The sequence below is a fragment of the Leuciscus leuciscus genome (assembly GCF_965113295.1).
Source record: "Leuciscus leuciscus genome assembly, chromosome: 6".
In the NCBI taxonomy this organism is placed as follows: domain Eukaryota; kingdom Metazoa; phylum Chordata; class Actinopteri; order Cypriniformes; family Leuciscidae; genus Leuciscus; species Leuciscus leuciscus.
This window is the reverse complement of record NC_138730.1, coordinates 28,924,930-29,069,108: the sequence shown is the minus strand read 5'-3', so window position 1 is coordinate 29,069,108 and position 144,179 is coordinate 28,924,930. Positions and strand designations below refer to the sequence as shown.

Here is a 144,179-nt window from a genome sequence, read left to right as displayed (position 1 = left end):
TTGATACATCAGAAAAGCGGAACTTAATATCTGGTACAGAAACCTTTGTTTGCAATTACAGAGATCATACATTTCCTGTAGTTCTTGACCAGGTTTGCACACACTGCAGCAGGGATTTTGGCCCACTCCTCCATACAGACCTTCTCCAGATCCTTCAGGTTTCGGGGATGTTGCTGGGCAATACGGACTTTCAGCTCCCTCCAAAGATTTTCTATTGGGTTCAGGTCTGGAGACTGGCTAGGCCACTCCAGGACCTTGAGATGCTTCTTATGGAGCCACTCCTTAGTTGCCCTGGCTAAGTGTTTCGGGTCGTTGTCATGCTGGAAGACCCAGCCACCACCCATCTTCAATGCTCTTACTGAGGGAAGGAGGTTGTTGGCCAAGATCTCGTGATACATGGCCCCATCCATCCTCACCTTAATACGGTGCAGTAGTCCTGTCCCCTTTGCAGAAAAGCATCCCCAAAGAATGATGTTTCCACCTCCATGCTTCACGGTTGGGATGGTGTTCTTGGGGTTGTACTCATCCTTCTTCTTCCTCCAAACACGGCGAGTGGAGTTTAGACCAAAAAGCTCTATTTTTGTCTCATCAGACCACATGACCTTCTCCCATTCCTCCTCTGCATCATCCAGTTGGTCATTAGCAAACTTCAGACGGGCCTGGACATGCACTGGCTTGAGCAGGGGGACCTTGTGTGCGCTGCAGGATTTTAATCCATGACGGCATAGTGTGTTACTAATGGTTTTCTTTGAGACTGTGGTCCCAGCTCTCTTCAGGTCATTGACCAGGTCCTGCCGTGTAGTTCTGGGCTGATCCCTCACCTTCCTCATGATCATTGATGCCCCACGAGGTGAGATCTTGCATGGTGCCCCAGACCGAGGGAGATTGACCGTCATCTTGAACTTCTTCCGTTTTCTAATAATTGCGTCAACAGTTGTTGCCTTCTCACCAAGCTGCTTACCTATTGTCCTGTAGCCCATCCCAGCCTTGTGCAGGTCTACAATTTTATCCCTGATGTCCTTACACAGCTCTCTGGTCTTGGCCATTGTGGAGAGGTTGGAGTCTGTTTGATTGAGTGTGTGGACAGGTGTCTTTTATACAGGTAACGAGTTGAGAACAGGAGGGCTTTTAAAAAAAAATTAACAGGTCTGTGAGAGCCGGAATTCTTACTGGTTGGTAGGTGATCAAATACTTATGTCATGCAATAAAATGCTAATTAATTATTCAAAAATCATACAATGTGATTTTCTGGATTTTTGTTTTAGATTCCATCTCTCACAGTTGAAGTGTACCTATGATAAAAAAATTAAGGACCTCTACATGCTTTGTAAGTAGGGAAACCTGCAAAATCGGCAGTGTATGAAATACTTGTTCTCCCCACTGTATATGTGCATGTGAGGGTGCTTGTACAAACAATGATGGTGGAGACAATGAGAGATCCGGTGATTGTGAGTGATAATGATAATTCATGTGAGAGATGAGAATTCACTGTTGTTTTTTTTATGTTGTTGCTGTTTTTTTGTTATGCTAAGCAAACCTTTAAGAGTTTTGGAAAAAATTTACTATATTATTATTTTAACAATTTGACATAAATATTGCCTTGCAATAATAATTGTCTTATTCTTTCTTATATGATTACACTTTGAAATGTATTCACCTGTGGTACACTGAAAACCATTTCACTTTTATAAGGAAATGAATCAACACTGAGAATAACCTAAAAGTTGTGGTAAAAAAAAAAGTATTTTCAACCACAGTCTTGAAAAGAATACAGGTTCCAGACTTACACAAGCATAAATATAAATATGCCAATGGACTTCCTGTAGTCAATAAACATAAAATAGACACCACATCCTCATTTGTAGCGCATTTGGTTGAACATTTTTAGCCAAAACTGTTTTTTGGACAGCGGCCATATTGAATTTAGGGAATTTGGGGGGTCCTGATATACCCAATCATAAATGTAAGTATTCCTATGGGTTTCCCATGGTCAAAGAAGGTAAAATAGACATCAAGTTTGTATTTGTATCTCATCTGGCTCAAAAGCTATAGCCGAATCCCTTTCAGGTGGCGGCCATATTGGATTTGGCCGCCATCTTGGTCTCAGGGACCATTGGCTCGGGCGTCCTGGCTAAATCATTTCAGTATCCCCTCAGTTACATCTGTGCCAAATTTGGTGCTTGTAGATGAATTTGCGCGAACAATGGGGTGTAAGGCCCCATACCACAGCCCAAACTGCTTTTTTGGACAGCGGCCATATTGGAATTGGAGGATCAAGGGGTCCAGATATACTGGGTCATAAATATAAACATTCCTATGTGTTTCTCATGATCAATTAAGCTGAAAAACATATCAAGTTTGTATTTGTAACTCATGTGGTTCAAAAGTTAAAGCCGGAAACCTTTTCGGGCAGCGGCCATATTGGATTTGGCCGCCATCTTGGCCCTGAGGGTCGCTGGCTCCGGCGCCCTAGCTAAATCATTACGGTATGACCTGAGCTACATCTGTGCCAAATTTGGCGATTTTAGATGAATTTGCGCGAAATTACCTATTTATGTGCTTAAGGCCCCCAACTATATGCAGACTGTCTTCTTCCACAAACAGGAAGAAGAACAGGAAGGAAGAACAGTTATGATCTACAAGATGGCACTGCGGATGGCTGCCTCGGTGTGGAGCTCTCCAGTTATTGTCAAGTCAAGTCAAGTCAAGTTTATTTGTATAGCGCTTTTCACAATACAGATTGTCTCAAAGCAGCTTCACAGTATTAAATAAAAATAATACAACAAAGTTTGTTTCAAGAGGAATTTATTAATTGATAAAATTAGATTAAATATCCCCAAAATATCCCCAACTGAGCAAGCCAAAGGCAACAGTGGCAAGGAACCGAAAAACTCCATCAAGTGACCTAATGGTGTCCTAAAACTCCATCAGGTGACCTAATGGAGAAAAAAAAAACCTTGGGAGAACCCAGGCTCAGTCGGGGGCCAGTTCTCCTCTGGCATTTATGAGCTAGAGGACGGATTGTAGTTTGATCTGTAGGATTATATGAATGCCTGGCTGAAGAGATGCGACTTTAATCTAGTTTTAAACTGGGAGAGCGAGTCTGAGCAACGAACAGTATCAGGAAGACTATTCCAGAGTTTTGGAGCCAAATGTGAAAATGCTCTTCACATTTGTGTTGTGTTGTTTTTGTTGGTTTGTTCTGCGTTTAGTCATTCTTTTCCTATCAGTTTCACCAAAGACGATCTACTGGACATTAGGAAACACGCACACCAGACAACTTTTTTACAGATTTTGATTTCGCAGACGTTTTACTGGACATTCTCGTCGGAGGGGCAGCGGTGTTGTTCAAACGCGCGGTCAGACGCAAACGCGGGAAGCGCGCTGGTTAAACTCCGCGAGCGCGGCCTCCGCACTGCACTCCCCAGTATTCATCTTGCGAATCTCCGATCTCTTCCTAACAAAATGGACGAACTTCTTCTCCTCACCCGCACTAACAAGGATTTTTTAAACTCCGCTGCTCTGTGCTTCACTGAAACCTGGCTGAGTGAAGCCATACCGGACAACGCACTACATCTGCCGGGCTTCCAGCTGTTCCGAGCGGATCGGATCGCGGAACTAACGGGGAAAACTAGAGGTGGTGGATTGTGTTTCTACATTAACGAAAGTTGGTGTTCAGATGTAACCACACTGAAGAAGATGTGCTCTCCTAATTTAGAGGCGCATTTCATAAACTGTAAACCTTTCTACTCGCCGCGGGAGTTTTCCTCATTCATTCTCGCGAATGTTTACATTCCTCACGCGTGTGTGAGTGCGGCGCTACAACAGCTGGCTGAACATATAGCTGAAATGGAACAAAGGTACCCAGACTCTCTTTTAATCATTCTTGGGGATTTAAAAAAAGCAAATCTCTCCCGTGAACTGCCAAAATACAGACAGCATGTTACATGTCCTACCAGAGACAGTAATATATTGGACCACTGTTACACCACGATAAAGAATGCGTATCACTCCGTCCCACGGGCAGCTTTGGGGCTCTCTGATCACTGTTTGGTTCATCTTATACCGACCTACAGGCAGAAACTGAAATCAGCTAAACCTGTAATAAGGACTGTAAAAAAATGGACCAACGAAGCAGAGCAGGATCTACAGGCCTGCTTCGATTGCACTGATTGGACTGTTTTTGAAGCTGCAGCCACCGATCTGGATGAGCTCACAGATACTGTAACATCATATATCAGTTTCTGTGAGGATACATGCATTCCTACCAGGACATTCTTATCATTCACTAATGATAAACCATGGTTTACTGGGAAACTCAAACAGCTTCGTCATGCCAAAGAGGATGCTTACAGAAGTGGGGATAAAATCTTGTATAACCAGGCCAGAAACAAAGGAGAGACAAAGGAGATCAGAGTTGCTAAAAGAAGCTACTCTGAAAAGCTGAAAAAAAAGTTCAGCCAACGACCCGGCATCAGTCTGGAGAGGCCTGAGGAACATCACAAACTACAAATCACCAGCCCCCGATCTGTGGAGAATCAACAACTGGCTGACACTCTCAATGCATTCTATTGCAGGTTTGAGAAGCCCAGACTCACACCTCACACTCGCTCTGATGTGCACTTCACACATCCACCATCACCTCCTGCAACCCCTCTCCTCCCCCCTTCTGCCATCCAACCTGAGCTTAAGGTCTGTGTGGAGGACGTGAGCCGAGTCTTCAAAAAACAGAAGACTAGGAAAGCTTCAGGCCCAGACGGCATCTCATCTGCTTGTCTAAAAGCCTGCGCTGACCAACTGGCCCCAGTCTTCACGCAGATCTTCAACAGATCATTGGAGCAGTGTGAAGTTCCCTGCTGCTTCAAGCGCTCCACTATCATTCCGGTTCCCAAAAAACCTATAATCACTGGACTTAATGACTACAGACCTGTCGCTCTCACGTCTGTGGTCATGAAGTCGTTTGAAAGACTGGTGTTGGCCTATCTGAAGGACATCACTGGACCCCTGCTGGATCCCTTTCAGTTTGCTTACAGAGCAAACAGGTCTGTGGATGATGCAGTCAACATGGGACTGCACTATATCCTGCAACATCTTGACAGACCTGGGACTTATGCACGGATCTTATTTGTGGACTTCAGTTCGGCCTTCAATACCATCATCCCTGATCTTCTCACAGCCAAACTGACTCAGCTCTCCATGCCATCCTCAATCTGTCAGTGGATCTCCAGCTTCCTGACGGACCGGCAGCACCGAGTGAGACTGGGGAAGCTCACATCCAGGACCCTCACCATCAGCACTGGCGCCCCCCAAGGGTGTGTTCTCTCCCCACTGCTCTTCTCCCTGTACACTAATGACTGCACTTCTAAAGACCCCTCTGTCAAGCTCCTGAAATTTGCAGACGACACCACCGTCATCGGTCTCATCCAAAATGGTGACGAGTCTGCTTACAGACTGGGGGTTGAACAGCTGGCTGTCTGGTGCAGCTATAACAACCTTGAGCTGAACACGCTCAAAACAGTGGAGATGATTGTGGACTTCAGGAGAAAATCCCCAGCACTCCCCCTCTCACCATCATGAACAGCACTGTGGAAGCAGTGGAATCATTCAGGTTCCTGGGCTCTACCATCTCTCAGGACCTGAAGTGGGCAAATCACATTGACTCCATTGTGAAAAAGGCCCAGCAGAGACTATACTTCGCCAGCTGAAGAAGTTCAATCTGCCACAGGAGCTGCTGATCCAGTTCTACTCAACCGTCATTGAGTCTGTTTTAAGCACTTCCATCACTGTCTGGTTTGGTTCAGCTACCAAATCGGACATCAGGAGACTACAACGGACAGTCCGGACTGCAGAGAGGATTATTGGTGCCCCCCTGCCAACCCTCCAGGACCTGTACTCTTCCAGAGTGAGGAAGAGAGCAGGTAAAATCATCACAGACTCCACTCACCCTGGACACCCCCTGCTCGAACTGTTACCGTCAGGACGGCGACACAGATCACTGGCCACAAGAACATCCAGGCACAGGAACAGTTTCTTTCCACAGGCCATTTCCCTTCTGAACACTTAACATGCCCCCCAAGGCATATGCCTGTAAGTGCAATACTCCCACTGTCTAGTGCAATATTCTCTAACTCAGCTGATATTTATATTTATATTATTCATACTACTCAAAATACTGTAAATATGTTCATAATCTGTAAATGTTTATTCGGACTAAACCCAACTGTGACCCTACTTTTTTACTTTTATACTATTTTAATTTTTTTAATATATTTTATTCTTAGAATTTGTATTACCATGTTTCTTGTTGTAGTTGTATTTGTATTTGTTTATGTGCACTGGAAGCTTCAGTACAAAGACAAATTCCTTGTGGGTGCAAGCACACTTGGCAATAAAGCTCTTTCTGATTCTGATTCTGAACTGCACAATATTTAGTAAACAGCATGTTTATTGCTTGGAAGTAGCTCGATCCGGTTTAGCAATTATCATGTCGTCCTATGTTATTTAGCATGTTTGGGCGAATCGGTGGGCGGGGCTAAACAGGCCGTGTTGAAGTAGGCGTTGATCTTCTTTTGTGGAGGCGGTGTTTTATCCTCTTTGACGTCATAGTTCCCCACTTTGAAAAACGAGTCGTTTGCTGAGCCTGATGTCTATAAAAGCTTTTATTGGACTAACAAGGTAGTTTTCAGTTCTGAAACTTACAGGATATTATTATAGTATGATGATCTCTTATATGTCAAAAGCTCAATGAAATTTTGATTTCTCAGTTCATCACCCCTTTAAAAACACAAAGAGCAGGAATATTAGGCTGCTGTTCCTTTAAGACGTAATGCTCGGATCCAAACGCTTTGCAATCATGATGCAGTGTTTTCCAACAAAGTAATTTCAACCAATGGAAACTGAATTTCGGGTGTGGTGGGTGGGTATAGTGTGTAGGGATGATGTGTAGAGACCAATCGGACACTGTTTTACAGCTGGAGTGCGCTTGGATTGGTTTGCTCAGATTGACAGGTCTTGATTTACCATGTGCCATAGATTAGGAGCGCACATCTGAAACAGCGCTGAAAGATCATCACTCATCAACCAGGATATTGAAACAGGTAGGAAAGGTAGGACAGTCCTGTACCGCAGTTCTAAGGATGTTTTGCCCTCCAGGCACCCGTGAGAGTCACATGACTGAAAACAATTAATCATCCATTATCAACCTTCGTTTACATTGAATGTAACACAATCAGCATCATTCTCGCCTGACAATTTTTAGTGGCTGAAGTTTCAGTGCCTCCATTGTTTCATTTTTGTTATTGACGTTTTAATCAAGCTACTTATCCAGTCGAGCAAGTTAAAGGTACACAATGTAACTTTTGACCTTCTAGCAGTTAAAAAACAAAACTGCATGCATTTTGCGGAAGAACATTGTTGTGGTTGTGCTTCGGTTATGCGTGGCTGTGTGGATGAATATGGTTCTTCCTAATAACTAAAAAGAGAGAGATATTTTCCTACTGTTCATAAAACATTTAGGCCTACTACTACTTAAAGAACAAGTTCGGTATTTTACACTTAAAGCCCTGTTTACAGATCGTTTCTGATGAAATAGAACGGTTAAGATTAAAATTTGGACACATGCTGCTGTCCCGAGAATTTTAGGTTTCTTTCGCTTCTCCCCCCCACCTACAGAATGGCTGCATATGGGCACTGGAACAATCCTTCCAAAAAACACATTAAACTTTCGTTTACAAAGACGTGAAACTCACCGTGTGGTCAGGGGTGTTCACTGATATGCTCACACAAAAATCGCTGCAAAAGATGCTTTCCAACAGGTTTTATCGTAGTTTTTGTCAAACACAAACAAACAAAAAACTTGGACAAAAACGACGATAAAACCTGTTGGAAAGCATCTTTTGCAGCGATTTTTGCGTTCTATTTCATCAGAAACGATCTGTAAACAGGGCTTTAAGTGTAAAATACCGAACTTGTCCTTTAAGAGATATAACCAGTTTAGATGGAAAGGATCTCATTTCAACATTTTCAGAAAGGAAAGAATTTCAGCACAGCACTACAACAACAATGAAATGACCCATCACAATAGATAATGCTTTACAATGAACTCTGTTAGAGAGCTACATATGGCAATTTATCTGTTCAATAAAATACCTTACTTACCTGTTGAGTAATTAAAATGCCATCTCCGCATTGCTTTTACAACATTTCAAAGTTGTACTCGCCATCTCCGAAAGGCCAAGCCAATGTTGATTCTCATTTTTTTTACGAGCTCTGTCGCATTCTCTTTTTGCAAGCAGGGGAGGGGCCTACTGGCTGCACAAAAATTGTATTTATCAAATAATTATTTTTATATATGGGAGTTTGCAGCAGTGACAACAACATTCTAGAAACAAACTCACAACCACATTTTCAGTGAAGCCCTGCTATGTAAACGGAACCAGACTGGATAACTTCCAGTAGCGTAATACAAGTAGAGAGAACAGCTCTGCACTGAACGCGGTACAGTAACTTGCGTATGGATATAATCTGCGTGTTATCTGAAGGTTTTAGATTCAGTCACTCTGTTCCATCGGTGCAGCTTTAGTCTCAATTTTAATTTTAATCTGGGGACAGAAAATGTCTAATGTCAAGCACTTTAGGGCAAGTCAACATTATAATCAGTCAACAACATAATGTAATAATATTTTAAACATTTAATTTTAGACACAACATTTCTAATATCCTTGTCTACATTTCAATCCGACAATGAAAATATTTCCAAACAAAGTCAAAGAATCAATTGCTGCATCTGCGAGCAATAGGCTAGTAGTGACAGTCCTCAATGATGTAGTGTTTTGAACGAATTGGTTGAAGGAATGGTTCAATCATGAGGAGAATTGCCACCTACTGGTGTTGTGTATCAATGTTACGTGCAGAAAGAGTTACCAGAAAATCCCCACCACTAATGCAAAGCCAATCTGGAAATGCGCAAAACACAGATAAGCAGTGATACAAACTGTGAAAATACCTAGTGCTGGGGGACCATACGAGCACTTTTGGAACATCATTCAACCAATCAAATTTGAGGACCAGAAATAATTATAGTATAAAATTCGTTAATAAAAATGTTAAATGAAACTTTACTAATCTGCCATTTTCATGTAAAGGGGTCCCTGTTTTAGCTGTGAGTCTGTAGCAGAGGGGGGCAAACTATGGCCCTCCGAAAACTTTCATCTGGCCCGCGAAGGAGTTTTAAAAATATATTACACCTGAGTAACGCTTTTGGATCAGAATGACTAATTTGATGCAATACAAGCGAACGCCACTAGATGGCATTATAGCACGCAGTACAGTTAGGCGGGCCTGTACTACTGTAGAATTATTAGAATGCACTTGGTCACTTTAACCATAGACATAATAGAGAGTAGACGCCCTATTGGCCGCTGGGCGCAAGAAATGCGGCCGCCATCTTGAACCGGTCATACTCCTAGTTGCGTAGCAGCAGAAGAAACAAGATGCCGAGCACTGTGCAGCATATTCCTGCTCAAATCGGCGGACCATTGCAAACAGGGCTCAGGGGATTGTATTTTGGTTGTATTTTGTGAATAGAATATTACCAGAGAGTTGAGAAGGAGCAAGGATCTTTGATATTACTGTACGGAAATCGTAGCCAGCTAGCTAGGCTATGTTTACTGCACCGGCCGGTGTTCACCCGGCTATGAACTGAGACTTGATAAGTCATATTCCATAACACTGACTTAGATTGAAACTGACACAAGAATGCTATTGTAGAAATAAAACAAATATAACTGGTATAACATTGGCCAGCGAATTTTACACAAGTGGCACAGACTGTATTATCAGTGTTGGGCAGTCGCTTCTTGTAGCTTAGCTAGTAACTTAGTATTTTGGTGGTAGCTTCACTATTTCCTGAATCAAGAAACTTTTCAGTAGCTTAACTCCTTTATTTATCAAGTAGCTTGTGCCACACAAGCTACACTTTTCTTGTCATGTGAAATTAGCGCAACTTAAAGTAGCTTCCAATGTAGTGTACTAGCCTACTGCTGTGTTTGTGTTACTTAGCTTGCTACATTTGACTGGGTGGTAGCTTTTGTGTAGTGAAGCTTTATTCATGGCAGAGTAACTGATAGCTTAGCTCACTAAACTTTCAAATTAGTTTGCCCAACACTGTGTATTATTCACATGTAATTCACCCTGACAAAAGTAATAATAATATAATCATATATTGTTTCTTCAACTTATTAAAATATCTGACTTTACTGCCACTATCTGTTTCTGCTTCTCTATCATAATTATAGTGTGTGATTTGCAAAATACCTATCATAGCCTACATCACATATCATAGGGTGACCAGACATCCCCGGTTTCAGGGGACAGTCCCCGTTTTTGGTTGCCTGTCCCTGGCTAAATACAGAAAAAAAAAACTGTATCTGTCCCCGTTTTGTTTTTGAAGACACAACATTAGGTTTTTCAATCAGATTGATAGTCAAACTGGAAATGTCCCCGTTTTTTCCCCCTTTTCGGGGATTATGTTCCCAGTTTTGATCTCGGACGTCTGGTCACTTTATATCATATATCAGAATATTCTATTACTGTTAAGCCCACTATGAATATTAAAATACGCCGAACCATGTGTCCTGTATCATAGCAACTTGTATGACTTTTGCAGCAAAAAAAAAAGTGTGAAAATCAGTTCAGTATTCAGTGAGGTATGATTAATTAAATGCGCTGACAGCTCATTGCACCTGCCAAACAGATTACACTGAGTGGAGCGGGTGACCGGTCCAAGAATGGGGCGGCCCCACGGCTCGTCAGCGGCAGTTAGCCAGTTAGCAGTTTCTAGAACCTGACCCCCCCCCCCCCCATTTTAAATCCCATATGTGAGACCGTTCTCTCAGGGGCACAGAAATAAAAATCCCACATGGGACCGTACCGCTCAAAATTGAATGAAAACGAGTGTGGCGAAAAAAAGAAAAGTGGACTCTGAATGTGGCGTTTTCAACGAAGAATGGACAGCAACATAGGCTACTTCTTCCCCAGTATCAGACAGAAGGCGGTATGTCTAATATGCTGAGAAAGTTTTGCATTTTATTTGGATCCACATATGTGTGTGAACCTTCTCAGTCACGAACTACAACAAATCCCACCATACATCAAATTGAACAAATAGCCACTTGTCAGCTTTCCTGAGGATCTCTTCATCAAAGATCACTCCAGACTTTGACACCCTTGCCAGGAGAGGCAACTAGGCTCATTACTCACATTAACACTTTAATAACCATGTCTTGGATACAAATACTAAGGTTCTCCCTCAGTTTTAATCAGACATAGTTTTATGATGATTGATATGTAAATAGTAATAGCAGTGCACATGAGATTATATCTGTTGTAAATTTGACTCAATAATAGATATTAAATAAGAATTGTTGTTAAATCTGACACGTATATCTGTCAGATAATATATTTTCCATGCATACCTCCAGTGTAAATAAAAGTTATTTTATCATGGATTTAGTATGCTCATTTGGTTGCCAAACTTGATGTGGCCCTCTGGTCTAAAAAGTTTGCCCACCTCTGGTCTAAAGGGTCAGAAAAGATTTATAACCTCTGGTTTAAAGCAAAGAAAGTCTGTAGTATTTATGCACATCTAGCAAGAAGGAATGTTAATAGTAAATGTGAAGTTGATAACTTGCTACTCTTATTATTTATGGCAGCGTTCATTTTGCTTATTGGATTGAAGAACTGTCACAGGCAGCTAATCCAATATTGAAATGTCAGCTGCTTGATATAATCTATGTACTGCTATGTTTCTATGTAGAATTATGCATTTATGAGAAAAATGTTTTCCAACACGTCCAGACATGATTGGTTGAAATGTCTTTACACCTTATGTTCATCAAATCGTGCCAGTTTATTTATGTCACATCCACCAAGTGTGAACTCCCCCTCTAGATCTGAACAAACACCAAGCCAAACACTCTCCTGCTCTCTCTTGAGTAAAAATGCAGACAGTGAGTCGATATCTAGATCACAGACAAGCAACAATCCCTCAGCATATTACATTGCTTTAAGTCATCAGTGATTTGCCTAGCTGTGAATACAAAACAAGGCACATTGTCTCTAAGGAAAACTGAATGAAGTTCATTGGTAGCTTATTAAATGCCAGACCATCAGTTCTTTTCCAGATCAGCAGTGCTATTCATTTCAAAGTCAATTTTCGAAATTCACAATGCATTTCCAAGTGAAACAGGACATTTAATAACAAATAAAGTAGTGTGGGAATTAACGGAATGGTGAATAGTGGGCATGATATACCAGAAATGAAGCCTGATCAAAGGAATGTTTGCTCAAACAATGCTTAAAGAACAATACTTATTATGCAAAATTCACTTTTATAAGGTGTTTGAACACCAAAGTGTGTCTGCAGTGTCTGAGAACAACCAGCCTATAATGGTAAAAATCCACTCACAATTTTTTTTTTTTTATTCCCATAAATCAAAAGCAGTCTTTTCAAAGGCCCGATTCAGATTCCCCCCTACAATGAATGATGCCCACCGCCGGTGACGATCTGCCCTATTAGCATAGACACAGTCCGCCATTTCTGTATCCTCACTATAGCAGCTGGAATTGTACAACAATGTCTGCGCCAAAGAGGCATTACAAGTGTTGTGTTTTGGGATGTACCAATGCACATCAGAGTCTCCACAGACTCCCGCCATCTGAGTCACTGAAGACATTGTGGTTAAATTTCATTTTTCAAAGGAAATGTCACCAAAAAAACAAAAACAAAATTTATTTTTGAACAAAAAAGAGTCTTATGTGTTTGCACCAATCATTTTGCACCAGACTGCTTCACAAACGAGGGTCTTTTCAACACTGGATTTTCAAAAAGGTTGATTCTGAAAGATAAAAATTTCATTCAGTATTCAGAAACAATTACTGCGCAATTCCACGTAGCTGCAAGGGACCATAGTCGGCTCGTTAAATGTTACATGTGTTTCGAAGAGAATTCACGGTTAAACAAACGGGCTCCAGTCCAGGATGGTCAATCATGCATTTGGGAGTCTGCTCAAGCTGTCGCATTATTGCAATACAGTATGTAACACAAATGCAATAGCATAAAAAGCAAGATTACAACATAAGTTATAAGTAAGGGATACTAACTGTACATCCAGCCGGTTGTTATCTGAGAATAAACCCAGACAGGGTGATGACAACCCCGTCGCGAAGCGGATTATCTAGCGGATACAAGCCACATAAGTAAATAATTAGACACAAAATATTGATCTGAGTCTAAATATTTTATAAACTCTTTAAACGTAAAGCTTCCGTGGAGAGAGTAGTTGCTGCCGCGGCAAGTTCAAACTAGACGGACATTTAAGGGATAAGGTATCATGCCACTTATTAAACAGAATTTCGCCCCACAAATAATTATGGGGATAAGAAATATTGATTTCAAATTAAACTATTTTAAAATCGTACCTGTTTTTTATCCAATAATCCAACAGTGTACAAAACAAGTCACAAAATTGCAGCAGCTGCATTTGTATGAAACAAGAGAGATTGAGTCCACGATACTGGATGGCATAATTAAATAACTGTACACAAAATATTGATTTCGACTGAGTTAGAATTTTTTATTAGCTTACCAAAAGCAAAACTTCCACGAAGAAAAACATTCCTAGCAAGAGTATAGCGCTGCTGACTTCAGTAACCCGGATGAGCCTGCGTTATCTGTTTTGAGCGGTTGTTATCTGGGAATAACATACCGCTGGATGGCACGACTGACCAATCAGAATCAAGTATTCCACAGAGCCGTGTAATAATCCTAATTAATCTAAACTATACCTGTTCTAATAGCATATATTATCTGGCTCTGTTGGCATCTTACAAGAGTTCCGACACGAGCACCTCTACAGCGATTTATAGATTATCATGACGGAACATGCTAATCAATGACTTGAAGATAGTTAACACCTCGTCAACTATATAAATTAACTATTCAGAAATGTCCTGTTGCATTGTACATGTTGTCACTTCTTCTTGAGTCTCTCCATCATTGTCCGACTCCGGTTCAAACATATAAGGCTGAACACCACTACTGACAGTTTCTGACATTTTCAGTGCATGAGATTGTCCGGTTTTGTGGTTGCCGGTATACCAGAGCATGAGCTCTTGAATTTCCACCCTCTTCTTGAAAGGGGGCAGGGAGCACCAGCTCATTTGCATTGGCATGCTATAAAAAAATTATCTGTGGGTGTTTTGAACTAAAACTTCACATGTACACTCATAGACTTATTTTACATCTTGAAAAAAGGGGCAATATAGGTTCCCTTTAGATAGCTATTCGGCTACTTGTTAACATTAATCAATAGCCTGCATGGCCAAAGTGAAGTCAATGGAAAGGGAAAGATATTTTGTGTTCTTATTAGAGCTGCACGATTAATTGTTAAAAGACTGATCACAATTCAAACACCCATGCAATCTCATTCCTAAAAGACAACGATCACCCGTGTCTATTAAAACTTTGACAAAATCACGGCAGAACATTCAGCTCTGCGTTGGCGCCATAGATATCATATAATAAAGGCTAGATGTCTTACGGCGGAGTCACTTCCGGCATCACTGGCGGCCATCTTACCACAGGGAAGCTGTGAATCAAGGTGAGTGATCAGCACGCACACAAATCCTCTTATCTCGCTGAAATCTTGACGGATTTACAAACGGTTTGGTTTCTTACAAACATTATTAACGTGGCTATAATTCTTTCATATGGAAGTCCATTGTTATAATTATTCAAATGTATGCAGTGTCATAACTACATCTCTGACGTTTATAACAAACCAAACCGTTTGAAAATCGGTAGAAAATTGAGCAAGTTATGGTTATTTAAAAGTACATGCACCATGTTACGAGTGAGCGAGCACCCTGTGGTAAGATGGCCGCCGTGTGCGGACGTCAACCTCCATTGGCCAGCAGCGCGGACGAGACATCTAGCCTTTATTATATGATATCTATGGTTGGCGCTGCCGCTAACCCAGAGAGAGCAGTTGTCGTATAAGTATGAAACAGCTTCACAGTCTTTGACCACACAGTATCATTATTTCTGTTACGAATATTCATATTATCACAGAAGATCTGGGATAAAAGTTTATAGTTTGGATATGAATACTGGTGTCTACGGAAGCAAACAAAATAGTCAATCACCTTTTGAAAGTAACATGGCGCTTCAAATAATGATTGTATCATTACATCATTAGATTCATTACGCCACCAGGTGGCAACAAGTGACTGTTATAAAATATATTTGTTATTGAATCATTCAAGAGATTTGTTAAAAAAAATGCTGATTCATCCAGTAATGAAATAATGGAGTATTTATGAGTGAGTCAATGAATCATTCATTCATATTCATTAAACATTTCAAATAGACTGCAGCAATTAACATTTTTCAGAGCCTTTAGTAAATATTTTGTTTAGTTGTCTGTTCAGAATCGTGGGAGAATCGTGATCTCTGTTTTAATTTAAACCAAAAAAATCGTGATTCTCAATTTATCCAGGATTGTGCATATCTAGTATTTATTAAAGATAACAAAATCTATTTCTTTGGAATAACATAGGCCGTTAAATAATTTGCAATCAGAACATAATTGTGCACTTAGAAAGCAAAAGGGGGCGATTTTGATTTCATGGTTTTGTAAAACAAACAATATACTGTAACTTTGCCATATTAATCTTAGCATATCTGTGTCATCATGACTTATATGCTGTATAATTATGAGTCAGCTATGACGATAGTGCATTGTACATCTAACAAAGATTCCTCCTCTCTGCGACATCGCAGGTCATAACCTGAGTGCTTTACTGTAAGCCAATGAAAAGCAACATCTTCATCGCTGAAGTTATATCAGTGTCTGAAATATGAAACATCAGTTATCCACTTCAACAAAATCACAAAAGACAGGGTCTGGAATGAACTGAATAACCTTGACAGAGGCAAGCGTCATGTTCATGTTTTGTTTTCACCTAGACAAAGAAATGCAGCACTTTTAATAATGTCTAAGGGCCAATACGTTTGAAAGACGAAATTCAATTAGTGCAAGCCACATCTCCACCTCCTCTGACAGGAACTTGGTTGTTAGGCAACACCAAGGACATTCCATTCTCTCAGCCAGCACAGTGACTTCCAAACGATTCAGCAAATAAATAAAAAAAGTGTCTGTGAGGTGGTAGCAGCCAGACTCCCCCCCAGACAAAAGAAGAGGCATTCAGACGCTGCATGACTTATCTTGCTGTGCAGCCTTACTTCTACCTAAGAAGTCCACAAAGTCTTTCAAAGTATAGTCTTTCAGAGAGAAATAGATTCTGTCAATCAAACAGCCAAGAGTGAAAAAAAAGTTAGATATGTAAAGCAGAGAATATAAATTATGTTTAATCCAGTGCCCAATGCTATATCAGAATTACTCTGCACATCAAATATTTGTATGAAACGTTTGCGGTCAGTAAACCCGTTTTAAACAAAATGAATACTTTTATTCAGCAAGGATGCATTAATTTGATCAAAAGCAACAGTTAAGGCTTATACTGTTAGAAAAAAAAAGATTTTAATTTCAAACAAATGCTGTTCTATTAAAAAAAATAATAATAATCACGGTTTACACAAAAATATTAAGCAGAACAACTGTTTTCAATAAAGATAATAACAAGAAATGTGTCTTGAGCATCAAATCAGCAAATTAGAATGATTTCTGAAGGATCATTATGACGCTGAAGACTGGAGTAATGATGCTGAAAATACAGCTTTGCCATCACAGGAATAAATACATTTTATAATATATTAAAATGAAAATTATTTTATCACAATATTACTGTTTTTCTGTTGTTTTTTTTATCAAATAAATTAAGCCTTGTTGAACATAAGAGACTTCTTTCAAAAACATTAGGAGAATCTAACCGGACCCAAACTATTTTAATATGTGTTGGTATACAGTCCGGCTGTGAAAATCAATGTGCATGGTTTATCCTTTTGATTTTTTATTCACAAAAATTCATCAAAATCTATCCTTTCATTGAAGTAAAATTGTTAATTCCCATTTCCACCATCAGGGCAATAATTTGGAAGTTCCAATCAACTGGAGATGTTATGAATCTACCTGGAAGAGGGCATGTGTCTATCTTGTGTTAATGTGCGGTTCAAAGATTAGTTATTTTAGACAGTTTGAGTGGCAAAAGACTCTAAGTTGAGTCTTGGGGTCAGAAAGCCTTAAAAAAGGGGGTTTCAAGAAAATAAATCGTGTGCTCTCATCCACAAACAATTATATTCAGCCAAACACTACTGGAACTTCAAATGGGACCAGGTTCTATGGTCAGAATCAGACAAAAAAAAAAAAAAAAAACGCTTTTTGGCTTAAATATACTGCTGATTCTTTAATATTGTAGGCCTGAGGTCCTGGACATTTTGTTCAGATACATGGCACCATGGATTCTATCAAATACCAACAGATAAAATCAAAATCAAAACCTGACTGCCTCTGCTAGAGATCTTTTAGTGGACCGTGGTTGGATCTTCCATCAGGACAACGACCCAAAACAAATATGGCCATCCCAGTCCCCTGACCTAAACCCTAAAGAAAATTAGTATGGTGAACTGGCAAGTGCTCCAACATGGACCAGGGAATTTGAAGGATCTGGAGAGATTCTATCATGGCAGAATTCAGTTTTTCAGCAATTTGAGCTAGTATCTAGCTACTGTACTGAGTGGTAGATCTTCTGTGTGATCGGACCAGACAGGCTTAGCCTTTGCTGCACACATGCATCAATGAGCCTTGGGAGCCCATGACCCTGACGCTGGTTCAACAATTGTCCTTCCTTGCACCACTTTTGTTAGGTACTAACCACTGCAGTGCATACTGGGAACACCCCACAATACCCAGTTGTCTAGCATCACTATTTGGCCTAACACATGAAATCCAAGAACTGACTGTTCACTTGCTGCCTAATATATGACAACCACCATTGTAACAATTGCCTAATATATGACAACCACCATTGTAACAATGTAATCACTGATATTCACTTCACCTGTCAGTGGTTATAATGTTGTGGCTGATCAGTGCATACATACACTTCTTATTTTATTTTATTTTTTCTAGCCGTGAAACATATCCTGAAATGCAGTATGCAAATCGTGTCATGCTAATCTCTTTTGCATTTAAAGGGCACCAGGATTTAACTTTAATTTCCTGCCAGTTCCACATGATGATGGACTGTCTGTTCCAGCATAACCAAGAATTAATAATCACCATACAGTGTTGTGACTGTTAAGGCTGGGTATGTTATTCTTATTAATTATGCTAATGTGAGACAAGCCTCCTTTCTAATTACTTCACTGTTAGAGGAGTTGGTCTATGCAGCGAGTCAGGGGATAAGAAGGCTGGGCTGTGGGTGGGAAGACAAAGAGATCGTTTTGATCATGCAATTTTAGCCGTCTTCACTGCTCATGGACACATGCACAAGTTTTTAAATAGCTGAAAAATATGTTGGTAAATCTAAAGCTGTCAATTGAATAAAACTGTGCAAATTAATGACATGATATGTGGATTAATGACAGTATTTGTCTGTGGTAACAGCTGGGTTGTGATGAGCCACAAAAACTGCTCTGGCTGGAAAATATATAGCCTTATAAGACAATAAAGAGACAGGGAAAAAAGAAGGAAGACAGGGAATGGAATCAGCATATTACACTGGCCAGGGTGGGATTCCAGAAAGCAAGGTTAACTCTCAGTTGATTAAACCAATCTTGCTTACCTGAGGTATGCAGGTTCCTAAACCGCGGTCTGGAGTAAGTTCAGTCAACCCGGAGTTAATGGTGACCGTCACCACGGAAAAGGACACAAAGGCTGCGTTTAAGTACAGATTATCTTAATCAAAGCCATTTGAAGGCAAGCCTGCAACCTTAGCCGAAAAAATCGTAACGCCTGCTAACGCTGCAGTACGCAGGGAAGAAGACAAGAGTTTTTTTTAATGGATGTCAATGGAGTGGCTTCACTATGCTGAAGAAACTGCTTTTGAGAGGAAATAGCAAATCATCATCAATTGACAGCCCATCAGCTAATCTTCAATATGTTTGCTCCTAGACATTCATTTTGGATTGATCTTTTTTTTTAGAGTTTACACCGAAAAAATTAGGCTAAGGCAGAGAATTCACGGACATTTGCGCAAGAGTTATGATACAGTTTACACTACAGCACTTCTCATTCATTTCTATGGTCTCTGCAAACAGTGATTGACTGTCGCACAAACATGGTATCATCGATTCTACCAAATACCAACAGATTAAAAAAATCTAAACCTGACTGCCTCTGCTAGAAATCTTATAATGGGCCGCGGTAAAATCTTCCATCAGGATAATGACCCAAAGCAAACATGGCCATGCAAAATGCATGTATGATACAGTTTACGGCACTTCTCATTCATTTCTATGGTATCTGCAAACAGTGATTGACTGACTGTCGCATAACTGAACAAAATTCAATGACGTCAAGGCTGTAATGTGATTGGTTACCAAGGCACATGTGATCCAAGTTAGCCATTATGCTTTCTCCAATGGTAGAGCCACGGACCCTCATATCTCCCAATAATAAGACCATCTCTGTTTTTATGCACTTCCCTCAATCTCATTCATTCATATGTATGTCATTGCTTACGCTCACTACTGGAAGTTACAGTTTTAAAAAAATCCTTATGAATTTGTTTTATGCATAATTCTATAGGACTTTATATGGAAGCCCATTTGTAAAAACCGTTGAGTAAAAAAAAAAAGATTCTTTAAGTCATAATGAGAAATTTCTCGTAATTATGACTTAGTATCTCATAATAATGAGAAACTTTCTCATAATAATGAGAAAGTTTCTCGTAATTATGACTTAACATCTCAAAATAATGAGAAACTTTCTCATAATAATGACTTATTTTCTCGCACTTCTATGCATACGCAAAGCAGTGGAGCAGTGGAGTGCCAAGCTAGCGACATCCGCTGGTCAAAGCCGTGTAAATGCATCACAGCAAACATGGCACGCTATGCAAAACAGTTGTTTTTATTAAAGTAAGTGTGATCTATCTGTAGTAACATTAAATAACATCAATTAAAAATCCTCAGTATATCTTCCATACTTCTCCATGCACACGAAAAGGTGTGAAAGTGGAATGCAGAAGCAGGATGGTTACCATGGTAACGAAGGACACCTGCTTGTGCACACCGATGGAAATTGTGTTACATTAACTTACAATGGAAATTGTGTTACATTAACTTACAAAACTATCAGATTTAAGTTGGAATATTACATTTATTCGTTAAGTTTAAGTGAAATGATTTTTTTTCAAATGAAAAAGCGCGTTTTGTATGAACGGACCCTTACGCAAAAACAAAACTGCTTGAAAATATGTTTGTACACAGATTTCCAGATGAAGCATTCTACAGATTTGGAAAGGTGTACTGTCTTATCATTCCTCCATCTATTTGAAATCCATGGATCATCATCACCCATCATTTTGCTGCTTGTTCATACACAAAAATACAAATGAATATTACAAAAGACTGCCATATTTATAATAAAAGACTATCTAGTATGGAAGCCCGTCTCATATACTGATAATTTATCATTAATGTTATACACTGCAGAGCGTGCCATGTTTGCTGTGATGCATTTACACGGCTTTGACCAGCGGTTGTCGCTAGCGTGGCACTCCCTTCTGCTCCACTGCTTTGCGCATGTGTAGAAGTGCGAGAAAAAAAGTCATTATTACAAGAAAGTTTCTCATTATTATGAGATGTTAAGTCATAATTATGAGAGTTTCTCATTGTTACGAGAAAGTTTCTAATTTTTACGTGATGTTAAGTCATTATTACAAGAAACTTTCTCATTATTACGAGAAAGTTTCTAATTATGAGATGTCAAGTCATTATTATGAAATTATTATGAGATGTTAAGTCATAATTATGAGAAAGTTTCTAATTATTACGAGATGTTAAGTCATTATTACGAGAAACTTTCTCATTATTACGAGAAAGTTTCTCATTATTATGAGATGTTAAAATCATAATTACGAGAAAGTTTTTCATTATTACGAGAAATTTTCTCAATATAATGAGATACTAAGTCATAATTATGAGAAAGTTTCTCATTATTATGACTTACAGAATTATATTTTTTACTCAACTATGGCGGAAACGGCTTCCATACCTTTATTTATGCTGTTGGGAGAAAATAGAAAAAAATACTTCTGCCTGAAGTGTACATCTTGAGTAGACTCACTCCCTCAGTCAAAATCAAGGGGTCGAGTGTCTGTCCAAATAAACTTACCCGAGAGGAAGTGCTTAGGGAAGTTTGCAAGTGTATGTCTAAAAGTGGAGTTAAACGCAGCCTATGAAGAAGCGTGGTGGTAATGGTAATTTATTCTTAGCATATATTACCACCTAAGGGGCCATTGTGGAATCATTTTTTAATCTTTTCTTATAATTTTTATCTTTAATAAGTTTTTTTTATTACTGTGAACAAGAATTGTATTGTTTGTTTGATGCTAATTATACATATTAAAAGAAAGACGGATTGAATTAAAAACAGTATGTGCTTGCAAAGATAATATGGCTGTATAGGTTTAATATATAATTATATATATCATTTATGTTTAGCCTACACATTCAATCTGCAAGCAATCACACCATTACCACATGGCACAAGCTGAATGGCCAACATTTAAATAGTCTGATTCAGTGTTAGCTGTAGGCTAGTCCTGCAGGGCTCTATCAGAGTGCCTCTGAAACCATCCACCTCCCCCAGCTCCACCTGTCCATATCTGCTACGACAATTTATGCATGTCTACTCATGCAGTTGTAAGACTGGATAAACTGAAAGAAGTGGAAGAGAGAGCTACCCTCTGAGAGAACAAAGGAAATTAACATTTGAACTCACCATTTGAGACGCAAAGTCTCACCTCAAAATACATCTATCCCCCTCTTCCCCACTCCCCCTCTCTCATGCTGAGACCACATTAAAATTACCCAAAAATACATATGGTTTGATGTGAATAATTATCATCAAGTATTATACATGTTTGGCATCATTTGAAATGTCTCAGTGCAACTGGTACAAATGTCTCATTTCCAAATAAGTAAAACAAAAGGTAATAAGGTTTTTAAGAGTTTAGAGATAGCTGGCACACAAAGGAAGGTGGTCTCTAGACAAATGGTCTCCTACCCCCCAAAAGGTGTCAACTCTGAATGTAAATTCCCATTGTTAGCAGATGTTTCCATGTGAAAGAAGATTCTGTCTATATAATGAAATGCAACGATAAGATCGGGGCCCTTCTGTACTTCAGATTAGCCTGTGAGGCTGAGAGTGGCCGAGAGTGGTCGGGTTCGCATCGCTTCTCTTTAATCCAGAGCTTTTGATGTTTTGTATTGATTATCTTTGAATTGATTATGTAATTGGCATGATACATTTACCTGACATAATAAATTGTTACACTAGATTATTCTAACTGACTTTGACATTATTCTCATTAAAGAGTTAAAAAGAATAGTCAAACATTCGCTCACATTTAATGATGCACAGATATCATTAAAACTTTTAAGTCAGATGAAATAAGGAGAGAATACATATGAGAAAATGTATTGCATTTAATAAAAAAATACTTTGCCACGAGAAAAGACAGTAACACGTAAAGACCTTCCGCGCTGGTCGGATGCCGGACTTTGGGCCAATCGAGTGCGAGTTTACAGGTGGCGTTGCGTGCTCACAGAATTATGTCTGTGTATAGGCAGTAACAAGTCCCTACTTGCTCTGCAGCAGCATAGCAGATCTAGTCAACCAAAACCAAATATGTAAACACTGCCATTTTCATTAAACTGCCAAAAATAATTCAATAGATGTCTTGATTGAAATATTCCCAATTATTTATTTTAGACATTTAAAAAACCATTCCCTTCTGGTAGAGTGGTGGCCCTAGACTATAACAGATGACACAGCCCTGTCACTATATCCTGCATGCATCATCCTGTAATATGTCTGCTTGTCAATCTGGTTATGTTCATGTATGTCGTTCTTATTTTACGACTCATGGTACCAAAAAATGAATAAGCCTGGCAGATGGACAAATAACACACTCATTGGAGAATGGCACATATCAGACAACCTCAACAAGGGAGATTACTGGATTGTGTTATAAAATACCCTTCACTTAAATAAACCAATTCAATTTCCTACATGAAAACAATGCACCTCTGTGTAAATTAAAAAATAAATAAAAGTGTGACAACGAAAATCAATTAATCAGCCCTAATTACAAATATGAGGAACTCCAATTTTGTTATTGCAAACCCTGGACAAACCCATGCAAATGTGAAACTCCTAGTAATGCTGCTTACTATAAATTCTCAGCATTGGGAGGAACTGGTCATAAATAATGTTAAATATACAGTTAAATGGAGAGGATATTAAATTAATTAGACTGAAATTACCTGCCACAACTCCTGAACTATTGAGCTGCTTTTCTCTTTGTCACTTGTCCAGCTTCCATGACTTGTATGGCAATGCACGCTACCTGCCAAAACACAGTTAAGATTGTTTATTTCAGGTAGCCTAAATGTCAGAGTCAAATGACTTTCCTTAAAGGGATGGTTCACCCAAACATTTAAATTCTGTCATCATTTACTCACTCTCAAGTTTTTCTAAACCTGCTAACTGTATTGGATCTGACAGCAGCTGCATCACTAAACACAAGTATGCTAAATTATTTCATGAAGCTTTGTCTGTAAATGACAATCTTATATGGATGATGTTTTCTAAAAAAATGTTTTGTTGTTGTCCAACCTAATTTATGACTTAAATTTTAGTCTAAAATAGACAAAAATATTGGATGGCTTTAGAAGAATCAGAATTTATTTGTAGGCCTATAGACCATTTTATGGTGATTGGCAGCTTTTTTTGGAGGTTACATCCTTTAATGAAAAACTTGGACATTTTCAAGAACGAATTTCCGTGATATTTCCATCATGATCTTTCAGTCATTTGAGATTATGGGATAAGGATTGTAATTTGATTTCAAACCAATTCTACAAGTCATTCATACTTATTTGTGAATATGTTTGACTGATTCATTAAAAATAACTGCTCCAAAGAATGATTTGCAATTAGACATCTGACAAGGTTTGAAATAAAATGACCTGGAAAACACCATTGAAAATGTCCAAAAAGGTCTTTATCATTGACCTTCTCACCTTTTATAAAAAAATATAAAAAATAAATAAATAAAAAAAAGAGCGCTCTAGGTGCAACATACTAAACATAGGTCAGGCTATACTTCAACAACTTTCAGAACTCACTTCATCTCCAGTCCAAAGGCATGGCTCGTTCCAAAACTTCAGCAACTTTCTGATGTCAGACATAACACATAGCCGTCCACGATGACGCAACGCCTGCACGGCGTCCAGAAACTCGAGCCGCGCAGTTAAGGTTACTAGGTTAGATAGTATTGCACAAACACCAATTGAAAAAAAAATCACTCATAAACACATGAAAACTAATGATAAGTGTAAAACGTGGAAAGATTCTCAAACCTCGTGATGTTCCTGGTTGTGTTGAGCAGGACAGGTGCCGCTAAACACTTCAGTCCGACGACCAGTAGGCCTAGTTTGTTTTATGAGCATGCCTCAATGCTCGCAAAGACGTTATAGACGGATGATAAACTAAAAACCAATTTGAGTAAAACAACAGACGATGTAACTTATATCTGTTAGATTGGTGCAGCTTTCGTCATTCTTTGGATTCAAATAGTTCTAACGTTAGTGAATCGATCGAAACGGCCTGCATTAAACAGTAAACCGGACACGGCTCTAGTCAACAACTCACCGACTCATTGAACAAACAGACTTTCTTTTTCCAATATGTCTGATTTCGATAAAGCCTACGCCGAGAGAGCATTTGGAGTGAACCAAATCTGACGGTTGGTTTGAAAAGTAAGTTCATTTAAAAGCCGATTAGAAGAAATATTACCATGAAAACGTTCGAAGTAACGTTAGCCTTCTGAAGTAGGCTAACAGTTTAGGCCTACCAAAAAAGAGTTGGCTTAAATTGAATAAACTCAGCCGAGATATGTAAATTTAATCTTAGTAACGTTACTGTTTATTGTTACGTAAATTAGGTTATAAATGACTTGATATTAGGATATTAGGCTAACGTTGCTTGATATTTGGAATTTTATGTTTCCTGAATCACCCGCAACAAACCGAATTCTTAATTAAAAAACAATAATTTATGCCAACAAATGGCTTTACGAATGTTTTAGACAGCTGCTCGAAGTGGGCCGATACGCAGTAGGCTACTTCTGGCCTGGCACTTCTATATTTTAGCGTACCCTCACTTTTTCTTGCTAGCACTTCTTCTCACATGGTGTTGTGCCGAATTTCGACTGCCTGCCAAATCATTCCCCCCTCTCGTTGAAGTCCTGTTAAATTATGTGATATTATGTATGTAGCCTAACCTGGTTGCCTTGCAATTTTGAGTTCATTTAAACTGATACGAAGAAAGAGATTACAGAAACTGAAAATAATATGTTATCTGAACAACAAACTCAAAATAATAATAATATAATAACTCAAAATAATATAATAAATAAAAAGATTATGTTTTCTGAACACCATTTGTGAACCTAAGCTGATATGACAAACGATTTGTGAAAAATTGTGATAACAAATCAAGAAAATATGTGTTTACTGTGCAGTGACAGACAGCACTCAGTCAATGCACTGATTTAAACTGCTCAATCCGAGTGAATGACAGAGACAGAAAAACATCATGTAGTTATTTCGTTCTACTAAATACTGACCAAGCAGCTGATTGTGTCATTTATAGCCTGATAGAGTAAAGGGATTTGTGATGTTATTTTTGAATTATAGAAGTTGCAAATTGATTATTATTATTTTATTTTTTATTTTATTTTATTTATAATATAATATAATATTATTTCTAGGGCAGATTAAACATATTGCCAATCTAGACAATTACAGTAATATAAGGTTTGTCGGTATTCTAAATTAATATATATATATTATATATATATATATATATATATTTTAATATATATATATATATTTTTGCATAAACATACATCGCTAGACAGTTAATGAACATAATCTAGCTAACATTCATAATTTATTTATGGCTAAAATGTTGCACGTATACGTAACAAGAAAAGTATTTATCATAATGTACTTTAAATAACATTAAGTAATGTGAGAAAGATAGGCTATCAGCTCTGATGTTGTTCATAAATACCAGTAGTGATGTTGTACAATGAGGACATTGTCACGTCGTCAGAAATAGTGTCATCAGTGTCCCAATGTGTAGTGAGCCAGGGTCCTTATTGTCCTTACCAGTGCCCGAATTCGTGAACACGATATACTGATTCACAAGCTCGGGAGCTATGGAACTTATTGAGACACACCCATACTCCCCCATAACCCATAAGTAGGTACTTATTTTGAATAAGTAATTACTTCTTTACCACTAAAAATTAAGTTCTAAATGAATCTGTGTAGTATGAATGTAATACGGACATACTACATCTGCCATGTTGCCATTATTATGTGACCTACCCGTGGCCTCATGGGATAGTAAAGTCCCCTGAGGAGGAGGCCTACTACTTCCGGCGAGATTCTGAAGTGCACATACTATGGACAGAAATCTCGCCGTAAGAAGAAGGTCATCCAGAGACTTTTTGCCTGCTCTTTTATGAGTAGCTACTATGAATTTGGATATGCTTCTTTTGTCACTTACTGTTTTCGCCTACTATATAGTAGGGAAGTATGCGATTTCGGACGCAAATCCACATTGTAACTATTTTCATTAGTTTTAATATATGTGCCCTAGACGTTTCAGCTGAATTTTCCATTATGATAGCCTGCAGTAAATACAAAATGTAGCTTAAGGTCCTTGCACACTGAGTCTGAAATTCACGTCCGAAATTTTCGCACGTTAAAAAATAAATACGACCTCACGTTATGTCAATCACACTTGCACACTGCCTCCAAAACTTTCATCCGGCAAAAAAAAATTCGGATCGGGTTCGATTTTCTGCGTTTTTCGCATCCGTAACAAGCGTTTTTGAATGGTATTTTGACAATTTAGAGCCACAGAATGACGGATATGAAAAAACGCATGCGAAAATTTCGGATTCAGTGTGCAAGGACCTTACTGAACACACAAGCATATTATCTGTGAAGAGTTAAATCACAGTAATTTTTTTTCGATCTATTAGTAAGTTATGTGATCTAGAAGGTCATCCTCATACAGCAGATTATGTTATTGTCATGAAACCCTAATATTATTTAGATATAAAAATGTAAAGAGATTTTGTCAATATTAGCTAAGTTGTATTATTGCAATTTCATGATGTTATTGATGTCAGCTATGCTCAGTCAAAACGTTGCCATCTTCACCACGTGTGTCAAGCAAAGGTTAAAAGCACTACAAAAATGGACAGTCCAAACAGATCAATTAAACCCTTTCTGTTCACTTTATGAATGCAATACAATTAATTTAGCTTTAAGTGAGGCTTCTTTGAGTGACTGTCTCATGGGAGCTTTTATGCATGTTTTGTATTGACGTACGTCTACTACAAATAATCAAAAGAATAACTAAGAGTTGGCTTTGCCTGCTAAGTCTAGCCGTAGGGTCTCATTAATTATCTATAGTTGCCAAAACAAGCCTGGCAACATTACTATTAAAAAATGCAATCCAAGATAGAGTTGGATACCCAGAGTTGCCCTCCAACCATGCTGATAGATTCCTAGGCTTGTATGTCATTTTCTTGACTGAGCCTTGCATTCTAATACATTTGTTTTGTTTTTAACTTGCAATTTTAAATGAGCTGAGTTCTTTGAACCTTCAAGGTAAACCAATATTGGGTAGAAAAGTCAAGACTCTTCATGAGTAATTTAGGAATGGGTGATAAAATAGTCATGGAGGAAGCCAGAAGCCATGACAGCCGATCCATATGGATCTGGTCTTGTGGCAATAGGTCAGGAATCAAAGTCATATAAAGGCCACCGAGGAAGAACCAGAGCAGGTCATCGCCAGACACCCGCATCTCTTGCAATGACATATTGAATCCGAAATTGTTTTTGCTTTGATAAATGCCTGATGTTATTTCTCCTCCACTGAATGCAACACCTCAAGGGCTGTTTACTTGGGGATGAGTCATGTGGCTTATGATTTTGAGAGAGTCAGATGAGGGCTTTGTCAACTAGGGAAATTATGCTGCTTCTCCTTTTCCTTTGATTAACATGAATAACCAAGGAAGAAAATCATGCAATATTGGCTTTGTGCTATACTTGAATTAATAATTTGCAGTGATTCATGAGAATCAAATGCAATCCTATGGTATTTCAAGCGTTCTTGAATAAATAGCAACAAAACAAAAAAATCAGCAGAGCAAACGTAATATTGTGTGAATGTCATTCTCTTAAGAACAATTTCAATAAATCGCTTAGGCTTGTGTATTTGTTTCTACCGTTGCAGATCAATGACTGGTAGAAGTGGAAAAAGAGACTCATGAAACAGGATTTCCCTCAGCTTAACGAGAGCTCGCCTTCCAATATCGAGCTTTCCACCTGAGCCTGTCTTATTATAATGACTAAAGTGAGTAAACTATTTCATACCATTTGTTTGCTTTCTTAGCCCACCTTCAGCTGTGTGGAGCAACACCAGTGGAATCTATTCATCCCCAGGCTCACCTTTCTGTCAAAATTATGTCCATTTCATCCCATGAGTTATTGGATTTCGTACGCTTGGCAGTTTATTAAAGTCAGCAGTGTTGGTCAGGGCACGGACTTAATTGACTCGGTCATAAGTTGACTCATAAGCCTCTCGCTTTTCTCGCTCAGTGATCTCCCTCTTGCACCTCTGGGCCTGTCAGTTCCTCTTAATAGGTAGGAGTTTTGGGCTTCTTTTCGTCCATTGTTGATTGGACTGAAAACATCCTACACCAGGTCTCTGATTGAGTGTCTCTTTGGAGCCCAGAGGTGACACTCTCCTCTTACCGTGCCGTCTAAAACAACCACAGCTCTCTGTTAAAACGAAATAGAAGTGTTTGAACGAGCAGAATATAAAGAGCTGTTTTAAGAACCGGCCAGAGGTGCCGGTCACCGTTAGAGTATACAGATACCTTGTTGTATTGGAACACAAATACGTAGTTTAGATATCTTAAAAAGTGCTTTCAATTCATTAACTAATTTGTCTGCAATGATTTAGAATTTGTATGTTTTTATCAAACAGGTGTGAAACTGCAAATAAATGTTCACACTATGGTAAAATGTAGCAGGTGGCTTCAGGCTCTCTTCTATCCAATTAAATGTTGCTTAAGTTTAATTGGCAGACATGAATACATCTCAGTGCCATGCAAGGTGATAATTGGAGCTTCAGCCTAAAAGATCAAGTCAGTTCTAGTTAATATTTCTCAGATTCAAATAAAACTAGAGCACTGGTGCCACTGCAGTGTGTGTGGAGTTGGTTCCTGCATCTGTGGGAGTGGGTATTCAATTATTAATGCCTTATAATGAATATTTGTCACGTTTGGAATGGACCTCAGGCAACATATGAACTCTTACTTGGCGCTTCACTGAACAGACATTGTTCGCAAAAAGAATATGGATTTGCAGGTCTATCGGACTCGGTTTTCATAGAATTTTTCATCACGCCGAAATTGTTCAAATCAGACATTGACTCCTAACCTGTCGTTTCCTGAAAACTAGCGACAGTCTGCCAGAAAGGAATAATGTTGTTGTCAATTAAGTTCTGATGGGCTACAAAATAGTTTGTCTAATTGACATTCAACCGCTTGAGTGTTCGCACGGAAGCTCCAATTACTGCAAGGAAACAGACAGTTCTTAGAAACAAAACATTCTTCTCTCAGAGAGCGTTGGTAGAGTATAAGAAAGACAGATTTATGCCTCTTTTCATGTTTCTATATTCCTGGATGAGTATGCATCTGTTACCTGCCTCGTTTTACTTTTGATTTAGAGTGAACTCTAGTGGCATTGCCGTGAAACGTCAGCTCCTTCGTCTGAATCAGCTTGATGTTTTTCATGGGAATTTTGAATCTAAGCTTTCATTCTTGCTTTTGAACACAGTTAGGGGGCTCATTCAAAATGTGCTCATGCTGCTTTAAAAGAATCAACCGTATTTCTGGAATGCAATAATGGATAGATATGTCTAATGCTATAATTAGAATATCCATGACATATCACACACACACAGGTTCTACACTATTTCTGCATCACTATAGTAACATAAATTGCTATATTAACTCCTCGTCATTGTGAAATAAATAAAGGTATTTTATTGTGTACAATTAAGGTTTTCATTTCATGATGGAGCACTGAATAATACTGAAGCAGAGATGCTGGGACTATCATGTATCATTTCTTCATAAGGCAAGTTTCAGTGAAGGGGGGAAGGGGTTGCTAATGAGCTAAATTCATTTACGAAGCCACGAGGAATAGGGTGAGAGGGGATCATGCCGTATGAGCATAGCAAGTAAAGCTCTAATAGGTTATTATATTGCAAAATCGTTGTGAGACTGCATCCTAAAAATCTCTGAGCCTTTGGAGTTACAAAATTGGGTTTTATAAGCAACATTTATTATATCAGAACGTATAGCCTATTGTATGTTGTGGCAAAGATTTTATAACATATTCATATTTTTTTTATCAAGAGCTTGCTAGCTGAAAATGAGAAAATGTCTTCATCAGATCCAGATTTTAATTTGCAGTCTACCTGTATTAATATTACATCACAATGAATTAATTCAAGAATTTGGTTTTAAAAATAACCGCTTCTGTTCCATTAATAACACAAAAAATGTGACGACAGCAGGGGGTCATAATTTTTTCTATTTTTCAGAATCTGAAAGTGATTACCAGCTAACATTTGGGCTAATGAGAGGTTCCATCTTCCACGGCGTGTACTGACTGCTCTCATCTGACTAGCACAGGATGATATCTGTCTAAATCAGTAATATTAATATACAGGTGGTGGGTCTGAATACATTTTCCTCATATATTTATGCTTGTGTAATCACAAGCATGCAAACCTCTTAGGATAATTTTTTTTGGAGAAGTTGTCATCATGTTGCTGCCAGTGCATCCAACCTCCCCACAGTAAAGCCATTATATTCTATAGACCGCCAGTAAAAAAGAAACACCTAGAAATGGCAGAGGCTGGGGTGATTGGGGGTTGACTGTAGTGTCAAGTGAAACGTCTGACGAGGGAATACAAAGGCTGTTAAATGCTTGTTGAATCGTCTATTAACCATTCTTTATGTCACCAAGGACAGTTGATTTTAAAAAAATCTAACTCTCTTGGTCTTATACGCTTTTCCCCTTCATTATGTGAATTAATTAAGCACAGATGTCTTTTGTGCAAGAACAACAAGCACAAAAGCTTTCCTTAAATCCCTTCACCAAGGTGCAGTCTCAAAATAATTAATGCCAAAGCTAAATATTAAAAGCAATAATTAAGCAGCTTGACAATAGATTGCACAAATAATGTGGCTCGAAGCTGATGTTGCTGAACTCTTTGTACCTATTGCATGTCATGAACTGTCCATTGTTCGCAGCCTCTGCTGATGTACAACAGAAGAGAATCACATTATATATGAAGGCCTTTATGTAAACTCATCCGAGTCACTTGAACTCAAATCAAAGCTCAAAAGAAACAGAGCCCTTCAGGGTAGCTTCGAACACTCTTATCCCCTGTGGATTTGCCCTAAGATTTTCCTAAACCTCCAAATCCTTCTTGAGAACTGTTTGGAACACTGCAGGTAACTTAGTTCCGAGCATACTGTATGTTCTTTGAAAAAGTCTTTACTACTTAGTAAATGATTCACATGACTCTTTCCATCCACTTTTTCCTTCCAGGCATGTTGCCTTTGGCTTGCTCAGTTGGGGATATTTTGGGGATATTTAATTTAATTTTATCAATCAATAAATTCCTCTTGAAAAAACTTTGTTTTATTATTTTAATTTAATACTGTGAAGCTGCTTTGATACAATCTGTATTGTGAAAAGCGCTATACAAATAAACTTGACTTGACTTGACTTGACTTTTTAAAAATCGCTTTTTGGCTTTTTCCCTATTTATTTATTTATTTATCACAAATGAGAGACATGCAGATAGCATGTCTCTCATTTGTGATAAATAAATAGGGAAAAAGCTAAAAAGCGATTTTTAAAAAGTGGATGGAAAGAGTTGATGGGATTGAGAATAAATAATAAATGAACAGCTGACATCATGCTCCAGTCCGCCTAGACTATTGCTCTTCTTGATGTAGGAGTGTGATGTCATAAGCACTTTTTATGTGAGCAATGTTTCCATCATCCTAATGTACTGTATTTTTGCTTTGTGTACTCTTCTGATGTCAGCCAATTGTACACAGACAAAGAAGCAAAACATTGTTAAATAAAGGCATACACTGCTGAGACAAAGTTTATCTATCTATCTATCTATCTATCTATCTATCTATCTATCTATCTATCTATCTATCTATCTATCTATCTATCTATCTATCAGTATCTCTGTCTTTCTGTCTAAATTAGTGTTCATATCAGCTCAAGTGGATGCTATACCAAAAATAAAACAATTTTGGAATTAATATATAAATTTCAATTCAGTCTTTCACTCAAATTCTAATGCTGCTCTAATTTGTAATAAAAGGCAAAAACAGAACCATTGTCAGAATTTTGGACCTCCTTCAATGTAAAACTGTAAACCATATGCAAAAAAAAAAAATTCTGCAAACTTTGACTAGTGACTATACCATCCTGTCCTTCAATACCTTATAGGAAAACATTATTAATGAGAGGGTCTGGGTCTGCTCAAGTTTTGATATGTTGTCTTCCTCTTGGCCCAGGACCGGCTCTGACTCAATGTCAAACCCTTCAGCCCTGAAATTTACTTGCCTCCGGCATGCAAAGACGCACAGCCTCAGGGGACAGAGGTGAGAGCTGTCATAATCCCAAAGTGGTTCTGACAGTGGCTCAGGAGTTACTGGAAGAGTTGTTATCTGTCATCAATTCATTTCCCATCAGTCAGTCATTCAGTCACCGGTAGCTCATGAGTCCTAAGAGTTCATCGTCAGCCCCACCCCTGCCAGTTATTGACGGGCCGGGCAAAAACGCACTTTGGCCCTTAAACCCCTCTGAAAGGGAGAGTCACAGTGGTCTCATTTGACTTACTCACCAGCAAATTACTTGAAAGTGTAAAATTGGTGAGACATGTTATCACTTCCTCCTCATTAATGGTGACCTCCTGATAAGAGAGTGGTAACTTGCTGCCGTCAGGCTGTGAGTGTAAAGTGTTTTAAAATAGGGTACTTTAGCAGAAGTTATTTTAAGGTGTTTTTAAACAATTACCGCTTTATTGGCAAGAAAATGTACATCGATTAAGTTTATTGTTGGCTAAGTAATTATCTTTGACAGGCAATAAAGCAGCAAATTAGATGACTTAACATATTTAGAGAGCTTATTGCATCATTTCTGTTAGTTGCTATGCTGCTAAATTGTAGAAGAGCAGTTTGTAATGTCAATCAGGAAAGCATCAAACCCATTAGGGAAATGTTTCAAAACACTTTCTAGCATCTATCTGTGGCTCACTGCAATCATAAAGTTTCTCACTATCATATATAACAGGCAGGACAAGCAGATGAGTCATCAGGGTGTGTGCATGGACCATGAAGGATTCGCTCTCGCACGCTGGATTTTTTTCTCCTTTCTTTCCCATTTTCACATGCAATTGTAAAGAGTATGGTTTAGTTTTTAGGGTTCTTTCCCAATCTCACATGTAGACAGGGTTCGGGAGTAATGAAAATAAATATAAAATATGAGTAAATTTATTTAATTACAATTACATTAATAATCAAACATTAAATGATTTAGCCTTTAGAACTGAATAGAAAGCTACACAAAAACATTTTCTGATGAATAATATATCAGATAAAAGGTTGTTTTATGCGCTTTTGAAGTAAGTTTTGAGCAGAAGTTGTAGAATAGAAAGAGTAATAAACTTGTCATGTGAACATTTAGCTTTATGTAAAGCTAAACCTAGTTATTGTGTCAGTAAATTGGCCAGTGCCATCAAAATAAAAAGTGCTTTTTTCATTTTGAGAGCCACACTGGCCAAAATGTTGTTGTTTTTTTTCACCGTACTTTATTAAGTCCAGAGTCAACGCAGCCGTCTACCAGGACATTTTAGAGCACTTCATGCTTCCTTCAGCAGACAAGCTTTATGGAGATGCTGACTTCATTTTCCAGCAGGACTTGGTATCTGCCCACACTGCCAAAAGAACCAAAACCTGGTTCAATGACCATGGGATTACTGTGCTTGATTGGCCAGCAAACTCGCCTGACCTTAACCCCATAGAGAATCTATGGGGCATTGCCAAGAGAAAGATGAGAGACATGAGACAGAACAATGCAGAAGAGCTGAAGGCCGCTATTGAAGCATCCTGGTCTTCCATGCCACTCCACAATGAGGCAGTAATTCATGCAAAAGGGCCCCAAACCAAGTACTGAGTACATATTAATGATTATACTTTTCAGAGGGCTGACATTTCTGTATTTAAAATCCTTTTTTTTTTATTGATTTCATGTAATATTCAAATTTTCTGAGATTTTGAATTTGGGGTTTTCATAAGCTGTAAGCCATAATCATCAAAATTATAACAAATAAAGGCTTGAAATATCTCACTTTGCATGTAATGAGTCTATATAATATATTAGTTTTACCTTGTAAATTGAATTACTGAAATAAATGAACTTTTGCACGATATTCTAATTTTTCGAGTTTCACCTGTATATAGCACATTTATTTTAAAATGTGTTTATGTGAACTTAAAATTCACAGTTCCTTGTTAATTTTTTACATATTCTATTATGTCTTCCCCTAACACCACACTTTCTTACATATCTTCCCATTTTCCACGACAAGCAACTGTGACTTTTCAGCTTACATGTAACACATTTCTCCTGCTGTTGCTTTTTAGGTGTTGTGATGTTCCTTCTTGTTCAGAAATGGTAGTGGTTTTGCTGGGCAAACTCCATATAGCCTACTTGCTGTATGCTTTCAAACTTGATTGGTTGATTGGTAAGATTGTGATTCCTATTTCATTACAATGGCAGGCCATTTGCCAATTTAGCAGACATGACAGATTTTGATAATTGAATGGATCATTTTGAATGTGAAGGTTCACACGATGAAAGAATATTTAAAAATTGTGAAGAGTTCGACAATTTCACTGAGAATCAACTCGTCAGTTTTGATCAACAAGTGTGTACTTAGTTATTGTGCATATTATAGACAATTGCACTTACTCTTTTGCACACATGCTGAAACACATGCAATTTGCTTAAATGAATAAGAAATTCAAATCTGAAGAAACTAACTGTACAGAGGGGAAAAAAATATCATTAGAGAACTGAGCCAATTTCAGATTGTAAATGTTTTTCTTATTGCAAGATATTTGATAGGAAAAAGATGCACACTCAAAAAAATCCTTCACGAGGATTAATGTCCTTTAAAAATGAAAATAATAGATTTACTTAAAAAGCAACACTGCTCAAGATGTTTAGGTTTGTTTTCAGAGAGTGTATCTTTAATGTAAGTTTATTTTGTCTTACTGTACTGGTAGATTTTCTAAATTGTTTTTCATTTTTTATACTCAAAATTGTTTAAAAAAAACAACAACAAAAAACTGCCTCTGTTAAAGAATTACAATTACATTACCTTGAGTTATCGGATGGAATACATTACAAATAACATTTAATAGGTTGTATTCTTTTATATGGTAGACTATGTTTTAAAGTAACACACACACATGCAGGTTTGAGGCTCTAGGAAAGGATTAGCTTTGAAATCTACCGCCCCCTTCATTCTCACGGGGAAAAGCGGCTGAAATGAGAGATTGAGTCAAAGGAACGTTCCTGCCAGAGAAGTATGTGGGGAAAAGACTGCTGACGGGCTGAGAAACGATATTAAATACATCCGTGTCATTTATTGATCTTGTGCATTGACACTGGCCTCATCAGCCTCCTGAGCTTTAGAGCTGCAGGCCAGTTCTCTTGCACAGCCTCCCACTCTTATCCACACTAATGATTGCTTCGCTCCAGTCCAGACCGGATGATTTGTAAATAAGTACTGTGGACGATCCATTCATTTTGGAATATGCATGGAGCAGTTGATTCCCATGGGAGTGCTAATGATGTCTGTTCTGGTAAGAAAAGGGAAGGGCTGGTAAAAATAGTAAGTGCCTTTCAAGGATGTGATGATGCTTACAAATCCTTAAAATGCATGCATGAATTAGGTAAATGTAAATGTAAGATGCAAATGAAGTTGTTTGATGTCTGCAAGTGTGTGTATTAGTAAGAGACAGAAATAGATCTTCTAAATGCTCTTTTAGACAGTACGTCATTAAAGGGATAGTTCTCCCAAAAATTCAATTTCTGTCAACGGTTACTCATCCTCATGTTGTTCCAAACCTGGATGACGTTCATTCTTGTAAAGAACACAGAAGAAGATATTTAAAGAATGTTATTTGTTCATTCAAGCTTCAAAAAGGACATAAAGGTAGTGTGAAATTAATCCATACAACTCAACTGGTATGTTCCAAGAATGATGAAGCGAGACAATCACTTTATATGCACACATACCTAAACTACATTAAATATGGCAAACTGCAAACATTAATGTGTAGGAACCAATAAGGTTCGACTTTAGATCTGTTGATCTAGATGTAGACTGTGTATGTGTGTATGTTGATCAACGTCTTTTTTTGGAGATTGAAAGTTTTGGAACTTGTTGACTTTTAATGTACTTTTAACTTTCTTCAAGATTTATTTGTGTTTTGCAGATTAAAGTCATACAGGTTTGGAACTATATGAGGGTCTGTCAATGATGACAATTTTAGTTTTGGGTGAACTATCCCAAATTACAATGTTCAGAAACAAACAGAATGATGAAGACCCTCAAGAATAGCAGATGATCATTTAAAGTCTATGTGAAGCGGAAGTTGACCGACTTCAGAATTGACGTATGTCAGAGTGAAACGTTAATGAGAAAAAAAATAGAGGGCAGGGTTTTTTTATAGCAAATTTTCAGATTTTGACTAAAGATTACAAAGACAAATACATTTATTATGTGTATTTGTACAGATTAATTGTTAACCGCAAGATTAGTAATGTGTGCTAGCTGAGTAATTAGGGTGTTTTTTTATTTCATGCTGACTTTAAATATATGTTCGCCATTGAATTATTTAGACTGAGTGTGAAGTTTTCCAAGAGTTCAAACATCTGTTATGAAAAGGCTCATAACAGGTGTAAAAGTCAGTGATAGGTTTGAACTGAGCCCCCTTCGCATATGTTTTCTCAGACAGTGTCACGCTGTCTGTGAGGTATTGCATATTTATAGTCAAGGCATATGAATCTTGGCTCAGTGAAACCTGTCTTAAGCTTCAGCTGCTTTTGTACATGCTTCCTTTAAAGCGGTCTGATTATTCCCTGTCGTGAAAGCTAAATTTTGCTGAATCCTCGCATTTATTTTAAGGAGTTTCCAAATGTGGCATATCAAAACAGCCTTAGGCAAGTCTGGCAGAAAGACAAAACAGGATGTGAGCTTTCAGCACTCTCTTCAGCGCATGATGCACTGCTTACAATAAGACGATTCTTTCCAATACAAAATCCCATTTTACAGGTTCATTAGATTACAAAGGCTCGTTACCTGTATCTATTTTTGAAATGTCGTTCACTGCTGTCACACAATGATGGTCCAAAACAGTCTTGTGACATTTTTGGCAAATATCAGAATGCAGCTGGATGAGGTTATATGGTGGAGACCCAAATAAAGATCTAGCAGAGTGCCTAATATCTCTCTCCTAATGTCACTCTCTGCCCTCCCTAGAAATTAATTAAACTCACTGTCCCTCTAATTCCTTTTGACGTCTTTAGCAGTGACGAGGTGGAGATGAGGGAGACTTGGGTTCCTGAAATTACTGGAAATGAATTGTCTTTTACACCCAGACTAGAGTCACTGGTGGCGACCTTATAAGCTAAGCCAAAAGGGAGTCATGTCTGCCTTTGTATTCTGCCGCCGTGTGAGCCATCCATCAGATTTTAAGGTCACTGTCGATTCTTAGTCATTCTAGTAAAAGACCAAGACACTTGTGTACACAAACCCACACACTTTCTCTCTCACACACACAGGCACATATTAGGTTAACATAATGTGCAACCTCACTCGCACACACATATAGAGGGATCCAAAAGTTTGAAACCAATGAAAAAAGCTTTTGTTTTGCTCTTTTCAGACTCCTAAAACCTTATTTTATAGATTTAATTTATATTATATTGTGCATTATATTATTTAGAGAATACATCCACATGTTTTTATGCAAACTTTGACTAATGGACAATAGTTTCTTTTCTGAAATTAGACATCATTTGCCTTCGAAAAGAGACAACTTTTGTTAGATCATTTTCAGATCGTCTGTGTGCTTTAAAGTAATTTATTTATCATACAAATTTGATTACAACATTTATGTTTCTGTTAGTCATTTCCCAAAAAGTGATGCTTTTGTTTTCTTGAACACATGGGATGGAAACGCTGCTTTATTTGTAGATTGTTTTTGCATATTATTTTCATAAATTAAATTAGAACCTTGAATGGAAACATAGCTAACATGGCCTAAGATGTTTTCTATCCCATTGTAAATGCACAAACTTCATAGGTATCACATGTAAACGTATTGCCCAAAGAACTGTGTAAAAATACAAAATGCTCAAAAACGCGGAGGCAATGCATGTGTTACCGAGTTCTATGATCAAAGTTCTGCGACTATAAAAAGCTGTATATGGGAGCTATTTCTGGGGATGCTTGCTCGGGGACATCTCTACCTGTTTAGTGGCAGACTGAGATGCTGAGAGGTTCCTTTGGTGAGCATAGAAGCAGAGAGGAGGAGGATAAAGAGGAAGATGCCAGCGCAGGCTTCTGATGAAACCAGAACAAGGGATCCCTCCAAAGAGAACCAATAAAATCTCACAGTATGATCTGAAGTCCCACTCCTTACTCACCGCAGCAGAAAGAAGAGAAGAAAATGGCTCTCACATTCACATAACAAGTGACAAGAGGCACAGAGTCCAAACAAAGTATACTGCCAACACCCCCTATAGAGTGTGAGTTGGTTACAAAGAATGTGATATATGTACAGTATATCAGCTTGCTTTGTAAATCTGATTTTGCTGTACTTGTTTTTTTCAATATCACAATGAAAATAAAAACAGTGACTTGTAATTGCGACATTGTTTGTCAGAATTTTACTTTATATCTCGTAATTGCATTTTTTTTCCTCATAATTTCGTCTTTATATTTCACAAATGAATTTTTTTTTGCAATTGAGAGTTTACTTTATGCAATTGCAAATGTATATCTTACAATTGTGACGATATCTTGCAATGGGACTTTATAGCTCATATTGCTACTTTGTTTCTCGTAATTGCAACTATCTCACGGTGTGACTTTATATCTCAGAATGAGACATTTATTATTTAAAATTATATCTCACAATTATTGTTTTTTTTTTTTTTTTACTCTGAGGTAAAAACAGGCTTCCATAGAAAGTGAAATGACATCATTGATATAAACAAGATGAGAAGATTAGATTTGGGTTTGATGTTTTTCCATTTCTCAGTGGCTACGCTAAACTAGTCAATAATAACATTGACACATTAAGAGAGTCATCACATTAAACTCACTACTAAACTGGTGCGAGTGGGAGGGAGCTGATACAAAAACCTAAGCTCATCTTAAGTGTGTGTTTTCTGATCAGGCTGATAATATGGGCTATTTCTCTGTACTGTGTAATGCTGTGTGAGGGAACTATTAAACAGAATCGTGTTCAGTTCTAAAGCAGGTAATGGTCAGCACAGCATGTAAGAGTGTGTGAGAGAGTTGCTAGTTCAAAGTGTGAACCCCACTGCTGTCTGTGTGATTGATGAATGACCATTACAACCACAGCCTGTTATCCTCACGCCTCTGTGAGACACGCCGATTCATACACCCACATGCACATATAATTACATTAGACACATACACAAGCAAACAAAAAGTCACATGTGCTAGCCACACAGAATTAGATTATTAAACATAATTTAAGTTACAATTGGATGTTTGTGATTTCATGCACTAATTTGGAGGGAACTGTCTCTGTTATCTAAATAAAGTGTTTATTGTATAGAGATGCGCATCATGTGCTCTGAATACATGACGAAACCCATTGACATAATACTTGAATAACTATATCACATTTAAACATCTTATGTATGCAGATGAAAGGAATTTAATTAAGGTGAAGATTGTACTTTGGTGTTGATACTATGGACGCTGTGCTTGAACCCCCAACTGTTGTTTTACTCAGAAAGTTGATCAATTTATGAAGGTGCACCTGGCCGCACAACAATAAATGTAGCTTTAGTTATAGTTTTTGACGAAGTTGAATAAATATGCAGAAGCAATAAAATCACAAAGTGTGTTTGTGAAACACAAATTCAGCTGAAAACTATAGGCCCATCCAAATAGAGCTATAGTCAAAAAAAGACAACAACACACAGACTCCATGAATACTGGTTTGGAAGACAAGTTGCTCTTAATCTTTTACCATTTTATAGGAAGTGTGTTACCTAGTAACACGCTCCCTTTCCTTTTTATATCACTGATTGATTCAGGACTCTCTCCGTTTAAATATGATTTGAATGCAAATGCAGTCTCCATTTTAAATAACAGAGTGTGACGCCGAGAGGAGAAGATCAGTGTGATTCTCGCTGTAAGTAAATTCTGTTAATGATCGAGCCGTCTCTAACTGTTGCTTTAAGAGTGGATTTCTTATGTTTTTTATGATTGAAAATAAAAAAAAAATTCAAATTTGTTCTTTAAAAGTCTTTTTAATTAATTTAAAGGTTTTAATTAATTAATGTTAGTCATTTGCAGGTTGATTTCCTCCAACAAATGTAAACACTGTGTGATGCAATAAAAAAATTGAACGGGGTGCGTTTCCCAACTTTCCCAAAAGCGTTGTTAGCTTACTATGGTTACAAGTTCCGTCGTTATCAGCATAGTTCAATGAGTCCGTGTTTCCCGAAACCATAGTTCCAACGAACATTCGAAAACAGCATCACAAATTTGTGTGTGGTTTGGAAGTTTGTGTGTGGTTTGGAACATAGACTGGTTTGGGATGACAGCTCTTGATCTGTGGTTAGGAGCATGGTTTCATGTTTGCATGACATGTGGACTTATTAAATCTTTATCTTGAGCAAAATAAGCATGCTGCCATTCAGTACGATCTATAGGCCTATCTTTTATTTCGAATAGCCTATATACAAAAGTCATTTACGTCTTTTAGTTTTTCAAGAGATTCAAAGTACTGTTTTTGCGCATGTGCGTACGTGCTCTAGTATGTAAGAACCAGAGCCATTAAATAAGAGCCTATCTGGAAATAAAGCAAAATAACTGAGAAAAATGAGAATTAGTCCCAAGGTACCATATCTGGAATTTATAGCAAAGTACATGTCAAGTACTGCTCGCATCCTTCAAAAGCACACCAAAGTTATTTATTTATGGTTATAGGCACATTAAAAGTAATGGAAAGCAATATAGTGAAATATTATAAGAAATAAAATAGCTAAGAAATGAATATTCATATAATCAAATGTTATGCGTTGTTAATCTACACAGTCTATCCACTGTATCTCTTCTGTCACGAGCTGTAGTTAAAACTGTTGCTCTGCATGCCTCATAGTATCATGGACTTCCAGCTTAATGATCGCTCTAATTAAAGTGAATGTATTTGTGCAGTGTTTTCTAGGCAACCAGACAAGCATGATGGTGTCAACAGCATCCTACCCGTCTCCTTCACCAGCGACCAGTGACGCATTTAGACAAATATAATGATTGTTGCCGTTGCTTCGCAAATGGGCAAACACATTTGGTTGAAAATCTGAATAAAACAGCGAGCTATCAATTTCACTTTCTAAAAGATCGTGCAGCAGTTTCACAGTATGAATACACAAGTGCTGTAATACCTGGGTGCAGTGAGTATTGATTAAGAATTGTGGGCCATTATATTCTCATCTGATAATTGAAATTAATCAGCCATTTACAAACACATGGCAGTTTAAAAATGAACAGTTAGCTCATGCAGACACCTGTTGGGACTGACTAACAGCTTGTTCTTACTCACTGCACTCATCTCGGGAAGAGAGAGGACTGACTTTCTCTCAGTTACCCAACACAGGCAGAAAGATAAAAGAAAGCAAGATTGTTACTGATCAGCTGGGGGGGGGGATGCCGTTTTAAAGGAGAGAGCACTTCATTTAAATGTTCTTTTGAGATAATGCAGGTGACATTAAATGGCATGTGATCTTCCACCTGAAGCATTTTAAAAGCCATTTGGAAATTTGTGGGCGGGAGGGGTGCGATTAATGATTATTTTTGGCAGTAATTATAATAATCTGTGTTTCTGTGATAATTGACAGCATGCTAAATAATTTCTTAGAGAAGAAACACATCTTGACCTTTACAGGGAAGCACCTTTGAGAATTCAGTGAGGCATCTATTAAAAAAACAAATGAAAAAGAAAATACATTTATTAAATGCAATTTTGACACATTTTATCTGCTTTCCAGAAAAAAGAATGTCCTTTAAATAAGTATCTAGCACTTGTCAGAGCAAATATATAACTGATTAGATATAATTAGTTGACTGTATGATGGAAATCCTGTTTTGTAAGCTACTGCTTGTAAATTTCCATTCCTAATAGTAGCACTAAAGCTGTCATAATGATAAGAATGATTTTATTATTAGGGATCAGACATCCTGTGTGAAGAGCTGCTGAATCGGGAAAATTAATTAAAAACAAACCGGCTCAGCACTATTTGACTTGCGCCGCAAGTATGAAGTAAATTGTCACATAATTCCAATGTTTTCCTAGTTTTGCATTGGAAAAGCAAGTATGTACTGATGAGCTGAACAGAAGGATTGAGCTAGCATCACTTTCGGGGTTTTTTTTTGTTGTTGTTTGTTTTTTGATGGAAAGACTTTGCAGATTGCTTTGTTTTTCATAAATGAGGCTTTGAAGTGTGATGTTGTGTGTAGAGAATCAGGATCAGAGACTTTGCATCATTATATCAGGCGAAGGATAAGCAAGCGCCCGTGTCTCCGGGGCTTGGATTGAGCTGGGCGGGAAGAGAAACAATGCAATTATGATTGATGTAGGGATTCCCCTGCTCTCGAGCAGAAGTGAGCTTTTGATGACCGGCTGAAGCCAGAGGCCTTCCTTCTAGCTGCACCTCAATGTAAATTTCTGGCTGTTTTCTGCTCTGTGCAGCAGCTCAGATGAAATCCTCTCAAAGGAGGAGATCGGATCTAATGAAAGCCATTCCTCTTTGTGATGACTGTTAAAATGTCACCAGCTCCTTTTTAGGTATACCCTTTATAAAATTAGAGAGAGAGAGATGGCTACCGGTAAGGAGATATGTTAGGCAGTAAAAACAAACCGGGTTTGTCTGTTTCATTCGGGTTTTTGAGGACTCTCGAGTTCGCAATGGGTCAGCAAAGGGTGGCAGCAGAGCAGATATTCTCGCAACTACGAGAGATCTTCACACATCTCCCAGAAATGTGTGAATATGTCTGGGAGATATTCACACATCTCTTGGAAATGTGATTATCTTTGAATGTGACTGCACTGAATCTTATCAAACCACTGACCATCAAAGCCTGCTATTCTCCAGGGTGAGCAGGTACAGCTCTCTTATTATCCTCTATTGAGAGAGGCACGAGTGGGAAATGCCTTGTCATTTATTTCATGAATCCTTGTTGAAGTAATTTAAATAGGATTCTGACCCCGGAAGATTTGCTGTGGGTTTTGAGGCAGGAAAAGGAGAACAGTCTGCTCCCGGCTAATGTACAGTATTACTTCAAAACCATATTTGCCTGCCATTGTATATTAATTGAAAAACAAAATAAATCATTGGTCATCAGCAGCGTGACTCCTATTGGTTAGAAGGTGATTATTTTTCTAGCAACCTAGTGGAGTTCTGGCATAGTGGTTTTTAACAGCTTGTATAATGACTAAGCTTTTGGAAGAGAACATGTGATGATCCATTATTGTTTTTCTCTTCCTGTTTGCAGATCAGATTGAGAAAACACTATGCCAAGACCTGGGTACATCCTGAGTCAGGAGTTTGAAGTCAGCACGTCCTGTTGATTCAAACACGGGACGCTCTCCCCATATGCGCCGACAACCCCCTTCATTTTCTACTTTATACATTATTTGTGGAAAGTGCCTTGATGTTCATTTTGTTTTTATCACTGTAATTTATGATGTTGCTTATCACGCACAGGATTTGAGTGCTGTGAAGGGTCTTTCATGACCATGACTGGAACACATTTTGTAAACTTCTATTGAGTAAATCAATCATAAGGTTAAATGTCACAGCATATATTTTTTCTGATCTCACTGAGTTTTTTAATTATTATTAAAAATGTGAATGTCACCATGATATTCTGATTCCACCAGAGAAGAACTTAATCAATCTAATTTGTCTCTGACAACAATTCTACAAAAATCTGTAGTCTTCACAAGGAAAATGACACTAATCAATTAATTGGTGAATCTAGACATGCAACTTGTATTTCCTTTTCAATCTGCTGCAGTGTAATGCTGCACTGATTGATTTACATACTTTCACACCAAGATGTATTTAAAGTATCAAAACTTGCAGTGTTGTTTGCGTGTCATCCTCCTTTTGTTCTCTTTTCCCATTCCCATAAATAGACATTAGAGAGAACAGTTAATGAGTAAAACATATTTATATGATTTATTTGATCGATCGCAATGTCAAGACTGCCATTTCCTTGTCCACTGGGATGACGGCATTAAAAGAGATTATCCTCAAGAAATCTGATTTTAAAATGTTCATGTTTTTTTCTACTCTGAAATATTTAATCTAAAATCGATATCATTCCTGTGAGGTAACATTAATACATTTTTAATGCAGTGGGTGTTGTTTTGGATCATGTTGCCTCAGTGCCTCGGACTGAAAACACTCATCAAAGATTCAAATAAAGATTCATGTTAGGCACGTAGTTTGATTTGTATTTCCCAGTTGAATGAAAGATTTCCTATTAAAACAAAAGGCAATATTGGAATTTTCTATCTATCGTTCTTTCATTCTATTGTTCTGTCTGTATATTATTCTATTTATTCCGTCTGCCTGCCTGTCTTTCTAATTTTTTAAGGCCTATAAAACCTTGGAATTTCAAGACTTTTTAAATTATCTTTAAACTTTCAGAAACCGTTTTATCAAGCTCAAAATGCAATTATGGATTGCTATTCAATGGAATAATGAATGTTTTTCTCAATGCTACTGACCTCTGAGTGACAGAGCACATCACTTCTGGTTAGAACATTTTGAAAACATCACTTCTGCTTTGAAAAAAGTTAAGTGAAACTCCACAATGTGTCACTTGAAGACATAGATGCATACTCACGAAGCGGATCATGCTTAGAGCCGGGGAGTTTCGACATGGCCTGCAGTACAGATGGTTAATCAGCTTCTTGACCTGCAGAATGGTGATCTGGTCCCTGCCCTTAACTGGCTCTGGCGCTGGTTTGGGATTTGTCAGGCCTTTTCAAGAGGTCCCAGTGGGCTCTATGGCGCCATTGACCCCAGCTCAGATGTGCTTGATTAAGGCACGGGTCAATGTTTTAATTCAGCCTGAACCATAGTTGCTATTCTGCCCTTCACACAGAGATCAGGCCCTGGAATAATGAGATTTTCTCCTGCAGGTGATTATATGGAGCAGTCAGCCTGAAAGGCTATGATCCTCAGGGATGTTCACCCTTCAGGTTTGGACATCAGCATTACCCCTGATGCTAATTTTAGGCATGCTATTTTTAAGGTGGGCAGCGGGAGCAAACGCAATCATTTCCTTTTCTTCAAATACGTCAGTCTTACTGTCTGCTTCGGTTTGGTCGATCACTGAACTGTCCTTGGACTTCTCATAGAGGTAGTTAATGTTGGTACTCTCTAAAAATGTTTTTAGATGTAAAACCGTATGACGTCATCGTAGAGTATTTGTGGTTGTACTATTTTGGACGGGGAGCAAGAGCTGCTTAAAGTCTGGCTCAATAAAGATGACGAATATGACAGCACCTCTCAGAGCAGTGTCAGCCAATTCGTCATCCTGTCTGATGACATGATGAACAGCCCCATCCACTCGTCCCATATGACTCTTCACACAGCGCTGCCGAGGCGCATGTCTCGCCCAAACGCTGCCTGCCAGTCACAGCGTTCCCTTTGTCGCAGATCTGTACCTCGGTGCTGCTTGTGACAGTAGGGGTCACATCTGCAGTCAGGCTTATTTTGTTAATACAGCCACTTGACTGACGATGGCAAAACCCTGCGGATGAGAGAAGCGAAATTTGATGCAATCTGTCCAACACACTTGTCTTAATCTCCAGTTTATATTTCTTTTTACTATATACTTTTTCTTCTTCTCACGCATCTTTTTTTGTCTAATGTTTCAGCCTGAATGAAAATGTCTGACTTGTGTCAGAACAACTGATATAAGTATGATGTAAAGAGACCAAACACATTAGGAGCATTTAGTTGGCTTCATTACAGCCAGATAGAGAAACATTGTAGAAGTTTCTTTATTATGCATCTAGAAGATACTGAACAAAATTGTATAAACAAACTCTTACAAACATTTATCAATATTTAAGGGCCAAGCAACGAAGGTGTGTAGGCACCTACTGTATCTGTTAGTCTTTGTCGTCATCTTCATCTTTTTCTTCTTCTTCCACCTTGGAAGTCTATGGCAGCCCATAGAATCGCTTGTTGGGAAAGTTATGAAATTTGGCACACAGATAGAGGACACAGATTTGCACATACAGAGAACAATGATACCAAAAAAAGCCATGGTCGCTCAAACTTTTAATTTCCATGAAAACCTACTTTTTCTCAAACTCCTTTTAGACCGTTGGTCTGATTTCGAGTCAGATCATCTTCAGACCATGGCGGCAAAAAGTTATACCAAATCATTATCGTTTAACGCATCAACAATTTATCTCAGCAAGGCTTTGGCATATTGACACCAAACTGTATGTGTCATTGTGGCCCCACGCTGACCACACCACATCAATTTGGTCACAGCGCCACCTATTGGTCAAAAGTGATAAGCAATTATCATATTACTAGAGATTTTATTAAATATTTTTCAGCCATTTTGACAAAAATCATCTAAAATGTCTTTTATGATGCTTCTAGCCAAGCTTGCATAACTCGTGGCTCCTAAATTGCTGCTTGCAGCTATATTTGTGGGGCAGAATATATGATATAATAAAAAGGGGCAGAATTGATATAATCTGAATTAACAGATTCTCTTTTTCATCTAAATGATTAAAAATATCATGTCTGAGCAAATAGGGAGGATCGTAAAACTACTTTCTTCATTTTACTTCTACTGGAACCATAAAAACAAAATGGGACAGTGTAGACACCAACATTTTACTGATTTGTTTTGTCTAAAAAATTGTAAGTAATACTTTAAATTGTTAGTCCATGTTTAATGTATTTATTTAGTAATTCTTTCTGCTTGTTTTCTGTTATTTGCTGAATTAAGTGTCCTGGGTTTTTCTTTTTTACTTTCTTGAATTAAAATGCCTAAAATAAAATGGGTGAAGTTGGGTAAAGGGGTTAATGGGGATTGGTAAAAATGATATAACAACAAAATAAATATATAAATTTAGACTGTTGTCCCACCACAGCGGTAGGTTATAGGTTGTAACAACAGCACTCTGTCATTATGTGATCTGTGTAGGTTTTGGGACTTTTGTGTTACTTCCTGTCTTGAATACCTTGTAGTTCATTGTAGTTTTTTATTTTTTATTAGTCTCCCTAGGTCTATCTCATTGTTGCCTTGTTAAGCTTGTTTGGCCCTGCATAGCCCTTGTGTTTCTCTTGTGCTTTGTCAGTTCAGTTGTCAGCACCAGCATCATTACACACTCTTGTACTTGACATTATTTTACACAGTTTATGGACATTATTTTCAAAATAATTTGTAATTTGTACAAATGTAGGGAAATTATATCAAAGTCTCCTCTAATAATAAATTGGTAAAGTGAAATGTGACGAGGCGTCAAATGTGATTTGAGTTCAGATAAGGAGAATGCTTTGCTTGTGATGCCTCAAAAGCATGTTGCTTTGAATAACAACCAAGAATTCAAATACACTGGGATACACATTAAGCAACAATCACATTAGCTCAAAGTATAGGCTATGTTTCATATGGCTCTATTTCTGTAATTTCCTGATGCCATAAATCATGCAGACAATTAAATACAAACACACACACTTGCACACAGTTTTTACAGTGCTGCTAAATAGCCTGAGATGATACAATGGATCAATGGTAAGGCTAGAAGAGCCGAGAAATGAATTACTCTCATATGCATCATGTTTGGCAAATGTATTGCTGATGGTTTTCAGTTATGTATTATGAAGGCTTCTTCTTGCCAATGAGATGACCCCCATGAGTGTGGTAAAGCACCTATATTATCTATTTCCCTGTAACACTATGTAAATGCAATACAAATATTAATCTTTGATGCCTTGTTTACTTGGTAAACCAAAAATACTACTTTTTGAGATGAGGTTTGAATATGATACAGGCTGAAATGGTTTCCATAGTAACGCTTCAGAAGACTAGACGGATGAGAGAGGGAAAGTCATGAGCAGGTGTGGCATGAAGAAGTACATCAATTACTGTTCCGTAGAGAGGATCTTCATCTTCAAACATAGAGAAATAATAATGCAGTGATATATTGGCAATATTCAGAGAGAATGGGCTAATATTGATCACAGTGTGTTGTAAACTGTGAGTAAATCTCAAGGTGGACCTAAAAGACAGACAGGGAGTCTTGGAGTTTTCAATAATAAGTCACTGAGGCTTGTCGGATATTAATGTAATATTTATCCATTATTTTGTATTCATATTCACTCAATTATGTATTGAAAACAACTTTAAATTTCTTTGCGAGAAAGTACACTGTACTTTGATTTACAAAAAAAACGATTTACATGGTTTATCACAACATTTTTCTTTTGTCAAATCAACTTAGATAATTTATGTGGTTCAGATAACATAATATTTTGAGTTTCTGTTGATTGGTTTACTTTAAGTTAAACCAACCATATTTTTTTTTGACAGTGTACACTGCCATATTTCTGTTACAATGATATTGAATTCAGCCATGATGATGATTGTTCTTAGTTTTTAGGTGATCACGGGAAATGATCTTTTACTTAAGCAAATTATTTGCTTTTTAAATAGTCTAGGTGATTTAGCCTAAAATGAAAGGTGCTTCATAACATCTCATGGCCAGGGAAATGGAATAGAGAAATTTATAACATGGAATACAGAAGTTGCCTTCCACGTTTACATGCAATAATCTGAAAGTATAAAACTCAAATAAATCATTCTGCCACAACTGGATTCATGTGATCCACCCCCAGAACCTCATAAAGATCATTGTGAATGTTATTATAGAGCATTTCATTTAAAAAAAAAAAAAAAAAAAAGACTTTTTGCTGAAATACTAAGTTATATAAGAAACATTAGCTTTGATAAACATTTCTCTGCTTTGCAAAAAATTACTGTCATTTGCTGCCCTTTAATTGTTTCTTGTAAATCCCGCAATATGAGGCAATAAAAGACAGACATTTTATTTGTTTAATGAAGTTTACAAATGTAAAACCTAGCCAAATGTTTCCACCCTTAGGAAATATTCTTTGATTATGGGTTTCAGAGGGAGAAGGAGAACAGCAATAAAAGTAATTTTATCTGAGGCATGAGGGAAAATAAAAAACTCTTAGTGACACGTCTCTCTGTAATTGCTCTTACTGAGACGGCTCATGTTGTCTCATCCTTGGAGAAACATCAGGGAAAATTGCAGCAGGGGAGGAGAAGTGTGGGGTTAAGAGAATAATAGTATGACTGATGGCTCTCAAAAAGTGATTAGATGATTTTGTTTTTATTTGGTTTTACTGTAAATTTCCTTTGCTTTTGTATTTCCTGCTTGCTGGGTGTGACATGCTGGATAGGACATTTTCAAGTGAAAATGTTGCAAGCTTTTTTTTATGTATTTAAATAATCTGATAATTTGGCAATTGAACTGCATTTCTTTGGCTCTCTTTATATAAAGAGAGCCAAAGAAATGCAGTTCAATTGCCAAATTATATATATAAATATATATTTCACTTAAAAGTAAAAACTGTTAATGAAACCAAGAGACAAGCAAAACTAAGGGAATCAGAGTCCGATCGTTCAGTTCTTTACAACTCCCATTCTTATTCTTGATCCTGCATATGCATCTAAATGCCATATTTTCATATTTATGTTCATAAATATGAAGAATCATTGCAAAATGATGAATGATAAGATGCTGTATTTTCAATTACCTACAAAAATGAGAATTTGAGGCATGAGCTTTACAAATAAAGGCATCCTTTTCTGTTTAGAATGAACTAAAATCTGTCATTCAAAATTGTATAAATATTTGTCTCATCCTTCAGTGACCGAAAAATGGGGCTATTCAGTAGAAATGGCAACACTCATCTAACAGAGATTTATATCCAGTTGATGAACCGATTTTGCATATCAATGCAGGCATCGGAGATTGAAATCCATTCCATTTTACAGATAGCTTTTTGATGCCTTTCCATTATGAGGATGTCACCCTAAGGTCGAATGAAAATGCCATCCCAGTCTGAGCCGGGCAGTTTGCTGATGGCTCTGAGCCCACTCTAAGATGGTGAAATTTTCCCTCATAGGTTAACCCAAGTCTCCACAATGATAACAGAGAAACAGACCCTGCCAGTGTTTTGTAATAGATCCTCCTTTATTGTATGCTGCATTTTAATAAGCAATAAGATTTGCATTTTGGGGGGATGGTTGTGTAAACAGTCCAAATTGAAATTCAGATCTCACTCACTTGCTTAAGAGTTTGCAATGACTGCTGCAGTTGAATTGACCATGTCAAACTATGTCATCAGCTTAAACAATGTAATGATGCATTTAAAAAAGAATTATATTTGGATATTTCAAAATACTTGCATAGTCTTTATTCCGTTTACCTTTTCGGCTAAGTCAGTGAGTGCAGAAAAATATGCCACTCATGCACATGATATGTGCTGTTTTTATCTGGGCAACAGCATGGGAGAAAAAAATGCTAGAGTGATTCTTCACCACCTGACTTACAGATGAGAAAAACCCAAGGTCGCAAGTTGAGCCATTTCAATAGTTTTACCTGCGTTTCCCTGGGAACACTTTTTTAGACTTAATCAACCTGTACAATGGTTCTCTCTGCCTAAGCAGCGAGTCCCTGATTGCTTTTGTTGCATGGCAGCACAATCTTCTTCCCTGAACAAGCCCACATCTCCTGTCTCGTTAAAACACTGGAAACAGGTCTGGCTTACGCAGACACTCACATCAAGAGTGTGATGAGGCTAAGAATCACACAATTTTTATTTTTTTTATGAAAGTACAGTACTTGTTCTGATGTGGGGATTAGAATGGAAAAAATATTTGATTTAAAAAACAAAATTACTTCACAACATCACTACCAACACAGCTCTAAAAGAAATAAAAGCAATAGGCAAAACGACAGTAATCAAAGTGGTCTGTAATCACATTCCAGTCGTTTTCCAGCTCCATTCCAGGTTCACTCATAAATACAGTTCATGAAAGAATCAGCAAGTCATTTGGGTGAATGATTCAATGACTTAATAATAAATGCCGTCACTTGATTCGTTCCTGAAAGAATCAGCGATTTGAACGAATAGTTCAAGGAATATAGCCTGGGTTTCCCCATGCTGCCTTGCGCCCAACGCGATTTTATTCACGCTACTAGGCAGCCTGGATTCCATGGACCAGATTTTCGCCTCAGCGAGGGGACCAATCACAGAACGGGGAGGGAGCAGCAAGACGATGACGACGTCTATGCGACACACCGAAGCAGTTTGTTTATATCCATATATCTTCTACCCTCATGTTTGTCTTGCACAAACGGCAATAGTCGCTGAACGCCATCGCGTACACATAAATCTCTGACCCATCGTCTTCTTCCTCGTCGAATTTTTGTCGCTCTACATACGTCATCTGGTATAATTGAAACGATTGGCTATGAGCTACGTACAGGCGCATTTGATAGACATTCGTGGCGCCCAATAAACGGCTCTGGGCATTCGTAAACCACGCCTCAAATACGAGAAAATGAATAAGTGTTTCCCAGACCACGTCTCAATGAGAAAGAGGTCTGACGTTAGCCAGGCTACAAGGAATAACTCATAGCAACAGTCACTTGCTTCCTTCCAGAATCGGTCATTGTTGTGAACGAATCAGTAATTCAATAATTCACCCATAAAGACTGTGGTTGCATCTGAAATCGCATATTTCCCACTATATAGTATAGGTGAAAAAAAATTATGCGAAAGATGAGTATGTCTGAATTTACAGTATTCATAAAATATTAGGTGAAAAGTACCCAGATGACTAATTACTTCCAGTGAGATTCTGAAGTGCACTGTCCCATGAGGTATACTTCTCAGCTCACATTTTGCTTTTCACCTACTATATAGTAAGGAAGTAGGAATATTCAGGTGCAAAGTGTGAGTTACGGGTGTATCAATTTAACTTGCAGAAAGAGTTCCTGAAAGATCCCCACCATAATACACACTGAATCTGAGAAAACAACAAGAACAGACAAGTGGAGTGATAAAAAAAACAGTGAAAAGTCTCAGCTCTCTTGGAACATCGCTGAGTCAAACAAATTCAAGAAAATGTATGAACATAGGATGGTTTTGACATACAGTAACAACAGCCCTTTCCCAAATGGAACCCTAAGCCCTCGCAATCTTCATCCAAGTCCACACTTTTGTGACGTAATGCCTCTTAGCCCTGTCCCAAATGCCACACTTCATGTGCACTTGCGGTCTTGTGGACTTACAATGGCCGCCATTCCGTCACCAATGTGAAGATCACCAGGGCTTATGGTTCCATTTGGACTTATGACTGTCAGGAAGAAGTCTGCCACAGGGCTTGCTTCAGTGTGAGCGTAGCAAAAGTGTGCATCGAGGGTGCATATCGGCCGTAAAGGGGGCTCTCGCAAGCACCCTTCTGAAACCTAAAATGACAAATGGGACACCCTATGGTTTTGTGGGCCACACATGCGGTGGCCATTGTAAGTTCACAAGACCGCAAGTGCACATTAAGTGCACTTCAGGTCCAATCCTGAACATAATGAACCCTTTTCACAGACTGTGATGACGTATCACAAATATTGTAACGTTTTTCACATTTTTATTTAAAAAAAATTGTAATACACATTTATAACGCGACATATTGTGTTATATTATCTTGGCAGTAAATGACACACAAAAAACGAATTAACGCTTCTGCGAGGGTGATTCTAATACAATGGCTGAGGGAGTGATGGCAAATTTAACAATTTTCTCTTCTGACTGCTGTAATCAATCTCTCTATATTTTTTTCCCATGTTTTGGAATGTCATGGAAACGCTATCAATGATTTTTCTTTTCTTTTAGCATTGGAGCAATACAAAAAGGGTTCAAAAGAAAATGTGACGATAACCAATTGTACGACGCTGCTGTTTGTTTTAAGTGAGTCTTGAGGCATGAGACTAACTCTGACCTGCTGACACACACTCAGCTGTGAACACCGCTGCATGGTCACTTCCTCTGCAGCGCGCTCTGCGGTTGCTCTAATTGTGGACTAATGGTCTAAAAAGAACATGACACAGAGATGTCCAGTCCTGGAAATGAGACAGGAAAACGGTCACAGAAGAGGAAACAGACAGTTGGGCCAATCAGCACATAATGAGATAATCAAACTATTGTCTTTTTTCGTGTTATCTGGCATTTCAGATGGCGTGGCCTGACGTAGCACTGCGCTGCTTTGGGATCAGTGATGTGGGAAATGCATTAACCCTGCGCTCTCTGGCCGAGGGAGAGGAGCAGTCCCGCGGGACAGTGGCACTGGCTTCTGCCAATGTTATTTCCCGGACAGATTGCACACTTATTGCATTTTGACCTGTTTGGCAGCCCGGTATTGATTTTTGAAGCATTAGAGCAATATGAGGATGAAAGCGTTTCTCTGAGGGAAGGCTGCAATAAGCTTGTTTGCTACCTCTTCTCACTTCTTCTGGCTCCGTTGTTTTTGTGTGTTTGCCGCTAGTCGATAAAATCAATTCTATGAAAGTCTCAAAAATATTGCTCGGCACGTGGCTTCCTCTTTGGAACGTTAATCAAATAAAGAATGATCTCATTTCCATAACGCATTGAATCTCGGTTGTGCATAGGCTGTAACCTGTTGCTTGATGAAGGACCAGATCAGTGTGCCTGCCAAACTCACTACAAACTCAAGATTGGATGTTAGCCACAGGATGAACAAATGGTGTCTGTCTCCATGGAGCATTAGTTGGTCTTTAGCATGTATTATTGATCTGAGTCTCCTAATAACTGTCTCCACTGTCAGAAACCACATAGTGATGTGGGCAGACAAAGTGCTTAGAAAACATTTCAGACATTACCTTGGCTGTGAAATATACAATGGCAGAAAACATAAAACGTATATTCAGATTTCATTGAAGAACCTAGTAGCCTAAATGAAGTTTATCTTCATATTGTAGGCTTCTTGCATTAGCATATTGATGCTAATGATTCTCATGCTAGCCAGACTCACTTCGCCAAATATTTAAAGGGATAGTCACACAAAAATGAAAATGATGTCATCATTTAGACTACTTATCTTAATGTAAGTTTCAAACCTTTATGACTTCTATGGAAAACAAAAAAGATATCAAAAAAAGATATTGTGAAGATGGTTTCAGCCTTTTTCAAAATATCTTCTGTTGTGTTCCATTGAAGAAAGTAATACAGGTTTGGAACAACAGGGTGGGTGAATGACAGAATTTTTGGGTGACCTTTCCCTGACATTAGACCTCATGACAACATTTTCTTGCTAAAGCCCACTAATATGAAAGCCCATCTGATACACATACTCTCAAGGCAATTTGTAACTATTTTACGGTTTGGTGAATCGGTGGTGAATTCGTTTGAATTTATACAATTTGATTTGTAAATTTTTCTTACAATCTGCTTACGCCCCACCGAGGGTTAGATTTATAGATGGTTTGGGTGGACCTTATGCTTAAGTTTTTTCCTAAAAAAATTTTTTGTACAAATTAAATCATAAGAATTTATACAACATCATCAACTCATGAAGTAGTTACATTCTCTCATGAGTTCAGGTCAGTATGATCAGGTGCGCTACTAGGTCCCCTCAGGTTATTGCCTCAGGAAAAAAAAAGTTGCTTGTCCCACCCCCGGGCCCTTACTATCATCAACATCAATTCAGTACACATTCTTTTCACCTGTGAAAAGTGTAATGTTGCACCTGAACTTGCCCGACACCTCTTTTCTTGCCTGACCATTCATGTCCTCCGAGGCCTTGCAAATGCATCTCACTCAAAAAGCTTGATTCATCTGCACGCATTTGCTTAGATATTTGATTAAATAGACAGATGGTGGGGTGGTATTTGAGTATGAAGGATTGCAGCTTCTTTCAAAGACTTCCACTTAATTGAAGCAAAAGAGGAGAGCAAAGTCACGTCATGCCAGCGCTCAAGGTTATCCCTTTATCCAACATCTGAAAGCAGCACAGAAACGTTTTATTATTTATTTATTTATTTGACATCTGAGTGGGTGCCACAAAGATGTGGAATGTTCTAACAGGTCAATTCAGTGCCTACAAGTAATATAGCTGAATATAGTTAATGAAATCAAAACATGGAAGATAAAGTTATTTAACTCAACAGGATGCATATAAGGTACCGAATGCCTTCAGGAAAAAAAGTGCTAAAGACATGGGGGAGTGACAACTGAGAGTGTTGTGAAAATGCGTGGGAGCTTTAAAACAATGGAGATGAATCAATGATGGATTTGTCGAGTTCATTGAACTGGAACATTAGGAATATAATGATTTGAATAATAGTTCCCTGCACGTCATTCCCCAACAACTAACCCTCAAGTTTTAGATAAGAACAGATTAATGTTTTATACGTTAGATCCAGGCTGATGACGTAGCCATCATGACACGAGGATGACATGCTCAGACTACATCCGACAGGAGGAGATTAATTAAATGTACATCGTGACCCATTTCAGAGTCATGTAGGTGGAGCAAAAGACTTGGAAAAATTACAACATTACATTAAACAAATGATTCATTATCCTTGAGCAAATGCACTTGGTGCAATTCATTATCTCCATTCTCCATCATTTTGCCTCAACCTGAAAAGATGCCGGTGCCCTTTGCTGGTCTTGTTCTCGTCAGAAAGTCTTATAAATGTAGCTCATCTGTGCGTACTATTTGTTCAGTTGCTGACAGGGACCTTCCCGCCCAATGTAATCTCACCTCATTAACATTTTAGGTGACAAGACTGCCATGGCCCTTATCAAAAATTCATGAGTAAGGCTTATGGCCATATTAACATTTTAGAGCCAATAAATTACAATCCTCTGTCTGTTTGATCTGTGAGGGAGAGAATGAGATACTCTTGCTTTGTTAGTTCTCAAACGCAGTGGGTATACAGCAAGCAGGTTTCAAACATTATATTTGGGACTGTCTTCTCAAGCGTTACAATACTTCCCCAAGTAGCACTATAAAGGTTACCTGGAGTGTACTGCTAATTAGATTCAACTAGGCCGATTTTGTGCTAAAAACGCAACATTTTATCCTAATTAAAGAAGCGAGATGAATCTCTCACGCTCCACAAAGACAGAGCAAAACCCTAAAGAGGAACACGAGGCTGCTTTCTGCCCTTTGTTCGCATGGAGTGAGATGCTATCCATTACCTAGCCATAAACAGCGTGAGAGTCTCCATCTCAGCGCCTCCCGTTGACACCCGCCTGCCTGAGAGGGGGCGTAGTGCTGAGAGAAGGATTTTCACACAAACAACAGAGACTAAAGACAAAGCGACGCAGAACAAAAAAACACATCGAGGTGATGGTGTGGGCACAGACTGGTGCTGCAGAAGTGTGCGAGCTCGGTCGGTCTGTGGGCCAATCTTTGGCGCCGAGTCCTGGCAGGGAAAGAGCAGCCTTGCACGGTGACTCACCTTCTCTGTCAGGACAGCGGCATTATGCTGCGGTGAGTGTGGAGCAGTGATCACACCAAACTCAGCTCACTTTCTTCATCGTGACATATCCTACACTGCCCAGCAGCACGCGGTCCAGAGGTGCTTTACATGCTGCCACTAACTATACAGCCTGATCTGACACAAATTGGACTGGTGAGCCCTCAAAAAGAAGTGCTTTGTTCAAAGCGCGTGACAGGTCACTCACGGAATCCTTTTATAATCCATCTTAAATGTGACATGTCTCAACCCATATTGGCCAGAGATATTTTCAGTAGGCCTATATTAAAGTTTTTTAAATTTGTAACTATATTAGGAAAAAAGTAAGGTAATTAATAGGCTATGCCATGTGCATATCAGAGTAAACACCCAGAAGTGGTAGAATTAATTAAACACCTGACACTACACCTAAGGTTGTAGGCTACTTGTATGCCAGTTGTTTATAAAGCATCTGTATTTATTTACCCCAAAATAAAAAATGAAAAAATAATGGTAGAGCCTCTGGCAATTTTAGTTGCCTGTGGGCCCAACTGAACTCTCTAGATCAAAAAAATGCATAACAGATTTTTCATTCTAAAAAATACAGCCATAAGTGATGATTTCATTTAAAATGAAGCATTCACAATTTTTATCAAATGTAGCCTACTGTGTTTAATCCTTACATTTATATTTTTTAATTTAATTTTGTATAGACATTTATATAATTATTTTATTCTTACACACACACACACACACACACACACACACACACACACACACACACACACACACACACATATATATATATATATATATATATATATATACACATACATACATACATACATACATATAGCCTATATATATATAAAAAAATTATCAATTTATAGGCAAATCAGCTCAAACTATATCTTTTTATAATGAAACAGTCAAAAGTTTTTTTTAATTTTTTGTTTTTAGATGTATTTGTGGCTATATTTGTTTTCAATTGCATGATGTTAATAAGTTAATAATCTATGTACATTTTTATAAGGAAAAACTTCTTGTCTCATAGGAGATCTGTATGATGATTGCACATGCATCTTGAGTCGTTTTCAGCTACGCGATAGATGACATGCAACAGCATGATTTCGTAAGCCTAGACGCTTCACGCTGAGCGTTTTTTGGCGTTATGCGTTCATAATTTCATGGGTGTACACTGCCCTCTGCTGGAGTATGACCACACGAGCACAGCCAAAACCAACACGAATGCAAGAAGCCGCTTGGCATCACGTTGAATAACTGTGATTTGTTGTTTTTGTTTAATCCCATTTTCTGGTAATTACCTCATTAACATTCACTCAGAATAATTAATTGCATCTGCGGTGATTTAATCACGTATGTTTGATTGAGTGTTCTTACTATGTAAGCCTTGACCATGAATACACAAAGGCGTGCATTTTTGTCAGGAGTGTGATGCATCAGTCATAAATAATACCAGACAATCTGTTCAGGCTACTTTATGCAACAGTTTCAGGCTCTGAAGTTAGGTTTAGAGAATAAGTATTTTCAACTGCACAGACCCCAGTAAAATGTTCCTGACAAAACAGTGTCTGATGAGGTAGGTTACAGAAGATAGATATTTCTGAAAATAGGCTTTCCTATTTATTGAACGTTGTCATTTACATTTGAATTATTTAAAACTTGAAGGATGACTTTAATGGCAGCTGAAGCGAAGAAATCCTGCGTATTTCTGAGAAAATGAGTAGCTAGTACGTGAATTTGTATTATTTAGTAGAATGAGGACATTTCATTTTTCAGATCTAATTTACTTGGCTCCACAGTGGAGGGAACCAATTCCAAGCGCAAGCGCTTTTCCCTTAAAAAAAAAGAAAAGATTTCCATGAAATAGTTTCAAGTTAGGCGTACATGTTGCCTAACCTAAACATCCAAGCATAAACACTCCCGATAAATTATTTGTCATTAAAGTGATTATGTTCACACTGTTCATTTTAACAGAAATGTAAGCATAGGCTACTATCGTGCTTAGGCATGGCAAATTAATTGGCTAATTGCCTTACCTAATGTAGCCAAATCCTGTGTTTGGACCAGGCCCGGGGTGTTTTTCGCCATATATTTTTGTCCCATCCATTGGTTATCATCACTATATCAATTATTGCAATTTCGAGAGTGAATCCTGCTTTTATATGCGTATGTCAATCCCGAAACTTTGCAGCATGTGCGTGGCCACTGGTGAAAAACTAAAGTTGTATTCAAATTCTGAATATAGGTCTGTATAGCCTATAAATAATAATATTTCGCATAAAAAGCGCATAAAGAGCTTTTTTAAAGAGCCCTTTAAACACTAAAAAGATGTCACTCATCTTAATCGCGGTCTCACAAAATTGTAACGCGTTGTAAATAGAAACCTTTGACGCTATCCAGAACGCAAACACAGATAGGCCGGTTGCCAAATCGCCAATGCTGTTATACGGAGAAAACTGACCAGCAGTTATGGGCAAGCTTTACCTCTAAAAGCAATCAGAAGCAGTAGCAGTCAGTGGTTTGAGTGAAAATGCCATGCTATAGTCTCAAAGTCTGTGGCCAGAAGAGAAGGAAGCCTTGCCCAGCTTCACGCACGTTCTGCCTATGCTTGGCATAGAGTTGATCGATAACATTTTCTTGTTTACTGCTAAAATAATTGCTTATCTCTTCTAATTTGGCATCGCTTCTGGCTTAATTTAGTCATCATCATCATCAGAGAAAGCTTTTTGAAGTAAAATGATTTTAAATAATTCCCGGATCCACTAGACATTTTTATGTAGGCCTATGGTAAAAATTTTTGGGGACCTGTGCCCCTAATGAGTTAGGGTTAGGGTTAGGGTCATCAAACTGTAGAAATGCCCCTGATCCTAATACATTTACAGTTACATCATGTTTAATCATATCACACCATGTATAGTAGGCTATCTATCCATCCATCCATCTATCTATCTATGATCCATCCATCCATGCTTATTTATTGCTTTAAAATGACCTGATCATCATTTGAAGCCAAGACGTTTGTTTCTATACCCAATACAGGCAAGAGTATGACCTGATAAGCACAAATAGCAATGGGGTTAAAAGTGTCAAATGTTTTTGCAACTCTATGTAAACAAATCGAAGCATTTCTCTTTTTTATTCACCGTTTTTGAGAAGCTTTGCGTTTACACGATCACCAAATAATAGTTTCCTGTAACAGAGATAAAGGCAGATGTTTTCAATTGAGCTCTCAAACACGCTTGGTGGGGTATGCAGGGGCGCTATTGTTTTTGTTTTTTCCGATGACTTCCCCTACCCCCATCCACCACCCCCTTCTTCTTTCAGATAGGCGGCTGGCTGAACCCCTGCAGACTAGAGTCCACCTTCAATTTTTCTGACTTCCTCCAACTTTGTCAAACTTAGCAGTAAGTTGAACGCGCTCTCTTTATTCTCTGGTCTCCAGAGCCTCAAACGCTGCTCAACTTTTCTCGCGCTGACACTGCGCAGTTTTTGGACTGTTTAGATTTTAGACAATGAATTACCAGCCAACTTTCCCTAGTGTACAGTTAACAGTTTTATTTATCATAAGCTTTTCTCTCACTCATGGATATCCCTCAAGTCTGTTCCAGGGCAACGCATATTCAGGAGCCGTTCACAGGCACAGAAATAAGTAAGTTGCTCAATACGAATGTTAACAGCGGATCGTCTATGAGAATGTGTTTATGCTATTTGTTCTCTGTATCTCATGATCTACAAACGATTTAACTCACAGCAATCTCCTAGAGTGACGTTTAATGCTATTATTTGTTTGTTTAATCGCTAAAACAACAGGCTAATAAGTAAGAGGTCAATCGATTTATTGAACATTCCTCTTCTCGGTGTTCATTTCAAGTATTTTTTTTCAGAGTGTTAAAAACATTTGCTTTCATTTTGAAAGAAGATCATTTTCACTTGAACACCATTTTTTCACATTCGGGACTAATAAAATTAGGAAATGAAAAAATACACGAGTTTGTATTTTCTCTGCAACAACAAAAATAACCATCTCAAATTATGCTTATTCTGGTCTCTCTTTTTTTATCTGTTTCTTGTTCAGAAACTGGTGCGCCTTTATTGTCCAAAAGAACATAAGCTGCGCAGTTCAAGGCAGCGTGGAAAGTCACGTTGAACCTGAACGCGCGCAGTGTCCCGAGCATCAGCCTGACTGTGAGCCACAAATGATGTAAGTACTCGAGAGACCGGGAGGGGCATGTGGAAGTATTGATGTTAGGTAGTTCTCATGCTCCTTATGGACTCAAAGACACTACTAACAACAGAAAATCCATGATTCATGCTAACCCCAGTTAAACAGAGTTTCTATGGACGACAATAAATAATTGTGAGTGTAAATTTTGCTTTTACAAACAAGAAATATAAAATTGTTAATATTCAATAACTTACTTAGCCAGTTTGGTAAAATATTTGCAGCGCAAACGCATGCTTTCTGTTCTGGAGCAGTGTATGTGAGTGGAACGGAGTGACTGAGATTTCCACGCCCTACGGCCTGTAATAACTCTGGATTTTCCAGAACAGGTTTTTTTTTTTTTTTTTTTTTTTGCTTTTCCACACAGCTCACATACGCTAGTCTGGAATGACGTAAACAAAAGCGGAGTGATACAATCAGTAAAATGTCTCAGTGCTCAATACTAAATATCAGCACTCTTGGAGCAAACTGGTGTTTTTTGTGTTTTAGATTTAGCATATTGTGCAAATTCTATGTCAACACCAAGAGTGAGGTCCAAGATGTACACAAGCTGTTCACAGTTTGTTGGCTTTATATAAATAATATATAGTGCTGCTATATATAGCTTTTTGTTATATATAGCACTGACAAGTGGTCAGTTTTGCTTAATATGTAGTAAACATTTATATTAGGGTACATTAAAGACATTCACTTATTCAATTGAAAGTCATAGTCTATAATTGTTATGACAGAACTGTGATGCTTTTTTAGAAAATGTTACTCGCAGTATTCACAAACTGAGCTTCGTTCCTGCTGCACCACTACTGCCACAAGAAATCATGCAAGCTGGTGTTTGCTTTAAAAGCCCTTTGGGTCAGACAAGTATTTGATTAACTGAATATGTGGAGACTGCAAGGTATTACAGTATATACATTAAACTACACTAAGTTTAAATAATTACAATGGAATTTTGACAATCAAAGCTATATTTAAGGCAGCTTTTGGGTAGCCTATTTAATACAGATTACACTTCAGTGATTAATGTTGATTTCATTATCTTTAATATAAAAAATTAAGGTCACATTTGAGGTCATGTAAGGAATTCAAAGCTGTCATATGTGGCTTTGTCTGAATACTCACTTTTGCACTATAGAAGCATTTCACCAAGGGCTCTTTTGCTGTCATCTGAAGCAACTGTGATTTTAATTGTTTGGCTCAACTTGCTGTGGCATAAGAACTAGAATGATGGCACTTCTAATTGCAGCATTATCCATCAGAAGTAACAAGATCAACATCATTAAGTGAAGCTGAACAGACTAGGCCAGAAGACTCTTCTTATTAATCCCTCCGTCTGCGCAAGTTAATGCTTGCCTTTACCTTTGCTTTCATCCTGTAATAGGGGCAATGCTTCATGGTCCATTACTCACGGTTCAAACAAAGTAATAGCAATAAGTAGCTTAAGCCTTGTAAAAGATGGTTTGATCAAGTCATTTTTTAAAATGAGATTGTGGAGTCAAGGTTTTTAAATTGTGCAGGTTTTTTGTTTTGTTTAGTTTTTTTCATGTAATTTCATGTAATTCGAATCATGTTTGTTTTGGTTTTTTTCTTCTTCTTCAGATACCGTACTCAGTTTCGGCCGACTTACAAGATAGCATACAAGACTGTGACTGAGTTAGAATGGAGGTGCTGCCCGGGATACCAGGGCCCAGACTGCAGAGAAGTGAAAGGCTCTCCAAACAGACAGACAGAATATCCACAATCATACCCACAACAGCCACAGCATGGACAAACTCGACCTGCACAAAGTACGTTGTTTGAAAAAGTATGGAATTTGGAAAATTTGGATTGGGCACATTTTGGCCGTGATTGGGCTGGTTTTAAATAGCAATTGGACTGGTTTTGTTACGCTGGTTTTGAATGGATCATCTCTCTTTCACTTTACTTAAGTTACAGCACAAAATAATCATGAACGATTCGAACATCAGAAGGTATGTCGAAAGATACAGTACAACTTACCGAAATCCATTTCATGTTGCATGTAAATGCTCCATCAGTGTTTCAACCATGAAAGGACCAATAAAACAGCGTGTAAACAATTTCACGTAGTGCTAACCTCAGAAAAGCCATTTAATGACCATAAACTTGTTAGTCAGCTAGTCTAGAAAAAGCTCTAGAGAGGAACATTTTGCAAAATATATGCACTATATTGCTTATTCATTGTATTTTTACTTAACATATTCTTCCGTATTTAATGTATGTTTGAATAAACCCATTTTTATGATAGTTTTTCAAAAAAGTAGTAGAAACATAACATGCCATTCAATAGTTATAACGTTATTATTATAATAAACGTCCTTATGTATAATTTAAATGCAAGTAGCCTATACAAATTGGTTAATTTGATCCCTTAATATTATTGTAAAATAGGCTACCAACTGGGGTTCCCTATAGTTTACAGCATTGGTTGAGGCAATCTTTTCCTAAAAACATTAGCCTATATACAAATTGTTTGATTGTCAAACACGACTGAATGAATTCTTTATCATAAGTGAGTCTCTTTTGAACTTCACTAAACAAATGTGCGTGTGTCAAACCAGCAATAGAAAAAAAGAGCAAAAGAAATAAAAAAAATGCTGACAGAAAACGCGACAATTTGAGTGAAGAGGATACCGTTTCATTCTTACCTCTATAGTCCAAAGTATCCATCAGTATACACTCGATAGTACAGTCGGCAATATGAGGCCGCGCAATGCTAGAGCTTTTATGTAAACAGGTCGCGTGCTGCCTTCCTCCAATCGACACTGACCTCGCAAATATGCAAATAAGAACGTACATAAGGAATGTACAGTACAATGTGAAACATTCCTTATGTACGTTCTTATTTGCATATTTAGGCCTTCTCTGCTGGCCTAAACAGAATCAGAATCACTGACTTGCGCTTTAATATATTTTTTCCATGATTGTGTATTTATGAATACCCAATTAATTAATTAATGTTAACCCCGGGAAAATTATGAGCAGTGTGAAACGTGAAGCGAGATAACCCTGGATTCAGTTTACCCGGGGTTTAGAATGACCCAGGGTTAATTATTGCAAGTGTGAAAAGCCCTTTAAAATATCAAAGTAATGTGTCAGAGACGAATATATGCAGGTCATAAAGCGTTCTAGGTTTCTTCTGTGAGAATAAAGCGATTATCACTTCGAGAAAACCAATGGAAAAAAATATAAATATTTACAGATGACTTCACTATTTACTAAAAAATAATGCTGAAAATAATGCTGTATGAACTATTTATGTTAAATATATATACAGTATATATATATTATATATTAATTTATTATTGTCTGTTAATGCCTTCATTTTTTATGTTTACCACAGGGTCAGAACGTCGAGAAACCGGACAATATGATATCAGACGAGGAGCTGACAAAACACGCATGTTGGAGGAAGAAGTGCAGCGTCTCTCTCAGACTGTGCTGGATCTTCAAGCAGCCATGACAGGTATGGCTGAGAACCTGCGGACAGACTTACAGGAGGACACCAGCAAGATGCTCATTACCCTCCTCAATGACAGGACTTCACCTGACAGCGCAAAAACGGGAGGCACGGAGGAGAGTGTGGTGCATCTAGATGGTCACCAGGCCATGAGAGGCCACATCCATGGAGAAAGAGAAATCGAGACGGTGTTGGCCAGGCTCAACGATATGACAGATGCTCTCAAAAGCAAAGACGAAGCTCTTGAGGAACTGAGGGGAACAGTGACAGGGCATGACGGGCAGATCCGAATGCTTATGGATAGTTCCTCTCAAGGCTTACCAGTCACAGGTGCTGCTGCTCAAGATATAGACATCCTACAGACTTATATTGATGAGAAATTTGAGAAGCTCAAGAAAGAGATTGTTGTAAACATGGAAGACGAGATGGCTAAGCTGAAAAATACGTGTGATGAAAAGATTCAATTTCTTCAAAAAGCATCTGGAGAAGGAAAGGAAAGCGGCTATTTGAGCCTCACAGATCTAGTGCACAGCAAGGAAGCTGAGCTTCGAAAGGAGATCCGTAAGCTCAGATTGGATTTGTCCATGTCAGATGGTCTAATGCGCGCAAACCGTCAAACAGCCATTGGAGAAGACGATAGTGACTACTACGACTTAAGGAAGGAACTTGTTCGAGTGGCAGAGGCCCATCGTGTCCTGAACGCCAGAGTGGACAACGAGCTTGAGCATCTGTCCTCGCTAAAGATGGAAGACATGCTTGGTTCACGCATTGAGGACCTGGAGGACAGGATGAACGTCACTGAGAGGAACGCAGAGACTTATTGCTTCTATGTGGATGAAAAACTTACCAAGGAAATTAAGGATGAAGTAGCTATGCTACGTCAACTTCTGGACCAGAAACTCAATGCTATGCAGGATCAGTTCACTTCCATGTTGATCGAGATGAGCAACAACTCCTTCCCGGGGATGTCCAGTGATTCTGATGATGCGCTGCAAACTAAGGTTAACGCTAACAGGCACCTTATACAGGGGTTGGAGGACAAGTTTAATGCATTTGGGCAGATATGCGCAACCGACTGCAAAACCAACCTACCCACTGATTCCCAAAAACCAGAAGGTTTGGATAAACTTCTAAAGGTCTTGAGAAATGATCTGAATGTTTTACGTTCTGATTTTGTGAACAACGTAGCAAAGATTCATGCATTAGAGGATACTATCAGGATGTCACCTGAAAAACAATTCATCAATGCACATATGCAGGACACCAGCAAAAGACTAAATGCTTTGACTGACAACGTTAATGGCTTGACTGGAGCTTTAACGGGATTGGGAGACACAGTTAGCAAATTTAGCCAAGACCTTTACACTTTGAACTCTACTTGTTGCCAGACAGGACAGGTAAGCGGTCCTTCTCTCCAGGTAGAAACTGGCAAACCAACCCACAACCAGATCAAGGAGCTAAAAGACAAAGTGGATGCACTGAACGCTCATGTGGCCACAGAGTTGAGCGTGTGTAAGTTAGACACAGCTGGAGTAGCTGAGGGTGTGTCGGCTGTGGGTGACAGGGTGACGGCTCTGGAGAAAATCTGTGGAAGGCTTGACGGTGGAACAAACAATATCCAGGATTTTTCAGGAGAATTGGAGAAGAAGGTGACACAGATGAACCGCACTCTGGGCAGTCATTCAGGAGAAATCACAGCGCTTCAGAACTCCCTTCTGAATTTTCAGAGCCAGCTAGCAGGAGTGGCTAAGCAGATCCTTAAGGACCATACAAGTAAAGAACAAGGTAAGCTTTCAGATTTTAAAGGCAAAATGAGGAAGCCAGAGAAACCCGTTTTTATTTTTTTAACAGGTTAGTGTTGGAAAATGGAAACGGAAGCATTTGAAAGTCAGTCTTTGTATTTGCCTTCCAACTTGTAACTATCAATTCTTGTGGCGTCATCTATTGGGATTGGGTACCAAATGTGGTATTTCCATTAATCTAACAGTGTGGAGTCTACGGCATGCTATGTTTTGCAGTGGAACCTTTCTCCATACTGAACCAATAAGGGGATTCATATACAATAACCTGTTTGCCCCCAAGCTGTTGAGAGGCAGGGGGCCAGCAAAGGTTTCCTGTGGCCTTTGTATGTGCCTGTAATATGTCAAAACAACAGTTAAGCATGTTGGAATGGATCCTTTTGCTTTTTATTTTCACAAATCCTTAGTATGTGATCTTTATGTAACTTGATCGATCATAGTTTTCGTTTTTTAACAACATTACGTGCCTTCTGAAAGCATAAATGATTTATTATTTATTAACTGAATTGCTGAAATGTTTCTCACTTTATTTTGATCAGTACATTTTAACTAATGCAATATATATATATATATACACAACACAGTAAATATACTGTACATAGCTCACAGTATGTTTATATTTAGCGTCACAGAAACATTGGTCTTCAGTGTTCAGTGGTCTTTATGAGTGGAGAAGTTGTGTGGTCTTCGAATATCTTTTAGTCATGCCCAGCTTTCTCCGCCCATAACATTTAGAACTGGCGAGCGAGTTCAGTTGCAGGCGGATCTGGTTCTCATTAAGCTGCAAAGTCAACGTACGGGCCTCAGGAGGTGACGAATTCCCACACCCCTCTGCAGATGTTCAGCTATGAGATGACTGTGATGTCACTAGAGAACATAGATTCTCTTAAAATTCCCGTTAAAGGGTGATGTCATCATTCCTGATATGGGTGGAGGTCAGTCTCTTGCAGAAACAAAAGCCATTTTCCCAAGTGCTCTGGCCAAACAGCAGACAGACTGTGTTGATGGGCCCATTGTCAAAGATCTGTATATATTTAATTGTAAGGGCACTTATGCAGTGTTAATACACAATAAATGTGTCCTTTAACTTAAAAAAAAAGTGTTGCAGCCAAATAAAAAGCTAAATCCGCTGTGGTCGGAAGACTGTAATAGAATGCTCTGATAGAGTTTCCTTCACTATTTATTCAACACCGCAGCAACAACGCTACTGAATCTATAGTGCAAAAGAGACAGTGCAACCACTGTGGCTCAATTCCCAAACATATGAGCTGGTTCTTTTTAGCGAATCAAAAGCACAGAGCGCAACTAGTGTAGACTGCCAAAACATTGACTCTTATCGGTTCTTTTTAATGAGTCAGACACATGCAGCTGAACTGTGATTCTTAAAAACATGTAGTTAAAGATGCACTTTAGTTTTGTCAGTGTGAAAAAAAAACTATTGAGATATGTAAGATCACATTGTGTGTTTAGTATTGTGGTGTAATATATAGCATAATATTTTATATAAACACATGCATGTTGTCTCTAAATAGACTGAAAACTCTGTGTAAATCCTTTTGCAAAAAATGTCACTTTAAAACAATACATTTATCTGTTATTGACATTAATTCATAATGTGGCAATTCAATTCCATTTCTTTATTTCCAAATGACTTTTCCTTTTCAAGTTCTAAAAAGATTCAGTAATGGATCTGGAATCGTTAAAAGGAATCCATTGAATCTTTCTTGATTCCTATCCGTAGTTATGGGACATGATACAGTTAAAACTTTCAAGAAAGAAACACAATAGCCCTTATCCCTGAATAGCTTCAGCATTACTCAAACTCTTTGGCCGATGATCATGGAAGAGGCACATTGCACAATACTGGAATGGCCCATCCTGCTGTGTGTCTGTGACAAACCGACCAAGCTCAGTTTCTTGTAATTTACTCTAATGGCTCTTCATTGATTTTTCATTAGTTTCTTCTTCATGGTTCAGGGCATCAATTAAGCCCGGGAATGTTTTTGAGGGCTGCGTAGAAAACACCCTCAACTAATGATGATTCATTTTTCTGGCCGCGAATCAGGCGTGTTCAGAAACCTCCTCACTGTTTGCTTTGGAGACAATGACTTAATTTCAGTTCTTGAATACATTTTGAACCTTTCCATGTAATGTGGAAACATTTGTTAGGCAATGATGTTGTTTAGCATTCTCTTGATACCCCCAAAAATGGATATGAACTTTGAATAGTGTCCCCTTCCTCCCCACACCCTTATCAGCCGTGTCCTCGTTCCTTTCTCTCTCTTCCTGCTGATTAATATCTCTGTGTCAAGAGGATGTCAGGGAAAGTCTTTCCTGCTCTCGCTGAATGTGTTTATACTCTTGTTTTACTTCATGTAACATTGTGTGAAGCCATACACATACTTTTATGTGCCAAACTTGAAGGTGTTCCCATTTGGCCCGAGGTTAAAGTTCCTCTGGGTCTAGATAAACCAATGTGGAAGTTCTCAGACTGGATCAGGCCAAAAGGTCTGATCATTACAGCAGAGTACAGTTCACACAGAACGCGTTTTTCCATTCCACTGCGCCACTTTTCCATTGTTTTTCAATGTAAACGCACTAGACGTACGTTTTTGAGCATTGTGCTCACGTTCCATGTCTTTTACAGCGTCTTGTGCTTGACGCGGCATTCTAAAAACGTGGCGCTCAAGTTAAAAGTTGTTAAAAAACGCATCTCTAGACCTTGCGCTTTTTTTTTTTTGTTCAACTGCTGATTAATATCAGCCAAAACACATTCTGTATGAACCGGCCCTTAGTTGTTTCACTTTGTGTGTTTGTGTTCATGTATCCATGCACAAAATCACCACACCCTGAGGAGCTTTTTTCCTTCCAAACCCAAAACTGTCAACAGAAAGACCATTCAGATCCTCCATTCATCATCTCAATATGTTTTTAAATAAGGCTCTCCACATCACAGGGTGGTGAATCCTTAATTTCAGTTGAGTGCTTTTGACTCATTAAACCCACAGCTATGAGTCCCTGCATCCAGTATTTAAAATCAGCATCTCCATGATTTACACTGAAGCATGTGTTTGTCTTGCTGCCGTGAGGCATTATGCGTGTGATGAGTCTGTTATTTGCTCAGACTGCCAAACAGGCTTCTGGGAAACCCACAGATAGATGCATATTATCCCTTGGGAGATTTAATGTATGTGGGTGGGAATGTGTTTGTGTGAAATCCGATATTTGGGCAACATCTTAAATGCAGACAAACGGCACTGACGCAGGATTTTAGCTGTGTCCATTTTGCCAGTATGAGTTGATTAGCTTTGAAGTGAACCCATGGGACTCAAGCTCCGCCCCTCTTTTGAATCACTTCCTACTACAGCCAATAGAATCCGGAGTCCAAATAGACCCTAATGTCAGGAATGACGCATTACACTTCTCAATTTAGACAGCAGCATCTGGTAGGACAGGAAAATTGTTTTCTCACATCGCTGTAGAAAAGCTTGTAACCCACTGTCAGTGAAAGGGGATTAAAGAAATAAATGCAAGGTTTTGGAAAAGAGTGAGAGAAGTGCAAGATCTTGAGGGCTGGAGGTGTAAGCTGGAACAAAAAAAAGATTTTCTCCCTCATTAGACTCCAAACTGACAGCACTGCATAACCAAAAGCCTTTATTACCAAAGTGTGAAGTTCAAAAACACTTGAATTGAACATTTAAAGCTCTCTGTGGTGTTTTATTTACAAGCATTGGCAAAAGTACTTTGGCTGAAAAATTAGTAAAATCAAAGATTAACAGCTTTTACAATTTGTGTCCAACGCCATTAAAATGCTTTATAGATGCTTTTAAAAAGAGGGCTGGCAAGCTGGCATTCCTATAACCTTAGGCTACATTTTGTGTTTCGGTCAGTGATGTCCTGTTTATCTAATAAACGGACAGTTAACTCAGAAATGAAAATTCTGTCATCATTTACTCACCCTCAAGTCATTCCCAAACTGTATGACTTTTTTTTCTGTGGAACACAAAAGAAGATATTTTGCCTATATTGGGATATGTCTGTTTTTTTCTCTCTCTCTCCATACAATGGAAGTCAGTAGTGACCAAAACTATTTACCAGCATTCTTCAAAATATCTTATTTTGTGTTCCACAGAAGAAAGTAAGTCATACAGGTTTAAGAAGACATGGCGGTGAGTAAATAACAGAATTTTTATTTTTGGGTGAAATCTCCCTTTTATCGATTAATTGATCCCAAACACATTCAAAATGTAATTCACATATATAGTACAATGACTTACACATCTTCTATAATGATGTTTTAAATTACTCAATCATTTTTTTTATTGATATTTTAGGGGGGTATAAAGTAAAAATGTAAGAGTCGTACATCTGTCAAGTGTCCATAATGAAGAAAAAACATGTTAACCTCATTAACACACGCACACACGCGCAAACACACACACACAAACAGCCATCAAATTTTACGTTTTTCGAAACCATATGAATGAATACATGAATACAAAGAGCACATTTCTTGTGTTCTTGCAACTGTCTTAAATCTTTTTTTTTCATCTTTTTTTTTTCATATCGTTGACACAATTGTTTTCAAAAATAAAATGTATTCTAATAAAAACTATATTTTAAATTGTAATAATATTAAAAAAAAATTACAGACCCTTAATGGGTAGTGTATGTTATTAACCTGTTTATTTAATGGCCAATTGGGTCTATTATCCTAAATCTCTATTTTATTTTTTCTCACAGGACTGCCTGTTCGACAAGCGAGACCTGCGTCTGTCCCACTTCCTGACACTAGAGCTCCAACACAACCCATGAGACCTCATGTTCCTCATTTCCACATACCTTTGATTATACCCCATAGAACAGTGCCAGTCCCCACTGGCCGACCCCATGTGCGCCAGCCATACGTCCCACACCAGCCCTACTTACCTCAGCCACCCGGCAACCCCAGGCATCCCATCCATCCCGTTCATCCCCACCAACCTGCCGTACACCAGCCAGTGGTGGTCACGGGCCAAGCTGGCCCACCTGGGTATGTGCGCAGGGTCACGGTCAGACGGGATCAGAGCTCAGAGGACTCAAAAACACCTGTGAAAGGATTTGCTGGTGCTCCAGGTATGAAGTAGAATTAATAATAGAAATATTTGGAAGCGCATGCTTGAAGCATCACAAAATTAGGTCGTTTTTTCCCCCTCTTCCCACAGGTTATGCTCCTGTCAGTCCTGTCTCATATGATACCAAACAACCTCATTCATCAGGTATATTTTTTCTTTCTTTTCAGTGTTTGCTTTATAACATATTTTAGGTGAAAATATTGCTAAAAATTAATTTTCATTTCAGTTGCCCATGTCCCGTGGAGTCCTACATATCAAAGACCCATTGCTACTCCAGGTAACAAGTTATAATACAATAAAATAGTTAATATCAGATTATGTTGTAATAAAAAAGGATTTTGAAATATTCCAGCTATTTACAATTTCGTAACTTGTGAACAGGGTCCAAAATGAATACTTGCCAAGTGCAAGTTGCAAGCAAAAATGGGCTTTGGCAAATTCCTTGTCAGTGCCTGATAACTTTATTAGGAACTGCAACATAACACATGGGAAAATGGAACTGATAGTCAGATGGAAGTGATGTGTATGCTTCAAATCAATGACATACTTTAACTTTACCATCAAGAAAACTCTTAATATGGGTGCCTTCTAACGACTTTACTTACGTTTTTCATAACATAGACCTTAATAAATTGATGTATGCTTTGTGTATTTGATTTATGCTTAAAACGCAATGAATTTGTCAGTAAAGTTAAATAAATTTGTCAAAGGCAGTGTTGTTATTGATAACTAAAAATATTAACAATTGTTTTGTTAATTGAAATATATCTGAAATAAATAAAGTAAGTTTAAGCTGAAGTACTAATGACTATATCTGAAATCTAGTGAAATAAAAGCTAAATATTTAGAAATATAATAAAATTACAAAAGCACAAACTTAACTAATTAAGTACAATATCAAATTCAAAATATGAATAAATACTATAATAGTATAAAAATAATAAAATAAGATATAAACTGTTTAAGAATTTTTTGGTTTCATGGCCAGTGAAAAATGTCTCTGACTCACCATTGGCAGGCATGTCAAAGTTAATTTTGGACTAATCAAAATGTATTTGTCAAGATCAGAATGTCTAACCCGAAACATCTCTCAAACATGTGATCTTCATGCATGTCTCTTCTTCCCAATAGTGTCACAGCAGAACTCCTTGACGGACCCATTTTCTTTCTCTGCTGGCCTTACACGGCAAACTTTCTCAGGGGACTTTGGTATCATCCGGTTTAATAGGGTGCTAGTCAATGATGGAGGACACTATAACCCTCAGACAGGTAAACAGAAACCCTCAAACTCTATTTGAGATAAAAGTTGTGTTTCCTAACTGGTTTTACTTCAAGAAGACACTTTTGATAGTTTTTAGAGGTTTCCCCGTATGGGCTTTCAGTGTCCAACCTATATCCTATTTGGCCGCTGATGTGTCACCTCCCCCTCTGCAGGGATCTTCATGGTTCCCACCGACGGCCGTTATTTGGTGACTGCTGTTCTAACAGCTCCGCAGGGCGAGCACGCAGAAGCTGTGCTCTCGGTGTCCAATCGCAGCGTGCAGAAGTTGGACACAGCGGGTTACTGGAGTGGCCACCCGCGGCTGACCCCAGATCAGTGCGCGTGTGGGGGGTCTGCGTCCTTCAGCCTCATCCTCCCTCTCCGGCGAGGTGACACCGTGGCCTTGGTCCGCACTGCCGGGAAGCTAGCAATCTCAGAATCCAGAGAGATCCTCTCCACCTTCAGCGCTATATTCCTCTACTCCCCGCAAGCAAAGAGATAACCCCGTCACTGAGAGGGTTACTAATGTGACTTTTAATACAAACTTAACCATTCAGAATGTTGCCTCAAGTATAAAGGTGTAGTCTCATTAGCAAAATTTCTGTAAAATTTTTAAGGAGGCGAATTGGCTTGACCAATTTGAACGTATTTGCGAAATATTTCAAATTCCCAATCACATGAATTCCTATTGAAATGACTGGATTTGGCCTGCGAAAATTTGCTGAAAAACTGTAAATGTGACCGCACCTTAACTACGTAATAGTTTGGTTTTGGTTATTTATCAGAAACACAAGATTGAGTTGTGTTACTTAGAATTTTAAAGGTGGAGTGTGTTTGAGGTGTTAAAATATCCATCAGCAATGCAACAAGTTTGTTGCCAAAGAAACTGAGCATACCATTAGCTTTAAGTAGTAATCCGTATATTTGAAACAATCTATATAGTTTATTGTAAAATTGTGATCTTAAAAAATATCTATAAATGTAAAAGCAGGTTTATATATATTTTTTCAACATTAAATTAACAAATGCATACTTTTTTATCCTTTTAAAAATGGTTAAACAGTTCAGTTTGAATATCACTTTTACAGCAAATATTTTTATCTAGGCCTATAAAAAATTTAATAAAAACAAATACCAAGATTGAAGGGCTTGTGCATGTTATTTTTAGGGTATGGTTTTTTTTCTTTTCTTTTTTTTCAAAAGATGTTAAAAATATATATATGCACAGCTACAATCCAGTGTAACAAAATGTACTTTGGGTGAGACAAATATATATATATATTTTTTTTTTTTACGGCAAAATTCACATTTGGGTGTTGAAAATTAAAAACTCATCTGTCGTCTTTAGCAAGAAGAAGAGTCTACATTATTTCATCTAAATAAATCTAAAAAATAATCAAATTAATTTCCTCCACAAACTGGGATATTCCTCCACAAACCCGAGCTCGAGTCTCAGTTTGAGGTCCTTTGCCTGTTCCCCTCTCCATTACTTCATGTCTCATCTACACTATTCTACTAATTAAAGGTTAACAAAATATTGAAAAAAATAAAAATTCTTAAGCAGAGCAAATGAACAATTCATTCATTGTGACAAATTATATTAGCAATATAAAGAGTCAACACCGCTGTATTAAATACATCTTTAATAGATTCATAAACATTGTCCAAACCATAGTTTTTGTAAATTTATAGTTCAATTATCCATTTAAAGGTATTTATGCTGGTCAAACGCAATGTGAACCTGTGGAGTTAAACCATGAAACACACCATCCCATTCGAGTACACAGCAAGAAATAAAAGCAAGTAAAACAAAAGGCATCAAAGATCAAGAGGAATGACAAAACACATTCAGCACTTATAACAGCATTTTCATCAATGAATAGAGGCTTTTTTTGTTAACATTTTTTTTTTTTTACCATCAATTTTAGTTTCATACAAGATGAGTGTGTTCATCTCACACAAGAGGTATTACTTTCATAGAAAGAATGGGATTCCTTTGTTAACAATAAACATATTTCACTTCCAAACATCATAACTGCAGACAAGAAGCGCAACACACATATTAAATCACAAGTCAACTGAACCATGAAATGCCCCAATTTTTCCCTAAACAATGATTTGACTTAAATAAACACATAAAGAAATTATTTTACTGTGCTCTAATTCTGTACATCTATTTTAACATCCAGCACACAGTGCTCTAAAACTTACCCTTATGAGATTCTAAAGCAACTTGACCAAACCCCATTTGTAGCCAAGAGCTTAGAGACCAGCTAGTGGAAAAAAGGGAACATTAGTCAATGGTGATCAAGTAGAAAAAGATCTGATCACTTTTTTTTTCCTTCACTTGCACATCAGCTTCAATATTTTCCAATAATAAACCCTCAGTTTCTGCAGCTCAAGACCGTCCAATAGCGAAAACGTGACAAGCCTTCAGACTGTCTACCCCAACAGACAGCATCAAAGCATTTTTAAAACATAAACTGTCCTATGTATATTCCAAATGAAGCATGCAAAGGCCTGGTTAGTGGAAAATAAAAATAAAATGTTAAAGACCATTTGATACCACTACTCTCTCACGGGCTGCAGCCTATTTCAAGGTAGAACATACCTTCATTTTGAAAGCAAATATAAACTACACTCTTCATAACTTAATACAGATCTCTTGCTGAGGTTTACATAAAATCCTCACATTGTGCACAAAAGGCTGCTAAAAAGCTTTGAACGTTATTGCAATTCCGTCGTGAGTTAAGTGCAAGACGATCTGATGTTTTTCCTCTCTTGGTTGCAGCTGAAAAAGTGCGATCGGTAAGGCGTTCTGCAGCAACCAGACGATGAAAATGTCAACAGTTGGCAAATAACAAGAAAGCCCAATTACAATGAACTCCTCGATGTACTTTTCATACAAATCCAGTCGACTATACGAGACTGAACGTGCTAAATCTGCTGAACTGTAAATGATGAGCTGTGTCCTCACGTGGCACGGCTCATTCTGTATTCCAGTATCTACGAGATTCAGAGCTCATTTCACACCATCTGGCAATGCATATTCACACTGTCATACCGTCACCACATCTTAGAGGCAGTGCATGTTAATTAGTTAGTTCTAACTAAAGCCTTTGTATATAAATAATCTATGCTCTATAAATGCAAATTAGTGGTTGTAAAGAATATCTTTGTTCATTACTTTCAATTGTAAGCATATTTTTATGCCACCTTTAACCTTACACATACCCAAACAAACAGCTGTGCAGTGCACATTCATTCCACTGGCTAATAGGCCACTGATCGTCTTTCTAATACTGTAAACATTAGCCCATTTGCAATAAATTCCTTCAGATCTGAAGCAGCCTAACTTATAGCAGCTAATCAAAATGATACAGATTAGAAATATTGTTATGGAGCAGCACCAGGTGTTTTAGTTTGTGGAAGTTCTGCCTACATCCCATTAATGTGACTCTGGGGTGTGTTTTGATGTTTTCTCTCTTTTTTGTGGAGTTCATGTTTCCCAGTTGGAATACGGTGGCCACTTTATTTGTCTTTAACTAGAGATGTGAGATGTTGCAGGATACCATTTAATGGTTCCAATGGCAGGGATGACCGTGACCATGTAATAGATGGGCCTTCAGGCATGGTCTATAAATTCAGGTCCTCCGGACGGATCTCAGGAATAGGCTGACGCCAGAAACAGAAGGTACTGAATTCTGGGAAACTGAAAGCTGAACTTTGTTCTTTACTCAGCAAGGGAAAGACGTGATCCACCAGCTCACTCAATCTACTGTACCTACACACAAACAGAAAGAGAAAGAGTGTAAGACAGCTAAACAAACAAAAGCACCCTTCGACTCTCAAGAAGACCTTGAACAAAGTTCAAGAATCAGCTCTCCACCTTCGCATCAGCATAATCATTGACAGCTGAGGTTGACTTCAGAGTTACTTTTATGTAACTCTGCAGATCAATGTGCGCACTTACGAGGACTTGTTGCCCTTGGTTTGCTCTTGTATGAGCTCTCCTTTGGGGTTAACCGTAAAGATTCTGCAGAGTGGCACTCCAACCTCCTTGTAGGCAAAGACGTCCTGAAATAGACAGTCAGAAGATCAGACTCCAGTCGTCAACTCAGGACAATCTGTGCTGTTCTTTCCACAAAGTCCATAAAAAAAAAAATCCTTCTATGCTAGTTTCTGACATTTTATGATGAATCGTGCCTGAATAAACATCCAATGTCTTCATCCACCCAAACATTAGAATTGATTCAGCTGACCGGTCTGTAGCAGCTGGTCATGAGCGTGTAGCCTGAGGGGACAGCGCTTCTAAGTTCTAAACCTCACACATAAATCTTTATGCGGACCTTTGACTCTGCTGCTGAGGTCAGCATGCATTGAAAAGAAAGTTAACTGCAGTCCAACTTACATTCGTTCGGTTTCCAAATGCAGCATAAAAGGGATGTTTGTTGAGCAGGAATAGGTTCTTGATGTCAGTAAGGCATTCGATTTTGAAGATTTCTGGCTTCTTCTCAATCACCTCCCTTTGAGACAAAGAAAACATTTGGAATATATTAAATCAACTACTTGGAACTTGTATATGAATTCTGCTTCATTGTTTTTTTTATTATTATAATTAATTCTGCTTATTAAAGGGATAGTTCAACCCAAAAAGGAAAATTCTGTCATTTACTCATTTACAATTAAAATATATTTTAAAGAATGTTTTGGTTACCACTGACTTCCACTGTATGGACAAAAAACAGGCATTTCTCAAAATATCTTCTTTTCTGTTCGACAGAAGAAAGTCATACCTGTTTGGAACGAAATGTGGTTGACCTATCACTTAAAAACTATGAAGTTTGTATAATACCTGTGAAATGCCGAGAAGAGGCTACTAGGAGAGAGCATGAGGGGTCCACGGGGCAGGATAATGCCTCCGTCGTTTACCCACTGCAGATAACCTCGCGTCATGTCTGCCATGCCAATTGCCCTTGCTGAGCAGTACAGGAATTTATATCCATTCCTGGAAAACACAAGCACCCTTTTATCAAAACTAGTGTTTCAAGACTCTTAGTCGAGCCCTTTTAAAACATGTCTTCGAGGAATGCATTTTCATGGGGTTGAGGATTAAGAATGCAAACTCACTCAGCCACGGAGTGGTACAGTTTAGCAATGCCCTGGTGCGTCCAGTCCTTCCCAAACTGAGGCAAAATCTGTCCGAACACATCTGATCTGAAAGCACATAAACATACGGGTGAACATGGCATGTACTAGCAAACGAAAGGAGCAAAATCCTCTGGCGCATATTTGTTCTACTTAGAAGGAAGTCCAAGTCTCATTCAACTGGGTTCCTAAATATAGCTTCTGACATTCTTTTTATTCTTAGAACTAATAGACTTGTGAAGAAGAGAGATTTTTTTTCTCAGCTTGGGCAAAACTCTGTGTCATCTACTAATGAGGATCCTCTCCCCACTTTAGCGTTTTATCTCAGACTCTTTCTGAGTGGCATTATGAGAGAGCAAGATTTAAATTGGCTCATTATGGTGACATCCTCCTCCTAGTCCAACCCTGGTCTGGGCGCACCCCACAGCCAGCCGCCCTGCTTCACAGACTCACAGAGATGTGTCAGGCAAGCAGGTCAGAGAAATAATAAGCGGCAGTCAATCTGCCCGTTTGATGTTTGCCACCCACCAGCCACTGAGGGCACGAGTCTGGAGGCGGAGAGCATTCGTTTGCATAGATGCGTTTATATTACAGCCGGCTTTGCAGTAATTAAAAACCAAAAATGGCAGACCGGTATCACACTAATACTGGAGCTGTGAACTCCATCAAACAAGCCAGTAAAACTCAGGGAGACATTGTCCGTTAAATGGCACATTGTCTTCATCTAGGGATGCACCGATCCACATTTTTTCACTTCCGATCCGATCCCGATACCTGAATTTGGATATCGGCCGATACCGATACTATTCCGATACCAGAGCTGTTTGCTTTAATATTATTATTATCATTATTGTTTATTTTATATGATGCTGAAATAAACTTCTCTCAACAGGCAAGTATGATATGTACGTATGTATGCATGTATATCCCAAAAGGCAACTTGAGGTAAGTATAAGGTCAGAAAAGGAAGTCAGAAAAACAGGAATAATCCCATTCTGAAAACAAATATGCAACTGTAAGGGCTTCAAATTTATTGTCATGTCAATATTTATTACATTCCCAAAATGTCAAATACTTGAGTGTTGAAATATAAGAAAAGTGCAAGTGTAAACATCTTACACACACTCTATCTGAAGGGTGATCCTCGTTCCTATGCAGTAACGTTAACTCTCTCGATGAATGCTCGATCAACATCAGCATCTTGCAAACAGACAAGCGGATTTTGCCTCAGACGCGCGTCAATTTCGCTTCAAACTTTTGTTTTTTATGCGCGTCAATTTTTCTCTGGACGCGCGAATGGATTCAAAATATTAAAGCGTCCAACTAGACGCGGTAGACGCGAATTTGACGCGCTATTAGCGTTTGGTGTGAACGCACAGTAACGTGGTGTTTTTGTAAATGTTTGATTGCGTTCGTTGTGTTGTACGACGCGAGGGAGCTTCAAAGAGCTCTGAATTACGGCTTCGCAAACATTGCATTTTGCTGTCTTGCTCTGCGGTGTTTCCAGTGTGTGAAGTATTTCCACACAGCGGACGTTGTTGGCTAGCCGCAAACTGCGGAATGGATTTCCTGAGCTGGAGCGTGTCTCATAACTCTGTCTCATTGAGCCGCGCCTCCGTTTAGGAAATCTATTCCGCAGTTTGCAGCCAGCTAGAAGACTAGCCGGCGGGAATCACTTTTGGAGTCATTTCAGCAGACAACGTTAAAGCGCAGACATTACTCATGGATATCGGATATCTCCGCAGGTTGGATCGGGAAAATCCGATACGTGAATTACGCTGGTATCGGATCCCGATACCGATACTGGATCGGATCGGCCCCATCCCTATCTTCATCATTGTAAGCGTTAGTGGAGTGGGTTGCGATGCAAGATCATTATTAGCGGTTCATTATTTGCCACATACCCAGAGTACTTGTTTTTGATGAAACAAGCTTGGCCTTGATCTATAAACCTCTTTTGGTTCTGGCAGTAAAAAACCTGGCAGTGAATGAGTCCTCCTGCAGTAACTAATGGAAATGTTTATGCACACCTCAGCCTTTCCCCTCATTCATGACTACAGTAAACTATAAAAATGAAGAACAAAGGTGGATTTTCAACAAACAACCCAGCAAATGTTTTTTATTAATGTGATGCATGTCTGTGGAATACATACTTGGTGATGGTTCCATCAATATCTGAGATGATAACTTTGTCATCCCAGTTCCAAAGGTAGATGGTGCCTTCACAGCGGCACGTGCCCTGGTACTGTGTTGTGATGCTGAATGTCACATCGTTGGGTCCTTCCTTCAGTTTCAAACTAGCCTGTAAGTCAATACCACCTGATCAATGCATCTCTTTAACACCACGTAGCATCTTTTCTATCTGTATTACCACAATTGCAACACATTATGGGTTTAGAATTGTGACATTATCTGTATAGTTAACTAATATTAATTAACTAATTGATACATAATCCTCTGCACCACACACTTGACTGCTGAATCCTGCAAAATATATAAATAAACATGTCCTTTAATAATTGAATAATAGAAACAAGATTAAAGATTCAAATGAATTTGACCCGAGTCCTGAGATTTATTTTTGCAAAGCAATCAGTTCATCTACACTAAAAAGTCTTCATAAATTTATAAACTCATAAATTTATGAAAAGACATAAGCTTTATTTAATGAAGTAGATTTTCTATTGCATAACTGCTTCTCAACCTGCCAACAGGGGGCGGTCTAGTGCAAATCAACGTCATGACACTACCCTTTCAGAATGAGTCACAGAGCTTTTACATAAATTCCTGAAGGAAGCTTAAGAGGCAGCTTTAATCAACTGACTCACAGAGAGCAGTTGCACTACAGGCAACAGAACTCTGGATCTTTCAGTCAAAACCACTTAAGCAAGTGTTGAAGATGCTTATGTAAATAATAGTCACTGTGTAAAGTGACTGTTTTAGCATAGAGTATGTCTATAGAACTAAATATTTCCGTCTCCTCCTAACAAAAATGTAGACTCACAATCTGGTCAGAGGAGAGGCGCAGGGACTTGCGGTACGAGTGAGTGGATGTGTGGCCGTGTGCTTCAGAATGGACCTTGCGCTCCATTGACGATGCGGCAGCGCTCACCTCCTTCCCCTCCTCATCGCTGGATGAGTCCCTGGTGTCCACTCTGCACTCAAAGCAAACAGGGAATCAGTGAACTAAATTTGCAACTACATCCATTCCTAATTTAGATTAAAAGAGCACCACAGAGAATGAGACAAAACAGAAAGTAGGCTGGATCGTCCTTATTCACTTCTTGTGTATTAAAGGGTTAGTTCACCCAAAAATTTAAATTCTGTCAGTAATTACTCACCCTCGTGTTGTTCCAACCCCGTAAGACTTTCGTTCATCTTCGGAACACAAATCAAGATATTCTTTATGAAATCTGAGAGGAAATTTGATGAAATCCTTCATAGGCTTCTAGGTAATTGATATCTGCCAGCCCAGAAAAGTTAGTAAAGACATTGTTAAAATAGTCCAAGTGACTACAGTGGCTCAACCTTAAGTTTAGCAAACGACGAGAATACTTTTTGTGCGCAAAAAAACCCCCAAATAATCACTTGGACTATTTTAACGATGTCTTTACTAACTTTTCTTGGCTGGCAGATATCAATTATCTTGCAGCCTATGAAGGATTTCATAAAATTTCCTCTCAGATTTCATCAAAAATATCTTACTTTGTGTTCTGAAGATGAGTGAAAGTCTTACGGGGTAGGAACAACATGAGGGTGAGTAATTACTGATTTTTGGGTGAACTAACCCTTTAAGGGGGGAAAAACTAGTCAACAATCATCAGATGAAGGGTCAAGGATAAAACTGATACTTTTATCTTTTACTTGTTTTTGTACAACTAAGCCAGTTAACATAGATAGTCCATAACCTTCGGCTATATTCAGGGACAACAACCAGTTTCCTTATTATCTGCACATATTCCATAGTCTCACTTGCGGGCATGACTTTCCATTGACAAAGAGGAGCTGCCGTCCTCCATTTGGGACTGCTTCATTTCCAGCTTTCCAGTGCTTTCTGACTGTATAACAAGACAAAAAAAGCATTAGTACATCAAATCACACTGCCACACATTTAAAAACTGCGATAACAAATCTGTGTAAACATGTCACCATTTGCTTTTGTTGTGACATGTTGTGACTGACTACATGACCATTTCATCCTCATGCCTCCAGGTTATTACTAATAGTCTGATGAGCTGCCTGGCCTAATTCTAGGCTGTAAAATTCCACACCGCAAAGTGGTGCTAATTACAGAAGTGCCAGATGAGGGCAGCGAAGGAGCTTGATGTATGAGGCCTGAATGACAGCAGAAGCTCTAGAGAGAAGATCTCAGAGGCAGCACAATTCATCTTCTTTACAACAAAGACATGCGCTTGTCCTTTTGTTAAGGCAATTAGGTGAATGTTGATGCTTGTGTAATCAGATCTGCTGACAGAAGTCTAAAGACTAGTGGGATTAAAAGAACAATAACTGCTTAAAGGTTTTGTTCCTACTCCCTGATTATAACTTAATAAAAACCTTTATGTTAAAATGGTATACATATCTAAAGGTCACAACGCTCTGGTCTTACCTGTTTAATAGTGCTGTCTGCTCTCTTTCTCCAGAACCACCAACGGCCTGATTTCTTTGGCATCCTCTCTTTCACCCAAGCTTCCTCTGTAGCCTGAACATATAATTGACAACAGCTATTTGACCTACTATTTGAGAGTACGTCACAGCACTTTTGAAGGGTTTCTGAAGTAAAAAATATACTATTAGGGAGAACAAAATACCTTAGGTAAATTCTTCTGAAATGCTTGCAAACTTAAGATCAAAGGGGCAGCCAATGTCCAATTGTAATACCTAAAAAAAAACAAGGAACAAAAAAGGCAATTTACTTACTAATGTGAGCATTATACAAATATATTTATAATATATATTTTTTTTATTTAAATCCAAACCAACCTGTTTCCCATTTTAACAACTAAATTTGGATTGTCTATGATAGCTGGATTCTCTGCAAATTCATGGTATGTGATGATATGCTCCATGAATTTTTCTAGAAACAAGCAGAAAGAGACATTTAAATCACTTGAATTATTTTCATTTGCAAATCTCTTTGAATAAAAGCACGTGCTAAATCCATTAATTATTATAATGAACAGAATTAAACACATCCACTGTTTCCACAGCTACAGCTGTGATTTCCACACCATGAATGAACACACCAGAAAGATTCAGATACCTTTCGAAATCTCTCCGTTTTCACTGAGTCCTCCACACAGTGACAGAGTGACATCAGGCAGGTCACTGGCAGAGTCAGACAGACACTCAGTGCCACTGTCGGCCGCAGCACTGCCCACAGACTGTGGGGACTGAGAGCCTGAGTGCATCCCAGAATCCATCCAGTGCTTGGAGCCGGAGTCTGAATCACTGCGAATACACATAACACATCAAGGTCACCTGACACCTGATAAACTTGTTATGAACTGTTCCAAGTACCGTAATCTAATCTTAAAAGCAATATACTGTAGGTCAGATGTGTGATTCGCTTTCTACCTCTTAGGAAAGTAACGAGCAGCAACATCAGGCTCCAGAACATTAAGGTCATCCAGGTAGATGTCCTCTGGGCCTTGGTGCTGACTTCTTTTTGGGACGCCTGAACAAATTTGCAGTCAGCATTTTAGGTTTAAATTAGTAATCAGAACAGCAAGCTCTAAAGTGCTAAAACAAGCCCTCTGAACTGAGGAGGCATTATCTTGACAGAACTACATTAGATTGATTTAGGTACACAATTTTTATTTCAAGAACACATTGAATTAGGCTTGTTAAACATGAATCAGCCTTAATCAACTTTATTTAAACTTTATCTACTCCCACACTTTCACTATCAAATAAAGATAACCGTCACTGGCAAAATCAGTTTATGGGCAGAATTTCCTTGAGAGTATGAAAGGGAGTGATGCTTAATAGGCCGACCTTTCTTCTTGGAGGGTGAGTCAGTCTTGGGGCCAACATCTCCCATGTCTGCACCTACATGAGCAGCAGAGGCAGCAACGGGAGCAGTGGGAGCAGCAGGGAGTATGGATGAAGGAGTGGAGGTCAACATTCCACTAGGTACCGTCTCCAATTCCAACTCCGTGGGAGTTTTGGGGGTCACAGGGGTGCGGGGTTCAGGCTTTACTATGGTACAGCCAGGAGCCCCTAAGGCCCGTTCTCTTTCATCCGTCTCCATGGCCTCTGAGCTGAGGATGACTCTGAAGTGAGTGTTCTCTGAAGGCGTTATGGTCACAGTCTTCGGAAGCTCCATCTTCTCTTTCTTAGAAACCTGGGAATCACATTTTTGAGAGTGGCAATGAGCAGAGATTTATTCATGACCTGTTAACTCAAAATCATAGCATAAAAAAGAAAAAATTTTGCATTCTATATTCACTTATTACTTTGCCTAGGCAGATTTTTTTTTCATGATTTTCTTAAAAAATTGGAGGATTTTCCAGCAGAATGGATTTAAATATGATCAAATTTGTTATTTATTAAACAAACAAACACATCTAGAACATTATGAAGAATAGCCATTCAGATTCTATGGAAATCTGCAGTACTTTTCATGTGAATGATATACATTTAAATAACATACATTTCAAAGAAAAGAAGTTTGAGACATGTACCCTGGTAGATTCTGGAAACTCTCCCCATGTCCACTGCATGTGTGACTCCATTTTGAGCAGGCTCTCTGAGGGCCGAACGACCAGTTCAGAGTCACTCTTGGGAGAAAAGGCCTCTGACATGGCATGACTGCTCAAAATATAACAACAAACAGCAACTCACATAAACAGGTAAAAGCAAAAGGGAAAGTGAAAGTAAAAAAAATAAAAAAGACAACGAAGTCTATTTTGGCCAGTCCTCCAATGTTATAAGGAACAACATATTTTGAGGTGTGGCAATATAACAAACCTGTTTGATGGAGACCAGTCTCCGTCAGAGTAAGGGTAGTTGTCTAAAGAATGACGGACTGTTGGTATCCTGGGTTCAACTTCTCGAACTGTATTGATTGAAGATGATCTGAAAGAAAGATTTCCTTTAAATCACAGATGTCCACAACATCAGATATCAGTAGGTCTGGTGCATCTGTGATTTGGTTACCTGGTGTTGGAAGCAGCGTCCTCATCAGAACTCAGTTCCATCTCAAATATGTCTTCTGTTGAAGGGCTGATGACGGCAGGTGGGGTCAGCTCCTCTCGCCGTGGGTCGCCTTTATGCTTCTTCCTCCGTTTCTTCTTCTTCTTGGCTCCCCCTGTGCTGGCAAAGGGGGGATCAGGAGGGTCCTCGGGGTCCAGTGGATCGTCATCCAGGTTTTGACTTGGCCTGTGATCGCTTCCGATCCAAAACAGGTGACTCTCAGTGGGGATGGGGGAAGTGGCCAGGTGAGCTGGTACAATCTCCTAGAAAAAAAATGGAGACACCATTAAAGAATGGCAGATAAGCAGTCTTTGCAATGCAAATATTTTTCAAAACAAAATGCCATTTTCATACTAACATATGAAGATGTTTGGTGCAGTGATTAGTATGAGAGACAGCACCTGAGAACTAGGGGACTTACATTCTGCTCCTCAGTTTCCTGCACAAAGAAGGCTTCTCCATTATCTCCCAGCTTCATGTGAAGATCCACCGGCTCCCCGTTGATCTCTATGTCAATCTGAAGGAAGTGCAGAGGATTCTTTTAAAACAGCCAAGATGTAGCCTCAAACTTTCAATAAGTTACAACTTATAACTTAAGACCTGTGCTTTTCTAATTGTCTGACACTTTGATTCTAAATCAGATGTCTGACCTTTGAAATGTTCATTTATATTTTCATTAAAAAAAATATCTATGTACGGCATGTGTTTTAGATGACCTTAAAAAGCCAATATCCGTTGACATTTACACTGTGATTCCATTCTCAACTCATGACTTTTCACTCTCCCACAAGTACACATCCAAACTTGGACAAACAGAAGGTTTCCTCTCTTGTCCACCCATGCAGTTTTAATCGTTTGCTCACAGGAGACACACTACCCATGGAGGAGGATCTTGCCAGTAGCCACCAAACACAATTAGTGAATATGTGCTGCTCTGAGCCAGATGACCTGCAAACTAAGATGATCACATCACACACCTGATACTGCGACCCAGCACAACGGCAGCCTGACATCGAGCTGTTTGAGTCTCAGATGACATCCAGAGAAACATTATGCTTCAGACAGACCTCCAAGGAAATACAATTTATTCCCCTGTGTCCTGTTTTTTTCTGTTTTCTCAAAATTGTTTCTTCGGCTCCTCTCATTCCAACTTGTTTTGTCTATTTTTAGGCATCTGAGCCTCAGTATCACAGTAGCTGGGTGATTTATGTACCCAGCAACCCTGTTGGGTGCAGAGTAATGGGACAAAATATTAATGTCAGGATAAATTATGACCCTGAGTAAATCTCGAACAGAGAGCTCTCTTACTTGTGTGCTTATGGACAACAAAATCTGGATTTAACTTCACAGCATAGTGAGAAGAGAGGGACGGATGTTGCTGTGACTCTTAATTTACTGTTTTGTATCAGCAATATAATTTATTTAGTTAAACAACACAGATCTATTTCATAATGGTGGTAAGAGAGCGAGGTCAGCTGTCTTTTATCTGCACTGTGGGCGAATGCGTTACACCACAGTCTCTGACAGAAACTCCAGTGAGAAACTGGGATTAAAAATGGCAAAACTGAGCTTGAAATACCTTTCAAAGGAAGTGAATCTCTCCAATCACAGAGGCAACCTTGACAAAACTCTTACTCCTCTGCTTCCATTTCCTATCTCTTTTTAGTCATAGAAACCTGTTGCCATAGCGACCACTTCTTTCTAAACCTCTTCACACATCCTGTAGATGGTGAGAAATGTTCCATCCCCCATCTACTGCTGTTGCTCATGCACACTGTTAAATGTTTTATGCTAAACACTAACACATTCTGCCTGTGTACTATAGATTATTGAAAACATCAGAATGGCTTCAATATGACAAGAATGCTTTCAAATGTTATTTATTGCCTACAATCTTGTTATTTACTGCTGGAGATAAACACTTAGAATAGAATGCACAGACTGATCAAGTCTACTACAGCCCATTTCCTCAACAACTACAACATTTCACTGTGTTTAAATGAGAACAACTGTACACACTGCTTCCGCTCTCACAAGATGATAAATAAATCATGATTTTCCTGTCTTTCCATTCAAGCATTGATTTAGCCTGTTCTGTTAACGCTCACAGAGCCTATAACACATGGAAAACTGTCTGTTAATATGCAGTACCCTCTGCAGGAATCTTCACATGAACATGCCAGCACAGAAACATGTTTATAGAGCTGGTACAAAGACAGAATTTTCAAATGAGCCATCACAGACAGGCACAGATGAAGGCATTTCTGAAGATATCAGAATCATGAAGACTTCTGGCAGATTAAAGCTGAACTTCCTTGATTGTACGTGTGTTTGCTCTAAAATCCAGACATTTTAGTACAAGACAATAGTGAGTAATACTATCATAATAGATTCCAGCCTGGAAAGCAGAAAAGCTAACATTGTCCAAAGCTCAGATCAATTATATTGACAGCGACTTGTCTGTGGATTTTTCTTTTTTCTTTGTTATGTAAAGTTTCCAGAAACTCAAGTTGCTTGAGAAAAAACTATATGCTTTGGACTTGTTTGACGAGCCCACAATTATTTAATTTATTTTTTAAAACATCCTACTTGCACTGCAGTACTCACCACTTTCTCTTTGGAGCGCAGCACACCCAGTTTGCCGAAGCGCACATGGAAAGGGGAGCACTGGTAGGTGCCGTCCTTCTGGCGGACCACCACTACATCGATGCAGCCTGAGAGCGTGGCCTGGTTAATGCCCTTATACAGCTCCTTCATGGTCACCAGCACCTGACCTGCCAACTGCCCCACATAATTCATGGTGCCCGCCTAAAAAAGAGGAACAGAAAGCAAAACACATTTAACCATAAAACAACAAAAGCTGCAAAACAAGAACTACTCTTTCTTTTTGTAAATCTTTTCCAATACTATATTTGTACATGGCAAATGTGGCAAAATCACCCCTTTACTCATGTTGAAAGTGAAAGTCTCATTTCTCTTTGGCTGTCTGCCTTTTTAAAACTCTTATCAGCAGACCTGCAGACGGCTTAATGCTGTTTCATGAGTGGTCGTCTGAATGTGTTTCAACACCCCGGTCAAAAAGGTAAACAGAGAACAAACTTATGACAAACAACTGTGTCATAAGGACAGGATGAGACATTTTTTTATAATTCTGACATACTTTGAATGTAAATATCAATGTACATTTCCGTTGAATTGCTACAGGCATACTTCCAGTACCTGTTTAACGAGTATAAAAGACCTGTTCTGGATCTGGAACTGACTAGCATGTTTATCTATGACAATGATTTAATTGTTAATAAAACTATTTTAAATTATTTAAAAAAAAATCATGTCTAAATTTAAGGTTAATGCCAAGGGTACGAGGCGAAATGCTCAATTAATTCCCAGTAGATTGTGTTAGTGAAGTTCACAGAAACTCTATTCCTGGAATGTATTATTATGATAATGACGATGAGTAATTCTGATTTAACAACATGGCTAATTTTAGTTGTTATGAGGTCTAATGATGTGAAAATAGGCTTTTTTTTTTAACATCAGATCAAGGAAATCACAAGATACCATCACAGCTTGTATACATACCTGGGGGGTTGGTGAAAGGCAAATAACAAAAGTAGAGCATTCTCTCTAACCATAGGGGCAGCCAGAAAGGTCTTAACAGACTTTGCACCCATGGCTAACCTACTTTCTCTTTAGCACAACAGTCACTATTAACATAAACCATATAAAGCAGGTTTCTGCACACTGCAGTTGCCTTTAATGAGAAAAAAGAAAAGGGATGTGCAAAAAGCTGTGCACAGCATAAGAGTAAATAACACTTGGCCTAATAGGAAGTGCACTTCAAGTAAAATGTATAATATGCTGCACATTACTGTTAAAAAATGTCAGTACATAGAGTATGCTTTCAAATGTCAGACTCTAATATTTCAGAGTATGCTCAAAACAGTACCTTATGTGTTGTGTAGAGGTAAAATTGGCAGAAAAAAAGTTGTACTAAATAGACATTTAATTAATTTAACCTTATGAAATACTGTTCAAAAGTTTGGGGTTGGTAAGATGTTTTTATGTCTCTTATGCTCACCCTAATTTATACCAATAATAACAACATTTGATCAAAAACACAATAAAAAGAGTCATATTTTAAAATGTTATTACAATTTAAAATAACAATTTTAATACATTTTAAATTTTAATGTATTCCTGTGATGGAAAAGCTGAATCTTAGCAGGCATTACTCCAGCCTTCAGTGTCACATAATCCTTGAAAAAACATTTAAAAAATGCTGATTTGGTGCTCAAGAAATATTTCCTATTATCAATGTAAACAGTTGTGCTGCTTAATATTTTTGTGGAAGTCGTCACATGTTTTCAGCATTCTAATGAATAGAAAGTAGAATTTATTTAAAATATATTTATTTTGTAGTATTGTAAATGTATTTACTGTCACTTTTAATTAATATAATGCATCCTTGCTGAATAAAAGTATTATCTTTAAAAATAAAAATCTTATTGATGCCAAATATTTGAATGGTAGTGTATATGAAAACATTTGTTGAAAAGGGACACTGATTGACAAAAATGTTTGATTCTGCAAAACAGAACAATTGACCCCAGTCTCACAATGTATTTGCAGAGTAATTTATAGAGTACACTGTGAGCATGGATCTTAGCTGTGACACTCATATCAGCAATCTCCACTTATCTAAATATGTGATTCTCAGAAAACAGCCTTAAATCAACAGAACAGAACAGAACAACAAACATGACACCCATGGTCAAGTTGAGTCTTTAAGACTTACTGTGAAAAGTTAAGTGCAAAACACTTAAAACTTTTAATTGCTCCAACACACCATATGAAACTGAACTGGACATAGTTCAAACAACTATAAAAAAAGATCATTATGTAATACCAATTTCTTTTTATAACTATACTTTTTCAATAATTTCATATCCTAAACATAACAAGCTCCTAATGTAAGCCCAGAAGTTTTTGAAGGCTGTGAATGTTTTAGAACGTAAGCAAATAAAAGGCTGAAAGACTAACACAACACAATTCATTTCATTCAATAATTTTATTGTCAAAAACTGTAACTACTCTAACGAAATCATTTGTGAAATCATTTGTAAAATCCATTCGGATGCAATCCCCAGTCACTGACAAATAGCATTACGCTAAAAAACAAACATAAATCTTAGACTAAATAAAAATTAGCTGGAAAACTCCACTTATTACAAAAGATTTGAAAATAGGTGTGTCAATCTGTTTTTGCATAAACTGTTTACTTCACCTGATAAAAAAAAAAAGTTTTAGGGCAATTACGTGACCTAAAACACTGTCATGTCATAAGGCATAATCAGTGCATGATAAATGCGCACATAAATGCACTCAATGTGCAGTCATTTTTGGTGATAATTGCTGATCAGATAATTAAAGCTTAGCTGGAGTCTTTACTCCACACCCAGCCAGTTATCAATGATCTATCTAATTTGCATTTCTCACTCACCCATGATGATGCCCTAAGGGATGAGGACTCATCTTGCTCACTGTTGTCCTCAGTGCAGCTGCCAGAGAGTTCTGGTTTTGCCCTAGGATGGAGTCTTTCCATCACCGTTTACCTCAAGAGTTTCCTCCCTTACAAAGAATCCATTTACCTCTGTCACCCTAAACACTATAAATGTCAGGTGGCCCACCAACCTGGTTTGAATGACTGAACTTCTAGGATCTTCTCATAAACATAAACTACCGTAACCTTTCTGACAGTCCATACACTTGAATAACAGAAGCTGTATTTTAGTTTCGTCAAATCACGTCATATTAGAGAAGGCCTGAGAAATCAACCAATTAGGTCCAAGAACCTACTCTCTCTAGCCAATGAGGTAAGAGTAAGGGGTCAGCAGTTCTGCAACAGATAAGACTTGTTTCCGGCGGGGGTGCCGGAGGGGCTGACCACTGATAAGGGCCTTGAAAAAGGGAGCTGGAGGAAAACAGTAGTTGTATTGCACCCGTCTGTGCAATCACATGAGGAAAACGTCCTCCATGCTGATTCTGACAAACATTCGACTTACTTTAGTTAATGATTCAACTCAGAATTATCTTCTATAGCGGCATGGGAGCTCACAGAGACACAATAATGAAACTGATCTCGTTCCAATTCTGAGTCTATACTAGGACTGCACTGATATTAAAAGTCAGATCGATACTTTTCATGTTACGGCTAACAATTAATTAAATGAAAAATATTATAAATATATCAATTTTGTCAAAAGTAAATAAACAAACAAAATTTTTATTAAAGGACAAGTTCGGTATTTTACACTTAAAGCCCTGTTTTCAGATCGTTTCTGATGAAATAGAACTGTTAAGATTGAAATTTGGACAAATGCTGCTGTCCCGAGAATTTTCGGTTTCTGTGGTAGCACCCCCCCACCTCCACAATGGTTGCATAGGTGCACCGGAACAATCCTTCCTAAAACGCATTAAACTTTCGTTTACAAAGACGTGAAACTCACCGAGTGGTCAGGGGTGTTCACTGATACGCTCACACAAAAATCACTGCAAAAGATGCTTTCCAACAGGTTTTATCGTAGTTTTTGTCCAACTCCATTGACTTGTATGTGATGTGCTGTGAGGTACGGTATTACTCCGCCGCCGGGCTGGAGTGTCTATTATTCAGGCTCTCAACGGAAGAATGTACGGGTGTGAGGCGTTTGGAAAAATAGGTCCACAGTTTTACAACGAATGGTAAAACACCTGTTGGAAAGCATCTTTTGCAGCGATTTTTGTGTGAGCATATCAGTGAACACCCCTGACCATTCGGTGAGTTTCACGTCTTTGTAAACAAAAGTTTAATGCGTTTTAGGAAGGATTGTTCCAGTGCACCTATGCAGCCATTGTGGAGGTGGGGGGGTGCAAACACAGAAACCGAAAATTCGCGGGCCAGCAGCATGTGTGCAAATTTCAGTCTTAACCTTTCTATTTCATCAGAAACGATCTGAAAACAGGGCTTTAAGTGTAAAATACTGAACTTGTCCTTTAAATCCATAGTTTTATATGCTACGACCAAACTTATTCATCACAACATTAAAATGTACAGTATCACGATAGATTACTTAATTTTGAGATCTAGGCTAATTCAAATAAAGTCATTATTAATAGAAAAGAGACCTCTGGGTGCTATTTAGTCTTTAAAAATCTCTGGTTAGAGAATAGTTATAGGTATAAAATATAATAAACGGGTTTCTGCAAGTGTAGTCTGAAATTGAGTTGGGTAAACATACAATCTTAGGTATAAATGATTATGTTGAAAGTAACTATTTGAAGCCTTAAGATTAACACAGAATGTAATAAACAAGATTTACAATACTGCATCAAAACTAAAAGGCATGAAGAATAATTCATATTAAGAAAAATAAAGAATAATCTAGCTATATAGTCTTACACTACACATCCATGTGAAATGCAAAAACATGGATACATGAACAATTTCTTTAATTAAAAAAAAAAAAAGTTTATTACACATATTATAGTAAGATTTCAGCTGAGAAAACAAGTAATTAAAATCTAAAAGCCAATAATCGACCAATAGCCAATGTGATGCAAATATATCTTACATCCTGAATAGTCTCTATTGATTTACAATTTAGTCAAATAAAGCACTCTAACCTAAGATGTCCAAAGGTTTGTATGTTCACCTGCTCTGTTTAACTGGCAAACAATACCTAGACTGGATGCAAATTGGTCTGTGTACCTGTGGTCTCCAGGAACGCCTCTAATTACAGAGGGCACGTGTATTTGTTAGGTACATGTTATCAGTCCTGCTGCTCATTAGAAAAATATCAGGTGTAGTACAAAATATCTGTTATTTGCCATGACAGACCAAGTAAGCAAAGGCTGCTGACCTTTAATGATGCAGTGCTATTGCACAGTCATATCTGGCTGTACACAAAAACACAATTACAGTTATTCTTTAGCTAGACTCTCTGTTATGAATCAAAGTGATCTCCATAATAAACAAGCAAACAAAAACTTGCAAGAACTTAAGGCTTTTGGGTTGGGATATCAAAATTATTACTGTGCTGTGCTGCTGACACAAAGGTTGCAAGTTAAGACGTGACCAGGGCAAAACAGTTAAAAAAGTAATTTAACAAAACCACTTTTGCTCAATGACTTTGAGCAGCACACTTTAGCCCATTCTACTGGTTTTTAATGGTCAAATTATGTAGTAGGAGTCATTTTGGATGGAGCATTTACTAAATGGCACCTAACCTTTAAGATCAACCACCTGCTTTGCTTCACATTTTTAGTGCTTTGCTGTGTCATGAGATGTGTGGCCCGGCATGAAGTCGTTCTTGCATAAAAAGGTTCACTTGCATAACATAAAAAAGGTGATCCGGTTCAAGTTCAGTTACAAAGGGCAGTCAAGTCAGCTGAAATATACTGTAGCCTATTCTTTCTTGCTGTAAAAGAGTTATAAAGCCAATATAATTTGAAATGTCAAAATATACACTATTACTCAATTCAGTTCCTCAAATGTTTACACACCCTTGAGGTTTAAGGTTTCATTTTCAATTCTTTGACATTCAGTAGCAAACAACATGACTTGGTATCAAGCATAATATGAGAACAGCAAAGTCATAATAAAACATTGTCGATGGTTATACTACATAACTCTCTACGCTATGAAGGGTAACCTAATATGGATGCAGAGAAAAGTTAACATGGTGTCGTGCATTTAAAGTCTCAATAATACTTAGGCCTAGTTAAAATCAAAAGTGCTTTTGCTCTCAGTTGTAAACAAGTTCAGGCAAGTTTGCCTGTTCAGCTGTTTTTATCAGCCCTAATGCTCACTAATACTAAAGTACGAGCCTGTCATTGCTTAACAGCCCTCATTGTTTGTAGCAGTTATTACAGCAAAACAGTTTTGTAATCGTTCTTATTGAGAAGTCTAAAAATCGCGTTCACTTACACACTTAATGCTCAGTGTGCAAAATTCCAGTTGGCCAATGCAGTGACATAATGCTGTTGTTCAGTGAAATTGTCGTATTTTGCATACAACTCAGCACATTTTATCTCAAAATGTAGCCTTAACCAATTCTAAATAAATAATGAATAAATATATAACATAAATCAAATAAAGACATGTCTTGTTTGGTTTTAACGAGACATTCGGTTACAGAGAATGTTTCTGTCACAGCATCAGCATTCTGGTTAGCTCGACTAGCCAACCAGCTAAACTGACATTTACATCTCTATACAGTCACATTACAACATGTTTATGTCATTAAAATACATGTTATATACGTTTATATGGTATATTTGACCAAAATGGTTAATTCAGAAACGGTCTCGTGTAATGTTTACCTTTCAGTTGCTGTTGTTGTTTCGAAATTGGACGTTATGTCGCCGTCTGCTTGTCCGCTGCTCTCTCGCGCCGACGTTATTCATTCATTTCTGAACGAGCACGGCTGACGGCACCGAATATTTACACCTCTCAGCGCCGAACGGATCTCTCCTGTTTTCCTCGTGTATCATAACAGTGGGCAGTTTTTCAGAGGGTCACATCAATGGTACGACCACCGCGAACCGGTCATGCAGCGGCTCACACAGCGGCGGCGGGTGGCCGTGACGTGACGCGACGCAGCCACTTCAGAAACAGGCCTGTCACGTGACCCGCTAAAGCAGAATTCCCCCGTGAGAAGCATAGAGGTGAGAAGTCTAGAACTCACGAGATAACCATCACGTCCACAACCACTTCCTTTTACTTTTGTGAGTTTGTTTGTGATTGTTTTGTTCAGTTACTATTAAGCAAACAACCGGTTTAATTTACGAATCCTGACTGACGTGTTCATATTCATGCACTTGAAGCAAATGTTTAGGGCAGTTCCAGGGCACTCCAGGTTGGGCAGGTTTTCTAGTCAAACACATTTTCTGCATTGTAACGGGTTTATTTTATTGCATACTGCATAGCACTGACTATTGGTTTTATGATTAAGATCTTTGTCATATGAAATGAGCACAAAACAACAAAAGCTTCTTAACAATAGCTGGGCCAGTGATATCTGAAAAACCACAGATTAAACTACCTTGCAACAGTGCCAACTTAATTTACTAGGTTTATGTTTACATATAAAGCCACAATATGCATTAAGCAAGATTAAGCAGACACATAACAAATCATATAACCAAAAATGAGACTATTTATCCAGATTAGTACTATTATTTTTTTTTGAGAGAGAATTGGATTTGCTAAAATTCCATTGGTTTAGCAACCTTTGGCCAACTTTAACATTGTCTACTTTTAAATGTGAATTTTAGGCCATTTTTTAATATGATACATTGTCAAAAAACAGTAAATTCACACTGGAAACTACACCAATTTTAATTAAAATGAGATGACAGTTGAGATACACACTGATTTTGCACTACATTCCAGTTTATGCTTAGAAATAAAGCAACACCCAAAGCTTTTTAATTCAAAATGTATTTTAAATGTTCATATTGTCTTTATTACCTGCAGCAGGTGCATTGCGATTATATAAAGCAATGAGATGCATATATCTTCAGTTTCTAAATGGGCTTTGAACACTTAAAATTGTTAACCCAGGATTAATAAATGGCCGCATTTTATAAGGTTTATACATTAGAAATTCAGACTGCATACCTTTGGTACTACAATTTGAGGTCAACACCTCAATATGTTAATTTTTCCACATGATTTAATAGATTAGCCTAAATTAGCAATTCACATGGTACACGTTTGGCATTGACACCACAATTTGGGGTTGACACTTCTGAAGCAGGGCTTCATAACCTTCCTAACCTCCTTACAAATGTGAAACATTGCTTAACCTAGTATAGTATAGTTAACTCTGGGTTAAAAAAGATTTTAACCCAGGGTTAAGCATAGTGTGAAAAACCCAGAAGTAAATCCAGGCATAAGTGGCCCAAATTCCTTCAGTTTTTTTAACCACAAACAAGTTTAAAGTAAAACCATATCATATTGCACTGTGGGTGTGGATGCTTTGAATTAAAATGCTTTGGAAGGTATACTGGTCATTTGTTAAAACCCTCTTTCCCTCTGTGCGTCTTTACTACTACTTTTCCGCTTCATCATCTGGTATGTAGACACTGACAGTAAACGCTCCTGCCTCTGTGCCGTACTTGTTCTTCACCAGCAGGGCATATTTCCCAGAGTCGGTTGTGGAAACAGCGGAGATGGTGATGCTGGCAAACTTGCCATGCTCAAACTTCAGAGTGTAGTGCTCATCACACACCAGCGGTTTTTCGTTCTTCATCCAGCTGACCTCGGGAACCGGATCACCCCACACGTTGCCAGTAAGGTTGAGGGACTGAAAAGGGTGAGGAGGGATAAAATGTTAGACCACATTATCAATAAACTCATTAAGAAATGTGATGCACATGATTACCTTGCCCTCCTGAATGGTGACTACATCGGGCAGGCCACCTACCACACGGGCACGGTCTATAGATACACAAATCATTTAATAAACTGCAGATTCAAGAAGCTTTTTGAAATGTTATGTTTTCATGATGAAGTAAATCAATATATTTTCTCTCTAAAGAAATGAACTGCATTCCTAGCTGTCTGAAATATTTCTTTAGGTATATTTATTACGCCTATTAAACAGAATAATAATTCTGCAAGTGAAATGTTAGATTGGATTGCTTGTATAGCTTGCTTTGGTATCTGTACACAAAGACAATCACTTACTTCTCTCTGCTATGGCCGCCGCCCTGAGGAAGGAAAGAGGAAAGTTATTTAGGTCTTTAAATAGTGTCAGTGACTGCAAAGGTAATACATTCTTCTCACACTTTTCAATATCAGGAAATGCTTCACTGCACGCACTCATGGGTGGTCTATTTTAGTATTGTTGTGATTGTGACAGCTTATGCAAGAAGGTCTTCTTGACCATGGAAAAAGAGAAAGATAACACATCCTTGTCACATTAATAGAATATGATGGTTTAGTTTAAACTTACTTCAGTCTCTTGAATTCTTCAAATGCTTCCTCCCATACTATGCAGTGGAATGACAGGGAAAAATAATATAAAAGGCAGTACGAAGTATGTATTACCTAAGTATGTAAATATAAAATGTAAAAAAAAATAAAAAAAAATATAAAAACTTAAATTATAATACAAATAAATTACAGTAAACTTAAAAGTAATTTGGCTACCCTAGTGAAAAAAACCTGTACCAAAATGTATTTAAAATACATTATTTCATTCTAAGTATACTACAAATCCAATAACATTTACTGACATTTCGCTTGAGACTTACTGATATAAATATTATAATTAAACTTTATTTGGAGCATAAGGTATAATGCACATTTCTTAATATTAAGCCTAAAATGTGTTTTATTATCACTGTTAGTAAGGATAGTATGATCTCTGTATAATATAGGTTTGCAAGATATTTAAAGTGTACCTAAAGTATACTTCCAAGAGTTACACTTTAGCACAATCAACAAATATACTTAATAAGTATATCTTTAGTTGGACCTCAGCCCTATTTTCTGGATAACTAACGTGCATTAAGTACAAAATTAGTTGTTCCAATTTAGCAGACTTTAAGTATACCAATTTAGTATACTAAAAGTGCAATTGCAGGGTATTTATATTAAGTACATAGATATGTAAATGTATTTGTAGTATACTTAGCATAAAATAAATGTAATGTTTTAATTTTTCACTAGGGTACATCCTCTAATGAATGCAGAAGGACTGCAAGGCCCTGTGTGTTGGAACACCTGAGCTCTTACCTTGTCCTGACAGGTCAAGAACTCTCTTGACGCTGCCTTGGCCATCGAAGATATCAATGGCATATTTGCCCTTATCCTTCTCGGTGGGCTCGTTAATTTTGAGCCACAGCTGTTCTCCGGTGACTCCACACTGCACTCTGTCTGAGTGGGAGATCTTTGATTCTCTGGTACCAGTTAGAAACAAAGGGGAAAACATACAAGGTCATTGGCCATAGTTTCATGTGGTTATATGGTACAGTGAGCAAACAAATTGACAAAACTTTGGACTGGACTGGTTTTTGGAAGAAATTATGTTCTTTTAAGTTTAATGTGACACTGAAGTCACATTAAAAATAAACACAGACACTAGTAGATAGAGAAGGCGGGCAGTAAGCCTACTTGTGAAGCCAGCCAACACGGAGATCTTCAATATAGTGCACAACAAATGAGTAGAGAATGATTCCATGTTCAGTGCTCATAATCTTGACCTCAGTAGAAGAGTTGGCTACAAGAACAGAGAAACAAATGCATGAAAATTACATGACATTCATTGATTCATTGATCTCAATCCAAGTGCTTGAGAGCACATTCGTAATGGAGAATCATGTTACTGTACATTCAATCACACTGAGTGGTGAACGATTGATGGCAGAACACTTACCAATAACTCTAAACACTTCGTTCAGCACTGCTTGATAACCTGTTGAGAAAAAATCAGATCACAAATCACAAAAAAAATTAAATATACATTTACTGATTATGACAAACAAGATGCAAAGAATAAACAATGATATATTAAATTTGCTATATTTTCTAAGGGGTTCTCAGAAGCGGAAGTTGGGTAAACTTCTATAGTGGTGAATGGGAGATGACAGTAAATATAATTTTTGAATTTCCATTTGCTTTAATAGCAGAAGACAAAATCAGTTACAGACCTTCCATGACTTTCCAAAAGAGGGAAAAACTATAGAGAGATTGCTTATGTTGGTCAGAAGAAAGAATGATGATCACTCCCTCAGCCATTGTATTTGAATCACCCTTGTAACAGTGTATATATTATGTGTATATTATATATATATATATATATATATATATATATATATATATATATATATATATATCCCATTTTGTTGCAGTGCTGGACTAATGAAATTCTGTTGTGTGTCTGTGCTGAATTTCTTTGAATTGCAAATGAGTGAATTCCACTTCCTGTCATTCCAATTCAAATTCTAATTTAACATCCTGTGTGATGTGGCCAGTTCGATGCAAATTCCATCTCATGGACTGAAAGGGAGCCAATCCTTAAATTCAGAATTTTTATCAACCCTGGTGACAAAGTAGCTCCTACCTGCATCTGTCAGGTTCAGCAAAGTTTTGTCCTTTCCTCTCTCATCCTTCAGTTTAACCTCGTACACTCCTGCATCTTTCTTTGAAATCTGTTGGGGGAATTGAGGGCACAGTCAGGCATAGATACTGGGCACTAGTTTTATCAATACAAATCAGAAGTTAAAACATATTTGAACAACATTTAAATAAACAAAACAGGAAAGACCGAAAAGCCATGCTTTTCTCCTGCGGAAGATGCTGCAGGCCAACAGAGTAAGAGAGGAAAAGACAGCACCATCACAAATAACAACACAGTGACATTGATGGGAACTTATAAATCAACGCTCCAGACTTTTGGCTTGCTTGGACTTTCTTCGGTTTCAGTTTTCTTTTTCCGTTGTGCCTTTTCACTCTTAATAACAAGCTGTGAATTAAACAAACATTGCAGTTAATGCCAGCGCCCCCTACTGGATTGGCAAGGGAGTTTGCCTCTCTTCTGCAGCATGCACTAAATCCACCCCTCTCTCAGTCCATCTGGACTGGCACCTTATTGGTAGTTGAATTCAGTCAAACTAAGATGGCTTTCAATATTTATAACTAATTAATATTGCAAAATGGAGGTCAGAATGGCACATAATGATAATTTCCATTACTTTACAAACTGCCATCCGAATCTGATTGATTTCAGGAACTGCCTTCCCTTTAAACCAAGGTTCACACACGGAAGAACCATATATTTAGGATATATGGACATAAATGTTGATAAATATAATACATAAATGAATAGGTTATGCATCCTGTCTGTTCAAAGTACAGGACATGAAAAACATGATAAAAGAATATTGAATCCAACATAGGTGCAATATGTATGGGGATAGAATTGTTGCATTTTTCCAAATAAATATATTGAGACTCACAAATAAATGTAAAGAAATTCACAAATATAAAAAATCAGATTTGCAAAAAAAAAAAGTACAAATGAGTTTCATGTCACAAACACAACTCTGCCTGGCATTCATTTCTGAATCGCTTCCTGTGCATTTGTAGATCCCCGCACGCATTTGTGGATTTTAAGTAGCTGACCAATGAATAATTGGATTCAACCTCATGATAAACATGCAAGTTTATGTAATAGGTGAAATTACTGTCACACAACAGCCAACAGCGTTTCCTACTTCTTCAGTGAAGCAGTTTTAATGACGCATACGCACAGCTCCTTGGATCTGACGATCTATAGAGCATTATAATTAGTATTTTAAACATTAACTACATGTAGTATGAATCCCTTTGTTTGTAGGGAAAATATAGGTGGGTTCTTTTTAAACGTATGGCAGGTTGCTGCATTCCAAAGAGATCATATCATGTGAAACGCCCAGCAGACAAGCGATATACATTTATTTATCGGTTTAAACACTTGAACACACAAATAATATTTCATATGAATCAGACTGAAGTAGACGGTGGGTGGAGTCCACTTATTTGTGGATTTGATTGCACGTCTTGACGTTAGAAGTGTTTCAAAATCTACAAATGCGTGCGAGGATCCAAAAATGCACAAGAAAAGATTCACAAATGAACGCCAGGCAGAGTTGTGTTTGTGAGATTTTATAGATTTTTGTGAAACCTTTTTCGTTTATTTGTGGATCTTAATCTATTTATTTGTGAATTTAATACATTTTTGTGAATTTCTTTACATTTATTTGTGAATCTCAATCTATTTATTTGGAATAGTGCAACAATTCTATCCCCATTCATATGCCATTTCATATTTACCTGGCTATTTTACTTCCATAATGTGCCATTTTAATTTTATTTATTACTATTATTGCTATAAGATTTTTTACAATGAGTAAAAAGTAGCGGAAAATAGAAGTAAGGCGGAGTAAGTTATTAAATTTGGATAAAAGATTACAAAGATGAATTTCTGGAAAAAGTATGGATGAATAATGCACAAATTAGACCAGGACCATGTATTCAGAAAGTAATTACGGTAAATTTTCATTTCATGTTGATTTTAAACATTAGCTATTACTTTTCATGAAGGGTAACTTAAATCTCCTTAAGTCTAAGAGAACAAATATTCTCCAGTACTGTGCAAATATCTCATCATTTATGAATCCGTGTGTCAGAGAGGAGAGAGGTTTAGCGTAGCAGAGTCTGTAGCATATGTACTATATAATACTGCATCTAGCAAAAATGCATTCATTATAAAAATCATATGAATGCTGGAATCCCAGCTCAAAAACAGCCCCATAATAGTCTGACCTTGCCAATGTCAAAGGTCAACACTTCATCAGATTTTCCGATCTTCTTAGCATCCTCATCATCCCCTTCAATCTCAATTCCATCCTTAAACCAGGCAATCTCAGTGGCAGGTTTGATGTTTCCAACCTGTAGCATGAAAAAGAATTTTAACAAGTATCTTTTCAACCCGAAGCACTGACATGTACCTACCTTTGAATCCTAGAGCCTTACCTTGCATTTCAGATGCACATCACATTCTGGGGTGACCTCGAAACTAAGATACTCAACGAAGTGAGGACCTGTGTGTGGGAGAATATTCTTAGAAAAATTTAAATATGATTTAATACAAAAAAGACAGTGTAAGGACAGCGTACCTTGCCTTCTGACCCACTCTGCTCTCTCAAACTCAGATTTCTTCTGAAGCTCAGCAAACTCTGTAAAACAGCATTATAAAAATAAATGATCAAAGCATGCAGAAAACAGCTTATTTTGAGTGTCGAATACTGATTAGAGGCCATTCATAAGCATTTCCCAGAGCTAGAACACAACACATTTGCTGTCACCCCACCTGTCTAGATCATTTGTATTTGGAGCTGTAAATGGTACTCTTCTGCCCCCTAAAGGACATACTCAAATAAAGCTCTATTAGGTTGGTGTTCTAGTGAGATTGGTTCATGCTAGGATTGCAGCAAAATTATATTTGATCAGGTAATGACCACAAATATATGGTGGGGCAAAAATATGGGATTCAATCTAATTAATTAATTAAATTGAATTGTTTAATAAAACAAATTTAAAAAAAAACAGAAAAGTTATGATGTGAAATTAATGAAAAATATAAAAAAATTGTTTGTATGATTGTCACCAATTTTTCACTTAAGTGGTTCTATAATAAAATATTTATTTTAATTATTATTATTATTATATTATATTATATTATATATATATATATAATACTAATATTATATATTAGTAGTAGTTATGATTTAGAAATTACAATTTATGAAATGGAAGCATTTGGTCTCAGACATTTGCCTATAGTTTGGTTTTTTTTTTTATTAGTTTGACTTTGTACAATTATGCTATAGGCAAAAAAACTAAACAAATAAAGACATGGCCTCACCTTCTCCGATAAGCACTAAGCTGGTGCGACCAGTTGCTTTGCCATCAACAAGGTTGAATGTGAATGTTCCTTCATCAGTAACCTCTAGTGAGTCCATGAACATCTCAATGATGCCAGTAGTCTTGTTAAAGTTCACGGTGTACTTCTGAAGAGTTTGACAAGCAAAAAAAATGTTCATGTATGCTGTACAAGACTGTTTGATAAATAAATCACGCTGTGAAGTCCATTTGAGCTAAAATGTTCTGATCTCTCGTACCTTTCCTTCATGGACGATATTATCATTGAAGACATACTCCACTTGGCAGTTAGAAGTGAACTTGGCAACTTCGGCCCAGAAGCGCACACGGCCCTTCTCCTGCAGCTCAATGGCCATTTCACTTTTGAAGGGAATTACTGAAGAAAATTGCTCACAATTAACCTATAACAATCTACTGAGTGTAAATGCATATAAGTATGCATACTGTAATATACACAGCATATTATATATAATAAACACACGATAATATATACACAAAATTTATATTTTATTATATATATATAATATATACAAATCTGCAGCTGGTCTACTACTAGCTAAACCACTTACTGGGGAACTGGTGGTCACGGCTGATGTCCAACAAGCGCTTAAGTCCTACAAAAAGTAAACAACATTTCATATAATCAAGCTTATGTTATGTGCTTTTCTCACTGGACCCTAAGAGAAAATTACTGAGGTGAATTATTTGTTGTGTGGAACCATTTGTTTATTGTTTATGGAAAAGAAATCTGCAGCTGCTGTACACTCCAGCTGACGCGGAGAAGCAGTGATCTCCTTATGTTCCCTTCTTAAGCATGAGCGTCACTCAAAGAAATATAATGGGATGGAATATCACCAGCTGTGACTGTGTATTAAAGGAAAGTGACTCACCTTCCTCAGTGAGCGTGTAGCTGGCAGAGACACCGTCAGTGTTGGTTACCACACAGGAGTAAATGCCCAAGTCATCCAATGACGGGTCATTAAAGATGGCTCTGGACCTACATAAAGGAAAATTAATGGATCTGTCAAAAATAATGCATAAAAAAAATGACTCGCAGATATAGTTAACCCTAATATTCTGTATATAATTAATATAATATAATATAAATACAAGGTTAAAGTTTCAGTAATATATATCTGTTGGATTCTGATTGTCAGAGAAACCTGAATGGGGTATTTGTTGTTGTTGTTTTTTATTTTTAAAAGTACAATACTTTCAATACTCAACTCAAAAAGTTTCAATACTCAACAAAACATTGTGAGTTAATAAAACTTTGCATGACTATATTAGACAATTCAGAAGTCAACATACTTGCCCCCAGCAGTCTGAATGCTAAGACGAGACGTGTCAGTGAAGGCCTCATAGTTTTTAGACCACACAAACTGGGAGTCTTCTTTAAGATCGGAGCACTCAAAGATCATAGAGATCACACCATCGTCATCCACATCCACCACAATCTCATTGGTGCCTGTGTAACCATGTGTAAAGAAATCAGAAGTGCAGGTGGAGAGAGACAGATGTTTTCCTCTATGACACAGCTGTATCCATGTCCTTGAATAAATTCTCACCAGGGCGGGTCTCAGCCAAAATTGCATCAGTTGGCTTTGATGGAACTCCAACACCTGCCAGATTCTTAGCATGGACGCGCAGCCTGTATGAAACACCCTCTTGTAGACCAGATAACTTTATTTAACAGAGAAAACTATTATGAGTGAGAAGCCCTCTGACATTTTGTTCTTTCTGTTCTTATGAATAATAACTAAATGAATCGACACAAAAAATAAAGACATAACTAAAACATAATTAAAACTAAAGCCAGTTGCAGGAAATTGGCTAGCAATTACGCCATGAGAACAGCTCTGTCTCCACAAACATGAGTTGCATAAAACAAAATGACTTAAGTTTGAGAACAAACCCAGTCGCTTTAAAGGTCCCATGACATGAAATTTTCACTTTCTGAGGTTTTTTAACATTAATATGAGTTCCCCTAGCCTATATATGGTCCCCAAGTTTCTAAAAATTTCAATCGGGTGTAAATCGAGCTTTTGCTATCTTTCTCTGCCTTTGAGAAAATGGAGGCTCATACGCGCTGATCTTGAATCTCCTCCTTATGACGTCATAAGGAGGAAATGTTACCTCCCCTTTCTCTGCTTTGCCCGCCCAGAGAATATTTTCCGCCCATGAGAAAATGCGCTAGGAAGTAGGAACGCGTGCGCGCGCGATTTTAGTTTGTCCACGAGAGATATCATGGCTTTTGAGCGAGCGAAGCATAATAATTGCTCAATAATTGGATGTACAAATGAACACCGAAGGGTCAATACAGAGCTGGGCTTGCTGAACGTCTGAAACTAAAGTCTGGATCACTCTCTTTGGCTCAGCTACACACCTCAGACAAGTAAGTCAACTAATGATATATAAGTGTGTTGCTTTACTGTTTATGGTTACCTAGATTTTACACGTAGAATGTGGCTGTAACATTAGCTATGCAGTTTATGTGTGTGAATATACACACTGTAACGCGAGTGTTGTACACGTCTTTGTTATTTGGATAACCGTTTTCCTGTTGGTTATATGGCGCGCGCGATATCCGCATTTCAAGATCGCAGAGCTTGATGTAATTGTAATAAGATAAATACAGACGTTACAGATCTCTCATGAAAAGGCAACAGTAGGTTCGCGTTAGCTACATGATAATAACTGTAAACCATCCGAATAAAGTACCGTATCCAGACATAATATTTTAAACTAACCATTCAAAAACGTCCTGCTGGAGCCGCTGAGTTGCAACTTCTTCATCCGTTGCTTCTCCATCTGGATCAGATTCTGGGTCAAACTGAAATGCTTGAAAGACTGCGTGTCTTCGTGCCATTGCTATATCCAACGTAAACATGCACGCCACGTTACCGTTGCGCAAGATGGTCAAGGCCACACCCACCCTCCACCTTGTGCCGCCTTTCTCCTCCTCATTAGTATTTAAAGCTACAGACACCGAAACGGCCTGTCTGAAGGAAGCTCATTCTGGGACTGGCTTGTAGTAGCTATAATTCTGCACCGAGGCAGAATTTTTGGAAAGAGATTTCAGATACAGTACTAAGGACCACTAAGGACTATATTAAAGCCTACAAAAAGTAGCATGTCATGGGACCTTTAAGAAATTTCACATTTAATACCTGCATGTAAGTATGTTTTGTGGATCTCTCTTGGAAACATCTCCATTTGCCATTCTCTTCCTTATAGTCCACATAATATCCAGTCACAGGACTGCGGCCATCGAATGTTGGTGGTTCCCACAGAAGCACCATGGAGTCTTTACGCACCTCCTGGACACGGAGGCCACAAGGTGGGCCTGGGTTTGTTGAAAAGTAAAATGCACACAAAGAAACACCTGTCATACATCACTTCAGGTAAAATGGACAAATAAACCTGATCATGTAATTACTGTTGACTAAATTTAGGGAGGATCTCAATCAACTCCCTAGCTTCCTAGGTCACGAATCAGTATATCGTGTACATGAATTCGGGCACTGGTAAGGACAGTAAGGACCCTGGCTCACTACACATTGTGACCCTGATCACCCTCAACAACTGTTTGTTTTTCTTTGAAGAAATAGTGTTCTCAATGTCTTAAAAAACCTGAATGTACGATTTTACATAGTGTGATTTCTAAACCTGTAAAAATAACTAATAGAATTTATTTTAGAATGAATATAATTTTTTTTTCTATTTTATCAGCTCCTTAGCCAGTAAATCGTGAACAGCTGAAAAAGTCATGAGGCCTTTAATATTGGTGTGGATAATAGGAGGCATTGAGAGTCAAAAAGGTTGAGAACCACTGTACTAGAGTAAACTAAAGTAAACTCTAAAAGCCAACTTACACTCCTATAGCTCATATAACATATTGAGCATTACGATTTTTTCTCCCAATCGTTTTTCTATGAGTGGTCTGTCTTTTCCCCATTATAATCTCTCGCATTTACTGATTTAAACAAGAATGTATGTCTATAAAAGTGTCATTGCCTAATATAAATGCTGACTGGTTTACCTGGAACAGCAACAGTCCATTCCTTGCACTCCAGGCTGACAGTGGGAATGGAGCCTTCACTAATACCAGCTTGATTGAATGCACGCACCTGGAACTGGTAGAATTTGTTTTCCTTCAGGTCTGTCACCTAAGTCAAAGAGACAGTAGGAGAGAAAGAGGAAAAACAGTTATTCACTACCATCAGTGTTGGTCTTCAATCTTCAGCATTATAAGCATTGTCATCCTAAATGTTAATTTCATCACATTTTAGAAGCAAAAATTTCAATTTTCTTTCTTAAATCCAACACTGATATCATGACCTACCTTATAAGATGTGCCAGTGACCGCCTGAAGGTTGAGTTCATGCCACTTGCTTGTGACTCCATCCTTCACTGTTCTGTAGTCCAGGTAGTAACCTCTGATGTCTGCTCCACCAGTATTAGCAGGAGCTTGCCAGCCCAGCACCATGTAGTCACGGACCCTCTCCAGAAGGGTCACACCGGTGGGAGGGTTTGGGACGGCTATAGAAGGATAAGACTTATTTTAGCCCAACAACCCATTCACCCATTGACAGTTTTACATCTTTTACCCCAACAAAGAACTAATGCACATTCTTCCCAAAAGAGCACAAGATCTGTTGTGTATCTTCATTGCAGGACATCAGCATTTCAAAGTCTGATGACATTTGAAGTTTAGCTGTTGTGTGCTCTTAAAACAAAATCATGTTACTTTATACACACATTCTGCATTTTATTTCTTTGAACAATGCAGTCAAAATAATAACTTCACAACATTTTCATTCACAACATTCAATTATTACAGACGAACATTGCTTGTGATCTTCACAAAATCAGTTAGTCTGTAAGCATGCCGCTCTCGTTATGAAAAAATATTACAGTTAGATTTAGTTTACATATTGCATTAATAAAATTAAGCCTTTTTCACATTCTCAGTATCCAACTGTAATGTGAAAAAATAGCATTTTCTAAATTGTAATGCAAAAATAAATAAGTAAAATAAGTAACCTACAGAAATAAAAAATTTATTCTGTTAATTATTTAACAAAAATATAATTTATTTCATAGATATTACTGTGTGTCCATTTTCATTACTGTAATACAGTTTTCACATTGTAATACAGTGTTCACATTACACTAATAACAAATTGGGCAAAACGTGCTTAATTATAATAAAAATAATATAAAAGTGCACATTTTAAATATAATAAATTGTATATTTTTGTATTTTTTAATTTATGACTGAGGATATTCTTTGTGAGATTCTCCCGCCTGTCCGTTACATATAATGATAACATAGATTTTTCAAAATCTGAACAGGTTTATACTTACTGTGCTAAGGACGCAAGATGACCTTCGCTCAACTTGTTCTAACACCCAACTTGCTCATGCATGGGTTTGCATCACACACCCTGCAGTTATTCACGAAACATACAGCACAGACACACCTGCATGACAACACACAAGGCACACCGTCTGATTTTCAGTCAACATGTGTTTTACATTCTGGGAAAGTGAACAAAATACCCCTATAGTCTCTTTTACATGGCTGCTTTGTTAATCTTAGTACCTGGATGTTTATGTCACGCAGGATACACTCAGGTAATGCTCCTTAAAGGAGTACTGATAGCAGGGCAGGGCATGCAGAGGCAGGACTTGCTTTAATAAGATCTTCATGCAGCATGCATTGCAGGCTTAGTTTTATGTTTTTTTAGCTTGGCAATACTAATATGCAAAGTATGAGTAGCACAGCCATTATATATAATGGTGACTTCAGGATAGCATTAAAGGCTAAGCAAGAAGATATTCCACATATAGAGTGAATATGGAGGATGATTTTGTATGGGACAAGGACAGTATGGTGCTAAGTGCTGGCACAAATCAGGGAAAGAATGAATCACAGAAATGAAATGGTTTTTTTGTGTGTGTTTCTTTCCCAAAGCTACAACAATAGACAACATGATATACATACTGAATGCATTTTAATATAAAACATTACAATAAAAAAACTTAAACTTTTGTTATTATCAAAATTATTATTAGTAGTAGTAGTAATAACTAATAATAGTAATAATTAACATGGTGTTTTTGTTTAATTTAAACCAAAGCTAAAGTTTAGCTAAATATTTCACTCTGCCTCAGAGCTCAATTAAAATGCGAAATAAAACAATTTGAATGGCTTTTCAATGTAAACATCAAAACTAAGTTTTGGAACTAAATTATATGCCATGCAACTTTGTACCCTGCTCAGTCTCTATATCCACCAAGGGGTACTTGGCCTGTTACTGGCACCAGCAATACTCACCAATGCTCGCTTGCACAATGCAGGCCTCAGATTCTGCGGTGCTTCCACTGTATCCTGCAGCGTTCACAGCCTTCACCCTAAACACGCATTTGTCCTCAGTGTTCAGCCCATGGCACACAAACCTGCACACCAGAAGAAATTCATAAGTTTCAAGACAAGTTATGACCAATGACAGAACAATAGCTTGGTATAAATATCTGCATTAGATGTTTTATTGTCATTTATTTGAAAAACCTCTCTAATTTTAATAACAATGCACATTTATAGCAATTTTCTATCTCAGAGCTCCTAGTCAGTCCCTGGTTGGCATACCTAGTGCCTTTGACTGGCTTGTTGTTGCAAGGAACCCACACACCGCTGCCATTGACGCTGACCTCAATGTAATAGCCCACCAGATTCTTAACCTCCTTAGATGCCCCCCAGCACACAACCACTGAAGTGTCAGTGTTTCTGATGGGAACAATAGGCCCTGGGACAGAGGGCAGGTCTAAAAACAAACAAAACAAGAGAACAGTGTTCATCTAATTTTAAGGCATGTCATACTTACGCTTATATTTACTGGATCATGGCAATCATGGAAAACATTTTTTTGTTCTTTTGAAATCATTATAATATGCAGATTTAGTGCTCAAGAAACATTTCTTATATTATCAGTGTTGAAAACAGTTAAGCTGCTTAATAGTTTTGTGGAAACCATAATCGTTTTTTTTCCAGGTTTATTTGATATTCAAAATAATAGCATTTATTTGAAATAGAAATCTAAATGTCTTTATTGTCACTTTTGATCAATTTAATGTGTCCTTACTAAATACAATTATTAATAAAATATTACGGACCGCAATCTTTTGAATAGTTCTTTCCTGAACTGATACTACTAGAACCGTCCAAAATTCATTGCCATGGATTGTTTCTGAAGCATTAGAATGTGTATAATATACAAGTGTACAACCTTTGAGGCACTTGCCACAGAAGTACTGAAACATACTATCTATCATGCAATCTAGAACATGTGTCACTAACCTATTTTCTTTTTTCGTGTCAAGTGCTAATACTCACCCAATCTGTCTCCCACAGTAGTCGCCCCAGTTTCCTCCGACGCCTCTCCAACTCCAGCAGAGTTGCAGCTGCGGACACGGAAGCTGTAGGATTTACCCTCAGCAAGGTCAAACAGGGCAAAACGGGGGGACTTCACTGGCATCCCAGTGTTTACCCTCTGCCATGTGTCTGTACCCACCAAACACTGGGAATAGATGTTAGTCTCAAATGTGATAAACATACAAGGGGAAATCAAATACTTTAAACTGTTTACATTCTGCCTAACCTTTTCCACATAATACATGACACCCTCGTGTCCTCTCTGGATTGGTGGTTTCCAGCTCAGGACCACGTAACTCTTAGTCGCCTCAGTGACAGCCAGGTCAGTAGGTTGACCAGGGACCACACCCACTGAAAGAGACAAGAGAAATAATGCCTCACACAATCACAGCAAATATCCTATTTTATATTCACTAGTACATTTAGACATGAATTTAAACGCAACATGAAATCAGATTTGGCCAGATGTGTTTTCTTAAAGGGGTGGTATAATGCGCTTTTCACAAGATGTAAAATAAGTCTTTGATGTCCCCAGAGTGTGTATGTCAAGTTTTAGCTCAAAATACCCCACAGATATTTTTATATAGCATGTTAAAGTTGTCACTTCTTGAGGGCGAGCAAAAACGCACCGTTGTTTGTGTCTGTCCCTTTAAATGCAAATGAGCTGCTCCCAGCACAGGGGCCGGTGTACTTTTACCTCACACAGTGAAGCACTGATATTTTAAAAACTTTTAGCCTTTTATGTTCAAACCGAAGTCAGAAATATGGAGAGACTCGAGAAGAAGTGAAAACATGTAGACAACATTTCTGAATGGTTATTCTGTGAATGTATGTAGCTTATGTGTAGTTATCTTCTAGCCACTAATTAGCATATTCTGCCTTGATAATCTATAAATCGTGTTCCGGGGGCGGGGTTTATGTCAATTTTAGGATTGGTGATGTCACTAACCCGGGAGGAATGTCGTGTAGTCCCTACCAGACGTTTGTTGTAGTCCTTAAAAAACGATTTATTTAAAAGAAAATATCTCCCTTTGCTTTGAACTGTGTCATAACTTAACAGATGTGGTTCATGCTCAAACAGCAACATTACACACTGACTAAAGTTAGAAAAGTTAAATCATATTCAATCACCCCTTTAATATATGCTCCATATTAGAGATGCACAATATGGTTATTTATTTAAATAACAACACTGTACATTTAACACTGTTAAATGTAACATAACAAATCTGTGCATTATATTTCTGTGATGCTAAAATTGACTTGTAGCATTTAATACAATTGATTTTAGTTTTCAGCATTTCGTTTTTTTCACTACTGTTCAAAATGTATGGTTATTAAGATAAAAAATATATATACTTTATTTAGCAAAGGCATATTAAATTGATCAAAAATGACATTTAGATAATTTATAACGTTACAAAACGTGTTCTTTTGAACTTTCTATTCATTAAAGAATTCTGAAAAGTATCATGGTTCACACAAAAATATTAAACAGCAATAAGAATATGTTTCTTGAGCATCAAATCCGCATTTTAGAACAATTTCTGAAGGATCATGTGACACTGAAGAAGATAATGATGCTGAAAATTCAACTTTGCCATCAAAGAAATACATTAAAGTTTAGAATATATTAAAATGGAAACAGTTATTTTAAATTGCAATAATATTTCACAATATTACAGTTTTTACAGTATTTTTGATTAAAAAAAATGCAGCCTTGGTGAGCATAAGAGACTTCTTTCAAAAAATCTGACCAACCCAAACTTTTGAACAGTAGTTTAGACAAATTGTGTGTGTAATATTTCACCCGTGGGATCTTCCTCCGTGAATTTGATCATTCCCGTCCATGGAGCCGAAGGGCCAGCTGTGAAAAGAAATAATACTCATAAGCAAAACTGACTGTCTTTGTTCTTCAGTTTTTATTCTTCGCCATTCAGTCTTTATTCTTCTACATATATCCTTCACCTCTAAGACGGGCCCGGTCTGATGGGTCCATGGCAACTACGGTGTCAGAGGCCCGGGACGGACGGCTCACACCAGCATTGTTGAGGGCTCGCACCCTAAAGGTGTAGGAGCGGCCCTCAATAAGCCCAGTGACAGGAAAACGGGCATACTTCACCGGAGTGTCATTACACTGGGTCCAATGATGAGTGCCAACCTCCAACCTGTAAAGAAATATTTAAATAAGGAGCACTGACATGGGCTTTGTGATCCCAATGCTGGTGGCATATGACTCACCTGTCAATGAAGTAGCCAATAATGGAACTGCTGCCTTCCACTGCAGGCTGCTTCCAGGTAACAACCACATAGTCTTTATTAGCATCATGACAACGCACATCAAGAGGAGCAACAGGAACACCCTCCTCCTCCACATCAGCATCTGAAACACAAATCAGCTTGATTAGCGCCCCGCTGTCATTTCTAATTATGGCAAAGTAAGATACACGACAACGCCTCCACTCTGTGAACACAGCTAGCTAATTTCAGCTCTCTCTTAACTTAGGAAGTATTTTAATGATCTTATCATAAGCTTCAAAAAGACACTTCCTAAAAACATTTGTATAATACTTCTGGAAAAAACACATCCCATTTTTGAGCCAACGACAACTCTAAAATCCACTGAAGTGGATATAATTAGATTTTTATTCATAAATAAATAAATAAATTAGACATTAACATTTTATTTCTGTTTTAATTACAATTTAAAATAATGGGTTTTTAGTTTTATCTAATTCTAAAATGTAATTTATTCCTGTGATGGCAAAACCATGATAACATTTTTTTCAGCATTCTTTGATGAACAAAGTTTAAAACAGCATTTATTTCAAATGGAAATATTTTTAGAGTTCTCTTTACGGTAAGAGATTTTTTAAATCTATTTAATGCATCCTTGCTGAATAAAAGTATATATTTTTTTTTTTTATGTTACAGGGCCCAAACTTTTGAACGATAGTGTAACTTGTTCTTCACACTGGCTGTCTTTAGTGCCATCAACCAAAGATAGAAGCAACATTCCCAGAGAGAAACCGAACACTGTAGCAACTCACTTCTTAAAGATACAGTGCACACAACTTGTGCACTGACAATAAGACATTGCCTTTCACAGTGAAATGAGACAACTTAAGATTACTCAGCACAAATGTGCAGATTGGACTCACCTCTGACAAACACATAGGCAGAGTGGGTGTTAAAGCCTGACTTGGTGTTGATACGCAGGGTGTAGAGACCCTCATCTTCTTTGTTCAGATGCACAAGAGTCAAAGTGGCTCGCTCACCACTCCAGTGCATGTGCACCCACTTAGAAGGTGACAAGACGACACCTGATTAAGAAAAGGGATCATTACAGACTGTAAACTGCACTTTAATTAATGGGTACTGCAAATAAATAACACAGAGGACGAAACTGATTGGGAGATGGTGACTTATGCTTCAGTGAATTTGCAAGTAGCTTTTTAAGATGCACAATAACTGCATGGTGCAATACGTTCATACCTACCATTTCTGTACCACACTATCTCTGGCTGGTAGCGTTTCACAGTGGGGTAGACAATGACTGTACAGCCCAAACTCATGGTTTCTCCCTCACGGCCAAAAGAAACGTCAAACTTGCCAATGATATGAGTGTTGAAGGTCACACCATATTCAGGGCTGTAACCATCTGAGCAGAATATGAATAGAAACAATTAAAAAGGTCAAAAAATGATATTATTATACATTCAAATAAAGATATTATTACAATTTATTGTAAAGGCCAAAACATTACATTTGTACTCATATAAAGGTTTATGTACTTTATATGAGTACAACTGCAAAAATAAAAAAAAGAATAAAGTTGTATGGGAAACTTACGGGGCCTTTCAACCACCTCTTCTCCTTCTTTGAATCCTTTAAAATGAAAGTGCAAATAAACTTTTGGTGCTTTTAAATGAAACTACATAACTCTATGCTGCATTGTAAACAGAACCATCTTTTTCCCTATAAATATTGAAATTGACCTTGCACATAAATGTTACATCTAACTTTATGTATTAAATAATAAAGATCCAGTCAAGACATTTCATAGCATCAGCCTGTGCAGAGGCAGTGAAAAGACGATCTAGAATAACACAAGGCATACTGAGGTGCTGTAAGAGTCTTAAAATAGAATGTCAAGAGGACAGCAGGTGTAAACCAGACCAGTTACACACTAGTGTAGGTACACACAGCACGGTTTCTTCATTCAGTATAATAATGTAGACAAAAAAATGCACTGCAGAATGACCCCTTGATTATGACCTTTATTAACTAAAAATATACTTCATTTTTTCAGGTCAATGAATAATATCGACTTATTATATGAAGCCAAGGTCTGAGCCGTCAATCCACACCAGTATGACTTTGAACACATGTAAAACACCAATTAAAAATGTGAAAAATGTTTTAAGATTTGAAATGCATTAAAAAATACTCACTTTTAATAATGACAGAAGCAAACGCAGAGCTTTCTCCCTTCACGTTGAGTGCAGAGATCCCGTACTCAGCAGTGTCGCTAAAATTACAGCTGCAACCCACAAGAATAATTATGATATAATTTCAACAATTTAACGAAATAAAAAATGATGCAGTTTGTAACAGCCGTGCCCTTATTGTTTATCTTTTTGCATCCCTCTGATATTACTAATAAATTAAATCATCCCACACATTTAGTGTAATATAATAAAGAATCCCAAAAAACTTCAACAAATTAATAAAAACTTTCTTTACTTCTTAATTTCCAGAGAATGCATGTTGTATTGGCTCTCTGCGAAGTATTTCTCAGGGTGAGCCTTAGCATCGATTAAAACATTGTTTTTGTACCTGAGAAGCAGAATTAGATGGAGGGAAACAGAACAGGGTTAAATTAAACATTGGTTTAATGACTAATGATTATATCTATCCAGAAGTGTTTCTGACCAGGCCACGCGGGGTTTGGGCCATCCAGCCACAGTGCAGTGCAGCGTCAAACTCTTCCCCTCCCACACGGTCTGGCCACGTGGTTTCACAATGAACTCTGGGGGGTGAGTCAAACTATCTGGATTCATCTTCTTTTGGAATTCTGCTTTCTCATGCATCTTGAGTAAACAAAATAGTAATTAAGACACCGGGATAAAACAATCATACAAATACTGACACTGTTAAAATAGTTCTATCAGAAAAATCTGTATGAATAACCTCTGTTACAATAATGCTCAAAATACAGTTCTGACATACAACAAGTTGCACTAACCTTTTTAACATTTAAAGGCACAATGTTTTATACAAGCATCTTGTTAAACATATAAGGTCAAACCTTCTTTCTCAGAGTCAGGCGTTCAGCAGACTCTCTCATACTGGTCTCTCTGGTCTTCTTCACAGTTTTCATCTTGAAGTCGGTCTCCCTGGAGAATAGGTTCCTCATGACGACATACCCCACACCCTCTTCCTTCACCTCCTCCTGAGTCTCCATCAGATCCTGGGTGGCCAAATGACTAATCCAGAGGATTAAGTGAATGAGCACAGTCTGGCCTAAAATTGACTACTACTGTTTGACAAATGTTAGACATAACTGTTCAAAAGAGGTACAGTTTTTATTTAGACAGCAAAGGGACCTGGGAACAACTCCTGACTTAACTTGTGTTCCACTAAAAAATTTCCACTAAAGTTTCGATGACAAGAAATTGGATAGATGATGACAGAATTTTCAGTTAATATAGTTTACTGAAACCCAAACTAAAACCGTAAAATATTTTTTTTTTACTTGAAATAAAAAAAAAATTATTTCAGCAAGTTGCCAAGATAACATTTCTTTTTTTCCATTAAGTGTAACTTGATGTACTTGATGTAACTAAAATTGAAATAAAAGAATTTAAAAGAATTAAATATTTAATGAATTAAATAAAACAATTATTAATTTTGTTTAAAATTTAATAGAATTTAATAAAAAAAAATATAAAAATGACAAAAACACCAAAGATTACTAAAACTAACTAAAATTACATATAAAAACAAAAACTAATAAAATCTATAATAGGATATATAATATAATAAGTTACATTTAAATGAGCAAATCATAAAGGCATGTCCCCTTTAGTTTGTCAAAATTAATTGATAAGATTAGATGACATTCGCAAGCAAACATTCCACATTAACTACAATAACCAAGTTATTTCAGATTACCTAATTGCACTATGCAATCACCTGCTTCTGAAGACTGGCACAACGTATCCAATAACCTCGTCTTCTGTGTCCACCGCCAGGTGTGAACGCTTTTCTTTTTTGGAGAGCGTGCTCAGTTTCTTCTCCTTCTTCCCTGAGATCTTGTGCCTAAACAACAGTTAACATCAGCAATTTCAAAAAACAAACAGTAGGATAATATGGCAAAAAACATCAAAGCCACTATTTTGTAAATGGATGAAAATACTTTATACCATTATTCCATCAAATCATTTCAGTTGTTTATTTTTCTTCATAGTTTCCTAACGCTAATGGAACAAAATGTTCAATTTTTCAGCAGGGTTAATGGAATAGGATGGAATAGAGTCAGTTGAAAGTCAATCTTAGTGTGTTAGTGTAAAGTAAATATTAGCACAGACACCCACTAAATTAAGCATTTATTTTAAAAAAAATTAAAAAGCCTGAAATAAGCAGCCCTTTAGAAAAAGCAATTAAACCAATATATACTACAGCTGGCAGAGCACATTTTTTATAGTTATACATGTTACATTGTTCCTCAAAAAAGTTTTATCTTAACTTTATTTATTTTTAATGCCCATTTTTGTTGATTGTTGGTATAAGAATGATCAAGTCCAGTTGGAAATAAACATACTTGAAACGTCATATCAGCAGGAGATAAATCGTTTGTGATCCTGACACTCATTCATAACTGCCAACAACATTATAGGCTTTGGACTGATTTATAGATAAATCATAGAGCTCTGTCTGTGATCTGAGAGACTTAACCTTTTATCTTTAACACTATTACAAAATATTTTAGGATTATAGCAGCTTCCAGTCTATCAGAATATTGTTTCATAAGAAATACAATAATACAAAGTGCTGTCATATTTTGCTAATTGTTCTCTTGAACGACTATAGGCTAAACAATACAATGGTAAATAGGAAGATTATAAGTTAATTCATCAGAAATATTTACATATAGGCCTATTACAACAATTCATAATTGCTGTCACATTCGACAAGTTTAAAAAATGAAATTAACCATATCAGAGTAAAGAGTGTTTGGTTTGTCATGCGTAAAGGAGCACAAATAACAACTATCAGAAACAGTAATAAATTGTCATAACTGGTCAAAAGAAATATGACAATATTAGAATTCAGAGAGCACCTATAGTGTTCTGCATCATTTACTCTGTATTCTGTCTAAAAGGTCACCCAAAAGTGAAAATTCAGTCATTATTTACTCCCCCTCATGTCGTTCCAAACCTGTATGACTTTCTTTCTTCCGTGGAACACAAAATAAGATATTCTGAAGATTGCTCTGACCAACCAATTGACTTTCATTGTATGGACAAATAAATTCAAAACTTTCACAAAATATATTTTTGTGTTCTACAGAATTAAGTTTTAGAATGACATGAGTGTGAGTAAATGATGACAGAATTTTAATATTTGGATGAACTATCCATTTAAAGCAGCTCAAGCAACAAAGTGTTGTACAGTTTATGTACAGTTACAGTTCAGCTAAACTACTGTGATTTCAATTTCCAGTGACCATAAATAATCCTTCAGAGACCATTAATAACTTTGGCCCATTCCCACAGAGGCTCAAATTCTTCCTGCCACAGGGTGCAGTCCTCAATGGCACATATGTTCCTCTATAACAAAAGTCTCTGACCTAAATATTTATGAACATAGTTCAAATGCTCAGAAATAAAAAAATGTTTTTTACTTCAAACACTTCTGTAATAGAACACAACAGCACCAGCACACTCAGCAAGCTTATTTCTTATAAGTGTTTTCCCATTTATGTTCGTATATGATTTAAGATATGAGTATGAACCAAACCAACTAGAGAAGACATGAATCACAACATTACAAACTAATATTAGTGTAAACACTGTGAGAATCATTCAGACACAACAGGCTCAACCAATGAAGTGAGCTCGAGGCAGCACATCTGTTTGACTGATTAACTACACATTCTGATATACACAATATACAAGTAGTTTGAGAGTGTCTGAAAAATCTGCAAGGAGTCACAGGAGTGTGCGGCTGCTGCGAAGCACTTTAAAATCAATATTCATTTCCATGGCAGCAGCAACTTCTCTGATTGGTGAAGTGATATTGAAGTTATTCAACAGGTATTTGGCTATTAAACACAACTTTTTACAAACTATAGCTGAAATTACACTGATGTTAAGCTTCTACAAAAGCATCTCTTAACATTGCTTGAAAGGTTTATATGTTATCATTAAAAATTAATTTATCTATGGAGAAAATGTCAGATTTTTGCTTCTGGAACTGTTGCGCACTATATCATCCATATAAAACCACCAATGATTATTTAGCCTACTCAGCAACTAAAAAAAGATGAAAACATCTCTGCAAATGTCATAGAAAAAGTATTTCTGTAGATGATTCGATTTTTTAGAAACTATGTTGTGATTGGCTTTAGTTGTGATTGTTTTGTTATTGCGATCACTAAGCACTGATGTCATTTGTGGTCATCACAAAGTGAAGCTGATAACAGATAATGAAAGAAAATGCATTAGCGTACTTAGTTCTTTGTAACATAACATTAGGCTCATAGTTCCCAACACAAAAACCACAAATATGTTCCTGGAGGTACTGTGCTGATCTGTTTTAAAGCAAACAAACATCATAAGGTTATAATAAAAGGGTTATGGTGTTGTTACTTCATCTGATGCACACATTTTCAAATAAGCAGCATGTAATGTGTTATAAAAGCACTGGTATCTATCTAAAAAGCAGTGCTTGTGAGGGGGTTGCTCTACAGGGACCATTCTTCAGGGCAGCATGAGCACAGGGACACTGTCCCCTATATGTCCTCTTACCCATGGCCGCCCACATGAGTAGCGTAAGACTGGCGGCTAACAGATGACAGGGAGCTTTGGTGATAGCTGCTCTCATAACGCGTCTCAAGGTCCCGTTGCTGCTGTTCCTTTTGTAGTTTTAAGGATTCTGACATCCTGAGGTGCTTTTTAGATCGTCCCAAGGACACCTTTTTCTCTCCGCTTGCAGTCTCAAGTACAATTCCCAATGAATGTTAATTCAAATGCACAAAAAACAACACCTGACTGCAAACACTTACAATTTTGATAAAGAATTTACAGTGTCAGAAAAAAAGTGATGCGTGCAACAGCTTGTCACTGGGGCATTACCCTTAAAGGGACATCTTTGTACCTTAGAGTAGTGATACGAACCCTTAAGATACTACTATGAACCTTTTAGTGGTAAATAAGGTACAAAGATGTCCCTTTAAGGGTACTGCCTCAGTGACAAGCCGTTGTACCCCTAAAGGTACAATTTTTCACATTTTTTTCTGAGAGTACATTGACTATTTGGAAATAATGTATGGGCCAACACACATATCCAATACATTTGACTATGTATCTTTGTATGCGGTTACAAAATATTAACATAAACATTCTTCTTCAAATTATAATGGCATAAATAATTAAAAGGACTTAAATAACAAAAAATATTTAACATCATAACAGCATATTCATATAAAAATTTAAATAGGCTACATGGTGCAACAAAACTCCTAGTATTTAAAGTATAATATCAGACCACAAAAGATTAGCAACTAGTTTTGTCTGTTGTGACGGCAACTAATTCATAAATCCACACTGATCTATTACACACAATTGGATGAGTTAAACATGACTTCCCTTATTGAGCCAGAGCTAGCCTCTGTTAGAAATATAAAGTCACTTACCAGGTCAAAGTTGCTTTTTCAAAAAGAAGAAGGGACAAACTCCAAAAAAAAAAGAAAAGCCAGTGAAAATCCAGGCACGGCGGCGGGTATGGGGCAGCCGACAGGACGGGACAACGCTGAACAAAAATAATGCTGCCACTCTGCAGATTGTAGCGTACAGGCACGACCTTGTATGGCCACTGGGTCTGTTAAATATAGACCCTGACCAGGCGGCAGGCAGTTTTAGCATGAACTCTGAAAACGCGCGTAATTCAATTTCTAAACACAGCAAAAGCAACGTAACATAATTTTAATGAAGAGCTACACGAGCAAGACTGTTGTAGTAGGCCTGCTCGTGCCTAACGTAATCAGCACTGTTCAGTACAGAAGCGATTGAGTGTGATGTTGCGTTTATAAACATTAAACAATAGTTTAATTTGCGCTAAAGTAGGCCTACCCCTTTTAACACATTTGGTCAGTTGTCGTGTAAATGTTGTAATATTTTTCCAGGCAAACGAAAAATAGTTATTAAACAATCCAAAGTACCAAAAGTGGAAAGAATTGAATTATACTCCCTATCGAAACTGCAAGTATAGTCTCACATATAAATGGTAATGATTATTTTAGATACGTTTATAAGCAATTTGGAATGCTGTCTTCTTCCAGCTAAAGTAAAAGATATACTGTCATATTAAAATAATAAATATGTGCATTTTGTTATTCAACACAAGAATTATATACATTTTTTTTTAGGTTATATATTTTTTATGGTTTTATTTTTATTTTTTTTAGCTCTATAATGCTTGTGTAAAAAAAAAAGCCAGAAGTTTGACGCCGATACCATTAAATGTTGTTGTTGTTGTTGTTTTGTAATTTAACTAAACTAATTTAATTTAATTTAATCTAACCTATAGCTAATATATGAAAACCATAATAACCATAAACACACCCGTTACCTTACTGTAACAATTTACCTTTCATTTTAGAAGTCATTTTGGCATTTTTCCTATTTGATAATTTGAACCCACCCCCTCAGGATCACTCATGGGCTATTCCAGTCCGTAATGTAATGATATGTCGACGGGACTTTCCCATTACACTAATCTAGAGGGGTGCTATTGTGGTGCTTCAGTGTGGCAGCCGGTGTTTTGGGTGTTCTGCCTTTTTTTACCTGAATAGGTACGTCTAATTTTCTTAATTTACTGCACGACTAAATCCAATCTCCAATATTTGTATGTGTTGAATGTGACGTTATAGTTTTATACTTTATATTGCACACGACACAGACTAACGTTACTAAATACAAAAAAGCCAGCTCCGTTGCTAGTTAGCTTATTATTAGTAATGATGTGTTATGCTGCTTCCTGTCAACATTTCAAGCTTTCTTATTGGCCATTAGTGCTCTTACAAAGTCATTAAATGTGGACGAACGAACTGAAGTGATGTATGAAAATAAACGTAACGTAAGCTTTAAAGAATTAAGTGCTAAGTTTTTGACAACTAACGTTAACGTTATTCAGCCAGTAAGCTGAGCAGCTAATATTAACGTAACAGTTACTTAGTTAGCTAAACAAACTCATAACCACAGTCTTGTATAGGCCTAACGTACACAATAATCCGTTCGTCTTAAAAGTAAGTTGTTTTAAATAAGTTGTTTTGTCATTTTTCTTTTTGAATAGCTCCTGTACTCGTATAATCTGTTAAATGTTTTTGACTAACAAGCAAAATGTCTTTGTTTTAAATTTCAGTTTTAATAGCACAGAACTGTCAAAATGTCTAGCAAAAAGGCTAAAGGAAAAACCACCAAAAAGCGCCCCCAGCGGGCTACATCAAACGTGTTTGCCATGTTCGACCAATCACAGATCCAGGAATTCAAAGAAGCATTCAACATGATCGATCAGAACCGTGATGGCTTCATTGATAAAGAGGATCTGCATGATATGTTGGCCTCATTAGGTATGGACAAAGTAGTTTTCCAAAAGCAAAAAGGTTTAATCTTCTGCCCTTCACTCTAATGACCGACCCGTTTCCATTCCAAAGGACATCACTTTCCCACACTCTTTTCACTTTAATGCCATTTGGTGCCACCAAAAAATACTATATACTGCTATATGGGATTTGCCCATTACTCCGACCTGCAGCTATCCCGGGCTCATTACTTTTGCAATGGACACTAAAATATGAGCATTAACTGAGGTTCATATTTTTCTGGTCATATCTCTACATATGGTCATATTTTTCATAGTATTCTGAAACGGTTAACACTAAGTCATAATAAAATACAAATATCTCTTTAAATAAACCAGCATTATCTGTTTTACTGTAACAGTAAAAATCCAAGCAGCATACATTGAAAGAGAGAAAAAACATGACACTTTTTTAAAAATTAAAACAGCAAAATAATTACTTAAATAATAAATAACAAAATATAGTATAACATACATTAATTTAAACTTAGGGGGTTAATCATTATATTGCAAGTCATTTAGAGAGTTTAAAGGCATTCCTTTTTCAGCTGCTTAAAGTTGTCATGTGACGCCAGTGAACACGTATACGAGAAGAGCTGTTGTTGCAAAGGGGAGGGGGAGTTATTTTGATTAAAGATTATGAGGGTACATAAATTTTTTTAATATAATGATGTCCATAGAAAATAATTTGGTCACACTTTATTTTAGGGTCCAATTCTCACTATTAACTATGACTTTTGCCTCAATAAACTCCTAATTACTGCTAATTAATAATTTATAAGATAGTTGAGGAATTGGGTAGGATTAAGGGATGTCGAATATGGTCATGCAGAATAAGGCATTAATATGTGCTTATAAGTACTAATAAACAGCCAATATCCTAGTAATATGCAAGCTAATAATAAGCAACTAGTTAATAGTGAGAATTGAGCTCTAAACTAAAGTGTTACCAATCATAATAAACAATGCAATATTCCATAAAAATAATAATTGCCTATTTTGATTTCATGGTAACTTAAAAGAATTTAAATAAAAAAACAAATTCAAATAATTTTTAAATGCCACAAAACTCTTAAATCTACTTTTAATCTGATACAAACTGGTTTTGACTGACAAGTTATTTCATTGTCAGGTAAGAACCCCACAGATGAATACCTTGAGGCGATGATGAATGAAGCTCCTGGACCCATTAACTTCACCATGTTCCTCACAATGTTTGGCGAGAAACTTAATGGAACAGACCCTGAGGATGTCATCAAAAACGCCTTTGCTTGTTTTGATGAAGAGGGGACAGGTAAGTAAGGGAAGCAAGTAAGGTATTCACCAAAATAAATAGAATATATTCTGTTTTTGGTATACATTTATTAAATTATTTTCAGCATTGATAACCAATATGCCTAATTTGTTCTAGGTTTTATTCAGGAGGACTACCTGAGGGAGCTCTTGACCACAATGGGAGACAGGTTCACAGATGAAGAAGTAGACGAGCTGTTTAGAGAGGCCCCTATTGACAAGAAAGGAAACTTCAACTATGTGGAATTCACACGCATCCTGAAGCACGGCGCTAAAGACAAGGATGATTAGGATGAGGCCGAGCACTACTGAAACGAATGAAAACTACACTGTTATACTACACGCGTTTAATTTTCTCCTTTTCCCCCACATTCATCCCCACATGGGCTAGTGCAAAGGGATTTATTCATCAGCAAGGTGAGATCATTTGACTGCACTGGACCTTCTCTTAAAGGCCGTGTGTCCACCAAAGCGTTTTTAGCCAGCTGAAAACGCCTAGATATGGGCGCTTGAGAGCGTTTTGGCAGCCAGCATTTTTTCAGTTGAGACACTTTGCTTGTTATGATACGGAATATCCGCGAAAGTGTTACTAGTATCTCATTTCACACATATTTTGTTTCTGTGTTGATATTAAAATGTCGATACAATGTAACATATTTTCCCTGGCTCTTGTTTTAAATTATTTTGTTCCGTTATTATGCTTTTTGTTGTCATTAGTTGATGTTGTACAAGCAGAATGTGGCGGTTGGTCGGTGTGGTATTAGTCCCACCTCTCCTCCACTGTGATTGGACAGTTGGTTGGACTCTCGGTGGTTCAGCGTGAAAAAAACGCTCAGTGCCTCATACGCTCATGGCGTTTTAAAACGAAAACAATTGAAAAATACGCTTTGGTGGACACACGGCCAAACAATCTATGTAGACTTGTATATAACTATGAATTACATAAAGACATGTAATCTGTGGTAAACCTCAGAGTGAATGAATGCTGTTCTGCTGTAAATGTTGAGAAATAAATTCTGGAATTATTCAATGTAGCCTGGAGTTGCTGGATATTTATACTTTGTTATAAACAATTTAATGTAAGGTAAATCATCAAGTTTTCTTTACAGAATGGGGAATGTTTTACAAACAAAAGTCAGTTTCGAGTTTATCCCAACATTATTTTGTTTACAATTAAAAAACACAATTTTTGAAATCTGTTAAAAACAAGGTATTGTCATTAATATTATTCTCCTGACACCCAGGGATAGACATTTTCCTGTGTAGAGGACATTATATCATAGCTAATTTTTTTTGTCAGGTTTCACCATGACAACTCCCTTCTCCTTGGTCTTTAAAAATAAACTGAACTAAAGACTGACTGAATGATTAAATTTAGCACTCTTATGGAAATATGATGTATTAATATTTCGCAATTATCATTTCAATCTAAATTTAAAATTGTTTGTCAGAAATAAACATCTCAGGAAAATGTTATGTGGTTTCAAATCAGAGTATTACTTTCTTTTACAAAACCAATGTCCATTGAGGACAACAGTCCTTACAGCATGTTTATCAGGCATTTTGGGAGACACAAGTGAATAGGGAAATATATTATATATCAATATTCCTATAAAATGTGAGATCATTATGTTGCGAACACATTAATATTTAGATACAATATATTGATTGGGACTACCTATTAATAGCCATTTTACATGCATATTGCATAAAGTAAAATGGTATATCAAATCAGTGTTATATATTTAATAACAGTTGAGAATCATCTTTATACAAAGTTTGGTTAAAAATAGCCTGAAACCTAAAAATTGGTACTTGGAAAAAAAAACTAAAAAACATTGTTGTTGCCTATACATGTCTTATGCCATTTTATTTTCTTAAGTCCTCTTTACAGAGGTCATATCTTTTTTCAACAACAACAAAAAAAAATCCATTTGTTTCATATGCTACAAATAATGTAATGACATTGAAAAAATTTAATTCACACAAAAAATGAATAAAAAAATAATCTGGTTCATTGAAACCAAGATTTTGGATTTTACAGAATAAGATAAACTGCCAACTAAGACAACACAAAATCTGTTTTCAAATGTTTAATTTCTCTCAATAACTTCACAACAACATCAGAGAAATCGATGGAGACAACTACCAGTGGTTTGGAGCACCCTGAGATTTAATCATGATATAAACAAAATAAGGACTACTGAGCTACAATCTTTTGCTTTCAAAAAACAATTTCACGTTTTTATATCCAAATGTTTTACTGTACAATGCTGATTTATTTTATTAATTAGATCATTTCATTGGGTCCTTTAAAAATACATTTTTCCAGCACCATTATTTTTTTTTTCTCTTTGACCAAAACAAGATTATGAATCCAACATCTGTCAAACTTAGGCTAGGTAACAAAGTTAAACGACAGAACGTTCCAGATGGTCAAACCTCTTCAGTCCCATCCATAGCCAGAAGTATTTCCAACACTTAGCATGAAAAATATAAACTCATAAGTAATCAAATGCCGCCCGTTCTCCGTATGACAGGTGCATGTGTAGGTCATGGGGTGTAGGAACTGCAGGACCACCTTCAGTGCCAAAGCTCTCAGTGAGGTTCTTCAGTTGCTCACAGAGCAGCACCAGTAACTACTGATGTCAGGAGTCTTCATTCACGATCACTCCGCTAAGGCTAAGTTTTTTGTCTGAATCTTGGCCAAGTGGTCTGATATTCCAGCTTCAATTTTGTCACACTGAGCTAGGAACCCCTAAGCACAAGGAAAATAAAGAGAACAATATTTATTAAAGATCTGAAATCAAATAATGGTCATGGGGGTATGTTAAAGTCTTAAGTGTTTAATTCAAACTTAATATCAATAAGGCATAATCCTACCTGAACAGTTTTCACAAGTCCCTTTTTCTTCATCCTGCAGTCATTAAAACTCTCAGGCAAGTTCTGTAAATAATGTTGGAGTTTATCAATACAAAAGTGCACAAATAAAGCGACTTTACTGAACAACAGGATTTAAATACATTTAATATACTGTAGTTTTATTTTATCTCTAAATAATCAATTCGCAATTAATCTAAAGTAGCAGCAGATCTTTTCTTCCTTATTGTGACATTACATCTGAGTGTAATGGGTTTTTAACTTGGTTTTACTTTGAGCAACTTTAAGAAATGAAAAAACAATTTACCAGTGCATCTATTTCCTCTAGGATCTTCATGAACTGCTCGGAGGCTATTTTCACTCTGTGGTCCAGTTTGTTAAGAGCCTCAGCTTGCAACTCCTTTGCAAGAAAACCCTGAAAATCATTACATTATGAATTCAATTATGAGAATGATCATATTGCCAAGCCTCGTACAGCAGGTACACTGTTCAAGAAGAAAAATAAATGATGTGTCCCAAATGACATACTATACACTATCCACTACTCAACCATGAATTTCATAGTTATTTTGTCATCCAACATCAGAATCTGTTAGCCCCTCATCGGTATGTAATTAAAGCTATCCAAAAGTGGAATGTTGGAGTGCATCCAACATTCCACTTTTTCGGTTAATTCAGTGCATCATCCAGATATTTGAAGCGCAATTTTTGCACTACTCACAATTTATACTATAAAAAGGCATAGAATAGTGCCATAAATACGTGAATTGGGATGCACCTAAAGACTTATTTTTTAAAAACATGTCACACATACGTTCTTCAGTCCTGTAAGTTCACCATCCACCTTCTCAAGCTTCTTGGCGGTTTGTTCCACTGACTTTTCAATGTCTTTGAGCTTTTTAAGGTCAGCTTCCTCCTCAGGACTGTTCTGTAAAAATAAAGCAGCTTGTCAGACTCAGAAATAATTACAGATATTCTTATGAATGAATGAATAAACAACACATTACACATCTTACCCTCTTTCCAATCATCATCATTTTACAACCTTGCTTTACTCCAAAGCCGGACAGAGGCTCATCCATCTCCTTCAATGATTTCCCTACAGTCAGAACAACATAAGGTTACAATTCCAGTGATCCAGGTTTCTCTTGCAACAGCAATACACTGTAACGTTAACTGTTGCAATGGCAGACTAATGATGCTTTTATTTCAAACACTGCATCGTTCTGTTGAGCTCACAAATTTCAACTCATGACAGTTACCGTAGTTAATACGCAAAACACAGACTATTTACAGTTGAGCGATTATAAACACAGGAAGCTGAGAAACAGACCATGTGCCTAAAGCATTGTATATGCTGTATTACCTTTAAATATGACTTTCTGGGATGGTGCTGGTACTCCTGTGGCTTCTGTCAGCGCCTCACACAAATCCTTCAACAGTGGTTCATGTCCATCTTGTGCTGTTAAAGTGATGCTGTGTTTGGTCGTGCCTGAGACAGACAGAAGATCACAGATTTAATACTCAAAATGATCGAGAGAGCTAACTGGAACTATATCTGCAAATCCAGCATTAACGTTCACCACTCATTTAACCTTAATCAGATTACAATTGACTTGAAAACGCAAGATATAAATTCATAGCCTCGATATAGCCTTAGTTAAGTGTCTAAGGTTTAGAGTGATGTTCGGATCATTTACAGTTAACGTTAGCTAGCTTTAACAGCTAGTGTAAAGCTAACCTCAATAAAATAGCGACTACATTTATTTTCGATATATCTTCATGTTTTGAAATTTTAAAAGTGGTCAGTTATCTTTACCATAAGCAACTGTCACAGTCAAGGTGTTCTCCGCCATATCGGCACACTGTTAGCAAAGGCTTCACAACTTTAGAATGTGTACATTATGCAACCGGAAGTGACGCATTATATGCGTCACGCCCCTTAGAAAACCGGGGATGTGCTTGATATTTGTGTTTTTTTATTTACAAAAATACATTTTGGAATGTAAAACAAAAACAAAAAAACAATGCATTATGCAATGATTTATTTACCATATACGCAAGAAGTGAGCTATTTCAAAGAGAGGGACTTTGGCTCTTTGTAAATCACATTTCTTACATTGTATAAATACATTTGTGTCCCAAATGACATACTATACACTATCCACTACTCAACCATGAATTTCATAGTTATTTTGTCATCCAACATCAGAATCTGTTAGCATTGTATATGCTGTATTACCTTTAAATATGACTTTCTGGGATGGTGCTGGTCAAGCACATCCCCCAGATTTTACATGAACCCTTTTTGGAAAAGGGTTTTAAAAGCACTGAAATTTATGTAACTGTTTTTTTTGTTTTGTTTTTTTGTTTTTGAGACTATCTAATACTTTTATTGTTCTTGTGGCATCTTTTTCGACAGCACTTGATCCAGTAATACAAACACTTTCTATTCTATTCTATTTTATTCAATTTTTTTTTTTTTTTATAAAATAAAAAAAATTAACATGTACTGCGTTAGATTAAACTGAGAAGGGTCATAGCACTTGCATGTTGTTGTCCTACTGTTAGTTTTAACTGCTTCTATTGTTCTCATTTGTAAGTCGCTTTGGATAAAAGCGTCTGCTAAATGAATAAATGTAAATTTAATAGAAAACAATCTGCTCCTCTTCTAAAATGTGTTACTGCCAAATAAACAGCCCAGTGGTTCCAAAAAAATTATCCACTATTTTTTTTAAATACCACCATTTATTGCAACTCTTACAGACTCCAGTGATGCATTTCACATTTCAGATCTTGATGTATTATCATTAATGAACTTTATTATCAAGAAAACCAGGTCATTTTAATAATTCAAAGAATATTCAGACCAGTTGATGCCTTGCTTTACATTGCTGCTCCAGGCAGATTCTTCATTCATGCTACACAGAACTATAGACGTCAACATAATTCTGTCAACATTTCAGCAAGCTTCAGAGTGAAGCAAGGGCATAGACATTAATATTAACTGTAAAAATATTAAAATTCGAAATTGCTATATTATTAAATAATATGGGTTTACATGTTTTAATGTTTGTAATTTTTTTTTTTAAAGTAGCTTGACTTTTGTAACTGTTTTGATCTCATATCATCCAGAATTACTTTTGTTAGGACATGCATTGATATAAAGGTATGCTCAGGAAACAATGGAAATTCTTAGTAGGAAGATTTAAGGTATATACCAGATTTCTTTCAATTTCGAAAAACTGGAATCTCATTGGCAATCAGGCTAACATGTTTACATGACCAAATTCTAATTAAAACTGTGCTTCAAACAAAAACAGTTAGTTACAATACCAAGTGCTAGATTGGCAATGAATACAACAAAACATGTTCAATACCATTTACCAGCACTAATAACTTCCTCCAACGCATGTAAATAAAACACTGATCAGAGAACAGATTCTTATGTGGCAGGGATCTGTGGAAGGCCAAACTCATCGACCAGAACGCCATCCTGAGGGATAAAAATACAAAAACAAAAAAATGTACTGAACAAATCACAAAAATAAATATTCCCAAAAGATAATGAATATGTATATCTTGTCATTGACAATATTATCAATGCAATCTGCACCTTATTGGTTTTAGTGTCACTGGGTATTCCTTCAGGAATGGAGGGTGCAGACGAGGCTTCATCTAAATAAGAGCTGTCATCATCCAGCAGTAACTCATCTCCCAGAGCATCCAGCTCTGCAACAGAGAAAAAAGTGAAGCTCAAAGCTCCAAATACACACACACACACACACACACACACACACACACACACACACACACACACACACACACACACACACACACACACACACACACACACACACACACACACACACACACACACACACACACACACACACACACACACACACACACACACACACACACAACCTGCTTCCAGTTCATCCTCATCGATCTCTGGTGTGCCATAGCTGCGACTGAGAGCTTCCTGCACCTCGTTGGCCTCCTCCATCATGTCTTCCAGTTGATCCTGCAGGTCCTATCAGTCACAAACATTGCTAATGAAAAAGTGTATATTATTTACCACTGATCATGAATCAAAAACATTACTAAAAAAACAGTGATATCAAAATGATTAGTGTGCATACTTCAATCTGATCCATCTTCACTTGTTTATATGCTTTCTTCATTTCTTTTGCTCCAATCTTCATAGCCTCCACCTAAAAAAATTAAAGTATAAAAGGTTTGTAGAATTTTACAGTTAAAAAAATATAAATATGAATGAATAAATGAAACTAAAAATGTCTTAGTGCTCGGAATAATACAGATACCAGTAAAAAAGAAAGTTTTTTGATTTTTTATTATTCTCAGAATGACATTTTAGAAAGTAAAAAACAATACATTATGAAATCATTTATTTTATTAGGAAAATACAATATACGCAAGAAGAAGTGGGCCTTTTGCAAGTCAAATTTCTTGGAATTTTTTTAATGAATAAATGAAATTCAAAATTCAAAAGTACTGGGAATCTATGGACAGCAGTAAATAAGTTAATAACAAGTCTTTACTGTTGTTTTGGTGTCCCTTAATGACTGGATTGTGTAGTTGGCTTGTTCCATATTAAATGACTGCTGGGAAAGCTGATCTCTTTGACCCTCATACCTGCATTATACAGTAAAAAAAATTAACATTTAACATTATTACTAAAAACATCCTTTATCAATGTGAAATGAAAACAGAATACTAGATTTCATTTCAAATGAATATTCATCAGGATAAAACTCACATTCTTTTTTGTTTCAGCACTCTCATCGCCTTCTGTTTCACTGTATTCTGTAAAGAGATCGTTTTTGGGATAAAAAAATCTGAGACCACTCTGAAAATCTGGGATTCAAGGTTTAATTTAAACTTGGAAATAAACACAATTTTAGGATTTTGAAAATATAATGTAAAAAGAATATAGTCAGGGTCAGTGATCAATTTAAATGAAGTACATTTGTGATCTTGTGAACACCTAAAGGTCAGATGTTTTAATGCACAAGATGCTCTTTGGATCATTCTCAAATTATGGTGGATAACATGATCATGAAGTTTTATTGTCATTAGGAATTAATGAAGCTCGAGTCAGGGTTATAGTTTACTAAAACTAAAGTAAAAAGTTAACTAAAACCATAAAAAAAATTTAATTCCTTGAAATAAAATTGATTTACTAAAACTACTAAAACTGAAATAAATTATAAAAACACAACAGAATGACTACAATCTTAACTAAAATTAAAATAAAAAATATAAAAAATTCATTCACAATATTAATTAAACTATAATAATATCTCAATAATACTAAATTGGTGCTGCTGCCAGGAGGACAAAAAATACTAAGGAATGTTAAAAAATGTTTTTTTTAAATCCCTAGTTGTTATGTTGATAATATGTGTAATGCAAACATTTATTAAAAATGCAAAACAGAGTGGTCTCAGACTTTTGGATCTCACTGTACAGTTGAATGATATAGTTGTATATAACGTTATATCAAATCGAGTTTCTGATGCTCACTTTTGAGGGTCCATCCCTCATCTTTTTCATCTGGTCCTTATACTTCATTAGCTCTGCGTCGATTCTCGCTATTTTCTTATCGATCGACTCGACCCTCGTATCCACCTATAACGGGAACACCACACAGACAGCATCCACTGTACATCCATGTCTGACATGCAAACACCAATCAGCTTCACTGATGTTCTGAGACTGCAAGACATTCACACAACCATATAGTACTTACATTGCCTATGCAGTCAGAAAGGTTGGGAGGAGGCGTCTGTTTACTCCGACCGAAAATTCTGTTCATTATTTAAAGGGGATTTATACTTATTTGCTTTGTAGAGGTATTTAAATGCTGACTATCTCAACGGGCTTGTTCCGGTTGGTGGGAGAATTCACACACCATAATAAAAGTCACGGCTGAGGATAGTAAGCTTTAGTATTTCCCTGCTTCTTATGTATTGCGGTGTGTTTTTCTACTCCTTCTCATTTTTCCCTTCAAATTGTTTTGTCCCATATATTTTTAACCAACCAATATTGGAAATGTAGGCATACCAACGAAAGCTATAAATAAATGGATTGTCTACAATTATTGCCGACACTATGTTGCGGTCTGCAGTGGTTAAAGTGGGATTTGGCAGGTGGGGGAACCCTCAAATTGTGTGTAGGTGCAACAGGGAAAATTACTCACTGTGGGACAACATATTGAGTATTGTAGTGTAGCAATACTTTTTGGGACAAGAGTGTCACTGTGGCACCAATTAAGTATCACAATACCTATTTACTTGATATTTTATTGGTTTTATTTTGGTCCATCTACTACACTGATATGATGACGATGTTAAAATACACAACCTTGTTTTTCACAATGTAAATTCAAACATAAAAATGCCTGAATACAACTATAACATAAATAAATCACAACCACAAATGTAAATTTGACATTTAGCCTACATTCAGCCCTGGCACTCCACACACATCCTTTCGTCTGTGTCAGTGAAGAAAGTAAACACAGGCTCAACTTATATTTATATGTTTTATGAATCATTTTCTTAGACAAGTTAATTTACTCAAGGCTACCAGGGAAGCTGTAGCCTAAGTCAGTATTGCCAATAGGAACCTAGCTTCTACAAGCTTTGGAATTTGAAAAAGTCTGTTTTTAAATGTTAAAAGTAATTTTAAATAAATTATGCGTGAACCGGCGTAGATGCATTCAAATCAGACAGGAGAACCGTGACTGAGAACATAACGTCAGGAAGCGTGTTTGTGAAGGCGTTTGTGATATTACGTTTTGATTTGATGCGGAAGGACTCCTTCAGAAGGAGCACCAGGCTGGCTGCAATTTGACGGCTGGCTTGCAATTTTTTATTTACCGTTCCGGCCCACTTTAACCCCTGTTCACCAGTGAAATGTCACCATAGGCTGCCATTCAAATTCAATTGTTGATATCAACAAATAATTCGATTTTCATAATTCGAGACGTTGGTGTCCGTGCCAGAGATGGTGGTGTCCGTGCCGGTGTCTGTTCCGAAGAAGTTGGTGTCCATCCTGGAGACGGTGGTGTCCTTGCCGGAGACGTTGTTATCCGTGCCGGTGTCTGTTCCGAAGAAGTTGGTGTTCGTGCCGGAGACGGTAATGTCTGTGCACTTGTCCGTGATGGAGACGGCGGAGACATGCCAGAGACGTTGGTGTCCGTGCCGGACACGGTGGTGAACGTGCCGGACACGGTGGTGCACGTGCCGGGGTCCGTGCTGGAGACGGTAATGTCTGTGCACTTGTCCATGCTGGAGACGGCGGAGACATGCCCGTGCCGGTGGTGTTTGTGCCGGAGACGTTGGTGTTCGTGCCGGAGACTGTGGGTGGTATCTGTGCCGGAGACGTTGGTGTCCGTCCCAGAGACTTTGGTGCACGTGCCAGAGACGGTGGTGTCCTTTCCGGAGACGTTGGTGTCCGTGCCAGAGAGAGTGGAGTCTGTGCCGGAGACGGTGGTGTCCATTCCGGAGACGTTGGTGTCTGTACCAAAGACGGTGGGTGGTGTCTGTGCCGGAGATGTTGGTGTCCGTTCCAGAGACGGTGGTGTCCATGCACTTGTCCGTGCTGCAGACTTTGGTGTCCGTTCCGGAGACTGTGGTGTCTGTTCTGGAGACGTTGGTGTCCGTGCCGGAGACGGTGGTGTCTGTGGTGGTGTCCGTGCCGGAGACTTTGTTGTCTGTTCCGGAGACTGTGGTGTCCGTGCCGGAGATGGTGGTATCTGTGTCGGAGACTTTGGTGTCCGTTCCAGAGACTGTGGTGTCTGTGCCGGAGACATTGGTGTCCGTGCTGGAGACAGCGGAGACGTGCCAGAGACGTTGGTGTCCGTGTCGGAGATGGTGGTGTCCGTGGCAGTGTCCATCCCGGAGACTTTGCTGTCCGTTCCGGAGACTGTGGTGTCCGGGTTGGTATGAGCCAAGCTCTCATCTGAACAGAGTCGATAGGGGACAGTACACTCTTGGAGAAGTTTATCCAGAGATCAAGGCATTCTAGATGGCTGAGGAGCCAGGACTTGTGAGTCTGTAACTCGGCCTCTGACTGGGCCAAATGAGCCAATCGTCGAGATAGTTCAGAATGCACATTCCCCGCTGTCTCAGGGGGGAGAGAGCTGCATCCATGCATTTCGTAAACGTACAAAGTGCCAGTGACAGGCCGAATGGCAGGACTGTGTACTGATAAGCCCGCCCCTCGAAGGCAAATCTCAAGAATGGCTATGATGGGGGGCTATTTGGATGTGAAAGTAAGCATCTTTCAGATCCACTGACAAAAAACACCCCCTGGGCAAACCTGCGAGAGGATTTGTTTGGTCGTTAACATCCTGAATGGCCGTCTCATGAGGGCCTAGTTCAGGTGTCTGAGATCTACAATGTGCTTTTTCGGAAGTAACGGCTGTAGAAGCCTGACTCACTCTGTGAAGGGGGAACTGTCTCGACAGCCCCCTACGCTAGCAGGTTTAACACTTCGGTGCGGAGGACGTGAGCCACGTTGCTCCTTCCCGATGTGTTGACCACAGCATGAAAGCACGGAGGTCTGCAAGCGAATTGGAGCGAGTAGCCTCGTTTTATTGTGTTCAGTACCCATTCTGACACATCGGGGATGGCTTCCCAGGCCTTGGCCCGAGTGACTAAGGGCTAAATAAAGTCTGGGGGCAGGCCGCCGTGTGTCGGGGACCTGGCCGCCCAGGTGTTTTAAAGAGGAAAAGTGCTCTTTTTCTGAGAATTTCTGTGCTTTATTTTTGTCGCTGTTGAAACAACGTTTGTTTGCAAGGGTGCGTGAACTTTGGCTGCAATTAGAACATTTCCAGCCACCTGAACTGAAAAGTGGGCTGGAAGAAGCACGCAAGCTCTTTTTAGGGGTGGTCCGGCCGCAGCGAGACTTAGCCCCCTCCTCTTCTTTTCTGTCCTTGGACTAGGAAGGCTTCAGAGGCTCAGGGTCCAGCGTCATTCATCTCGTCTGTCCTCTGACGGGGTCGCTCTCTGAAAAGAAAGCTAGCCGCGAGCGGCATATGGAGAGGAGAGCGGCATGTTCTCGCAATGAGTTCCCGTGTGAGTGCAGTTTCAGCATGGATTTTGCCCAGGCAGGAAACGCACTCACGGTGCTCATCTGTGCGATGCAGAGGGGCTCTGCATGTAACACAGTCTGGGAGCGGCATTTGCAACAACGCCGCGCTGCTCTTTTAGTCAGTATTTTGCTTTTTTAGCGAATTGCTTTAAAAAGGATACTCTTGCCGGATGGCCGCAGGGAAACGGAGGTAATCTCCAGGTAATCAGCAGATAACGGCGTCAGGTCAGGAACGCTGAACAGGAGGCCGTCGTCCACTGAACTGCTGCTGCAGAGTTCGCTGCGTTCCACTGCTGGGCTATTTTGATGGCGAGAAGGCTCACAAGCAGGAGAAGATCAGCGAAGAGGTGAGTCTTCGCTGAAGGATATTAAATCTGATTCCTATGGCAAAATGGGCAGCTTATACAGTCAGCAGCCACGCCCATTCTGGCACGCTTTGGCGCGCGTGAGACGGGAAGCGCCCTGATAGGTTTGCGCGTCCTCGCTGCTTCGCCATAGGTTCGTGCAGTTGCCGCAGCCCAGCCAATCAGCGTGCTTAGACAGCCTACACTGTGCTTGCTGTGCAGCTGCACTGCGTTTTAAAAAAAAGGCTTCAATATTCTCGAGAAAAGGAGTTTTCCCATAGCGTCTAGCGACGCAATACGGGTGAACTGTTCTCGAAAGGGAACACAAATTATCTGACCTGGGCTGCGTTCAGCCCCGACAAAAAGTTTCAAAACGTATTTTAAACGGAAACGGTGGTGTGTTGAACACCCTGTTCTGATGACGCAAGAGTTGCAACTATTGCAGCTGAGAAGGCCATTCTTTGTGTTCTTTTTGAAGAATTTTCGGAGCCTGATGAAATCGGTATAAATACGTGTTTAATACTGCAAAATACGCCTGATTTTACAGTCACTGCCCTTGCTGTCCAGAATAAAAGAGAACATCCCATTCAAGTGAAGGGATTTGTGACAAATCAAGGCAAGTGTCGGAAAGTCTTTTATTTCCTGTCGTTTTATTTTGAAACTGTAGTGATGTCATTTCCTTTCCGAGCGCATCACATCCTCATTCCCGACTCCGCATTCTGTGGGATGGTGGCTCTCGTGTGCGTAACCTAAGCAAAAGTAAGTTTCGTCCTACACTAAGATGCAAATATTGCCATCGGACTTGTTTAGATGTTGTCTACTTTAACCTGTTTTCCTGTTAAGTATATTATACGCATGGTTTTGATACTTTCGTGTGTATTTCTTTAGTTAATAGGTATCACGTGACTGTTATAAGCCGTGTTAGACTGGAGATTGTTTCCTTGACATTATTTCAGCCTTAAGCTGTATTCTCGAGTGCTATATTTCAGTTCTTATGCCCTTTAGTCCTACTGCTAAATCGTGTTTAGCCTCTGTGTCGCGGTCAGACGCACCTAGAGTGTAGTTCGGCACTCCCTGGCCATGCGCCCCTCACGTGCTGGGCGAATGGGGTGCAGTTGCGCCCGCTTCCACTAGAGGGAAGCGAAGACCACCAAATCCATTTAGTATCTCTACTTTGCCCCATTAACCCTTTGTATGCCTGTATATTAGTTATTTATGACTCTTTTCAGGTTATTTGACCAAATTAATATATTTTAGTATTCTGATTCAATGTTTATTATTGTATTGGATATTACTGTATACTTTTGTACATTGTGATTAATATTATTTTATTCTTTGTTTCTTTTATAGACCACACACACACACACACACACACACACACACAGCTGCTCGTACAGTTCTACTCAGCTGTCATCCAGTCCATCCTCTGCACTTCCATCACCGTCTGGTTCGGCTCTGCTACCAAAACCGACCTCCGTAGACTACAGCGGATAGTTCGGACTGCTGAGCGAATCACTGGCACTACCCTTCCCACACTCAAAGTACTGCACTCATCCAGAGTGAGTAAAAGGGCTCGCAAAATCACTCTGGACCCGTCACACCCAGCACACTCTCTGTTTGAACTGTTACCGTCTGGTCGACGCTACAGAGCACCGAGCACAAAAACAACCAGACACAGGAAAAGTTTCTTTCCCCAGGCCATCTACCTCATGAACACTTAAATGTTCCCCTACTGTGGAACAAACATGTGCAATACTTCCCTCAGACATTTCATTATAGCACCTTATAACTTTATATATATTTATAATTTATAATCTTTTTATTTTATTTTTTCTATTTTTATTTTTTATTTTATTTTTATTTTTTATTTTTTATTTATACCTGTTACTTGTCACTTGTCTTGTCACTTTGTATTGTATGTGTACTGGAAGCTACTGTCACCAAGACAAATTCCTCGTATGCGCAAGCATACTTGGCAATAAAGCTCTTTCTGATTCTGATTCTGATTCTGACACACACACACACACACACACACACACACACACACACACACACACACACACACACACACACACATATATCTATTTGTACACCAATGCCTGTACCCAAACTTCAATTATAAAGTTTGCTGGAATAATTTCTCCGTGCCCTTCTCTCTGACTGGAGCCCTGTCAAAGGAAACTGTCAGACCAGTATTATCCCCTTCAGAGTGTCCCACTCTATCACATGGTCCTTTGAGCCGGATCTGACAGCTTTCTGGAGACAATATGGAGCCAGGACAACCATCTGCAGATCTAGCAGTGCGTTCTCGACCCCAGCGGGAGATACAGTTACCAGCATCCCTTGCAAACTTTGAAGTTGGGTACATACCAAGAGTCACAGTACTTCCTTCCACCGAAGCTGAGGAACTCGGAGCAGCAGCCCCAGCTCACGACATCCCAATCCCTGATCCACTTTCACTGCCATTTGTGAGAGCAGAGTCATGTCGATCCTTGGTATCTTCTCATCGTAGCAGACCGAGATCTTGAGCCAGTGCTGCCTCATCAACCAAGAGGTCCGTTGCAGACGGGCTATCCGAACTACAGAGTGCCATGTTGGAGGAACAGGTCAAGCGGATGGAATTAGCAGAAGTGCAGCGGCAGATTATGGAGCAGACGCTAGTGGACGAGCAGTGTACTCTTCTAGACAAAGAAGCCAGAGACGCCCTTGATGAGAAGGAGGAACTTCTCAGAGAACAAGAAAGGCAGAGACGTCGACTGGAGGAGAAAGCAGAGATGGCATACAAGAGTAAAGAGGCTATCACCAGGCATCAGATGTTGCGACGGCGACTGAAAGAGAAAGAGATGGAATTGGCGCAAGCAGCTCTTATCACGTCTTTCCTGAAGGAAGAAGGAATTAAGAGTCCCAGTTCCTCCAGGCCCCTCAGTGAATGTGAGTACAACCTAAGGTCCTCATCAGAAGCTCAGACTCTCCTACTCCACTCACAAGGTGCACATGGACTGCTCCATTCTACTCCATCTATTCATGTTCTGCCACCAGTCTCCAGTGCAGTCCTTAGTCCACCTGTCTCGACCAGTCTTCCATCAGTCCAGCCCGCTCCACAAGTGAGTGCTTATACTACTACTAGTATACTCGCCCAGCCACAGCCTACGTATATTACCATGCTTCCTCCTCCTGCAATCATCAACCCAACTTCGCAGTCGGCTCCCAGACCAGCCGTGAGTGCAGTTACCTCACGTGCTCCGCCACTGTCAGTAGAACAGTATATGGCCCCACTTCGCCAGCCACAGATGGTCTATAGCCAAGCCCAGGTCCAATATGTGCCTCCACCTGTTACACCTTTACAGCCAGTGCTATCAGCTGTTAACACGCTGTCCTATCCTTACCCCGCCATGCCACCTTCTCCACGACAGGGCACCGCGCCTCTAGATTACAGGGCAGCGCCGGGTACAGACCTCATGGAGCTCCTAGTTGCCACATCTTATGGCCTTCCTAGACCTACTCTACCTCACTTCACCTCAGGTAAAGAGACTTTGCCCTGCTCAAGATGGCTTTGGGCAATCTGCTCAATACACATGCTCACCTCACAGAGCAGTTCAAATATCAAGTCCTCCTCGATCACTTGAAGCTGCCAAGCGCCTACAAGCTAGCCCAAGCCTACATGTACCATCCAAAGCCGTACACCTCAGCCCTCCAGGCTCTCCAAGATAAATATGGGCAACCGCGTCAGCTCGTGCAGAGCGAGCTGGGTGCCATCTTAAACTCACCTCACGTACGATCTGGAGATCCAGAGGCATTTGACAACTTTGCCCTATCAGTACAAGGTCTAGTTGGCATGCTCCGCTCCCTCGAGGGTGAGAATGGCTACGAACTGCGATGCGGCTCCCACGTCGACAGGCTGCTCAGCAAACTGCCTACTAACTATCGAGACGGGTTTGTGGAGTACAGCATAAACCGAGGCATCCTGAGGACCGGCACTGATCAGACCTACACGCTTGAAGACTTCTCTGTTTGGCTTCAGTTAAAGTCACAAGCAAAGCGCATTTCATCTCGAGCAGCTCTGATGTTCCAAGACCAGCCTAAGCCAAAGGAAATCCCAGGGTCCTTCATCCAACGTGTTTTACAACACTGAGAGCCAAGCTAAGGTAGCCCCTCCAGATCCTGCTCGCAGCACAAAGACACCCAAAGGTAAACCCAGTGTGAAGCCTTACTGCCCGTACTGCGACGCCCGTGAGCATTACCTCAGCTTATGCCCCAAATTCAAAACGCTCACTCCATCAGAGATTTCCGCCTGGATTAAAGACAGAGGCTGTTGGAGGTGTGGCAGGAACCATAAACCTGAGGCATGTACTCTCAAGAAGCCTTGCTAAGTGTGCAAACAGCAACACCTCACCGTGCTCCACGAAGTGTGTTCCCAAGAGGCTAAGAAAGTGTTAATGGTCAGTGCTGCTCCCGACACCATATACGTTGACCGTCCTAGTCGTCCGCAGAGAGTCATGTTGAAGCTAGTTAAGGTGCGCATGTACAATGCCGAGCACTCTCTGGAAGGTTTCGCTATTCTGGACGACGGATCAGAGAGAACCCTCATCCTTCCCTCAGCAGTCCGGCATCTCCATTTAGCCAAAGAGCCTGAAAGCTTGCCTTTGCGTATTGTCCGCCATGAGGTGATCCATCTACAAGGAGCCGCTGTCTCGTTCGACATCTCCCCAGCTCATTCTCCCAAACAAAGGTACCACATCTTTCATGCCTTCACTGCTGGTGAGCTGAGCCTGTCTGAGCATAGCTATCCTGTCAAGTCACTCATGCGCAGATACTCCCACCTGCAAGGTCTTCCTCTGCCGAAGGTTGACAAGGTCCAGCCGCTTCTGCTGATAGGCTCTGACTTTCCACATCTGCTGCTTCCCAAACAACCGGTCCGAGCAGGTCCTCCTGGGAGTCCTGTAGCTGTGCGTACTGCTCTTGGTTGGACATTGCAAGGCCCCGCCAACCTCAACCTCACTGGTGAGCACTCTCATTGCTACTTCACCATGTCTCCTAACTCAGAGCTGCAGCGGCATGTTGAACGACTGTGGGAAGTTGACATAACCCCATATGCCAACGCCAAGACTGTGATCCGCTCCAAAGAAGATCAGCAGGCCCTAGAACTGCTGGAACAGCGCACAGTCAAGGTAGAAGTGGATGGAGTAACAAGGTATGCTACTCCACTACTGAGGCGCAAAGCTAGCCTCATGCTCTGGGCTCCAAAGCACACATTGCTCCCACAGCTACGGAGCACAGAACGCCGTCTAGCCAAAGACACTGCTCTAGCCAACACCTACTGTCAAGAAATACAGAAGCTTGAACAGTTGGGCTACGCCAAACCTCTATCTCCTGACACAGTAGACAGCTCCACAGAGTCCTGGTATCTGCCGCACCACGTTGTCCACCACAACGGTAAGGCGAGTATTGTCTACAACTGTTCCTACCAGCACAACGGTCAAAGTCTCAACAGCCAACTGTTGCCCGGTCCGACCTTAGGTCCTACTCTCCTTGGTGTACTTCTTCGGTTCCGAGAACACAGTGTGGCTATCAGTGGTGACATCAAAGCGATGTTTCATCAAGTTCGCCTGCTACCAGAAGACAAGCCCCTTCTCCGTTTTCTCTGGAGGGGTATGAAGAGGGAGGAGGAACCAATGGTGTATGAGTGGCAGGTTTTGCCATTCGGGACGACATGCAGTCCCTGCTGTGCCACATACGCCCTTCAACGGCATGTGAAGGATAACAGCAGCGGTCATGAGGACATCCTACACCTTGTGGAGACTGCCTTCTATGTCGACAACTGTTTGACCAGTGTCACGAACGCTGATGAAGCCAAGACCATTATCAACCGGATGCATAAACTGCTCTCAGCTGGAGGCTTTGACATCAGGCAGTGGGCCAGTAACACCCCCACAGTTGTTGAGCATCTTCCATTGGAAGCGAAAGCAGCAAGCACCGAGTTGTTGCTCTCTCAGCCTCGACAAGACCCCGAAGAGCCAGCTTTAGGCCTTCGCTGGAACTGCCTTACCGATCGCCTTGGGTACCGCCACAGACCAGTAGGGTATTCACAGCCAACTCTGAGGAACGTCTACAAGGTGATGGCAACACAATATGATCCCCTCGGATACCTAATTCCATTCACCACACGAGCGAAGATCCTGATTCAAGACCTGTGGGGAGTGGGAGTTGGCTGGGATGAACCGATCAGACCAGAGGCTCTGCTGGATATCTGGACACAATGGGAGAGTGAACTAGTCCATCTTCCACAAGTGGAAATCCCCCGATGCTATGTCCCATCAGTAGCAGACACTGGGCCACCCAGACGAGAGGCACACATCTTCTGTGACGCCTCTGAAAGAGCCTACGGGGCCGTCGCTTACCTCCGCACCCAAGACAATCAAGGTGAAGTCCACATTGCATTTGCGATGGCTCGGTCACGAGTGAGCCCTCGCAAACAACTATCCATGCCACGCCTCGAACTGTGTGCTGCTTTAGCCGGAGCCCAGCTGGTTAAAGTCATTATGACAGAACTGTCACTCCCTTCCCAGCAAGTCACTCTCTGGACTGACGCGATGACAGTTTTAACGTGGCTCAATTCCGACTCGTGTCGCTACAAGGTCTTTGTAGGAACTAGAGTCGCAGAAATTCAAGAGCTCACTGAAAACTCGACCTGGCGGTACGTCAGCACCACTGACAATCCAGCCGATGACCTTACTCGCGGCAAACCCTTGCTCGAGCTCAGCCAGCCGAACCGGTGGAGCCAAGGTCCACCATTCCTCCGACAACATCCAGACTCCTGGCCAGTGCTTCAGTTAATAGAAGCCCAAGAAGCTGACGAGGATGAACTTTGGAAGACATTGTTCTGTGGAGCCACCACCTGCTCTCCGACCACGACACTCAGGTCTGATATAGACAACTGGGACTGTCTTCTCAAGGCTACCCATGAGAGCCTTCACGGGGCGGCTGATGACCAGAGCAGCCCCACCATGACAGCAGCTGATGCCCAAACAGCAGAGCTACATGTCCTCAGACAAGCCCAGAGTGAGTCCTTCCCGGAAGAGGTGGAAACTCTTGCTGCGGGTAAGTCCATCTCGAGACTGAGTCGCCTGCTCACGCTTGCTCCAGAGTATGATGAAGCTGTTGGCCTGGTGAGAGTGGGAGGTAGACTACGCAGAGCAGAAGATCTTGACCCAGATGCGATACATCCTATCATCCTCGATCCTAAATCTCATGTCACGAAGCTGCTCATTAAGAAATACGACAGTGAACTGCTACATCCTGGTCCCAAGCGGGTTTTCGCCGAGATGAGGAGAAGATATTGGATCCTCCGGGGAAGAGAGTCCATCAAGCGTCATCAGCACGGCTGTGTTGAATATCAGAAATGGCGCGCTCTCCAGTGGTCCCTCAGATGGCAGACTTACCCCCTGCCAGACTCCGCTTATACAAGCCACCTTTCTGGTCGACTGGAGTCGATTGTTTCGGCCCCTACAACGTCAAGGTGGGCCGGCGCACAGAGAAGCGGTGGGGTCTGATTTTCAAGTGCATGACGACTAGCTGTGTGCATCTTGACCTACTGGAGAGCATGGACACTGATGCTTTCCTGATGGCTCTCCGCCGCTTCATCGCCCGCCGCGGCAAGCCGTTTGAGATCCTGGCTGACAGAGGAACCAACTTCCGAGGTGGAGCTGCAAGCCACTTTTGCCGCTTTAGAAGTTCCTCTTCAAGAACAGCTGGTCAGACAGCAAATCGAGTTCCGTTTCAACCCCCCTGGGTCTCCACACTTTGGGGGAACGTGGGAAAGAGAGATCAAGTCGATTAAGTCAGCTCTCCAAGTCATCCTTCAGGACCACACCGTCGCCGAACCTGTGCTGCAAACTGTGCTGATTGAAGTGGAGGGAATACTCAATGCTAAACCGCTTGGGTACATCTCCTCCGATGCTGCGGATCCGGATCCCGTCACACCAAATCTACCGTTGATGGGACGCCGCGACGCATCACTCCCACAGGCTGTCTACGCATCTAGTGACCTTCTCAGCAGAAGAAGATGGCGCCACAGCCAGATCCTGGCGGACCATTTCTGGTCCAACTTCATCCGTCGCCACTTCCCGGACCTTCAGAAGCGGTCGAAGTGGCACAAGGACACAGACA

General features: G+C 38.5%; 6 protein-coding genes across 8 annotated transcripts; 2 read left to right on the top strand and 4 right to left on the bottom strand.

Annotated features, from left to right (window-relative positions):
* The first annotated feature begins 60,714 nt into the window (after positions 1 to 60,714).
* Positions 60,715 to 75,382, top strand: emilin2a (elastin microfibril interfacer 2a). The gene is made up of 9 exons (XM_082172792.1): positions 60,715 to 61,024; positions 61,451 to 61,576; positions 63,194 to 63,381; positions 64,956 to 66,857; positions 71,615 to 71,986; positions 72,076 to 72,129; positions 72,212 to 72,262; positions 73,117 to 73,254; positions 73,420 to 75,382. Exons 1-9 carry the CDS (start codon positions 60,888 to 60,890, stop codon positions 73,746 to 73,748), a joined length of 3,297 nt encoding a protein of 1,098 aa, XP_082028918.1. The 5' UTR covers positions 60,715 to 60,887; the 3' UTR covers positions 73,749 to 75,382.
* On the bottom strand, positions 74,873 to 95,268 carry lpin2 (lipin 2). 2 transcript variants are annotated; one of them, XM_082172794.1, is made up of 20 exons: positions 94,952 to 95,268; positions 88,199 to 88,399; positions 86,013 to 86,108; positions 85,556 to 85,854; positions 85,367 to 85,474; positions 85,081 to 85,207; positions 84,392 to 84,740; positions 83,972 to 84,071; positions 83,658 to 83,845; positions 83,378 to 83,471; positions 83,206 to 83,275; positions 83,004 to 83,096; positions 82,367 to 82,452; positions 81,399 to 81,549; positions 80,548 to 80,696; positions 78,377 to 78,463; positions 78,102 to 78,254; positions 77,658 to 77,772; positions 77,220 to 77,323; positions 74,873 to 77,030 (listed from the first exon to the last, which is right to left on the bottom strand). In XM_082172794.1, exons 2-20 carry the CDS (start codon positions 88,388 to 88,390, stop codon positions 76,883 to 76,885), a joined length of 2,709 nt encoding a protein of 902 aa, XP_082028920.1. In that variant the 5' UTR covers positions 88,391 to 88,399; positions 94,952 to 95,268; the 3' UTR covers positions 74,873 to 76,882. The 2 variants fall into 2 exon arrangements, with proteins under 2 accessions (XP_082028920.1, XP_082028919.1); XM_082172793.1 differs by lacking the exon at positions 94,952 to 95,268 and adding an exon at positions 91,095 to 91,866.
* A 627-nt stretch (positions 95,269 to 95,895) lies between these two features.
* myom1a (myomesin 1a (skelemin)) lies at positions 95,896 to 120,578 on the bottom strand. 2 transcript variants are annotated; one of them, XM_082172784.1, is made up of 38 exons: positions 120,425 to 120,578; positions 119,538 to 119,725; positions 116,701 to 116,826; positions 115,814 to 115,991; positions 115,438 to 115,595; positions 115,249 to 115,341; positions 114,957 to 115,045; positions 114,355 to 114,390; positions 114,002 to 114,163; positions 113,664 to 113,825; positions 112,744 to 112,885; positions 112,471 to 112,670; positions 112,313 to 112,369; positions 110,729 to 110,853; positions 110,464 to 110,647; positions 109,720 to 109,894; positions 109,408 to 109,529; positions 107,410 to 107,606; positions 107,107 to 107,233; positions 106,235 to 106,410; positions 104,633 to 104,747; positions 104,376 to 104,532; positions 103,955 to 104,061; positions 103,634 to 103,678; positions 103,304 to 103,440; positions 103,048 to 103,192; positions 102,299 to 102,358; positions 102,156 to 102,223; positions 101,946 to 102,071; positions 100,033 to 100,104; positions 99,703 to 99,790; positions 99,016 to 99,054; positions 98,754 to 98,859; positions 98,376 to 98,539; positions 97,591 to 97,627; positions 97,323 to 97,345; positions 97,018 to 97,073; positions 95,896 to 96,939 (listed from the first exon to the last, which is right to left on the bottom strand). In XM_082172784.1, the coding sequence occupies exons 2-38, from the start codon at positions 119,669 to 119,671 to the stop codon at positions 96,685 to 96,687; spliced, it is 4,443 nt and encodes a 1,480-aa protein (XP_082028910.1). In that variant the 5' UTR covers positions 119,672 to 119,725; positions 120,425 to 120,578; the 3' UTR covers positions 95,896 to 96,684. The 2 variants fall into 2 exon arrangements, with proteins under 2 accessions (XP_082028910.1, XP_082028911.1); XM_082172785.1 differs by lacking the exon at positions 100,033 to 100,104.
* Positions 120,579 to 121,467: 889 nt separating this feature from the next.
* Positions 121,468 to 124,697, top strand: myl12.2 (myosin, light chain 12-2). The gene is made up of 4 exons (XM_082172810.1): positions 121,468 to 121,582; positions 122,152 to 122,359; positions 123,503 to 123,664; positions 123,782 to 124,697. Exons 2-4 carry the CDS (start codon positions 122,176 to 122,178, stop codon positions 123,952 to 123,954), a joined length of 519 nt encoding a protein of 172 aa, XP_082028936.1. The 5' UTR covers positions 121,468 to 121,582; positions 122,152 to 122,175; the 3' UTR covers positions 123,955 to 124,697.
* A 1,044-nt stretch (positions 124,698 to 125,741) lies between these two features.
* Positions 125,742 to 128,475, bottom strand: bag1 (BCL2 associated athanogene 1). The gene is made up of 7 exons (XM_082172809.1): positions 128,363 to 128,475; positions 127,910 to 128,035; positions 127,560 to 127,642; positions 127,358 to 127,471; positions 126,851 to 126,958; positions 126,547 to 126,609; positions 125,742 to 126,421 (listed from the first exon to the last, which is right to left on the bottom strand). The coding sequence occupies exons 1-7, from the start codon at positions 128,397 to 128,399 to the stop codon at positions 126,332 to 126,334; spliced, it is 621 nt and encodes a 206-aa protein (XP_082028935.1). The 5' UTR covers positions 128,400 to 128,475; the 3' UTR covers positions 125,742 to 126,331.
* Positions 128,476 to 129,330: 855 nt separating this feature from the next.
* chmp5a (charged multivesicular body protein 5a) lies at positions 129,331 to 132,471 on the bottom strand. Its single transcript, XM_082172808.1, has 8 exons — positions 132,320 to 132,471; positions 132,094 to 132,198; positions 131,327 to 131,373; positions 131,109 to 131,202; positions 130,689 to 130,760; positions 130,471 to 130,579; positions 130,160 to 130,275; positions 129,331 to 130,039 (listed from the first exon to the last, which is right to left on the bottom strand). The coding sequence occupies exons 1-8, from the start codon at positions 132,383 to 132,385 to the stop codon at positions 129,989 to 129,991; spliced, it is 660 nt and encodes a 219-aa protein (XP_082028934.1). The 5' UTR covers positions 132,386 to 132,471; the 3' UTR covers positions 129,331 to 129,988.
* Between the last annotated feature and the right edge of the window lie 11,708 nt (positions 132,472 to 144,179).

Coding starts and splice junctions, on each gene's coding strand:
- emilin2a (XM_082172792.1), top strand. CDS start 60,888: ATGAATTACCAGCCAACTTTCCCTAGTGTACAGTTAACAGTTTTATTT. Junction 61,577..63,193: donor GACTGTGAGCCACAAATGAT/GTAAGTACTCGA, acceptor CTTCTTCTTCAG/ATACCGTACTCAGTTTCGGC. Junction 72,130..72,211: donor CAAACAACCTCATTCATCAG/GTATATTTTTTC, acceptor TTTTCATTTCAG/TTGCCCATGTCCCGTGGAGT.
- lpin2 (XM_082172793.1), bottom strand. CDS start 91,196: ATGGAAAGACTCCATCCTAGGGCAAAACCAGAACTCTCTGGCAGCTGC. Junction 83,276..83,377: donor GTTGTTAAAATGGGAAACAG/GTTGGTTTGGAT, acceptor GTTTTTTTTTAG/GTATTACAATTGGACATTGG. Junction 78,255..78,376: donor CTGTACCACTCCGTGGCTGA/GTGAGTTTGCAT, acceptor TGTGTTTTCCAG/GAATGGATATAAATTCCTGT.
- myom1a (XM_082172784.1), bottom strand. CDS start 119,671: ATGTCAGAATCCTTAAAACTACAAAAGGAACAGCAGCAACGGGACCTT. Junction 106,411..107,106: donor ATGGACTGTTGCTGTTCCAG/GTAAACCAGTCA, acceptor CAACAAACCCAG/GCCCACCTTGTGGCCTCCGT. Junction 97,346..97,590: donor GAAGAATTCAAGAGACTGAA/GTAAGTTTAAAC, acceptor TTCCTTCCTCAG/GGCGGCGGCCATAGCAGAGA.
- myl12.2 (XM_082172810.1), top strand. CDS start 122,176: ATGTCTAGCAAAAAGGCTAAAGGAAAAACCACCAAAAAGCGCCCCCAG. Junction 122,360..123,502: donor TGATATGTTGGCCTCATTAG/GTATGGACAAAG, acceptor TTTCATTGTCAG/GTAAGAACCCCACAGATGAA. Junction 123,665..123,781: donor TTTTGATGAAGAGGGGACAG/GTAAGTAAGGGA, acceptor AATTTGTTCTAG/GTTTTATTCAGGAGGACTAC.
- bag1 (XM_082172809.1), bottom strand. CDS start 128,399: ATGGCGGAGAACACCTTGACTGTGACAGTTGCTTATG. Junction 126,610..126,850: donor TAGAGGAAATAGATGCACTG/GTAAATTGTTTT, acceptor CATTATTTACAG/AACTTGCCTGAGAGTTTTAA. Junction 126,422..126,546: donor GACTTGTGAAAACTGTTCAG/GTAGGATTATGC, acceptor CCTTGTGCTTAG/GGGTTCCTAGCTCAGTGTGA.
- chmp5a (XM_082172808.1), bottom strand. CDS start 132,385: ATGAACAGAATTTTCGGTCGGAGTAAACAGACGCCTCCTCCCAACCTT. Junction 131,374..132,093: donor TGAGGGATGGACCCTCAAAA/GTGAGCATCAGA, acceptor ATCTCTTTACAG/AATACAGTGAAACAGAAGGC. Junction 130,761..131,108: donor TAAGGGACACCAAAACAACA/GTAAAGACTTGT, acceptor TAATTTTTTTAG/GTGGAGGCTATGAAGATTGG.